Source organism: Myxocyprinus asiaticus, chromosome 38, assembly GCF_019703515.2.
Source record: "Myxocyprinus asiaticus isolate MX2 ecotype Aquarium Trade chromosome 38, UBuf_Myxa_2, whole genome shotgun sequence".
Lineage (NCBI taxonomy): Eukaryota > Metazoa > Chordata > Actinopteri > Cypriniformes > Catostomidae > Myxocyprinus > Myxocyprinus asiaticus.
The window spans coordinates 4,622,793-4,727,274 of record NC_059381.1 but is presented as its reverse complement, the minus strand read 5'-3'; the positions used below and the strand labels follow the sequence as shown (position 1 = coordinate 4,727,274).

At 39.3% G+C, this 104,482-nt stretch overlaps 5 protein-coding genes and 1 long non-coding RNA gene across 16 annotated transcripts in view; 3 read left to right on the top strand and 3 right to left on the bottom strand.

The window, feature by feature from the left end:
- The window catches only part of LOC127428671 (urokinase plasminogen activator surface receptor-like), a 10,946-nt gene extending 6,872 nt beyond the window's left edge, over window positions 1–4,074 (bottom strand). The window contains exons 1-4 of the mRNA XM_051677178.1: window positions 4,021–4,074; window positions 2,024–2,090; window positions 1,263–1,387; window positions 1,055–1,171 (exon numbers count right to left, since the gene is read on the bottom strand). Coding sequence (XP_051533138.1) covers window positions 1,055–1,171; window positions 1,263–1,347 — 202 coding nt within the window. The 5' untranslated portion in view covers window positions 1,348–1,387; window positions 2,024–2,090; window positions 4,021–4,074. The remainder of the gene's footprint in view (window positions 1–1,054; window positions 1,172–1,262; window positions 1,388–2,023; window positions 2,091–4,020) is intronic.
- The window catches only part of LOC127428673 (urinary protein 1-like), a 226,678-nt gene extending 199,660 nt beyond the window's left edge, over window positions 1–27,018 (bottom strand). For 2 of the 5 annotated variants that reach the window (XM_051677183.1, XM_051677184.1), the window contains exons 1-3: window positions 26,965–27,018; window positions 26,759–26,881; window positions 26,472–26,597 (exon numbers count right to left, since the gene is read on the bottom strand). In XM_051677183.1, the coding sequence (XP_051533143.1) occupies window positions 26,472–26,597; window positions 26,759–26,881; window positions 26,965–27,013 (298 nt within the window). In that variant the 5' untranslated portion in view covers window positions 27,014–27,018. Of the gene's footprint in view, window positions 1–24,583; window positions 26,073–26,471; window positions 26,598–26,758; window positions 26,882–26,964 lie in introns of those variants that run through there. The other 3 variants (XR_007895128.1, XM_051677182.1, XR_007895129.1) reach the window with 3 other exon arrangements.
- A 17,871-nt stretch (window positions 27,019–44,889) lies between these two features.
- On the top strand, window positions 44,890–58,317 carry LOC127428999 (phosducin-like protein). Of its 2 annotated transcripts, none has more exons than XM_051677713.1 (5): window positions 44,890–44,986; window positions 48,965–49,148; window positions 51,987–52,168; window positions 55,199–55,477; window positions 57,133–58,317. In XM_051677713.1, the coding sequence occupies exons 2-5, from the start codon at window positions 48,974–48,976 to the stop codon at window positions 57,415–57,417; spliced, it is 921 nt and encodes a 306-aa protein (XP_051533673.1). In that variant the 5' UTR covers window positions 44,890–44,986; window positions 48,965–48,973; the 3' UTR covers window positions 57,418–58,317. The 2 variants fall into 2 exon arrangements, with proteins under 2 accessions (XP_051533673.1, XP_051533672.1); XM_051677712.1 differs by having other exon boundaries at window positions 44,902–44,986; window positions 48,939–49,148.
- Window positions 58,318–60,701: 2,384 nt separating this feature from the next.
- Window positions 60,702–91,308, top strand: LOC127428735 (protein transport protein Sec16A-like). Of its 4 annotated transcripts, none has more exons than XM_051677309.1 (31): window positions 60,702–60,827; window positions 63,718–66,667; window positions 66,785–66,918; window positions 67,084–67,178; window positions 67,274–67,397; window positions 67,505–67,694; window positions 71,497–71,647; window positions 72,072–72,214; window positions 72,672–72,733; window positions 72,834–72,972; window positions 74,754–74,993; window positions 75,081–75,178; window positions 75,851–75,932; window positions 76,009–76,126; window positions 76,257–76,368; window positions 78,184–78,289; window positions 78,405–78,545; window positions 78,648–78,761; window positions 79,175–79,349; window positions 79,488–79,843; window positions 80,373–80,420; window positions 80,534–80,695; window positions 83,047–83,133; window positions 83,234–83,290; window positions 83,377–83,503; window positions 83,648–83,788; window positions 83,863–83,948; window positions 85,258–85,311; window positions 85,750–85,809; window positions 86,801–86,878; window positions 90,286–91,308. In XM_051677309.1, the coding sequence occupies exons 2-31, from the start codon at window positions 63,770–63,772 to the stop codon at window positions 90,349–90,351; spliced, it is 6,444 nt and encodes a 2,147-aa protein (XP_051533269.1). In that variant the 5' UTR covers window positions 60,702–60,827; window positions 63,718–63,769; the 3' UTR covers window positions 90,352–91,308. The 4 variants fall into 4 exon arrangements, with proteins under 4 accessions (XP_051533269.1, XP_051533268.1, XP_051533270.1 ...); XM_051677308.1 differs by having other exon boundaries at window positions 83,044–83,133; XM_051677310.1 differs by lacking the exon at window positions 85,750–85,809 and having other exon boundaries at window positions 83,044–83,133.
- A 571-nt stretch (window positions 91,309–91,879) lies between these two features.
- LOC127428988 (uncharacterized) lies at window positions 91,880–96,941 on the bottom strand. Of its 3 annotated transcripts, XR_007895216.1 has the most exons (6): window positions 96,511–96,941; window positions 95,740–95,835; window positions 94,060–94,165; window positions 93,629–93,740; window positions 93,097–93,206; window positions 91,880–92,975 (listed from the first exon to the last, which is right to left on the bottom strand). It is a non-coding gene; the product is annotated as an uncharacterized LOC127428988 (long non-coding RNA). The 3 variants fall into 3 exon arrangements; XR_007895214.1 differs by having other exon boundaries at window positions 91,884–93,206; XR_007895215.1 differs by having other exon boundaries at window positions 91,885–93,206; window positions 94,060–94,111.
- Window positions 96,942–97,037: 96 nt separating this feature from the next.
- On the top strand, window positions 97,038–102,205 carry LOC127428987 (60S ribosomal protein L28-like). The gene is made up of 5 exons (XM_051677698.1): window positions 97,038–97,091; window positions 97,603–97,696; window positions 99,823–99,946; window positions 101,737–101,855; window positions 102,054–102,205. The coding sequence occupies exons 2-5, from the start codon at window positions 97,613–97,615 to the stop codon at window positions 102,141–102,143; spliced, it is 417 nt and encodes a 138-aa protein (XP_051533658.1). The 5' UTR covers window positions 97,038–97,091; window positions 97,603–97,612; the 3' UTR covers window positions 102,144–102,205.
- Window positions 102,206–104,482: the final 2,277 nt, after the last annotated feature.

The following is a 104,482-nucleotide window of genomic DNA, read 5'->3' as shown; positions in this document are numbered from 1 at the left end:
ATTATTATGGAACTATTTCAGAATGCATCATGTTGTCCACCAGATGCGCAACCCACTTTAATTAACCCTGCCGCTCACACTTTACCAAAGATAAAGACTATTGTGCAACAAGCAGCCCTATTTTTATCTGAAAAAATCCTGATCTATATTGATAATCATCGGGTAAATTTTCCGATTATCGATACATGAAAACGGCATTGATCCCAAGCCTACCTAAAAAATTTCTAGGAAAAGTGATTTAGAAAGTAACTTAATAGTAGAATAATTAGTAGTGTGATTACTTTTTAGTTAAAGTAATAGGTAAAGTAATCTGCTTACATTTTAGAGAATACATTTTTATTGGATTACTTATTTTGAGTAACTAACCCAACACTGGCAATAATACTGTTTAAGACATAAAAACGTGCAATTACAAAAAGTGAGGTCCAGATGTCTGAGATCATTGCGAAAATGCTTTTATTTAGCATTTTCTAATTTAATACAATTTATGTCAATTTGTGTAAATTTAACATGGGTTTCAAAATTAGTATTTGGTATTTCTCCCTTTTGCTTCAATGACAGCATGCACTTGAGCTGGCATGGATTACACAAGTTTGTGCAAAACCTGATGATCCATGTTATTCCAGCATGATTGTACTTGTGTGCTTCAATGGAATCATGGAAATATGACCTTTTTGTACAACGTTAAATTTAATGTCACAAATGTTCTTACACTGGTTTAGTAACTTAAACTTAAGTAGATTGTGCAGAATCTTAATATTTCTTGTTTATTTTATGTCATAATGTTTTTTATTTTTTTTAATTTGTTTTTAATTTTTTTATCCTAAAACTGTCTGTTTATTTACAGGTTTAAGTTAGATTTGAAATCACAGATTTTCAATGTGGTCTCAGATTTTTGGATCCTACTGTACTTCATGAAATAGTCAGAAATCATAAAACAAATCTGGTAAATATTCTGTGCTTGCAGTTTTTATTTCTGCCCAGTAAAAGAGTAGCAGTTATGTGACAAGTTAAATTATAACAGTAAATGTCCACTCCATCATACTGAACTTACCAGTTATTTTGAATTTTGAACTCATACACTGGGAAAATCCACTGGGGCATGTTACTGTAGTTTCTTCGCAAGAACCCGTAAGGTTTTGTATGCACAAGTTACATTGTAGAGAGTATCCTAGAGAGAGAGAGAAAGACATTCAATGACCTCTGTATGCGTACCAATAATTAAATAGACTAGCATTAAATACTCCTAGATGTTTTTATACCTCCAGTGAAAAGAATGAAAAGCAGCACAAAAGAGACTTGTTGATCCATCTTTGGTGAAGAGGAGAATGAACTAACACTGTGCATATTTCAGGGGGCAATTTATAGCTGATGACAGGGGTTGGGTCTTGATGAGGAAATGAAACATACAATAGAATGAAAGATCATAATTAAATATATAGGGGTGTATTTTAGGAATAGAAACTTAGACCTAGATAAACTAAGGGGAGAATTACTTCATAAGGAACTTACAGGTTTAAGTCAAACATGACTTTGCATAATTTATGTAATCAATTAAAACAGAAGTCTTCTTTTATTCATAAATCATGCAATGTAACTTGTATTTAGGTGGAATGTATCCTACTGCACCCTTAAAATCAAGTAAACTAGTGCGATGTTTTAAACAACTTAATACTGTATACAATAAATATAAGTAATCATCTTGAAATGTAACTACATACAGCACAACTATTCTGCTCCAAGTTCTTAACCATGAAATTCTTGTAAAACCAGTGCTGCACTTTGAACCGTTGGGTGTCTTATCAAAAGATTGAGCATATCACATCCTGTTTATAGGAAATCTGTACTGTAAGTTTCATTTACTCTGAAATGAAGAGTTACACCCAGTGCAGTGCCAATGTGAACATTTTGAGTAGCTAGATGTTGCATGCTCATAGGTCTTTGAAAGGCTCAAAAAGTTAGTCTTGCAACATTTGTAGTGTTTTTTGTGCATTTGTAAAACAAAAGCAGTTGCAAGACTGACAATAAAAGCGCAGCCAGAGGATCGGAGAGCCAAGGCAGAGCCAGGTGACCGACAGACCAAGGAGGAGCTGGAGGGACGAGGGACCCCGGCAAAGCCGATGAAAAGGACCGCAGTGGAGCCGAGGGAACAAAGAGCAAGAAGAACTTTAGATTATATAATATAATGAAAGTATAGAAAAAAACATATTTGGTTATGATATTGAATATTTTAAAAACACATTTTCAAGATTTGTGGATATTCAGTTTTCCAATTGATAGACACATTTTTTTCACATAGCACCCTCTTTTTCTAATACAGTTTAACCGAATAGGTTTGTTTATTCCCCGAACTTCTTCAAGAAATATAGATTTTGTACATTTGACATGTTTTATTTCTTTTACCATACTTTTTTTTTTTTTTACTGATGCAATATTTTCTTACAATTTTTTCTATCAAAAAAGTTTGAGTTAAGTTCCTCATGAAAGGAAAGATCAGCAACAAACAGGCTCTATTTGGTAAGGCATATAATTACAAAAAATCTGCACATTCTGTTTTGGTGGTAAGCTGTGGTCTTCACAGCTTACCACCAAAGTGACGCGACGCACAAAAGTCATAAATTAATCAAATCAATAGCAATTAGTCGCATACATAAATATTTGCTGAGAAAGCCCTTCAGATAACAATAATTCAATATATAATGATTAAATAATTATAAATAATATCTTTATATAAAAAAATAAGAATATTGAAAATTGAAATGCATTACATTATTTAGGCACACAAGTTACGAATTAAAAACATAATACACAAAGTTGCTTTAGAATTGTAAAAAGGGCTAATTTTCTATTCGTTCCGGAGTGGAACTTTGAAGGTCTCTGCGTTGTTCTGTCTTTTCTGAGCGCTGAAGCAATTATTGTTAATTTACACTTTAAAATCTTTTATGATATATTGTGAAATGAAATAAATTAAGAAATAAATAAATCTTACATAGACTCAACTAGAAACTCTCTAAGAAATGAATTTAAAATTACAGTCACATTCAAGCAGATGTTTTTTTATTTCTTTTTTTATGTAATGTTAAAAAACAGGACTTTATAAAAAAAGTAAATATCATTTATATTTAATTTATATTTAAAGATTCAGATGACTTTGAATTAATATTATGATCAAATACTTCCCCTAATCTATAATTTAAACACAGTTGTCTTAATGTTTGTAAATGTCCTGTAGTCCAGTGTTTCTCAGCTGCTTTTATTTCAGATCAAGTGGCAACCCAATATAGTAATGAAATTGTTCTCTGAAAGTTATTAATATTAGGCTACTTTGAATTTATTTAATTATTATTAGGCTTGTCTTTATAGAGTTTTTTTAATTGCTTTTTTTTATTATTTTCACAAGATACATGTTTCAAATCCCCTTTGGTGCTGAATAAAAGAAGTTACTCTACTGTAATATACACAGTGGACATTACACTGACATTATCTAACCAAATGGACAAAATCCGTAATAATGCAACATAAACATATTTATCCAACAAGTAAAATATATGATCAAAGAAAATATCAGGTCATTTATGTAAAAAAAAAAAAAAAACACAGTTCTCCTTACATACTGTATGTACTGTATATGGTAACCAATTGTGATTACCAGGTGGAATAAATTATTAATAATTTGGGATTATTTTGTTTGGTTTATCATGACTGAAAGCTCTTACAGCAATTACTGTAACTGATACCCTATCAACAACACAATAATCAGATCAGTTGAAATAGATCAAAATGATTCATTGATTAACCATTAAAGTCAGCTGGATTAAATGAAAAACAAATGTATTAAACTGAACGAGAACAGATGCAATCGAAGAGTTTGACTGTGATGAAAATAATATATAGATGAAAAACTTATTACATGTAGTGAAAAGTTTCCTTTTTGATTTTAATTTAAACTATGTTGAAAAGTGCATTTTTGATGATCTGTTGTGAGATTAGTACTAAGAGTTTTGAAAAATTGCCACTTACTTGTGAAAATAGTACCAAAGCAATAATAATAGGAAAAAAAAGGAACCGTAACTTAATGTTCATGCTTGGCCGCAAAAAGGGAAGTTCACTGCACAAAACATGTTTTTGGAACAAACCATGTTGTGTTTATCCTCATTGCATATCAAGGGGTATTTAATGTAGTCTGGTCATATTTCTTTATTCCTTGAGCATTTTTTTTTTTTTTTTGTGATTTCAAGGATAAATATACACCTGTTACATGCCTAATTTGAATAGTCTAAACCAACAAGATGTTGTTCGCACACTGAATGACAAACATATTAAAAAAATGGTAGTGTGTAAGTTAAAATAGACCATAGAGCAAATGTTTCAGCCCATAGCTTTCTTCAGTGCTGACATAATATATATATATATGATAGATATGTAATTCAGTGTGCAGACACAATCTAAAACAAATGAGTCTGTAAACACCTGAATTTCTACAAGTCTTGTTTGAGCGCAACAATTCCTTCTACTCTAATTTGGGTTGTGGAGCAGCAGCATACAGTGCTATTTATCTCAAATACAAATGAACTGTGTTCTGTTATAATTACAAAATGTAAACAAAATGGTAATCAATTAACATTTGAAAAAACAGGCAGATTTCTGAAGGGATTGCTTTGAATTTTACTGTCATTTGTTGCCTGTAATGTTTATTATATTCAGCTGGAAATATTTACATATTTTTGATATATGCACCTTCACGTTAATGAACACTTTTTTACGTAAATGACTTCTGATGTTTTCTTTGATCATATATTTTACTTGTTGGTTAAATATGTTAGCCATTATAATGGATTTTGTCCATTTGGTTAGATAATGTCAGTGTAATGTCCACTATTACAGTAGAGTAACTCCTTTTATTCAGCACCAAAGGGGATTTGAAACATGTATCTTGAATTGTTTGCTATTGAATTAATGAATTGTTAAAAATACTAAATTAAAAGAAGATCATACTGTTGAGTTTTGGGGATCAAACCAAATGTTCTCGTTGTATTTTACAATAATCTTGTGTTTTGAAACAATGATTATGTGGAAAGAAAACATGTTCAGCAGTAATAAAAGCATAAGTGCAGATTTTGAAAGAATGACAAGCTTTGTTACAAATGTGATCAGTTTTGAGTTTTGTACTAAGAGTTTTAAAATGAAGCACTTACTTGTGAAAATAATAACAAAGCAATTAAAAAAACTATTTTTTTTTTATCAAAGAAACTGTGTGTTGGGCCTCATGTATTCAGATAGAATACAAAGGCAGGCCTTACACAGTCGTGTAACTCAAGCCCCCACATACCAGGTCATAAATTATACTGATAAAAGTCCCGCCAAAATCAAACAAAGAGAGTCCAAAACAGACTGCAAATCCCATGAAGCCTTGCTCACTAAAGGATTGAACTCTCAACTCCTATTGGATGAGGCACACAACAGAACGTCCCTCAAACCATGACATCATCAGGAGTAGAAATACCTCTGAAATGCTTCCAGGATTTGCTTCCAGCAACTTTGTTCGCCGAGTATAGACGTAGCTCATCGCTGCTCTCCTCGTGGCATAAGGAAGTAACGTCCGACTTGAAACTGTGGCCATACAATTTCCATCTCGCTGGACGAGTTGAGATTACTCTGTGTTCAACCGAGCACTCTAACGGATCCGAAGGAGACCGCTGAGCAATTCACATCTTCATCCGTTTGCCTGCAGAAGTGAAGAGATTAAAGATTTCTCTTCCATCTTCAGTCAAGTTGACATTTCTGATTTCTCTGCCAGCCTGCCGACAGAGCGAGGAAACGGCCTCCCGTCATCACACGAGCCTCAAGGAACCGGGTTGGAATTAAAGGACGGATGAACACACATTCTGTCCTCATGCGATTCAAGTAAGAGGTTTACGTCTGGGCAGAGATAGAATATTATAGTGTGTTTTTCTTGTGTTTCAAGGTTTTTTACTTGTACAGTTTACGGACCATCATGTCCGCTCATTATTAATACTCAGGGTATTAATTATCACGAATTTGTTTTGCTGTATTGTGGTCCAACCAAATTGGATTGTTGTGCATTTTCGCCATCGCGGGTGAGACCGGCAACTGAGTTTATCCATTAAAGAGTCAAAGAACGCGGGACTTTTACGAGCCGTCCACCGCGTCTCTGAGTGATAAACTAACAGCTGCTTTCTCTCCCACGATCACGAAATTGGCTTTAGGGCCATCACTTTATTGTCTCTCTCTCTCGTACTAACCACACACACACACACACACATGCGCGACCCCTCACAAACACACACCCTCATGTGTTATAGGATTATTTTGATTTCCATATCTAATCATGTCACTGTTTAGTTTGTAGTTGTAAGTCGGAAGTTTATTGACTGCATTGTATTAATTATTAATTGATGTTACTGCATAAATCAACTTTGTTTATATAACAAAGAGAAGTGTTTTGGTTTGTTTTGCATACACCTGTGTCATGCTGACGGGATGTCAGTGCTCAGATTCAAGCCTTCATTCATTGTTTTTTTCCCGAAAATCGATATTCTTCGGATGTCGATTTTCCTAAGAAAACAATCTAATATTGAGACTGTTATACTATCTGGTTATTAGTCCCTGATTCCAGGGTGGTGCCCCATCAATGTTAATCCTTATTAATATTCTGTTGACTTTTGATAATTGATCATTATCTTTGATGATTGTTGAATCTGAATGATTAATAAGCTAGTGTTAATTTTAATTAATGTTTCATCGATGTTAACAATTAACGATTATCTTTGATAATTGTTGATTTAAAGGATTAAAAAAAGCTAACATTGATTCTCATCAATGTTCTATTGATTTTAATAATTAATAATTATCTTTGATAATTATTAATTATTGCTAATAACCAAACTTGCTCCTAAACGTAGCGCACTACATTTACTGGAGCCCCATACGAGGTTTTCATGAGTTAGATTCAATTAATTAATTTAAATATTAATTAATAACTAAAGAAATAATTATTAATTATTTCTGATAGTAACACTGATCTAAACAACCAATAAAGCCCTACACGTGGTTGTTTTTTTCTTTTAATAGTGATTTGTCTTATTTGTTTTTATCATTAAAGGCAATGGTTTATTTGTGCTCTATTTGTAATAAAAACTATATAAATCTATTTAACAACTTAATATTAAGTATTCAAAATATATCTTTTTTTACAGTGTATATGATAACCAAAAACAAAAAGGATGTTAAAATTATTATTTGATTTTAATAATCATTTTAGGCAACATTATGGTAATAAAGTTCACAAGATGGGCAAGGAGGAAGCTGGGACCGGCTTGACAAACACGTAAGACTCTTTAATGTGACACTTTATGCTGCTTTTCAGCATTACACTAACGACACTGACACACAGACAGACAGTTTTGTGTGTCTCTCTCTCATCTGCTGCTCTCTCCTTTCCTCAAATACTCCTGCCGCCCCTCATTGGAACATGAGACCGGTGTGGCACACAGGTGGAACTCATTCATCACACAGGAAAGTATATTTCTGATTGACAGGGGCCTCTATGAGAAGTTTGTATATAAGGAAAAAAATACATGTCCCCCATATGTAAATGGTTAGATATTAATCAAGGAAAAACATTTCTAGCCTTTTACATTCAACCATAAAAATACCACAAATTTACAATTTAAATTTAAAATATAGTCTGACTCTAGCGGCTCAAACGGGGCTCTCCGAAGGCCCAGGAGAACCACGGAGAGATCCCATAAGGGAAAGAGGCGTGGCCTAGGAGGATTCAGCCTTCGGGCTCCTCTCAGGAACCTGATGATCAGGTCGTGCTTCCCTAAGGACTTACCATCCACTGCGCCACTGAGAGGTCGGTCGCCGAGCGCAGCTCCTGCATCACATCGGGATCAGGAATACCCACGTGCAGCTCTTTCTGTGCCTTGGCCTGGTGTACTTGCAGGAGGGCCATGGCATGCAGGGTGGAGGCGGCCTTTCCAGCGGCACTGTAGGCTTTAGTAGCCAGAGAAGACGTAGTCAAACAGGCCCTGGAGGGGAGCGCCGGACGATCCTGCCAGGTGGCGGCGTTTTGCGGGCAGAGATGCACCGCAACCGCCTTATCCACCTGAGGGATCTCTGCGTACCCGTGGGCCACCCCGCCATTGAGGGTAGTGAGAGCAGACAAACTGGGAAGTCAGGTCAGAAAAAGGTCCACGACCTCGTCAGTTCATCGTGCACTTCCGGGAAGAAAGGGACCAGGGAAGGGCGCCCCGAGTCCAGGAACCAGTCATCTAGCCGTGCGGGCTCAGGGGAGGGTGGAGGCTTCCAGTCCAACCCGACACTCGCGGTGGCCCGGGCAAGCATGGCGATCAGCTCTGACTGGGCGGTCAGACCCGAAGGTGGCAGCCAAGTCGAGTCCTCGGCGTCCAACATCGCCAGTGCGCTCTCCGACGCAGCAATCGAGGACTCTTCCTGCTCACGAGCCCTGAAAGAGATGTTAAGCTGCCCATGAGGTGAGCTGGTCTCATCTCGGAACTCGATGGGGGCAGACGAGCATGCTGGTAAACGGGAGGTCCGTGGGGAATTACCCGGTGAGACCGCACCCATTGAAATCCCCAAATCACCTCCAGTGCCAGCCAGGCCGGCCTCGTACCCGTAGGTAGAAGGCGCAGCGTGGGGGGAGGCTGGAGTGGTTTTCCCCCAGAGGAAGGAAAGCCACGACCACAACGTTGCCATGGTCATGTTTTCACAATGAGAACACAAACCATCCACGAATGCTGCCTTAGTGTGATCGCGGCCCAGATTTTATTTTACCATCAGGCAACAGCGGTTTTAGCTTGTATGGCACCCACTTGAACTCCCCCCAACAAGATGTCTTATTTTGACACTACTTAATGTGATGTGTGATGTTAAACCTCTGGTTTTGACACTTCTCAGTGTGATGTGCAATTCCCATAAGAGACTAACAACTCCCTTTCTCACACCTTTGGTTAAGTGTGTAGTCATGATAACACTGGATGATAAGATACCTGGGGAGAAGCTGCAGTATTACTACAGCAGCAGTGAGGAAGAGGAGAACGCTTTTGTTTATGACACATTATTAATAAAAGTTTTTCAAAGTCTTTTTCAGTTAAGAACCACTTTCACTATATACAGTGGCAAGAAAATGTATGTTAATCCTTTGGAATTACCTGTATTTATGTATGAATTTGTTTTTAAATCTGGATTAATCTACATCTAAGTTACAATAATGAACAAACACAATCTGTTTTAACCAATAACACACAAATTATTGTATTGTTCTTGTACATACTGTATACATCATTCAAACATTCACAATATAGGTTGGAAAAAGTATGTGAACCCCTAAGCTAATGATGTCAACAAAAGCTAATTAGAGTCAGTAGTTGGAAAACGTCATGGTTACTGGTGTAACCTTCGTTACCTGATGGAGGGAATGAGACGTTGTGTCCCTCCTGCCACAATGCTGAACTATCCGCTGAAATGGCCAGACCTTATATCGGCTCCTAAGCTGACAGCTTCATTGAACTCTACCCGCTCAACACCGGTTCCCTATCTGTCACTCACTCGACGTTGTGTCGATGTAGTGACACTAGGGGTCACTCTTGGGAGCCCGAGACACCTCTGGTCTTTGATAAAAGGCCAATGAAAATTGCCGAGTGGTATTTGCATGCCACTCCCCCGGACATACGGGTATAAAAGGAGCTGGTATGCAACCACTCATTCAGGTTTTATGCTGAGGAGCCGATATAAGGTCCGGCCACTTCAGCGGATAGTTCAGCGTTGTGGCAGGAGGGACACAACGTCTTGTTCCCTCCATCAGGGAATGGAGGTTACACCAGTAACCATGACGTTTCCTATCTGTCACTCACTCGACGTTGTGTCGATGTAGTGACACTAGGGGTCCCTATACGAAATGCCACAACTGGTTGAACTGTGTTATGTGAACTGGTGGTGTGTGGTGGGCAGACTGCTGTGTGCCTCATAGCCAGCACACCAGGTCGACATGTAACCTCCCCCAACATAGTTATGAGTGTCGAACGGCCCTTTTTGGGGACAAGTCGACTACCCAAAGATAGAGACAGGCTTAACTCAGTCGTGGCCTCTTTTCCCCTTCTCTTTTTCCACTCCCTAAAAAAGAAGAGGGATTATCCGACTGGGCCGCCAGGTCTAGTCGGGGGGTGTCCCTCCCAAGGGGAAGACACCGTGGAGATCACACCTCGCCCAAAGAGGGGGGGGATATTTAAGTGGAAGAATACGTCACACGGTCTTTCCAACCATGTGGAGAGCCTTCAAGGTAGATCCTGCCCAATGGGGGAGGAGTTACTACAAACATGGAGACTGGGGCAGAGGGGCTCTGCCCAAGGAAGACGCAGTTTGCCAGCAGGGAAACGAACTAGCTGAAGATATATATCGCATGGAGTTAGCCTTACAGGGAACCGCCACATGCGGAGCACCTACCCCAGAACAGGGCTCTTAGAGCATGTACTGGGCCAGCAGTGAGTCTCTCCAAAAACTCGACTGCCACAGGGCTCGGAGGAAGTCAACCAGGGAACAAAGTTTGTGAACACTACTGGGAATTAATGCCGCACGTCTTCAGCTCCAAGGGAGGTGGAAGGCGCTCTGTGCAAGCGATACACCCGGCCAGCTATCACCCGGGGTACACCCGGGCTTATCCGTTTGTGTTGCGTGCCACTACCTGGGACGAAACCGGTTCCACCTGGAGGTTGTAGAACCTTGCACAGGTGTTGGGTGTTGCCCAGCCTGCTGCTCTGCAAATGTCTGTTAGAGAGGCACCCCTGGCCAGGGCCCAGGGACCGCTACACCCCTGGTAAAATGGGCTGGTAGCCATACCGGGGGCGGCATGTCCTAGGCGACATATGCCATAGTTATGGCATCAATGAGCCAGTGGGCGATCCTCTGCTTGGAAACAGTGCTTCCTTTCTGCTGTGCACCAAAGCAGACAAAGAGCTGCTCAGAGATTCTAAAGCTCTGCGTGCGATCCAAATAGATGAGTAAAGCGCGCACCGGACACAGCGACGACAGGGCTGGGTCTGCCTCCTCCTGGGGCAGTGCTTGCAGCTTCACCACCTGGTCCATAAAGGGGTGGTGGGAACCTTGGGCACATAGCCCGGTCAGGTCTCAGGATCATGTGAGAGTAACCTGGACCGAACTCCAGGCACGTTTCGCTGACAAAGAACGCTTGCAGGTCACCTACCCTCTTGATGGAAGTGAGCGCAGTCAGGAGGGCAGTCTTCAAGGAGAGTGCCTTAAGCTTGGCTGACTGCAAAGGCTCAAAGGGGGCTCTCTGTAGACCCTGAAGAACTACAGAGGTCCGATGAGGGAACGAGGTGTGGTCTGGAGGGATTCAGCCTCCTGGCGCCTCTTAGGAACCTGATGATCAGGTCGTGCTTCCCTAAGGACTTATCGTTGACTGCGTCATGGTGTGCTGCTATGGCGGCAATTTACACCTTCAAGGTGGAAGGGGACAGCCTCCCTTCCAACCTCTCCTGCAAGAAGGAAAGCACTGATCTCTCTGGGGATCTTCCCGACGGGAAGAACACCACTTAGCGAACAGACGCCACTTAAAGGCATACGGGTGCCTCGTAGAGGGGGCCCTGACATGAGTGATTGTGTCTACTACTGCAGTCCCATCCAGGGGCCAGACATGGAGATTCCAGAGGTCTGGGCGCGGGTGCCAGATGGTGGCAGAGCTGGTGCAGTCACCGCAGGGGGACGCCCTTGGCGATGAGTAGACGGGGTGCGGGATCTTAAGCCGCACCGGGGCAGGATATGCCGGCTAGCATCCATCTACTGCTCTACCATTGAAAACTGCTGGGCAAAGTCCTCGACGGTGTTGCCGAATAGGCCCGCCTGGGAAATGGGGGCAGCAAGGAATCGTGTCTTGTCGGCCTCACCCATCTTGACAAGGTTGATCCAAAGGTGGCGCTCCTGGACCACTAGTGTGGCCATCGTCCGCCCGAGAGACCGCGCTGTGACTTCCGTTGCTCGGTCACCGAGCGCAGTTCCTGCATCAATCCTGGGGCGGAACTACCCTCGTGCAGTTCCTTTAGAGCCTCGGCAGACTTGCAGGAGAGCCATGGCTTGCAGGGCGGAGGTGGCTTGTCCAGCGGCACCGTAGGCCTTGGTCGTCAGAGTCGACGTAAACCTACAGGCCTTGGACTGGGGCTTTGGGCACCCGCGCCAGGTGGCGGCGCTCTGTGGGCATAGGTGCACCGCGAACGCCTTTATCCACCTGGGGACTGCCGAATAGCCCTTGGCCGTCCAACCATCGAGGGTAGTGAGGGCGGGGAAGCTGAAAAGATCGGGACCGGGCAGTAAAAAGTGCCTTCCGTGACCTTGTCAGCTCTTCATGCACTTCCGGGAAGAAAGGAACGGGGGCGGGGCCTGGCTTTGAGCGGCGCCGCGAGCCCAGGAACCAATCACCGAGCCATGAGGGTTCAGGGATGAGCAGTGAGTTCCACTCTAGCCAACGCTCGCGGCTGCCTGGGAAAGCATGTCATCATCTCCGCGTCAGCCTGTGACTGGGCAATCGACCCCAAAGGGAGGAGCCCAGCTGAGGCTTCCGACTGAACGAGCCCACTCTCCGATGCTGCGCTTGAGAGCTCATCACTTTCGCGGGCTCTGAATAAGAGGTCGAACTCGCCGTGAGACAAGCCGGCGAACTCATCCGGAAGCCCGATCGGGGCAGACGAGCATGCCGGGGGATGGGAGGTCCGCGGGGGGATCCCATTGGGGTCCCCAAATTGCCCCCAGTGCTAGCCGCGCTGGCCTCATACCTGTGGGTAAAAGGACCGAGGCGGGAGCCTCTGGGGTGGCTCGCTTTCTTACGAAGGCGAGCCGCAACCGCAACGTTGCCATGGACATATTCTTGCAATGAGAACATGACCATCCACGAACGCTGTCTCTGCGTGAGCAGTGCCCAGACACGAAAGACAGTGATCGTGACCGTCAGAAGGCGAGAGATAATGAGCGCAACCAGGAATAACACACAATCGGAAAAGCATCTTTAAAAAGACGCGTCTTTAAAAAGACGTTCCGTGTGTGCCGCTCTTTTAGAGAAATATACTCTTTTAGAGAAATATACTCTTTTATTTCTGCCGAAGCGCCCAGGGGCATTCTCTGCAGTGCACCAGTGCAGAGGGGGGAGAAGCCGCTGAAATGCGCCGTCAGATCCAGCAGAGGTGAATGAACAGTAGTATTCAGCTCAGTGAGCATGACCGTTCGGCTCCGAAGAGAAAATCTGAATGAGTGGTTGCATACCAGCTCCTTTTATACCCGTATGTCCGGGGGAGTGGCATGCAAATACCACTCGGCAATTTTCATTGGCCTTTTATCAAAGACCAGAGGTGTCTCGGGCTCCCAAGAGTGACCCCTAGTGTCACTACATCGACACAACTTCGAGTGAGTGACAGATAGGGAACCAGTTATCCAATTAATGAAACAAGATTGGAGGTGTGGGTTAGAGCTACTTTGAATTAAAAAAGCACTCAAACATTTTGAATTTGTTATTCACAAGAAACATCTGCTGACGTAGACCATGTGTCATGGTCCTGTCACCTTGCCAGGTTGGGTTTCTGTCTGATGGGACCGTGGCATTATCGTCCCCTGTCTGGCCTGTCCTCACAGCCACGGAGGCTGTTCCCCAGTCCATGTCGGTATTCACAGCCACGGAAGCTGTTTCCCTGTCACTGCCTGTGCTCACGGCCACGGAGGCCATTCCGGGATGATGGCATTATCGTCCCCTGTCTGTCTTGTGTTTCGTGTATGCTCTTTGTGTGAGCTACTTTGCTGTTTCGAGGCCTGGACCGTTTGCCATCTTCGAGGGAAAAATGAATTCCCAAGTTTATCAAGATATCCTACAGGATAATTTCAGGGTGGCTGTGCGCCAGCTGAAGCTCAGTAGAAGTTGAGTGATGCAGCAGGACAATGACCCTAAACATCAAAGTAAATCCACTACAGAACGGCTTCAAAAAACGAAAATCCACCTTTTGGAGTGGTCCAGTCAGAGCCCAGACCTTAACCCAATAGAGATGCTGTGGAATGACCTCAAGAGAGCCGTTCACACCAGACATCCTAAGAATATGTCTGAGCTGAAGCAGTTCTGTAAGGAAGAATGGTCCAAAATTCCTTCTGAACGTTGTGCAGGTCTAATCCACAGCTACTGGAAACGGTTGGTTGAGGTTATTGCTGACAAAGGAGGATTGACCAGTTATTAAATCCATGGGTTCACTTACTTTTTCAATACATTTGTAAATTCTGCTTATTATAAAGCACATGTTCAGACGTTAGATCGCATTGCATTCTACACACTGCAAATTCACAAAAACTGTAAACATGAATTTAATAGGATTAAAATACTTTAAACTTTATTGCCAAAACATCGCTTACTACATTTACTTTAACAATTTCTATGATGTATCATTGTGGAGTAAATAAAGAAACTTTATTTAAATCTACAATGTAAAATCACTAATCACATTCTCATCACTTTAAATTCAGCAGCAACTTGAAAAACAGGCTACATTTCTGATATTTTTGAAGTGCAGAAGCAGTAGCAGGTCAGACCAGTGTTACATGTTATTAGTGGATGTGTGTGTGTGTGTGTGTTACATGTTATTAGTGGATGTGTGTGTGTGTGTGTGTGTGTTACATGTTATTTGTGTGTGTGTGTGTGTGTTACATGTTATTTGTGTGTGTGTGTGCGTGTGTGTGTGTGTGTGTGTGTGTGAGAGAGAGAGAGAGAGAGAGAGAGTGAAATGTGAACCTTTGACTGAGCGCACAGGGGAACAAACATGATGTGATGCTTGCACAGAATTTAAACAGTTATCTCTCTTCTTTATCTCAGTATTTGAAATGGTCTCGTTTTTCTTCTACAAAACAGAAATGAATGCTTTAAATGACTCTCTGCTTCTATCTGCTGGTAGATAGTGCAAAATACAGGACCAGACCGGTAACCAGACCTTTGACTGAACAACAAAATGCGTATTGTTTTTGTTTTGTTTTGTTTTGTTTTTTGCCACATTAAATACACAATGAACAAAGCACTACATAGAATAAATAATTGTGTAAAAAAATAAAAATAATACTTACTATTATTATTATCTTACAATTAAAAAGAACAGAAATACTCAATCAGAAATAAAAACAAGACCATTTTACCTTCTTTGGCGGTTTTAAGCCAACTCTTGCTTTTATCTATGAGTTTCAAAGATACTATTTAAACCAAAAAGACTTTGAATCTGTATAAAAAATCAAGAAATGTGTTCTTATGAGCAAAGTGTTATATATATTCAGTATACACTGGTGTCCAAAAGTATGGAATAATGTACAGATTTTTCTGTTTTGGAAGGAAATTGTTACTTTAATTCATCAAACTGTCATTGAACTGATCACAAAGTACAGTCAGGACATTACTGATGTAAAAAAAAGCACCATCACTATTTAAAAAATGTCATTTTTGATCAAATCTAGACAGGCCCCATTTCCAGCAGCCATCACTCCAACACCTTATCCTTGAGTAATCATGATACATTGCTGATTTGGTACTAGAAAATCACTTGCCATTATATCAAACACAGTTGAAAGCTATTTGGTTCGTTAAATGAAGCTTAACATTGTCTTTGTGTTTGTGTTTGAGTTGCCACAGTATGCAATATTCTGGCATGTCTTAAGGTCAATATTAGGTCAAAAATGGCAAAAAAAAGAAACTTTTTCTAGAAACTTGTACGTCAATCATTGTTTTGAGGAATGAAGGCTATACAATGCTTGAAATTGCCAAAAACCTGAAGATTTCATACAAAGGTGTACACTACACTCTTCAAAGACAAAGGACAACTGGCTCTAACAAGGACTGAAAGAGATGTGGAAGGCCAGATGTACAACTAAACAGGAGGACAAGTACATCAGAGTCTCTAGTTTGAGAAATAGACACCTAAAATGTCCTCAGCTGACAGCTTCATTGAACTCTACCCGCTCGACACCAGTTCCCTATCTGTCACTCACTCGACGTTGTGTCGATGTAGTGACACTAGGGGTCACTCTTGGGAGCCCGAGACACCTCTGGTCTTTGATAAAAGGCCAATGAAAATTGGTGAGTGGTATTTGCATGCCACTGCCCTGGACACACGGGTATAAAAGGAGCTGGTATGCAACCACTCATTCAGATTTTCTCTTCGGAGCCGAACGGTCATGCTCATTGAGCTCAATTCTTCTGTTCATTCACCTCTGCTGGATCTGACGGCGCATTTCAGCGGCTTCTCCTTCCTCTGCACTGGTGCACTGCAGAGAACGCCCCTGGGCGCTTCAGCAGAAAACAAGAGAGTATATTTTCTGAAAGAGCTTTTTTCCTCTAAAAGAGTATATATTTCTCTAAAAGAGCGGCACACACGGAACATCTTTTTAATGACACGTCTTTTTAAAGATGCCTTTCCGATTGTGTGTTATTCCTGGTTGCATTGTTATCTCTCAACTTCGGATGGTCATGATCGCTGTCTTTCGTGTCTGGGCGCAACCCACACGGAAGCAGCGTTTGTGGATGGTTCATGTTCTCATTGCGAGAACATGACCATGGCAACGTTGCGGTTGCAGCTTGCTTTGATAAGAAAGGGTTACGTGTATGAGGCCAGCGCGGCTAGCACTGGGTGCGATTAGCGGACCCCAATGGGACCCCGCGGACCTCCCATTCCCCAGCATGCTCGTCTGCCCCAGTCAGCTTCCGGATGAATTCGCCGGCTCGTCTCACGGCTCGTCTGGCTTCTTGTTCGGAGCCCGCGAAGATGATGAGCTCTCGAGCACAGCATCGGAGAGCGGGCTTGTCCAGTCGGACGCAGAAGCCTCAGTATGTGTCCAAGGTTCCCACCACCCCTTTTAGGGACCAGGTGGTGAACCTGCAAGCGCTGCCCCAGGAGGAGGCAGACCCAGCCCTGTCGTTGCTGTGTCCGGTGCGCGCTTTACGCATCTATTTGGATCGCACACAGAGCTTTAGGATCTCTGAGCAGCTCTTTGTCTGCTTTGGTGCACAGCGGAAAGGAAGCGCTGTCTCCAAGCAGAGGATCGCCCACTGGCTCATTGATGCCATAACTATGGCATATCACGCCCAGGACATGCTGCCCCCGGTAGGGCTATGAGCCCATTCTACCAGGGGTGTAGCGGCTTCCTGGGCCCTGGCCAGGGGTGCCTCTCTAACAGACATTTGCAGAGCAGCAGGCTGGGCAACACCCAACACCTTTGCAAGGTTCTACAACCTCTGGGTGGAACCGGTTTCGTCCCAGGTAGTGGCACGCAATACAAGCGGATAAGTCCGGGATAGACGGCTGGGTGTATCGCTTGAACATAGCGCCTTCCCCCTCCTTTTGAGCTGAAGACGTGCGCTATTAATTCCCAGTAGTGTTCACAAGCTTTGTTCCCAGGTTGACTTCCTCCGAGCCCTGTGGCAGTCGAGTTTTCGGAGAGACTCATGCAGGCCCAGTATACGTGCTAACTAAGAGTCCTGTTCTGGGGTAGGTGCACCGCATGTGGCAGTTCCCTGTAAGGCTAACCCCATGCGATATATATCTTCCGCTAATTCGTTTCCCTGTTGGCAAACTGCGTCTTCCTTGGGCAGAGCCCCTCTGCCCCAGTCTCCATGTTTGTAGTAACTCCTCCCCCGTTGGGTAGGATCTACCTTGAAGACTCTCCACATGGTTGGAAAGACCATGTGATGTATTTTTCCACTTAAATATCGCCCCCTCTCTTTGGGCGAGGTGTGGTCTCCGCGGTGTCTTCCCCTTGGGAGGGGCACCCCCCGACTAGACATGGCGGCCCAGTCGGATAATCCCACTTATTTTTTAGGGAGTGGAAAAAAGAGAAGGGGAAAAGAGGCCACGACTGGGTTAAGCCTGTCTCTATCACTTGGGTAGTCGACTTGTCCCCAAAGGGCCGTTCGGCACTCATAGCTATGTTGGGGGAGGTTACGTGTCGACCTGGTGTGCTGACTATGAGGCACACAGTAGTCTGCCCACCACACACCGCCAGTTCACGTAACACAGTTCAGCCAATTGTGGCGTTTCGTATAGGGACCCCTAGTGTCACTACATCGACACAACATTGAGTGAGTGACAGATAGGGAACGTCATGGTTACTTGTGTAACCTCTGTTCCCTGATGGAGGGAACGAGATGTTGTGTCCCTCCTGCCACAACGCTGAACTACCCGCTGAAATGGCCAGACCTTATATCGGCTCCTCAGCATAAAATCTGAATGAGTGGTTGCATACCAGCTCCTTTTATACCCGTATGTCCAGGGCAGTGGCATGCAAATACCACTCGGCAATTTTCATTGGCCTTTTATCAAAGACCAGAGGTGTCTCGGGCTCCCAAGAGTGACCCCTAGTGTCACTACATCGACACAACGTCTCGTTCCCTCCATCAGGGAATGGAGGTTACACAAGTAACCATGACGTTTCATGTACAACAGTAAAGAGAAGACTCAGGGATGCAGGCCTTATGGGAAGAATTGCAAAGAAAAATCCACTTTTGAAACAGAAAAACAAAAAGAAAAGGTTAGAGTGGGCAAAGAAACACAGACATTGGACAACAGATAAGTCGAAAAGAGTGTTATGGATCTTAACTTTTAGCTTTTGTGGGATCAGCTAGACTGTAAGGTGCGTGAGATGTGCCCGACAAGACAGCCACATCTATGGCAAGCGCTACAGGAAGTGTGGGGTGAAATGTCACCTGAGTATCTGGACAAACTGACAGCTAGAATGCCAAGGATCTGCAAAGCTGTCATTGCTGCACGTGGAGGATTTTTTGATGAGAGCTCTTTGAAGTAGTTTAAGAAGTTCTGAACTTTTTTTTTTTTTTTTTTTTGTATTAGTAATTTTTCATGTTATTAATGTCCTGACTAAATACCACTTTCTTTCCATAAAAGCAAAATCTGTACATTATTCCAAACTTTTTGCTGCCAGTGTGTCTATATATCTATATATACTGTATATATACAACAGCATGATTATTACTTTAGAAATAGTAAAATAAATCCATCATTAATAATATTAACTCACAGTGTCTAAAGGGAGAAAAATAAGAGTTCAGATCCTCCCAAAGAGATTCTCCATGTTTACACTCATAAAACAAATAATGCAGCCTTTCTTCATCCATTTTAAAGAATACACTTAAATTATATCAGCAAAATTTTTACAGCGACTTATTGGATAGATATTATGCAATATCTTAAATTTACTTCTCTTACCTTGTTAGAAATGCAGCATTTTTCAGGAAGTAACCAGGCTCTTATCAAGTGAACATTAAAAAAAAAAAAAAAGTTCCTAAACAATTAGCATTTAGGTGATGGATTATGTTATGCAGCGATTGCCAATAGCATATTTTTTCAATAAAATTACTTTTCTTGCGTATCAAAATGGAACCATACCTTTCTCACAGACTGTGGTGACACATTTATGTCTAATTGAGCAATTTGTTAATGTTTTCATTTGTTTATTAATTAGGCTAGAAGTTATAACATTATTATATTACACTGGCATTAATTTAAGGCAAAAAAAAAAAACAACAACAACAGCAAAAACAAAAAGCAAAAAAAGTAGTCTCAAATACAGTTGCTGAAGGAGTCAATAAATTTGTCATCTGTCTTCTGACTCTTGTAATCGATCTCTCTTTGTTTTTTCCTCCTTTGTAGTCATTGAAACATAATAGTGGATTTTTTCTTTTGCTGTTACAGCAAATGGGAATGCAAAAATAATATTTGCTGTGGTCTCTCATTCATTGCTATATTGAAGTTTACCCTGCTGTAGTTTACTTTTGCGTTCCAAATCCGGAAATTGGAAAAGGGTCTCTGAATATGCATATTTCTGTGCTATCCGATCATGAAAAGACCAAGTGTAAAGGCCCTCCAAAATGGATTTGAGATGGATAAAAATCCTCCGGAGATGGTTTGAGTCACTTTCAATTCGAAACTCGGTTAAGTGTAAATGCATATGGCTGTACAAGCCACATATGTAACTTTACTCTGTCCAAACAGCACTATGTCAGCATGGGAAAAATGCGAAACATAACTGCTGTTACTGAGTATTTGCAAAGGGTTTGCTGCAAAATAAATAATAACAAATAAAGAAATGGATGCACGTTGTAAGAGAGACAGAACTTATCTCTTCATTTATTAGAAACTGAAACTAACAATGAGCGCAGCTGACGCGCATGGACGTATTTCTTACCTACAAAAGCCTCAACTGGAAAAAATAGACAGCACACAGAGAGCTGATTGAGATGTACAGAAACACGTGCACCGAGCAAAGTCAGTTGGAATCAAATAATAAATCACATATTCTAAATTCGCTGCCCGGCATGAACATAATCACGGAAGTGAACTTTTTGCATTTAGGACGTTAGAAGTGTAAATGGAATGTCTTTATTCAATCGAATATCAATCAGTAAATACACATGAAGTGACCAAGTGTAAATACCCCCTTAATCCTTTTGTACTATAGATTCTCCTCCCTGCCCAGTAGGTGGTGATATGAATGAAGAATGCTCATCACCAAAAACAAATGAAGAAGTATGTAAAAGTGAAAGTGGAGATTTATGGTAAAAAAAAAGGACTTAAATATGTATCTGTTTCTCACCCACACTTAACATATCACTTCTGAAGACATGGATTAAATCGCTGGAGTCATACTTACTTTATGTACTTTTCGGACCTTCAAAGTTCTGGTCACCACTCACTTGCATTGTATGAGTTGAGATATTCTTTTAAAAATCTTCATTTGTGTTCTGCAGAAGAAAGAAAGTCATACACATCTGGGATGGCATGAGGGTGAGTAAATGATGAGAGAATTTTCATTTTGGGTGAATTACCCTTTAAAAATATTTGATTAAATTGTTGTTGTTGTTCTTACTGTGCATCACTGGTCAAAGAACATACTGTATACTGACTAAAGGAGAATGCCAACATGGTGTATGTTTGCGGTTCGCTTAGGAATTTCTGTTGAGTTTTTTAAAAGAGATTTTAATTATACCCACTTTCTGACGTCACGGCTGAAGTTTCATGCTTTGAAGCAACACTGAAGATTTTACAACCACATAAAAATGATTCTGTAATCATTCAAAATTATCAGTTTCTCTGGATTTAGGTATGGTTTGAGTAAAAATGAATTTTTTGTTTTTGTTTTATTCTATAAAGTACTGACAACATTTCTCCCAAATTCCAAATAAAAATATTGTCATTTAGAGCATTTATTTGCAGAAAATGACATCAGTGTTTTCAGACCTCGAATAATCAAAGAAAACAAGTTCACATTCATTTTTAAACAACACAATACTAATATTTTAACTTAGGAAGAGTTCAGAAATCAATATTTGGTGGAATAACCCTGATTTTCAATCACAGCTTTCATGAGTCTTGGCATGCTCTCTACCAGTCTTTCACACTGCTGTTGGGTGACTTTATGCCACTCCTGGCACAAAAATTCAAGCAGCTCGGCTTTGTTCGATGGCGTGTGGCCATCCATCTTCCTCTTGATCACATTCCAGAGGTTTTCAATGGGGTTCAGGTCTGGAGCATTGTCCTACTGGAAAAAACCAATCCTCAGAGTTGGGGAACATTGTCAGAGCAGAAGGAAGCAAGTTTTCTTCCAGGATTCATGCATCCTTCACAAAGACGAATCTGCCCGATTCCAACCTTGCTGAAGCACCCCCAGATCATCACCGATCCTCCACCAAATTTCACAGTGGATGCGAGACACTGTGGCTTGAAGGCCTCTCCAGGTCTCCGTCTAAACATTAGACAACCAGGTGGATGATCGGTGATGATACAAGGTTATCCTGGTAGAAAACTTGCTTATATATTTAAAGTTAAATTATACATTTTTGGTCAGATGTTTTAAGGAGATCAATTAGCACCATAGTTGTTGTAAATATCAAACACAAACACATTAGTGATGATTTAAAATGTGTTCATTATGTAAAGCTGTTGTCAATCAAACAGTGTAATGGAGCATAACTTACAGACATTTACCAGATGCTTTTATCCAAAGCGACTTACAGTGCCAATCCCCCTGGAGCAACCTGGAGTTAAGTGCCTTGCTCAAGGACACAATGGTGGTGGCTGTGGGGATTAAACCAACAACCTTCTGTTTACTAGTCCACTGCACCACCATCACTCCAGACTACTAGGAGTCTTAAAAATAGTTATAACAGGAATACAAATGTTTAAAAATACAAATACATGTATGTAAATCTTTTATTACAGCACTTTAGCATTCTCTTTTTCAAACCTATACAGTAAAGCATACAGTTGAAATGAATATATTTTAATTCTCAAAATATTTTCAGGAAATATAGATTTTGTAGAAGCTTTAGTGGTCACTGTCCTCAGTGTTAAGCTCCAACTGGATGTTTCACAGTTTTCTTAACAATGGCTGAAGTCACACCTCATACTAATTTATAACCAGCTATACAGTATGAAGGCACTCTTTTTATTATTATTCAGAACATTCTTATTTGAACTGTTTCACTGTTTTACTGTTTTTTTCTACTGTGTGTTTACACATCTGCGCTAGCACTGCATTTTCCTGATCTACACTTAAATTCTGGTATTGATGCATTGTACTATTATTAAAGAAATATTCCTGGTTCAATACAAGTTAAGTTCAATCATCAGCATTTGTGGCATAATGTTGATTACCACAAAAAATCATTTCAACCAGCCTTCCTTTTTTTTTTAGCTGTAGACAACTTACCTATAACAATAAGGCACAATCCCAATTTATATGAGAGAAAAAAAAACATGTTAAGCTTACAGAAGACATTTCCTCAGAATACCATTTAGAAAATTAACCAAAAAACAGATTTATAGTTGTGTGAAGATATCAACAAATAAAAAAATGTTCTCCAGTTGTACGTTAGTGATTTGCAGATCAGTCTTTGGTCAGGATTGGAATGAAATCTCAAGGTTTCAGGACACTTTTATGACTGCTCAAAAAGGGGAGGGTTTACAGTTTTTGTTGATCGCTTTGGTACTATTATCGCAAGTATGTGGTAAAACCACAGTAACTTTTTCACCACACCACATCAGTGTGTCATCAAAGAAATACCTTTCATATGAAGTAATTGTCTAATTGATTTCACATAGTGGTAACCACAATTGGTCACCATATACAGTAAAAGGGGGGTGTAAACACTGGCAATTTCTTTCAACATGGAGCAGGATAGACAGCAAGGAATAGGAAGAGCTCGTGGACAAGGGATCTGTCAGAGAGGTGGGCATGGGCACCAACAGAGAGGTCAGAGAGGTGGGCATGGGCACCAACAGAGAGGTCAGAGAGGTGGGCATGGGGCCCGTTGAAGGACTGATCGTCAGAGAGAGGGAGACAGAACTGTTGTCTCTAATGAAGTCCGGGCCATCATCATTGATCATGTGGTGAACCGAGGCCTTACTATGGCAGAGGCTGCCAGATTAGTTGATCCAAATCTAAAAAGATCAACTGTCAATTCGATCATCCGAACTTTTCGCCAAGAAAACCAGTAAGTCTGGAGGATATATACAATGCTTTACCATTACATTTTTAGTAAATTGTAATGCATGTAAATTCATAAAACTTGTTACAGTATTCTTACAGTATGATCTATTGACAGTATACTCTGTTCTATGCTTAGAATTGACAGAAAACCCCATAGTAGTGGCCGTGACCGTGTTCTGACCGACCAGCAGGAGTGGGCAGTGGTGGAATGGTGAGGGCCAGGAATGATATACGGCTGTCGGAATTAAAGCAGGCAGTTGAGGAGAACAATGACACCTTTGCCAATGGCACCCATCAGCCTACCAACAGTAGCCAGCCTTTTGAAGAGGCACCAGGTATCAGTGAAACACATTTACCTGGTGCCTTTTGAGAGAAACAATGACTGGGTGAAACAACTGAGGGCCAAGTATGTTCAGGTACAGCACTATATACTGTATTACTGTTACTATTTGATGCATTGCCTACTTCATATGTATATTGGAACTACACTGTAAAAAGAACTAACCAAAATCTTTTTTAGAGGGTGATGGTGCTTGATGCTGATGTGAACCATCACAAGTACATTTTTGTTGATGAAGCTGCTTTAACCTGCCAGAACTCATTGCCGTGGACGGAACCTCTTAGGCCAACGGGCCACTGTCCAAGTGCCTGGACAACGTGGAGGAAACATCTCCATGCAGAGGTGGTTCAAGCATGGTTTCAGGCCCATCTCTGATTCATGACCCTCTACCTGCCCCATACTCTCCTTTCCTCAACCATATTGAGGAATTTTTTTCAGCATGGAGGTGGAAGGTCTATGATCGCCAACCCCTTGAGCTTACCACCCTCCTTCAGGCCATGGATGAGGCATGTGATGACATCAATGTAGACCAATGTCAAGCATGGATTCGCCATACCAAAAGGTATTCCCAAGGTGCATGAACAATGATGACATTCTTTGTGATGTGGACGAGAATCTATGACCAAATGCTCAAGACAGGCTTGATCCAAATTAATGTAATGTATGCTAAATGTTTTTTCATTTAGTTAATTTGTTTTATTTAACTGTGTACATTTGATTATAGAGAGTATACCTATGTTACAGTTATATCTGAAAAACACAATTTGCCCAAATTATTGTAGAGGATGTCTTAATTGATCACAACTTGATTACACATTGGATAGATATTATGGAAATTATAGATTCTGTAAATGCTGGGTAAGGTAAGTGTATTGCCTAATGTGAAAACTGTGTAATCTGTCTTTTACAGTACTGTAGCATATTATTTTCAGCACTTCTAAGGGTGATTTGAAACATGTACCTTGCATTGTTTGTTATTGGATTCACTGGTAGTTAAAACGACTAAACTGAAAAGATATCATTATGTTGTGTTTTGGTGATTAAACCATATGTTCTCATGACATTTCACAAGAAATGTATATTTTGAATCAATGGTTGTGTGAGATGTTTACAATCCAAATGAATGCACAATGGCAAGTTTTGAATGAAAGACTGGCTGCGTTACAATTGTGATGAGTTTGGAGTTTGTACTAAGAGTTGTGAGGTTTTACCACATACTTGCGATTATAGTACCATAGCGCAAATTGTAAAACAAAAACTATTTAAACTGTTTCAAACTGTATAATGCATTATTTTCTCTTATTGTTACAAATTACACAAAAATTAAAAAGGAGCGCTCAGACATCACAGAAATGAAACATCGGCACAGCAGAAATAAGTAGACAACCTTGACATTAGTGTGCTGTGTGTGTGTGTGTGTGTTGCTAAGAAGCACAAATGATTTCACATAAAAAACCGGACTAGTTCTTGTAAGTGTCTCTTAAATAAATGTCTCGTTATTGTCTTAAATGTAAATGTAAACACTTGTGGTCCTGTTGTTTCTAAGGATTTCAGATCTTTGAATGGTTAAAGCACATTTTCATGATTTGTGGATAAGTTTTCCAAATGAAAGACACATTTCACACAGAAATATTCTCTCACACAGTGTCATTGTAAGATACAGATTTCCAGAAGTCACTGTAATAGTAGTTACAGAAAATGACGTTTACAATTATATGTGTGCATGTAAATCTTTAATTTCAGCAGTTTAGTACTGTCTTTATGAAACCCCACAGTAAAGTGTATACAGTAAAACTGAATCTTTTTCAGGAAATACAGATTTTGTAAATCTTAGTAAATGTAAAAATAGATCAGTATCTGTGAAGATTGTTTTTCTTTTACCATACTTTTTCACTGGTCATAATAATGATGCATTCAGTTTCCATGATCAAAATACATAACACATAATTAAGTTCCTAACATACAGAAATAGCAAAGATACAAGCTATTCAGTACGGCATAGTAATTCATTAAATAAATGTGACATTATGATGTGGCGGTGTTAACCTGTAACATGTCAAATCCTCTTCGCTGCAGCTGTAGAATGTGAAGTGCTGTTGAACTCAATAAAAGAGGATGTAGAAGAACAGAGGCAACAAGAGAAGCAGGAAACTTCCCTTATAGATTCCATCTAATCAAAACAAAAAGTATATGATGTACATAAGATATTTATTGTTTAAGATTCACATGATTAAAAGTTGGTGTGGATTTTACACTAATTCTTCCCTATTCCGGAAGTATTTAAACACCTCTGTACCTCTTTGTAAAGCCATCAGTACAGTCACTGTCCCTAAACAAGCTTCAAACCTTGATCAGCGAAGTTCATTACAATACACTGTGAGCACTCGACTAATTCATAACCATATTTACATGAAGGCACTTTCTATTACTTTAAAAAAAAAAATCTACCCCTTTTATTTGTAGTTCTACACTTACACTTTTGTTCATATTATGTCCTCATTTATAAGTTGCATAAGAAATGTGTTTGCTAAACAATGCAAATTAGCACATGGTCAAATAAAGACAATACCTGAGCCATTGCAAAGATCAGTGGCACAGCACTTGGTAGAAACTGGTGCTCCATTTGTGTTTTGAACGGTTCCAGGAACACATTTGTCTGCACATCCTTTATATGTTTGAGTCAACTTGGAGTTACCTATAACAAGGACACAAGCCATTTATCATAAAATACAAATGAGTTATTCCAGAAAACATGCTAAGCTTGAGTAAGAATAATGTAAAAAATTAAACAGATGCTGATTGACAGTTATGTGAATTTCCTCTCTATCACTTTCAGTAAATTATGAATGGACTTACCAGTGGATATTTCCCCTGTTGCACTCTGACACTGGGTAATTCCACTGGGACATGTTTCTGTTGTTCTGTCACATAAACCCGTCTCTGGATCAGGATCACACTTATAACATTTGAGAGAGAGTCCTTTGATGAGAAAGAGAGAGAGAATGACATTCATTGACATCTTTATGTGCAATACATAATACATTAATACTTTATATTTTTACCTCCAGTGAGTAAAATTGAAAGAAGCACAATCGGGATTTGCAGATCCATCTTTGGTCAGCAGTGGAATGAAATCACAATGTTTCAGGGCCCTTTTATAACTGATTAAAAAGGGGGAGGGTTTAATGACGAAACTGTTCATTAAAAAGTAGTAGCAGGAGTTGCAACACAAGGATTACAAAACTGTTTAACTATTTATTTTTATTATTATCCACCTTTTTCTAGAGCATTGGATGTTTCCTGTGATTCACTCCAGAAGCTCCTGTTATTGGTTTTACAGGTGTGGTTCACATATTTTTCAGTGTGTTCATCACAGACAGATTTGATACCCAAAGAAATTGCTTATGTTGAATTAAACAGGATTTAAATGAATCTAAAATCACTCATTACCAAGACAGTGCTGACTGCATTTGACTTTAATAATTTTTTATGATGTATCGTGAAATGAAATAAATGAAGAAATGAATAAATCTCACATAGACTCAACTAGAAACTCTCTAAGAAATGAATTTAAAATTACAATCACATTCAAGCACATGTTTTTATTTTATTTTATGTAATGTTAAAAAACAGGACTTTATAAAAAAAAAGTAAATATCATTTATATTTAATTTATATTTAAAGATTCAGATGACTTTGAATTAATATTATGATCAAATACTTCCCCTAATTGACTATAATTTAAACACAGTTGTCTTAATGTTTGTAAATGTCCTGTAGTCCAGTGTTTCTCAGCTGCTTTTATTTCAGATCAAGTGGCAACCCAATATAGTAATGAAATTGTTCTCTGAAAATTATTAATATTAGGCTACTTTAGACAAGCTTTGTTATAAGTGTGATCAGTTTAAGTTTTGTACTAAGAGTTTTAAAATGAAGTACTTGTGAAAATAGTAACAAAGCAATTCATTTTTTATTTATTTATTTTTATCAAAGAAACTGTGTGTGTGCGTTGTTGTTGTTTTCTTTTAAAGAGATTTGTCTTATTTGTTTTTATCATTAAGGCAATGGTTCATTTGTACCCTATTTGTAATAAAAAAATATGTAATATATACATTTTGTACAGTGTATATGATAACCAAAAAAAGGGATGTTTAAATTATTATTTGATTTTAATAATCATTTTAAGCAACATTTTACAGGAATGCAGGAAAGTATATTTCTGATTGACAGGGGCATCTGTAGAAGTTTGCATATAAGGAAAAAAATCTCCCCATGTTTCCCATATGTACACTGGTGGCCAATAATGTACAGATTTTGCTATTTTAGAAGGAAATTGGTACTTTAATTCACCAAAGTGGCATTCAACTGATCACAAAGTATAGTTAGGACATTACTGATGTAAAAAACAGCACCATCACTATTTGAAAAAAGACATTTTTGATCAAATCTAGACAGCAGCCATCACTCCAACACCTTATCCTTGAGTACTAGAAAATCACTTGCCATTATATCAAACACAGTTGAAAGCTATTTGGTTCATTAAATGAAACTTAACATTGTCTTTGTGTTTGTGTTTGAGTTGCCACAGTATGCAATAGACTGGCATGTCTTAAGGTCAATATTAGGTCAAAAATGGCAAAAAAGAAACAGCTTTCTCCAGAAACTCATCAGTCAATCATTGTTTTGAGGAATGAAGGCTATACAATGCTTGAAATTGCCGAAAACCTGAAGATTTCATTCAAAGGTGTACACTACAGTCTTCAAAGACAAAGGACAACTGGCTCTAACAAGGACAGAAAGAGATGTGGAAGGCCAGATGTACAACTAAACAAGAGGATAAGTACATCCGAGTCTCTAGTTTGAGAAATAGATGCCTCACATGTCCTCAGCTGACAGCTTCATTGAATTCTACCCGCTCAACACCAGTTTCATGTACAACAGTAAAGAGAAGACTCAGGGGTGCAGGTCTTATGGGAAGAATTGCAAAGAAAAAGCCACTTTTGAAACAGAAAAACAAAAAGAAAAGGTTAGAGTGGGCAAAGAAACACAGACATTGGACAACAGATAATTGGAAAAGAGTGTTATGGATCTTAACCCCATTGAGCTTTTGTGGGATCATCTAGACTGTAAGGTGCGTGAGAAGTGCCCGACAAGACAGCTACATCTATGGCAAGTGCTACAGGAAGTGTGGGGTGAAATGTCACCTGAGTATCTGGACAAACTGACAGCTAGAATGCCAAGGATCTGCAAAGCTGTCATTGCTGCACGTGGAGGATTTTTTGATGAGAACTCTTTGAAGAAGTATAAGAAGTTCTGAACATTTTTTTCAAATTGTAATAATAATTTTTCACGTTATTTTTGTACTGACTATACATTGTGATCAGTTGAATGCCACTTTGGTGAATAAAAGTACCAATTTCTTTCCATAAAAGCAAAATCTGTACATTATTCCAAACTTTTGGCCGCCTGTGTAAATGTTCAGATACTAATAAATGGAAAAAAAAAATGTCTAGCTTTTTACATTCAACCATGAAAATGCCATATATTTACATACATGAGTCATTCAGGGGAAAGTAATTTTTATGTGCAAACCAAATGACTGATGAATAATAAAGATGGAAGACTCAGTTTTGTGTTTAAGGAATTTCGGGTTCAGTACAAGTTAAGCTCAATCGACAGCATTTGTAGCATCATTTTGATTACCACAAACATTAATTTTGACCTGTACCCCATACCCCATTGAGGCACTTACACAAAAAGCTGCACTTCAGCTATGCATATTCACATACGCAAGGAATAATTATATGGAATGAATCGAATCGAAGCTGACCAGTAATGGAACACTAATCTCGCTAATGGGGACTTTACACAAAATAGCTATTTACGGTAAAAACAACATCAGTAATCCAAAAAATAACTAAAATCCCCATGAATTCTGAATAACAACTAATTAAATACCAACATAAGTTCCTTTTGACCAAACAAACTAAAACTTAAACTTAAATTATTCAAGCACAGGGGTTAAGGATATTCCCCACAACCTCAGTTCTATACTTGATTGTTTGAGTTAGTAGTACTTAAAATTTTATTTTTATGGATTTTTAAGTTAAACAAGTTCACAGAACTCACTATTATTCATTTACTCTATGGAACGCTCTAAATTCACCTTAGAATGTATATTTTGTGTTCTAAACATAAACGAAATCTTTTCAAATTTTTGAGTAGAAGCTATTTATTTGTACATTATGGTTGCTGACCCAACAAATGTTTTTGAGGCAGGGGCCGTATTCAAACCAATTCAAAGGTCCTGAAGAAATTTTTGCTTTACCATCAGGCCTAAAACAACCTCTATTTTTGACACTAATTAATGTGTTGTGTGGCGTTAAACCTCTGGTTTTGACACTTCTCAGTGTGATGTGTAATTCCCATAAGAGACTAACAACTCCCCTTCTCACACCTTTGGTTAAGTGTGTAGTCATGATGACACTGGATGGTAAGATACTCGGAGAGAAGCTGCAGTATTACTACAGCAGCAGTGAGGAAGAGGAGAACGCTTTTGTTTATGACACATTATTAATAAAAGTTTTTCAAAGTCTCTTTCAGTTAAGAACCACTTTCACTATATACAGTGGCAAGAAAATGTATGTTAATCCTTTGGAATTACCTGTATTTATGTATGAATTTGTCTTTAAATCTGGTTTAATCTACATCTAAGTTACAATAATGAACAAACGCCATCTGTTTGAACTATTAACACACAAATTATTGTATTGTTCTTGTACATATTGTATACATCATTCAAACATTCACAATTTAGGTTGGAAAAAGTATGTGAACCCCATAGGCTAATGACGTCAACGAAAGCTAATTAGAGTCAGGAGTTGGCAAACCTGGCATCCAATTAATGAATCGAGATTGGAGGTGTGTGGTAGAGATACTTTGACTCATAAAAAGCACTCAAACATTTTAAGTTTGCTATTCACAAGAAGCATCTGCTGACATGGACCATGCCTGGCAAAAATGAGATATCAGAAGTCCTACGATCATGAATTTGCTTTTCATAAAGCTGGAAAGAATTACAAAGTTATCTCGAAGAGCTTAGATATTCATCTGCCCACAGTTAGATGAATTGTTTATAAATGGAGATGATTTAGTACTGTGGCTACTCTCCCTAGAAGTGGCCGTCCAGCCAAGATGACTCAAAGGACACACCGCGAAATGCTCAATGAGTTAAAAAAAGAACCTTACAGTGACAGCTAAAGACTTGAAAGAATCATTGGAACTGGTTAACATCTCTGTTCATGAGTCTGCTCTACGGAAATCATTAAACAGGCATGATGTCCATGGCAGGACACCACGAAGGAAGCCGCTGCTTTCCAACAAAAACATTGCTGTGTGCTTGAAGTTTGCCAAAGACCACCTTATTACATATTACATACACAAAGAACAAAGAACTAAATTGAATAAATTATGGTGTAAAAAATAAAATAAATTACTATTATTAATATCATAAAATTAAAAATAACAGAAATACTCAATCAGAAAGAAAAATAAGGCCATAATAACTAGGAATTGTGTTATTCTTGCTCTCGCTATATTATTTATATATAATATACATATATATATATATATATATATATATATATATATATATATACACACACACTACTGGTCAAAAGTTTTGAAACACTTATTCGTTATTTATTATAATTGTTTTTCTTCACATTTTAGAAAAATAGTAAAGTCATCAAAATTATGGAATAACATAAATGGAACTATGGGAATTATGTTGTGACTAAACAAAATCCAGAAGAAATCAAAACTGTGTTATATTTTAGCATCTTCAAAGTAGTCACCCTTTGCCTAGAATTTGCAGACATGTACTCTTGACATTTTCTCAATTTCTTGAGGTATCACCCTGGGATGCTTTTTAAACAGTATTGAAGGAGTTCCCATCTATGTTGGGCACTTATTGGCTGCTTTTCTTTATTATTTGGTCCAAGTCATCAATTTCAAAAACTTTTTTTTTTTAAATAGATTTTAGTTTTGTAATGAAATAAATTAATATAGTGGCACAATTATATTTTTGTCTACAAAACTCATATCAAACATTTAAGCATACGTCTTCAGATCAAAAGATTTTTAAGATCATAAGAAATATTTCAGTCAAGTGTTTCAAAAGTTTTGACCAGTAGTGTATATATGTGTATATATATATATATATATACATATAACGCAACGCTTTGTGTGTTGCAAAAGTATTCAGACCCCTGACCAATTTTCTCCTATTACCAAATTACATAATTAATAATTTTCTTTATTTATCACACATTATACATTTGCACATATACAGTGAAATTCTTCTTTTTCACATATCCCAGCTAGGCTGGGGTCAGAGTGCAGGGTCAGCCATGATACGGCGCCCCTGGAGCAGATAGGGTCAAGGGCCTTGCTCAAGGGCCCAACAGTGGCATCTTGGCGGTGATGGGGCTTGAACCCCCGACCTTCTGATCAGTAACCCAGAGCCTTAACCGCTGAGCCACCACTGCCCTACTTACAATTACAAATGGTACACTGAAATTTCATTCTGATTGATATTTTATTTTAAAACACTGAAACTCAAAATCAGTTATTGTAAGGTGACATAGATTTTTTGTTGGGAAATATTTTTATGAAAAATAAAAAACTGAAATATCTTGCTTGCATAAGTATTCAACCCCCACACATTAATATTTGGTCGAGCCACCTTTTGCTGCAATAACTGCTTTAAGTCTTTTGGGGTACATATGTACCATCTTTGCACACAGTGACGAAGTGATTTTGGCCCATTCTTCTCGGCAGATTTGCTCCAGGTTGTTCAGGTTGGTTGGGTGACGCTTGTGGACTGCAATTTTCAAAGAGAGCCACAGATTCTCAATAGGACTGAGATCAGGACTTTGACTGGGCCACTGTAGGACATTTATCTTTTTGTTCTTGAGCCACTCCAATGTTGCTTTGGCCATGTGCTTGGGATCATTTTCCTACTGAAAGGTAAATGTCCTCCCAAGCTTCAGTTTTTTAGCAGCCTGAAGCAGGTTCTCTTGCAGTATTTCCCTATATTTTGCTCCATCCATTCTTCCTTTAATTCTAACAAGATGCCCAGTCCCTGATGATGAGAAGCATCCCCACAGCATGATGCTGCTACCACCATACTTCACTGTAGGGATGGTGTGTCTTGAGGCATAGGAAGTGTTAGGTTTGCGCTTTGAGTTTTGGCCAAAAAGCTCTATCTTGGTCTCATCTGACCACAAAACCTTCTCCCACATCACAGCCTGGTCACTCACATGCTTTCTGGCAAACTCCAGACGTGCTTTCAGATGGTACTTTTTGAGTAACGGCTTCTATCTTGCCACCCTCCCATACAGGCCAGCGTTATGCAGTGCTCTTGATATGGTTGACCAGTGCACCATTACTCCACTCCCAGCCACTGAATTCTGAAGCTCCTTCAAAGTGATTGTTGGCCTCACTGTGGCTTCTCTCACAAGTCTCCTTTTTGTTAGTGCGCTGAGTTTTGAGGGATGGCCTTTTCTTGGCAGTGCCTGGGTGGTGTGGTGAAGCTTCCACTTCCTGATTATTGATCCAACTGTGCTCACTGGGATATCCAAACATTTGGATATTATTTTGTACCCTTTCCCTAATCTATGCATTTTTATTACTTTATCTCTAACTTCTGTGGAATGCTCTTTGGTCTTCATTGTCCTTAAGATTCACAGCCTGACCAATGATCCTTTAACAATGGATTTTTTTGTCCAGAAAATGTGATTGCAACTTTAATGATTCACAGGTAGATGCCAATGGTAAAGTAATTGTATAAAGCAATTTCTTTCATCGGTGTAACCTGGCAGCTTCCACAGCACAGGGGTTGAATACTTATGCAATCAAGATATTTTAGTTTAGTATATATATATATATATATATATATATATATATATATATATATTTCCCAATATAAAACCAATGTCACCTAACAATAACTGATTTTGAGTTCCAGTGTTTTAAAATAAAATATCAAACAGAATGAAATTTCAGTGTACAATTTGTAATAGCAAATATGAGATATCATATCAAGTAATATGAGATAATTGGTCAGGGGTCTGAATACTTTTGCAAGGCACTGTATATATATATATATATATATATATATATATATATATATATATATATATATATATACAGCAAGTTCAACAGCATGGTAATTACTTTAGAAATAGAAAAATAAATCCTTCATTAATAATATTAACTCACAGTGTCTAAAGGGAGAAAAATAAGAGTTCAGATCCTCCCAAAGAGATTCTCCATGTTTACACTCATACAACAAATAATGCAGCCTTTCTTCATCCATTTTAAAGAATACACTTAAATTATATCAGCAAAATTTGTACAGCGACTTATTGGATAGATATTATGCAATATCTTAAATTTACTTCTCTTACCTTGTTAGAAATGCAGCATTTTTCAGGAAGTAACCAGGCTCTTATCAAGTGAACATTAAAAAATAAAAGAAAAAAAGAGTTCCTAAAAAATTAGCATTTAGGTGATGGATTATGTTATGCAGCAATTGCCAATGGCATATTTTTTCAATAAAAGTTTAGGCATTACTTTTCTTGCGTATCAAAATGGAACCATACCTTTCTCACAGACTGTGGTGACACATTTATGTCTAAATGAGCAATTTGTTAATGTTTTAATTTTTTTGATGAAAAATGATGGAGTCAATAAATTTGTCATCTGTCTTCTGACTCTTGTAATCCATCTCTCTTTGTTTTTTCCTCCTTTGTAGTCATTGAAACATAATAGTGGATTTTTTCTTTTGCTGTTACAGCAAATGGGAATGCAAAAATAATATTTGCTGTGGTCTCCCGTTCATCGCTATATAGAAGTTTACCCTGCTGTAGTTTAATTTTGCGTTCCATATCTGGAAACTGGAAAAGGGTCTCTGAATATGCATACTTCCCTGCTACACGAGACACATAAAGCAAATAATTAGGATATCTGAAAATACAGTTTTCATGAAACAGTGTTCCTTAAGGTAATTTTTTTTAAAGGGATAGTTCACCCAAAAATGAAAATCCTCTCATCATTTACTCACCCTCATGCCATCCCAGATGTGTATGACTTTCTTTCTACTGCAGAACACAAACCACATTTTTTAAAAGAATATCTCAGTTCTGCAGGTGACCAGAACTTTGAAGCTCAAAAAGCACATAAAGGCAGCATAAAATAATGTCAATAATCCATATGACTCCAGTGGTTAAATTCATAACTTCAGAAGTGATATGATAGATGTAGGTAAAAAAACAAAACAAATAAATATTTAAGGGGGTATTAACGCTTGGTCACTTCATATGTTTTTACTGATCGGATAGCTATCCGATCATGAAAAGACCAAGTGTAAAGGCTCTCCAAAACGGATTTGAGACAGATAAAAATCCTTTGAGACACATTCAATTTGAAACTTGATTAAGTGTAAATGCATCTGGCTGTACAAGCCACATATGTAACTTTACTCTGTCCAAACAGCACTTCATCAGCATGGGAAAAATGCAAAACGTCTTGGTTACTGTTGTAACCTCCGTTCCCTGATGGAGGGAATGAGACGTTGTGTCGATGTAGTGACACTAGGGGTCGCCCTTGGGAGCCCCAAACACCTCTAATCTTTGAGAAAAGGCCAATGAGAATTGGCGAGTGGAATTTGCAGGCCACTCCCCAGGACATACGGGTATAAAAGGAGCTGGCTCGCAAACACTCATTCAGATTTTGTGCTGAGGAGCCGAGACAAGGTCCCGGCCATTTCAGCGGCTAGTACAACGTTGTGGCAAGAGGGACACAACTTCTGTCACTCACTCGATGTTGTATCGATGTAGTGACACTAGGGGTCCCTATAGAAAAACGCCACAACTGCTGGACCGTGTTACGTGGACTGCCGATGCAGGTGCAAGCAAGCTGCTGCGTGCGTAATAGCAGGTGCATCAGGCCACATGTAACCTCCCCCAACACCCCACAAGACGTCATGTAGTTCCCCACATCACAGAGGGGGGAAGCGACATAACTAGCATGGGAGCAGGCCGCACCAGCCGTGGCCTTTTCTCACTATGTTTCTCTCCACAGAGTACTAGATTCGGCTGGGGCCATCTAACGCTATTATACGCATCGGGGAAGGTGTTCTTTCCCTTTCCTATTCTTTCAGGGGGAAAAGACCCCGCGGAGACCACATGCTGCCCGGAGGGGAGGTAACATGTGGCAATACGTCACATGGGCTCACCAGCCACACATGGAAGAGGCGCGGTGGTAGGTCCTGCCTTAAAGGAGAGGAGCTCTACAACACAGCGACTGGGGGCAGAGTGGGCTCTGCCCAAGGAAGACATGGGTTTTCTGACAGGGAGACCATACCGCGGAAAATACATCACAGGGGGTTACCGGAGTAACCGGCACCTGTGGAGCACCTACCCCAGTACAGGGCATATTAGCACACGTACTGGTTCCGGCTGCGAATTCCTCCACCGAATTCACGAGCCACAGGGCTAGGGAGGAAGGACATCCAGGGTTCACAGGTTCGTGAACTCGCATGGGAGAAGAAGCGCACGTCTTCGCCTCATGGAGGGGAAAGTCGCTATATGCAAGCGATACACCCGGCCAGCTGTTCCGTATTACCAAACTTACCTGTTCGTACCTGATAAAACATGGGACGAAACCGGCTCAACCTGGAGATTGTAAAATCTTGCAAAGGCATTGGTTGTTGCCCAGCCCGCTGCTCTGCAGATGTCTGCTAGAGAGGTGTCATTGGCCAGTGCCCACGAGGTTGCCAGACTCCTTGTAGAGTGTGCTCGTATTCCCAAAGGGGCAGGCATGGCCTAGGCTTGGTATGCCAGAGCAATGGCATCCACGATCCAGTGGGCAAGCCTCTGTTTGGAGATAGCGTTCCCTTTCCACTGTCCACCAAAGCAGACAAAGAGCTGCTCAGAGCGTCTAAAGCTCTGTGTGCGATCCAAGTAGATGCGCAAAGCACACACCGGACACAGCAACGACAGGGCTGGGTCTGCCTCCTCCCGGAGCAGGACCACGTGAGAGTCTACCGGACTGAACTCCAGGCAGGTATTGCTGACAGAGAATGCCTGAAGGTCCCCAACCCTCTTGATGGAGGTGAGTGCAATCAGGAGGGCTGTCTTCAAGAGAGGGCTTTCAGCTCGACTGACTCTAGCAGCTCAAATGGGGCTCTCCAAAGGCCCAGGAGGACCATGGAGCAATCCCATGAGGGAAAGAGGTGTGGCCTAGGAGGATTCAGCCTCCGGCCGCCTCTCAGGAACCTGATGATCACGTCGTGCTTCCCTAAGGACTTACCATCCACTGTGTCATGGTGTGCCGCTATGGTGGCCACATACACCTTCAGGGTGGAGGGGGACAGCCACCCTCCAGCCTCTCCTGCAGGAAGAAAAGCACTGACCCGACTGCGCATCTCTGGGGGTCTTCACCTCGGGAAGAACACCAACTTGCGAACAAACGCCACTTCAGGGCATAAAGCTGCCTCGTAGAGGGAGCCCTGGCCTGAGTGTTCATGTCTACCACTGCTGGTGGTAGGCCACTTAGGTCTTCAGCGTCCCATCCAAGGGCCAGACGTGGAGGTTCGAGAGGTCTGGGCATGGGTGCCAGATGGTGCCCCGTCCCTGAGAGAGGAGGTCCTTCCTCAGGGGAATCTGCCAGGGAGGGGCTGTCACAAGGAGCGTGAGATCTGAGAACCAAGTCTGAGTGGGCCAGTACGGCGCCACGAGGGTGACCTGTTCCTCATCCTCCCTGACCTTGCACAGGGTCTGTGCAAGTAGTCTCACTGGGAGGAACACGTATTTGCACAGCCCCTGGGGCCAGCTGTGTGCCAGCGTATCTGTCCCAAGTGGGACTCCCGTCAGGGAATACCAGAGCGGGCAGTGGGAGCATTCCTGTGAAGCGAATAGGTCTACCTGTGCTTTGCCAAATCGACTCCAAATCAGCTGGACCACCTGGGGGTGGAGTCTCCACTCTCTGTTGAGCGTTGCCTGCCATGACAGCGCATCCGCTGTGGCGTTGAGGCTGCCCGGGATATGAGTGGCCCGCAGTGACCTCAGCCGCTACTGACTCCAGAGGAGGAGATGGCGGGCGAGTTGCGACATGCGACGAGAGCGTAGGCCGCCTTGTGATTTATCTATGTTACTGTCACTGTGTTGTCCGACTGGACCAACACATGCTTGCCCCGGATCAATGGCAATAGCCTCCGCAGGGCAAGCAGTACAGCCAGCAACTCGAGGCAGTTGATATGCCAACACAGCCGTGGTCCTGAAAAGGAGCCAGCGGCTCAGTGCCCATTGCACACGGCACCCCAGCCCAACTTGGAGGCATCTGTGGCGACCACGACGCATCTGGACACTTGCTGTAGGGGGACTCCTGCCCACAGAAATGCAAGGTCTGTCCAAGGGCTGAATATGTGGTGGCAGAGTGGCGTGATAGCTATATGGTGTGTGCTGTGGTGCCATGCCCATCTTGGGACTTGAGTCTGAAGCCAGTGCTGAAGCGGTCTCATATGCATCAACCCGAGCGGCGTGACTGCCGCCGAGGATGCCATATGCCCCAGGAGCCTCTGAAGGTGTTTTAGTGGAACCACTGTCTTCCGCTTTAATGACTTCAGGCAGTTCAGCACCGACTGCGCACACTCGCTTGTGAGGCACGCTATCATCGAGATCGAGTCATACTCCATGCCGAGAAATGAAATGCTCTTAACCGGGGAGAGCTTGCTCTTTTCCCAGCTGACCCGAAGCCCTAGATGGCTGAGGTGCCTGAGCACCAGGTCCCTGTGTGCGCACAACAACTCTCGAGAGTGTACTAGAATCAGCCAGTCATCGATGTAGTTGAGTATGCGGATGCCCACTTCCCTTAATGGGGCAAGCGCTGCCTCTGTGACCTTCGTGAAGACTCGAGGGGACAGGGACAGGCCGAAGGGGAGGACCTTGTACTGATACGCCCGGCTGTCGAAAGCAAATCGTAGGAAGGGTCTGTGACGAGGTAGAACCGAGACGTGAAAGTATGCATCCTTCAGGTCTACCGCCGTGAACCAATCTTGATGCCGGATGCATGCCAAAATGTGCTTCTGCATCAGCATCTTGAACGGGAGTCTATGTAAGGCCCTGCTCAAAACTCACAGTTCCGAGATTGGCCGCAACCCACCGCCTTTCTTTGGCATGATGAAGTAAGGGCTGTATTACCCTTTCCTCATCTCGGCTGGAGGGACAGGCTCTATCACGCCTTTGCGTAGAAGGGTCGTGATCTCCGCACGCAGGGTGGCGGCATTCTCGCCCTGCACCGAGGTGAAGCGGACGTCGCTGAACCAGGGCGGGCACCTGGCGAACTGAATCGTGTAGCCAAGTCGGATGGTCCTGGCCAGCCACCGCGACGGATTGGAAAGTTCTAACCATGCGTCCAAGCGCCGGGCGAGGGGCACTAAGGGGACAATTGCGTCTAACGTACCTGTGGGTGAGGCCTCGTGGTGGGGGGAGCAGGGGACACCACGTCGATGAGCCTTGCTTTGTCTCAAACTCGTGGCTGTGTTGAGGGGGCCCTCGAAGCACTTACCTTGCTCCATGTACCCAGCGTCAGGGGGGTCGGCGACGGGGGAGGAGGGACTTTTTGAATCCTCTTAACTCATCACAACCACCTGGCCATGGGTGTGAATGTAAGTCGCAGGTGCTCAGTGTCCGGTCGCTGTGATAACGGCGGTCGTAAACGCCGACTGTGTGACCCAAGGAGTGAGGAAACCACTCTTTTTTTGAAAATGTGGGTACCACAGCCCGTTCAGGGTGCGGCAAACACAAAACAAAAGGGAAAACAGGTTTACCTCCCAGCCCTCCAACGAGGGAAGGATTGGTCTGGATACCAGCTCCATGGTAGCAGCGGACATCTCCCTCCCTGGCTCGTCTGTCTCAGAGGCGCTTAGGAGCCTTCAGGGTCTTTGTGCCCGGTCGTGAGGCGGGGGGTGTTGGCTTCCTGCGGGGAGCTCAACTGGGCTATGGCTGTGGCGGAGCCGCCACAGGGGGACACCCTCGGCGAGCAGACGGGGTACGGGATCTTGAGCCACACTGGGGCAAGATGTGCTGTATTGCCTCAGTCTGTTTCTTCACCGCTGAGAACTGCTGGGCAAAGTCCTCAGCGGTGTTGCCGAATAGGGCGATCTGGGAGATGGGAGCGTTGAGAAAGCGAGCCTTGTCCCTCATCTCGACCAGATTCAGCCACAGGTGGCGCTCCTGGACCACCAAGGTGGACCGCCAGCCCGAGTGCTCGTGCTGTGACCTTCGTCGCCCGGAGGGCAAACTGTCTTTATTTAATCGAATATCAATCAGTAAATACACATGAAGTGACCAAGTGTAAATACCCCCTTAGTCCTTTTTTACTATAGATTCTCCTCCCTGCCCAGTAGGTGGTGATATGAATGAAGAATGCTCATCACCAAAAACAAACGAAGAATAATGTAAAAGTGAAAGTGGAGATTTATGGTAAAAAAAGGACTTAAATATTTATCTGTTTCTCGCCCACACTTAACATATCACTTCTGATGACATGGATTAAATTGCTGGAGTCATATGGATTACTTTTATTCTGCCTTTATGTACTTTTTGGACCTTCAAAGTTCTGGTCACCATTCACTTGCATTGTATGAACCTACAGAGCTGAAATATTCTTCTAAAAAAATGTGTTTGTGTTCTGCAGAAGAAAGAAAGTCATACACATCTGGGATGGCATGAGGGTGAGTAAATGATGAGAGAATTTTCATTTTGGGTGAATTACCCTTTAAAAATATTTGATTAAATTGTTGTTGTTGTTCGTACTGTGCATCACTGGTCAAAGAACATACTGTATACTGACTAAAGGAGAATGCCAACATGGTGTATGTTTGCGGTTCGCTTAGGAATTTCTATTGAGTTTTTTAAAAGAGATTTTAATTATACCCACTTTCTGACATCACGGCTGAAGTTTCATGCTTTGAAGCAACACTGAAGATTTTACAACCACATAAAAATGATTCTGTAGCTAAAGAAATTTTGAAATGAAGTTTATTTTTTGATAACCACTGCTACTTTTTAGTATTTTAGATTTACTTACTATTTTTTATTTATAATGTATATATACTGTGTATGAATATATATATATAAAATTAAGAGACCACTGCAAAATTATCAGTTTCTCAGGATTTAGGTATGGTTTGAGTGAAATGAAAAAATATTTGTTTTATTCTATAAAATACTGACGACATTTCTCCCAAATTCCAAATAAACATATTGTCATTTAGAGCACTTATTTGCAAAAAGTGACAACTGGTCAAAGTAACAAAAAAGATGCTGTGTTTTCAGACCTCGAATAATGCAAAGAAATCAATTTCATATTAATTTTTAAATGATACAATACTAATGTTTTAGTTAGCTAAACTAATGTTTAGCATGCGTCTCGGCATGCTCCCTACCAGTCTTTCACATTTCTGTTGGGTGACATTATGGTAAACTCCTGGTTCAAAAATTCAAGCAACTCGGCTTTGTTTGAAGGCGTGTGGCCATCCATCTTCTTGATCACATTCCAGAGGTTTTCAATGGGGTTCAGGTTTGGAGCATTGTCCTGCTGAAAAAAACAGTCCTCAGATTTGGGGAACATTGTCAGAGCAGAAGGAAGCAAGTTTTCTTCCAGGATAACCTTGTACATGGCTTGATTCATGCGTCCTTCACAAAGACGAATCTGCCCGATTCCAGTCTTGCTGAAGCACCCCCAGATCATCACCGATCCTCCACCAAATTTCACAGTGGATGCGAGACACTGTGGCTTGTAGGCCTCTCCAGGTCTCCCTCCAGCCATTAGACGACCAGGTGGAGAATCGGTGATGATACAAGGTTATCCTGGAAGAAAATGTGCTTATATATTTAATTTAATTATACATTTTTGGTCAGAAGGTTTAAGGAGGTCAATTAGCGCCATAGTTGTTGTAAATATCAAACACAAACACATTAGTGATGATTTAAAATGTGTTTATTATGTAAAGCTGTTGTCAATCAAGCATAAATTTAGCATAACTTACAGACTACTAGAAGTCTTAAAAATAGTTATAACAGGAACACAAATGTTTAAAAATACAAATACATGTATGTAAATCTTTTATTACAGCACTTTAGCATCCTCTTTTTCAAACCTATACAGTAAAGCATACAGTTGAAATGAATATATTTTAATTCTCAGAATATTTACAGGAAATATAGATTTTGTAGATTTTGATGGATCTGTAAATGTGAAGAAGACTTTTTTATTTTTTACCATATTTTTTATGGTAATGATGCAGTATTTTGTTTTATTTATTTTTGTTGAGTTATCAAAATAGTTTGAGTTGAGTTACATCATTTTAGCAAAGAAAAGCAACAAACAAGCTCTATTTAATAAGGCATTGCAATAAAAACAAACTGTTGCTACTGTTGCTTTCTGTTGATATGTGGTGGTAATATGTGATCTTCACTGCATCAGTAGAATGTGAAGTGCTGTTGAACTCAGTGAAAGAGGAAGTAGGAGAACAGAGGCAACAAGTGTAGGGGGAAACTTCCCTTGTAGATTCCATCTGATCAAGAAAAACACTAAAAATTAATAATATCTATCTATCTATCTATACATATATATAAAGATTCAAGACATTAGAATTTTAGGCAGATTTTGCTTTAAAAAACACACACACGCACACACACACACACACACACACATACACACACACACACACACACACAAAATGCATCATATGTCCTGTAGCACATGACTGAAGTATTTAAAAAGATTTACAAATCTGACATGTAGGAAAGCTTTAGTGGTCACTGTCCTCAGTGTTAAGCTCCAGCTGGATGTTTCACAGTTTTCCAAACAATGGCTGAAGTAAAAATCAATTTTTGTGATAATCAACATTATGCTAAAAATGCTGTCAATTGAGCTTAACTTATATTGAACTGTAAAAGTGACAAAAAAAAGTGTAAAATTTCCATTTCCAATATCGAGTGCCTTGCCTTTGATTGACGTTAAGGTTATTTTACTGCTTTTTAGAGAATTGAATATATTCATTGTATGAGGGTGCTACAAATTAAGACTTTACAATAAGGTTGCATTTGTTAACAGTTACCAACATTAGTTAACATAAATTAACAGTGAACATTACTTTTACAGCACTTATTAATCTTGGTTAATATTAGTTTCAACATAAAGGCTTACTAATACAGTTTTAATGCAAATTAAAAGTTGCATATATTAACATTAGTTAATACATTTTGAACTGACACAAACTAATGAACAATTGTATCTTTATAAATGAACAGTATCTAACATAGATTAATAAATGCTGTAAAAATATATTGTTTGACAGTTCATAATACCTAATTCATTTACTAATGTTAACAAATAGAACCTTATTGTAAAGTGTTACCAGAATTATAAATATGATAATGATTATTATTTTATAGCCACTTTATGGTAAGTTTCCTATGACACTTGTTATAATTTATCAACATTAGTGGTTAGTGATGCTTCATCTGTAAAAAATAATATTTAAGCTTGTTTTTAAGATTTACATATTTTCATAACAAATTTCCATAAAATTGTATTGTGTAACCTTTATTCATCATTTATTCATCATGCCTACCTACAATATTCCTTAGGGCCTTAGACTTGTAACCACTATAATTGCATAAATGTTAGTGTGTAAATATATCCTTATTTAATATGTAAATAGTCAGACAGGCAGAGGTTAAAATGGGACAGAACGATTCGGAACGTGTTTGTCAAAAGACAAATAATACATTTCGTCTATGCTCCAGTCCAGTTTTTGTTTGATCCAGCTACACATTTCATCTTTATTTAGAAAATGTGCTTAACCCTTATGCGACCTTTGGGACGTTTTTGTCTTTTTTATTTATTTATTTATTTTCAATCATTTTGGCTGTGTTAATGCCAACGGCATAAATTTTGCCAAAGGTGTGTATTTTTGGGGGGAATTTGGATATTTCAACCTCAGTTCCTATAATACATCTATAATACACTGTGTACGCAAAATAGTTACACTCTGGACATTCAGGACAAAAATGTCCCCTTTGAAACCCATTAAAACTGCAATATTTGATCCTAGTGCCATGAAAGCATTAAATCAAGAATTCTATGATATTATGCTTTCATTTACGGAGCCCTGGCTTTAAAATTTTAACATTTTCCACCAGATGCGCCATTTCCCTCATGTTTAGCCTATGGAGCAAATACATACTTTTTTCCTATTTTCTGTTTGCTGTATTATAGAGCACTGCAGGCCAATTGAATAAATGATGCAGCTAAAATTGTGTGGGTTGGTATGGATGTCAGAATGTGTTTTGTATGTGTGTATTGAGAAGTGTGTGTGTGTGTGTGTGTGTGTATGTGTGTGTGTGTGTGTGTGTGTGTGTGTATATGTGTGTGTGTGTGTGTGTGTGTGTGTGTGTGTGTGTGTGTAAACAACATTATGTAAACGAACTGGCATTTAAAGGATTCAAATCCTGAAAATGAATTCATATTTGGTAGTTATGATCAGGACTGATCTTGGTTAAAAAAATTTACTAACTGAAAGTGGAAAAGAATATTATTATATAATATTATTATGGCCGTTTTTTGACGCGGACATTTTTGTCCTTTAAGGACCTCTGAGTAACTTTTTTATATTGACACACAAGGGTTGAATACTGGATGGCTTTCTTACTTGTTTTAAAATAATTGGCCAAATGTTCGCCGAAAAAAAAAAATCTGTAAAATCAGTTGAAGAGTTGTCTTTTGTCTCAACATAAAAAAAAAATAATAAAAAAAAATTATAAAAAAAAAATAAAAAAGGTTTGACACGCCTTCTGTCAATCGCTTCAAGCTGTCATTGGTTTGTACTGATGTCAGTCACCTGCTCTGCGCCGTGATTGGCTCCTGCTTGTACTTACGCTGCAGCAGATGCCTCATCACAAGCAACCGTTTCAGAGATTAACTTTGCTATAAAGAAGCCATATATCGGTAAGATTCAATCGTGTTACCACACTGCAAATGGTTTAATAATCATATGTCTCATTTGTATTAATTAAACGTGAAACTTTGTACGCTTTTTAAAATAGTAATTCCGTGTTCTGGCACGTTAATCGACTAGCTAGTACACTAGCATGTTAAGATGGCATGCTAACACACACAATCACGAATATCACATTTTAATGTACATTCTTATTGATCAATCGTTTGCAAATCGTACGACCTGTAAGTAAGCATTATTGATTATTTATTTCATTAACTTAGTTTGATGTTCCCCAAACATGATCTGAAAACATAGCCAGCTAGCAGGTCATGTTTGACAGACTAGTTAATCCCTTTACAGCTTTAGACGAGGTGACTCGTTACTTTCCTCCACATTATGATCTATGTCATGTTGAATCATTTAGCTTATATATTGAAAACAGTACGTTTTTAGAAACGCTTGTTGTCCTAGATATCAGCTCCATAAGGACTTTTTGAAATTCTCACCAGCCCAGTTTATTTACTCATGAGGTCATTTTGAACAAGATTTGTTTCCAAAGGCAATTATGACGTTATCACTTTCAGTTGCAATTTGAATGTAGAATGTTCTAAAAATGTAAGGAAATGGGATACTGTCAAAATTTAATGTTAAGTATATATATATACTTTTATGTATAATTATGTTAATTATGTATACACACATACATACATATACACACTGGCGGCCAAAAAAAATAAGTCGTATACTCTAATATTTAGTTGGACCACCTTTAGCTTTAGTTACGGCACACATTCGTTGTGACATTGTTTCAACAATTTTATGCAATGTCACAACATTTATTTCTGCCCAGAGTTGCATTAATTTTTGTCCAAGATCTTGTATTGATGACGGGAGAATCGAACCACTCCGTAAAGTCTTCTCCAGCACATCCCAGTGACTTTCAATGAGGTTAAGGTCAGGACTCTGTGGTGGCCATTTATGTGTGAAAGTAATTCCTCATGCTCCCTGAACCACTCTTTCACAATTTGAGCCCGATGAATCTTGGCATTGTCGTCCTGGAATATGCTCGTGCCATCAGGGGGAAAAAAAATCCATTGATGGGATAACTTGGTCATTCAGTACATTCAGGTAGTCAGCTGACTTCATTTTATTGCTGCATAACGTCGCTGAGCCTAGACCTGACCAACTGAAGCAACCCCAGATCATAACACTGCCTCCAGAGGCTTGTACAGTGGGCACTATGCATAACGGGTGCATCGCTTCATGCTCTTCCCTTTTTACCCTGATGCGCCAATTGCTTTGGAATAGGGTAAATCTGGACTCATCAGACCACATGACCTTTTTCCATTGCTCCACAGTCCAATCTTTATGCTCCCTTGCAAATTGAAGTCATTTTTTCCGATTAGCCTTACTAACAACAGTGTTGGGTAATGTTACTTTTAAAAGTAACTCGTTAGAATATTGCGTTACTCCTAAAAAAAAAAAAAAAAAAGTAACTTAATTAAAAAGTAAATTGGGGGGGGGGGGGGAGAGTAAAGTGTCACGTTACTTTTGCGTTACTTTTGTTTTTTTTCTCACAGCCACTTTCTCTTCTGCTATGCTATGCATTCCATACAAATGAGCCATGCGTTGCATACAAGAGACATTACAGGTCATGCTAGCTTCTGTACAACACTCATGTCAAAACAACATAGTAAAGAAACAGATATTTAGAAAGTAGGTCTTCACATCATATTTATAATAATCAATAAAATGAATATGCATGATTTGTTTTTCCATCAACATGGCAGCCAATATGAATTATGAAGAATAACCACTGTCTTACCTAAAGCAGCAAAGTCCAACACTTGAACCTGCATCATATATGTCATCATGTGCGGTGCCCATCGACAATGTCAGAGTCCACAAGATGTTTTTCAAAAGTCAGGATAAAATTCAGTGGGGAATGCCAACCTAACATGTTCAAGGAATGTGTCTGATAATAAAATAATGTTTTTCACTTAAGTCAACCTAGTGCACACTTGTTTTGAGTTGATCCATGGTGCGTACAAACGGCACAACTTCAAAGGTGCATGTTGATACTACTTGAATGGAATCGTTTTTAATGCACCAAAATGTCATACAGAAACGGTTTGTTTCATGAATCAAACTACTTGTTTACTATAAAACAAAAATGTAGAATATTTTTAGAAACTAAGACATATTCTCTGCGTTCACAAACCATGTAGAATGTTGCTCGGAGCCACTGATCCAGATTCAGCTTTTCTCATCCCATTTTCCCAGTTAAGGGGAGCTATAACATGGAGCAGTTCGACTGCATAAGTCAGTTAATTGAGCGAGCATTTCACCCTGTGTATCATGTCGTGGCCAGTGGAAGACTAATCTTATAATCCCTCTGTATAAACACGTTTACTGATTTTTAAAAAAAAAAATTTTTTTTAATGCAGGGTGTATTAACAGATGAACCAATCGCGTTTCACTCAAACAAATGTTGTTGACCTCATATCACGCTAAAAACATGAAATGCGCTTTAGCGAGTTGATTGACAAACGACGTCTGTATCTAAAAGGTGATTGGCTCTTTTACCTGCAAGGCAGGACTTCCTTTCTACATCCATTGACTGTTGGGTGCTAGAGCTTGTTGGTTGGACGTTCCAATTTCTCCCATTAATTTAAATAGAAGTGACTCATCTCTATGGCCTCACACTCTATAGAAAAACAATGCCAATCATGCACTACGTCTGCTCCCCGAAGTTTGCACACTTTGACTCCTGATTTCTCGCAATACAGGGACAGTAGTGGTGTACAAAAGCAACGTGTTACTTTATTTAAAAAGTAACTCCGATATAATGGACTAAAATAAAAAAAATATTGTGTTACTTTACTCATTACTCAAAAGTATTCTGATTACGTTACATCGTTACTTTTATTGCACTACACCACACTGCTAACAAGTGGCTTTCTTGTGGCCACACAGCTGTTTAGTCCCAATCCTGTAAGTCCTGGTCACATTGTGCGAGTGGAAATGCTCTTACTTTCACTATTAAACATAGCCGTGAGTTCTACTGTCGATTTTTTACGATGTGACCAAGTGTTTTAGTGATCTCCGATCACGATCAATCAAGATTTTTTTGGACAGTTCTTAACCCAATTCCAATGATTTCAGCAATCTCCTTAGTTGTTTTCTTTGCTTGATGTAGGCCAGTAATTTGCACCTTCTGAAACACAGTAACATCTTTTCCACGACCACGGGATACGTCTTCTGAAATGGTTGTTTAAGAAATGAGAAGCTACACACTGCATCAGTTGGGGTTAAAAGAATTGTTGCCAGCTGAAACATATTAATCACTGCAATAATGATCCAATCATAGGCTATTCAGTATCTGCTTATTTAAATCCAAACTGCGACTTTTTTTGTGGCCAGGCAGTGTCTGGAGGAATGGGCCAAAATTCCAGCAACTTATTGTGAGAAGCTTGGGGAAGGCTACCCAAAACATTTGACCCAAGTTAAACAATTTAAAGGCAATCCTACCAAATACCAAATAAGTGTATGTAAACTTCTGACCCACTGGGAATGTGATGAAAGAAATAAAAGCTAAAATAAATAATTCTCTCTACTATTATTCTGACATTTCACATTCTTAAAATAAAGTAGTGATCCTAACTGACCTAAGACAGGGAATGTTTGTCTAATGATTAAATGTCAGAAATTGTGAAAAACTGAGTTTAAATGTATTTGGCTAAGGTGTATGTGACTTCAAGTGTGTGTGTGTGTGTGTGTGTTAGAATACTTTCTCCTGCCTCAGTTTAAAATGCAGAGTCAACTATAATTCATCAGCCCTAACACTAAACTGCTGATTAACACTTTTTAATGTGATGTGTAATGTGTGATGTTAAACCTCTGGTTTTGACACTTCTCAGTGTGATGTGTAATTCTCATAAGAGACTAACACTCCAACAGCAACTTTTCTCTCACCTTTGGTTTAGTGTGCAGTCATGACAACACTGGATGATAAGATACTAGGAGAGAAGCTGCAGTATTACTACAGCAGCAGTGAAGATGAGGAGAGTGACCACGAGGAAGAGGAGAACGCTTCCAAAACCATCCGCGACCAGGAAGTGCTGGACGTGGAAATCGACTACAGTGCAGATGGCAGTTCGGTCAACACTGGTACGGTTGCCATGGGAACATTGCATCCTCCTTAGCCTCTAAGCAGACACCACAGACTTCAGTCAGAGTGGACGCCATCTTAAAGAAGGATGGGAGTACTTGATGTGTACCTGAAAATCCGTTACTAGGTCGCATCTGATTTTTAACCAGCCATCTGTTCCTGAGTTTTTAGCCCACTGAAAGTCGATAAAGATAAAGTAATAGATAAAGTGAGTAGTATTTGGCTGGTCATTTAATCTCAACATGGTTGCTATTTACTGCACCTGTAAAGGTGAAGTTTGTAATTTCAGTGCCCATAGCATCACCAACCATGATTGTTCTCAAACAAGTTTCACAAACACTGCCCCAGTCAGCCATTAGTAAAAAATAAAAACTAGGGCTGAAACAATAAGCAGATGTGGGTAGTAACATGCTACATTTACTCCATTACATTTACTTGAGTAACTTTTTGGAAAAAAATGTACTTCGTTACAATGGGCGAAAATCCTGTCGTTACATTACTGGTTTGAATTTAATAAGTGTAAATAAATGCGTCATTTATTGAGAGATTTTTGAAAGGGACTTCTACGACAGGTGAACTTTACAGCTGCGCTCTGTCACTCGAGTTGATGCGGCACGTTTTTCTCATGGACAAGAGAGCTGGCGTTCCGCTGGAGCAAAACTTGCATGTTAGAGCATCTAAAAAGGAAACACCCCAGCATTATATCTTTAATGCATCCTTTATTAAAATTGAAATAATAAGAAAGCGGGTCATGAAAATAAGCACAAACTCCAAAACTGGCATTTCTCTGAGCGTGAAGTGACCCAATCTAAGGGGGAGAGATTTAACTGCACCCGACTGATGCACTCTCTCGCACGGAGAAGCTCGTCCCTCACGTGCGCTGGCTTACAATGTATTAAATCAATATATATTTGTTGCGGTGTTTATCTTATCGTGAAGAAATCTGCGATATCTATGAAGAAGAGAGTTTTTTTTTGTGAGTTAAAGATGAATCGAAATCACGCAAATAAAAAGTGAGTGAGAGAGTGTATCTTAGCCCATTGTACACTTCAACTACACTTTTTTTTTTGCCTTGTTTTCCTGTATAAATATCTAAAATTATAATCTTAAATATGAGTGTATTTTGTCTTTACTGTATAAACAGGTGAAAATACACTTATTGTCTAAATATATTCTCTGAAAGCAAGTCTAAATAGTTAATATGTTGCTTCTCAGGTGAATGTATCTTGTTTTAATTTTATTTTTTTATTTTTTTTAATAGAAAACAAGACAAAAACACTAGTGAATTTTTTACTATATTAAAGCATGTTTAACCCTTGTGCACTGTTCATTTGTGAGACACACTTGTGATATTCCCGACCATGCATGTGTAATATTTTCCTTTTATTTATTTAAAAAAATATATATAATAACACTCATTTTACTTGAGTAAAGACACTAAATGTGTGCATTTTGGGGGGGGGGGTTTATGGTGTTTAGACCATATTTAGCTCTAAATTACACCATTTTCATATAAAACAGGCACATTTTATGTTATCTTCAACTAAAAACCTTCATTTCAGTAAAATGAAATTGTCAAAACATCGCAATTTGTCATGCATCTGCTCTGACATCTGCTGTAAAAAAAAAAAAAAAAAAAATTACATGAAAAAACAACTGGCCAATAGATGGCTTCAGTGCTGCATGCATTGGCTGGTCTCTATAAGCTCATGTTCTAACAAACTTTCAATTTCTAGACATTATCTCAAGTTATGCATTGGATATATATTTAGACATTGTAAAAAAACTATTTGCCAAATTGTAGCATTTTTTTCTAAACCACAAGTGTCAGATTGTGTCAAACATGACAATGCTCCACAGTCAAATCTGATTGTGTAACAAAGAAAAGACAAGAGTTGTTATTTTGTTGCCTGTCATTTATTTCTAGCATAAACTTTGTCACACAGGACTCAGACTTCGACTTGTGTTTGGTATATATGGACAGGTTGGTTTGTCTACATATGTGAGGGCCAAATGTCCTCATCAGTAAAAAAATAAAAGCTATTAAATTGGTCAGATGATGTTGATCTTCAAATGTAGTGATGTGCACATGTTTGTGTGATGGTTAGGTTTAGGGGTAGAGTTTGGAAATAGAAAATATTGTTAGCCTGATATGAAATCAATAGAAGTCAATAAGAGATCACTAATATAGTCAAATAAACCTGTGTGTATGTGTTCTGCATTGTGGATGTTTTATAGTCTCACCTCTTCATTTATGTGTGGTTGTGTTCTGCATTGTATCTGATTTATTTATTTTTATTTGACAAAAACAAAACAAAAATCTCTGTATTTTAGTATTTCCCATTCAATTCCTATGGCGGAACAAAAATGACCTAGAACATCACAAGTGTTGCCTTTATTTTTACGACCCTTTAGACTTCATCGAATCAAATCAAGACTTTTTTGTGTGTGTTCAGATAGCTAGTGGAGAAAAAGTCACCAAGTCTTGTACCACTCAGATAAAGGATACCATTTTTTTATCAAAGAAAAAAAAAATCAAAACGGGTCCAAAAAGACCCAAACAGCGTACAAGGGTTAATACAACCTCAACTCGAGGCACAAGCTGAATTGTTGGTAAAGATCTAACGAATAATCATTGCAATAATCACCCGAATAGTTTGATAATCGTTCTGATAATCATTAGATTAGTCGATTATCAAAATAATCGATAGTTGCAGCCCTGATATAAACTAGTATGATCAGTCTGTTGCTCAAGTGCTGAATCCACGAACATCGACAACATATCCGGGAGACAGTTGCAAGATCTGACTCAGTTTATGTTTGTGTATCTCTCGTAGGTCCAAAGGGTGTGATTAATGATTGGCGGAAATATAAGCAGCTGGAGAATGAGCAGCGTGTGGAACAGCAGAAAGAGATGGAGCGACTCATCAAGAAACTCAGTATGACCTGCAAATCACACCTGGATGAAGAGGCCGATAAACAGAAAGAGAAAGATCTGCAAGACAAGATCGCAGGCAAAGTGAGAGACACTCAGTTCTGATCATCTGTAGGGGTGGGCGGAATGACCAAAATATTAAATCACAATACGAGTAATTATATATTATGCTAAAATAAAATATATTTCACAATAAAAAAACTCCATTGTTTCTGTATAAAAGGGCTGGGTGATATGTAAAAAATATTTTATCGATAATCACCTAAAAAAATATCGCGATATCTGATTATATCGTCAACCCCCCTGTCGAGGGCCGTTGAATATTTTTGCTAACACGAAAAACGAAAACAAAAGATATTTCTAAATTCAAACTGCACTTTAAATGAAAAACACAATTAAAATGATGTGATCAAAAAATCTTATATACAGTTGTGCTCAAAAGTTTGCATACCCTTGAAGAATTGGTAATATTTGTACCATTTTTAAAGAAAACATGAGTGAGCAGGCAAAACACATTTTTTTTTATTTCTTATAGGATTCATATTCAACTGTAGGTTATAACAGAATGACGCAATCATAAAACAAAACATGGCAACAAAGAAAAAAATGAAATGACCCCTGTTCAAAAGTCTGCATACCATTAGTTCTTAATACTGTGTATTGCCCCCTTTAACATCAATGACAGCATGCAGTCTTTTGTAATAGTTGTCTATGAGGCCCCAAATTCTTGCAGATGGTATAGCTGCCCATTCGTCTTGGCAAAATGCCTCCAGGTCATGCAAAGTCTTTGGTCGTCTTGCATGAACTGCACATTTTAGATCTCCCCAGAGTGGCTCGATGATATTAAGGTCAGGAGACTGTGATGGCCACTCCAGAACCTTCACCTTTTTCTGCTGTAACCACTGGAGGGTCAACTTGGCCTTGTGCTTAGGGTCATTGTCGTGCTGGAAGGTCCAAGAGCGTCCAATGCGCAGCTTTTGTGCAGAAGAATGCAAATTGTCTGCCAGTATTTTCTGATAACATGCTGCATTCATCTTGCCATAAAGTTTCACAAAATTCCCGTGCCTTTAGAGCTCACACACCCCCAAAACATCAGTGAGCCACCACCATGCTTCACAGTGGGGATGGTATTCTTTTCACTGAAGGCCTTGTTTGACCCCTCTCCAAATATAGCGCTTATGGTTGTGACCATAAAGCTTTATTTTGGTCTCATCACTCCAAGTGTGTCAGAAGCTGTGAGGCATGTCAAGGTGTTGTCGGGCATATTGTAACCGGGCTTTTTTGTAGCATTGGCGCAGTAAAGGCTTCTTTCTGGCAACTCGACCATGCAGCTCATTTTTGTTCAAGTATCGTTGTATTGTGCTCCTTGAAACAACCACACCGTCTTTTTCCAGAGCAGCCTGTATTTCTCCTGAGGTTACCTGTGGGTTTTTCTTTGTATCCTGAACAATTCTTCTGGCAGTTGTGGCTGAAATCTTTCTTGGTCTACCTGACCTTGGCTTGGTATCAAGAGATCCCCGAATTTTCCACTTCTTAATAAGTGATTGAACAGTACTGCCTGGCATTTTCAAGGCTTTGGATATCTTTTTATATCCTTTTCCATCTTTATAAAGTTCCATTACCTTGTTACGCAGGTCTTTTGACAGTTCTTTTCTGCTCCCCATGGCTCAGTATCTAGCCTGCTCAGTGCATCCATGTGAGAGCTAACAAACTCATTGACTATTTATACACAGACACTAATTGCAATTTTAAAAGCCACAGGTGTGGGAAATTAACCTTTAATTGCCATTTAAACCTGTGTGTGTCACCTTGTGTGTCTGTAACAAGGCCAAACATTCAAGGGTATGTAAACTTTTGATCAGGGCCATTTGGGTGATTTCTGTTATCATTATGATTTAAAAAGGAGCCAAACAACTATGTGATAATAAATGGCTTCATATGATCACTATCTTTAAATAAAAGACAGTTTTTTTGCATGATCAGTCATATTTTCAAATCAATGCCAAAATTTCACAATTTCTGAAAGAGTATGCAAACTTTTGAACACAAATATAACCACCTTCCCAAATCCAAAAATGTACGTCTCCAATGGCCCCATTTGCTATCACGCAATAATTCGTCTACAACAACAGGTGGGAAATTACTAATAGCCTAAAAATTAAGAACTAAAGACAATTATAAATGTAAAGATAATGATAATAATAATTAAAAAAATTAACCATTACCTGTAGAAAGTTCAACATATTACAGTTTCATATAAAGTGTAAGCATAAAAAATACCCTTCCCAAAATAATGCTGCCAAATGTGTGTTCTTATCGAATTTGTGTTTGTATTGCGTTTCGTTAATACAGTTAATGCTGCCTAAAGAAAATAAAATGGAACTCAATTTTAGGTTCAAGGTGCACGTGTTACAAAGAAGAGTGATAACGTGCATCACTTAACATGCTCATGTTCCACGAGACGCTCCCGCTGAATGCATCAGACATAGGAATTGCTTTTCTTTTGTCTGTTCTTAAAAATATTATAAAGTTTCTTCAAACGCTTGTCTTTGTGTCTAATAGCATTTCATGTCATGTGTTACTCCGAGACGTCTTACAGGTCACCCACCGCTGTTGTGGACAGATGAGCAAACTTACCCGCTCATAAAATACCTGAATTTTGATGAGGAGCTAGCGAATAAGGTGCTGGATTCAGCCTCGTAGCATTTGGCAGGTGGTGGGTGCAAATTTCACACACTGGGCGACCTCCAGATCCATGGTTTTGCCATTTACAGATATTGTCAATCATCGTCTGTCAATGACTATCGAAATCGGCATTGGGAGATTTTTAAGACATCGTCGATATCCAATTACATCGTGCTATCGCCCAGCCTTATTATATATTAAATAACCATGAGGTAATGCCTAGTTTGGGATAATCCACTGAATTAAAATAGTTTACAAATAAAAGGAACTTTTTAGGTAATTATTTTCTCTTTTATTTGGAACTTGCAAACCAAAAGATCACTTTATTATTAATAAATTAAAGATAAGTCTCCCATTATGACAAAAAGTTTCAAAACAGTAAAACTGACATTATAAAGGAACACTTGTGACTTTCCTCTTTTGCTTCAGATGCCCCTTCATGTGGATGAAGAAGATGAGGATGATGATGATGACGAGGCCTTCCTCCAGCAGTACCGTCTGCAGCGTATGGAGGAGATGAGGCGACAACTCTGTGGGGGGAGGCGCTTTGAGAAGGTGATTGACATCTCCTCTGGGGAGGAGTTTCTGGACGCCATCGACGAAGAGGGCAAGAACACTCTGGTGGTGGTCCACATCTATGAGCCGGAGGTACCCGCCTGCCAGGCCATGGAGGGCAGCCTGCTCTGCCTGGCTCTACAATATCCAATGGTAACACTAAAGAAGAAATGTGTTCATTATATCCAGGGCGTGCTGAGTGACTCCAGCCAGATCTCCTAAGCAACCAAATTGGCCAGGTTGCTAGGGAGGGTAGAGTCACATGGGGTAACCTCCTCGTGGTCACGTTTAGGGGTTCTTGCTCTCAATGGGGTGCTTGGTATGTTGTGGGTGGATCGCGGAGAGTAGCATGAGCCTCCACATGCTGTGAGTCTCCGTGGTGTCATTCACAGCGGGCCACGTGATAAGATGCGCGGATTGACGGTCTCAGAAGTGGAGGCAACTGAGACTTGTCCACCGCCATCCGGATTGAGGTGAGTAACCACGTCACCATGAGGACCTACTAAGTTGTGGGAACTGGGCATTCCAAATGGGGAGAAAAGTTGATAAAATCAAAATAAACTGCACGAGTTTGTGAATTCATTTAGTTATCTTAATTTTAAGATGCATTTTTGGCGATCATTTTGAAACGAGACGATGCTAAAGACAGCTGTAATGGCCGTTTTTTCGCCAGTTCCGTGCGGATTTATAGGGAAATAAGCCTATGATCGGAAAATGTTAAAAAAGTAAAAGAACATAAGAATCCATGAACGTACAATAGGGACACAGGAATGAGCAACATGCACATTAGAACAGGTACTGCACTAAAATAACTCAGAATTCTGCTCTAAACGTCATGTTTTGGGATATTAAGAGAAACTGTGCTCCAGTTTTTAGCGCTTTCTTTCTCGTCTTTTACTTTTTTGCACTTTATTATCATTCAGTAAAACACAGACGTATTGACTGATATATGTCCTCATGAAATCAGAGTCTCCTCAAAATCCAAACACAAATGGTCAAAAAGAGACCTTTAGGTGTAACGGTGATGTGTCTCGCTTGTACTTTTGTGATCGATCAACCAAATCTCATCTTAATACCAGGTGTACACTTGGCCTCAGTCAGGGATGAATGGTCGTGGAGTTGATACACTACAGTCTTGAAGTGTTTGCACCAGCATGATGAAAAAACAAACTGTGAGTCACAGGGCACCGACTGCAAGTCGTGTATTGTAAGCTTGGCTTTAGAGTTACTAGTGAACAGCTTCATTGAAAATCACTCCTTGATGTTTTTATCTTTAAGCCCTTAGTGAGCAAGCCAAAGGCAACTGTGGCAAGGAACAAAAACTCCATAAGGTAGTAAATGGAGCAAATAATTCTTGGGAGAAACCAGGCTCAGCTGGCGGAGCCAGTTCCCCTCTGGCTTTACAGCATGAATATAATGCCAGTAGTAATCTTAAAATTTGAGATTAATCATGTAACCACAAGAAAAATATCAATAAGATTAATCATTGATTGTACTAATTTATTATATCCTAAAATGATTTACATTTATTAAAACGTGTCATGAGTTTATAACATCAGCATCTCTAATACTGATACAGTAACAAGTCGGCCTCAGTGACTTGGTATGTATCAGCAAAACTCGTCAATATTTCGGGAAAATTTTGGCTGTGAATTCTTAAGTCTGTGAATAGGAAATAACACTGCTGTTTTCTGTTGTGTTTGTGTGTTTTGTGGTAAGTGCCATCTTTTAGGCACTCGAGTAAGAATATTGTGGTTTTGAAGAAAACGCTTTAGTTCACTTCTGTTTTTTCTCTCTTTGACCCGCAGGTGAAGTTCTGTCGGGTCAGGGGCTCTGCGGTGGGCACCAGCGCTCTGTTCCGCAGCTCAGCTCTGCCAGCCCTGCTGCTGTACCGCGGAGGGGAGCTGGTGGGCAATTTGGTGCGTGTGTCTGATCAGCTTGGCGATGATTTCTATGCCACAGACGTCGAAGCGCTGCTGCAGGAATTCGGCCTGCTTCCAGAGAAATACACACAGCCAAACATGCACTCGTCTATTCGAAACGCAGCTGTCCCTCACCCCAGTGACTCAGACAGCGACCTGGATATAGACTAAATGCGACGATACAACTGTTTATATACACACACACACACACACACACACACACACATACATACATATATATGATTCAGACCCAATACAGTGACCAAAACAAAGTGGTTGCAAATGCACATTTGAATTCCAAGATCCACACTACTGTAAACTTTTTTTTTTTTCCTCCCCTTTTTCTCCCCAATTTGGAATGCCCAATTCCCAGTGCGCTCAAAGTCCTCGTGGTGGCGTAGTAACTCGCCTCAATCTGGGTGGCGGAGGATGAATCTCAGTTGCATCCGCACATCTTATCACGTGGCTTGTTGAGCGCGTTACCACGGAGACATAGCGCGTGTGGAGGCTTCACGCTATTCTCCGTGGCATCCACGCACAACTCACCACACGCCCCACCGAGAGCGAACCACATTTTAGTGACCACGAGGAGGTTACCCCATGTGACTCTACCCTCCCTAGCAACCGGGCCAATTTGGTTGCTTAGGAGACCTGGCTGGAGTCACTCAGCACACCCTAGATTCGAACTCGCGACTCCAGGGGTGGTAGTCAGCATCTTTACTTGCTGAGCTACCCAGGCTCCCCGTAAACATTTGATCTTTATAAAAACGTTACGCCTCACAGATCATGATTAATGGACCAAAAGAATAGACCTGATGTATGTGCGTGTGTTATTTCAGAAAACTCCAGAATCGGGAGTGTTTCTCTATGCAAACAAAAATGCAAAGGCCTTGTGAGTACCCTGCATTGATGTTTCACTATTTATTCTAGTTTTAGAATTATGTGTTTGTTTATTTGTGTTTACTCTACTCTTAGTTTGCTTTACCCTCTGTTAGTTTTATAAATTTTATAAACATATCCATAAAGATGAATGCAAAAATAAAAACAAAAATAAAAACCCAATTCTGATTTTTACTTTGTCCTGTATTTAATTTGACACATTTGCACCCTTCGGCATTTTAGAAAAGAAATATGTTTCTCATTTCAAATCACAGTATATTATAAGCATAAAAATATGAGTAGACAAAATCAAGAAATTCAGAATGTCTTTTTTTTTTTTTCCAGGTTGGGACAGAACTAAAAAGCATAGCAACACAGACAAAGAAAGTCTCTATTGCTCTTAGGCTTCCTACAATGCAATACAGTCAATATCATTAATTTAATTTAATTTTAATTTTATTTATTTATCACACATTATACATTTGCACATATACAGTGAAATTCTTTTTTTTTTTTCACATATCCCAGCTAAGCATTAATCAGATTTCGTAATCTTTAATCAATGCCAGCTTTGAAAAAACACTAAACAAATTAATGTTACAGCAGAGGAGAACAGTAAAGGTACTCTCAGTAACTTTTGTCTTTGTGTCATCTTACACTGACACCTACAGTAGCAATAGTTTTCAGTTTCAGATGCCATTGTAGAAATTGTGTATTCGCAGTCAGCCATGATTACTTTAATCAATGATTGAAAGTGTCCAATAACAAGACGGTTACTGAGATTAAGCGAGTAGTATTCAGCTGGTCATGTGATCCTAACATGGCCGCCCCCATGTGCGGACCCTCTCCATGTAGAATAAAACAGCTTTTATAAGGTAACTGATATGACTGGAGTCTTCATTTTAATGTGAGTGCTCATGATTTACTACATATATTGCACAATTAAAATTCGTGTCTTTAGGAGTTAAACTTTTTTCATGAGGAAAAAAATTACTGAGTGCACCTTTATGTGTGCCAGTGGGGAAACTGTTAAATGTGATGCAGACTTTTTGCCAATTTCTGTTTATTTACAGTATTAAATCAATTACAACTTGGAACCAAAAGGGGGCGGAATCTCACTGTAGGCCAATCTGACAAGTGTTGACTCTTTTTTTTTTAAATGAACGATGCAGAAATGTACCATCATTCTATGAAAACGTGTATATATATATATATATATATATATATATATATATATATATATATATATACATACACACACACAAGTTTGGAATAATGTACGGATTTTGCTCTTTTGGTACTTTTATTCACCAAAGTGGCATTCAGCTGATCACAATGTATAGTCAGGACATTAATAACATGAAAAATTACTATTACAATTTGAAAAAAATATTCAGAACTTCTTAAACTACTTCAAAGAGTTCTCATCAAAAAATCCTCTATGTGCAGCAATGACAGCTTTGCAGATCCTTGTTATTCTAGCTGTCAGTTTGTCCAGATACTCAGGTGACATTTCACCCCATGATTCCTGTAGCACTTGCCATAGATGTGTCTGTCTTGTCGGACACTTCTCACACACCTTACAGTCTAGCTGATCCCACAAAAGCTCAATGGGGTTAAGATCCATAACACTCTTTTCCAATTATCAGTTGTCCAACTGTGTTTCATTGGCCACTCTAACCTTTTCTTTTTGTTTTTCTGTTTCAAAAGTGGCTTTTTCTTTGCAATTCTTCCCATAAGGCCTGCACCCCTGAGTCTTCTCTTTACTGTTGTACATGAAACTGGTGTTGAACGGGTAGAATTCAATGAAGCTGTCAGCTGAGGACATGTGAGGTGTCTATTTCTCAAACTAGAGACTCTGATGTACTTATCCTCTTGTTTAGTTGTACATCTGGCCTTCCACATCTCTATCTGTCCTTGTTAGAGCCAGTTGTCCTTTGTCTTTGAAGACTGTAGTGTATACCTTTGTATCAGTTGTTTGTTTTCTGGGCAATTTCAAGCATTGTATAGCCTTCATTCATCAAAACAATGATTGACTGATGAGTTTCTAGAGAATGCTGTTTCTTTTTTTGCCATTTTTGACCTAATATTGACCTTAAGACATGCCAGTCTGTTGCATACTGTGGCAACTCAAACACAAAGACAATGTTAAGCTTCATTTAACGAACCAAATAGCTTTCAGCTGTGTTTCATATCATGGCAAGTGATTTTCTAGTACCAAATTAGCATTTTAGCATGATTACTCAAGGATAAGGTGTTGGAGTGTTGGCTGCTGGAAATGGGGCCTGTCTAGATTTGATAAAAAATTACTTTTTCCAAACAGTGATGGTGCTGTTTTTTTACATCAGTAATGTCCTGACTATACTTTGTGATCAGTTGAATGCCACTTTGATGAATTAAAGTACCAATTTCCTTCCGAAACAGCACAATCTGTTCATTATTCCAAACGTCAAAAGTTTGTAAATACACATTACAGCCCACCCAAAACAGAATTGTTTAATGTTTATTTTATGATGAGGGGGTGGGGCCAACCGGGAACGATTAGTTACGTCACATGTACACGTCGCCAAGCAGGACGCGTTCGTCCAAGATGGCGGACAAGTGTCAGCCGCGGTGTCCTGCACTTTTGTGAAAAACTCAACTCCAGCTGTGCTCGGATCGAGTTTTGTGTGTGTCGCGGCATCTCGGACGGGAGATAAGGGGTAAGAGTTTGCGGATGTAGTTTAATGTTTATGGTCAGATAGTTCTGTAGTTCGAGGAATTAACTGTAAGTGTTAGCATGCTAACGGCTACTGGCCCAGTCAGCTGTCACCTGTAATGCCTCACAGCCTCTATTTAATTTTTTTACACTTTAGTTTCTCTTCATGACATTCCCAAATGTTACTGTAAATGTTAATCTACACGTTCAGTTGGTGTTTAAAAGCCTATATTGTTGATGCACAGCGGATATTGGTGTTTTGCCTGCTTAAGTTCTAGTGTTTGTGTGTTTTGTTTTGACAGTTATAGTATATTTGATTTTAAGCATCAATTTTCCATTGACGTAATGTCACTACTTTTGTGTGTTACTCTAAATGTATATAAGGGCTCTCTCAAGTATATATGCTGATGGAGTTAAAGAGACAGGAATTGATGAGGAGGATGTCATCGGGTTAAAAAGCATGTAAATCCAGTAGGGAGCGCTATATATATATATATATATATACATACACATATATACACACACACACACATATATATATATATATATATAAAATACAGTACAAAACAGCTTTATTAATTCCCTTGGGGTAATTTTAATTTGGCTATACGAAAGGCAGAGACTGGGATACAGGTGAAGGCACAAGTGTTTAAATGGCTTTGTTTTACTGTTTTGCATATAATAATATAAACCAGCCAGCAGCCATATCACCCTGCAGCTCTCGTCTGGTTGCCCAGTGAAGTTAAGCAGGGTTGAGCCTGGTCAGTACCTGGATGGGAGACCTCCTGGGGAAAACTAAGGTTGCTGCTGGAAGAGGTATTAGGGAAGCCAGCTGGTGCTCACCCTGTGGTCTGTGGGTCCTAATGCCCCAGTATAGTAACAGGGACACTATACTGTAAAAAGGCACCGTCCTTCGGATGAGACGTTAAACCGAGGTTCTGACTCTCTGTGGTCATTAAATATCCCAGGGCACTTCTTGTAAAGAGTAGGGGTGTATCCTGGTGTCCTGGCAAAATCCCCCCATTGTCCCTTATCTATCATGGCCTCCTAATAATCCCATCCCTGAATTGGCTACATCACTCTCCTCTCCACCAACAGCTGGTGTGTGTTGAGTGTACTGGCGCACTATGGCTGCTGTCGCATCATCCAGGTGGATGCTGCACACTGGTGGTGGTTGAGGAGATTCCCCCTATACTATGTAGAGCCCTTTGAGTGTCTAGAAAAGCACTATATAAATGTAAGGAATTATTATTAATATAAAAATAAATAGCCAATAATTATCAGTGTCTAAAAATTACATAAGTTATGAGTCCACATGGAATCTGTGCCCAAAGAATTTGAACCCATTCCATTCACAAAGCTGTTCATATTTCCCACCCTTCTGCATGTGTTTATTTAATATTTTGGCTAATTTGATTGTTTTTATCTATAAATGTAGTGTAGGACTCTTATCTTAATTGAATGCATTTTAATACGACTTACTCCATTCAGCTGAATTGCACATTTTTATATTTAATTTTTATTTTACAGTTGGTTAAAGAAATACATGTAATATAAATTCTTATATTTTTTTATCCATTTTTATCGAAAGTTTTTAAGATCATGAGACTCATGTTTCTTGTGAATCGAAACTTTTGAATGTTACTGTGTTTTTGTTAGGGTTATATTGTCCACCACTGGTCATGTGAACCAGTCATTAAAGATAAAATGTGGTATTTTAATAAACAGAATCTGTAGGCTATCTGTCCACTGCTGGTATAGATTAAACTATGCTCTCACAGAGGTAAGGCCCCTGGCTTTGAAAAATGTCCAACAGGTTTCAAAGTTCAATGTAACTTAATTCACATTTCTTTCTGACACCCGGCCTGCAATGTGCCTGATATCAGGTTTCTGATCAGGGTGACTCTTCATAAGCTGTGACAGTAGTCTACTGCTGTTCTCATTTCTGCTCATTATTGGGCTTTTGAATGTTAGATGATGTGGTAATAAGGTGGTGTCTGATATTATGTTGATAATCTGTTTTGGACTGTTGTCCACACTGATCCTTTAGAGCATGAATGGGAAACTCAATTTAGTCTAAAATGTTGGCCAACTGGAGGGTGGTTTTAGTATTTAAGTCGTAAAATTGTGGTGGACTGTATATTAGCTACAGGAACAGCCCCAGAGAAGCATGAGTTTAAGCGCTTTGCGCAGCGACTTGTGTTTTGAAACTGTAGCCGAAATACAAAATCATTAGGCTTCCTTCATTCCCAGTTTTTCTCAGGAGCGACAAAGTGTATAAAAGGGCTGCTTGACCTTGTACGGTTATGGGAGTGGTGCTCTGTTTCTGTGTGCTAGTAACACTTTTGTGTGTTTGTTTTATATATACCTTTTTATAGAGGTGTCATGTTGCCCTGTGCTGACACTCAAGGCAAGTACATCTTTTAACAAAAATGGACATCACTGTGACTGCTATTGTGGCCACATACGCTGTAGGGATGGTCATTTTTTCTATTTAGTTACTCATGCACATCCCTACACACTTCAGGTAAATTTGGTTTTCAGTCCTGTTCTAAGTGTTTAGTGTTGCTCTGTCCACACAGAGTTCGGTTCTTTACGGGTGTGACAACGACAAAGAAGAGGGGGGAAATGCCTAGAAATTAATTCCTCCTATTTATAAATCTGACCTATTTAGATATGGGGTTAGCATGATTTAGTGTCTCTGTAGATACTGTATTCTCATTTGGGGTGATGAAAAAACCATATGCTCTGAACCTGAAGAAAATTTGAAACAGCATTTGCATCCATACAGCAAAAACATCCAATTCAAGTACAAAATACAAAAAGACCCATTTCAACCTCATACAATTGTTGCAATAAGAGATTACATAAATCTGATTTTTTCCCCCCTTTAGGGAGATTTCCAATAAGTTTAAACACTTTGGAGGCTTGTGAGTGTAAGTGAAGATGCAACACCCTCCTCGGACAGCTCCCCCTGGAGCTAATGGACCTCCACCTGCCTCCGGTGGCTCAAATGCCTTCAGAAGAAACAGACCCTACAAGCATGGGGCTGCAGCTACTATGACAGCAGCTGCCCCGCCAACCCAGCCAGTGTCTGATCCATTTGCCTTTGGCAGGCAAGGTCTTTCTCCTATGGGAGGGGGGAGCCAAACTCCTCCCACAAACAACAACCCACTTCCTATGCAAGCCCCTCCAATGGCAAGGTTCAACCCCAATGCTCCACCACAAGGGCCACCACCAGGAGCACAGGCAGCCTCACCTGGCCCCCCACCAAGAATTTTTACACCACAACCTGTTCCCCCAGGGCCTGGTCCAGGTTCTAACCCTCCTCCTGCAGAACCAGGATACTTTAATTCCCTAGGTTCCATGCCCTATATTGCACAGTTGCCTAACCCAGCCCCTCCTTTCAGTTCTAACCCATCCCATCCTCCTTCCACAGCCCAAACACCCCCGGTTCAAACCCCAACTCCATTTCAGTCCCACCCCATGCCCCCAGTCACATCTCATTGGGTGCCTGACCACAGAAGCCGCCCACCGTCTGTTCAGAACTATTTTCAGCCAACTAGTGATCAACCATCTCAGCCTTTCCATTCTCAAGCCCCTCCCCTTGTGCCCTCACCCCACATAGCCCCTCCCTTGACACAGCCCCCTCAGAATCAAGGTCTGTTAGCTCCACCAAATGCAACTGGGTTCAGTGCAGCTCAGCAACAGAACTCCCACTTCTCAGCCCAGAATTATTTCAGTCAGTCAGGTGGACCCTCAGAGCCATGGTTTAGTCAGAACCCCCAGGACCCGTCGCTGCGTGCCTGCCCTGTCTCCTACTCGGAAGTCCCTAGCGACCCTGGAACCCTTTCAATGTTCTTTCGGGGTAATGATGTAGAAAATGAGGAGACACTGTCAGGGGAGGGGCGTGTAAATGGGGTTGCACACCCTTCCCACTCAATGGCTGAGTTGTCTCCTCCTTATTTGAATGACAGTGGTAACATTCGAGCTGGTGTAGGGCCATGCGATTCGGTGGAGAATCTGGAATGTGTTCCGAACCAAGAAGTACTGCCTAGTGAACAACCACCAAGCCATACCTTTGAGGCAGGCCCTAACTTGGAGACACCTGACTCTGCTTCTCGTCTTGCCCGCTCTGCAAGTGTCTCATCCAGTTACAGCAACGTCAGTCACAGCAGCGGACATGGCCCCCACAGTGGCGGCCATGCCTCTCGGCGACAACAAGGTGTAGTGGGAACATTTATCCAACAGGAGAGCCCTCGCCCAGCAGATCAGCCTACTTTGCACCTCTCCACTGGTGGGTACTTTGAACAAGTAGACTCTAACTCAGCTGCAGAGGCAAGTCCTACCTTCCCAACTCCTAGTCCTCCTAAGCCAGTTGGTGTGTTCCAGGCAAGTGCGAATTCTTCCTTTGAGCCTGTCCGCTCACATGGTGTAGGTGTTCGGCCTGCAGAGATTGATCGTGCACGTATGGTCATGGAGAAGGGTGGACGTGATGTGCAACCTGGAAACTTAGAACAGCCCCCAGACAACTTGGAGACCATTTACTTAGCGGAACGACGGCCCTCATCTCGAGCTCAGGGTGCACGGCGCCCCAGTGAGAGCCCCGCTACTACACTCTGGGCTCAAAATGACACTTCCAGTCTAGGTGCTAATATCCTGTTAGCACCTGCAGCGCCTTCTCTGGCTGCAACATTTGTTCCAACACATCCAGCTGAAGTCATCCAGCCACCGGAGGATGGGCCTCTTGATTTACATCCACCTAGGCCACACCCACAACCTTCCTCTGAAAACCTGGAGAACCCACCAGACTCCACCCCTCAGGCAGGTTTAGGATATGCCTCCTTGCTAGTAGCCACTCCTCCTGTAGAGGCCCTGAACCAGCCTTTGTTGATTGCTCCACCATCTAATTACAGTTTGATTTCCTCTCAAAATCCCTTGCAACCATCAAATCAAATAAGTCTTCAAGAGGCAGCCGCACCTGTCCACCCATCCTCTCAGCCATCTGTGACCAATCAAATGGCTCAGACTTCTCCTCCAACCAATCAGCCACAGCCTCTTTTCTCTCACACACCAGTAAACCTAAATTCTTTTTCCATTCAAGGTGTATTAAATCTAACACAAGACACAAAAGATACTCAATCGTCTGTTCAAGCAGCCCAACCTGCTCTCTCTAGGGCTCAGTCTCTTAGAGGTGATAGCCAGTCTCTTCTGCTTTCTGTTTCCCAAGCTTCACCTTCTGCCGCTGCCATCAATCACAATCAACCTTCAAATTACGAACTGCTTGATTTTTCTATGCATCAACCACAGTCTACAAATCAGGTGTCAGGCCCTGCTGTGTCTCAGTCAGCCCATCCTTCAGCCTCGGTGAATAACACACCTGGCTTTTACCTGCAGGTCACCAAAGATGCGCAGCAAGGTGTTCAGCCTGACAGCGAGGCTAAGCCCCTTCTGCAGACCTCTAACCCCCCTCAACCCTCCAGTAACCAAAATGACAGTGACCTTACTCGCCCCTCCCATCCAGTCCAACCACCTCCAGCTCAATACCAACCTCCTCTGCAGACACCTCCCACTCATCCTGGAGCCCCTCCAATGGGGCTTGGATCTGTTCCACCTTCTTACCCAACCCAGTCTGGGAACAATGCCCCCCAGCCACTTCAAGAACCCCAACGACCTCCTTCAGCTCTAGGTGGTCAGCCTGGTTATGGCACTACTCCTGTGATGCCCCTTGGTCCAGGCTACCCAGGGTACTACCCAGGGACCTACCCAGAGTGGACCCAGGATGGAAGACTGCCATACCTGCCCCAATACCCTATGGACCCAAGAACTCAGAGCCACTATCAGGTGCAGTAATCTAATGTAGTTTCAGTGTTTCCATCCAGTGAAGCTTCTTAATGCTTGCACACATTGTATCAATATAAGAGTAAACTATGCTTTTTTTCTGTTTTATAATTTTTGCAGAATGATCCCTACCGTAGAACCGATCCTCGATATGGCTGGTATGATGGTCAAAATCCCAGTTACCCGGAGGGTGAACGTCAACCAGAAAGGCCAAGTTCTAGAACCAGCCAGTATTCTGACCGACCTAACTCCAGGTGAGGGAGACAAAACAGCACTTGCGACTGGCACAGGTGAACCAAGGTCAAATGGACTTGGTTTGGACTAAAATCTCTAGTGTGAAAGTGCCCATAGACTGAGTTTTTATTGGTTTGTCATTTTAACATGATTCCCTTATCTTTCTCTCTAATTTCCCTTCTCAGGCAGGAGTATCCAGAAGACTCTTCTAGACTTAGCCGTAGTGCCTATGATGAGTACTATGCAAACTGGTATAAGAGATACTATGATGCTTATGGAGGTAAAGAGTGATCTGCCAACAGATACCTGCTCTTTTGGTATCAAAGTGCAAAAACGTGGTGTTTCGGCTTTTTGTTTACATGTTTGTGTGTTCAGATAGGAGCTGGTGGTATGATCCAAATGCTATGTATGATCCACGCTACTATAGCTGGCCATATGGCTATGACCCTGATGCTGGCAGAAGAAGAGAGGTGTATGACAACCCCCAATATCCAAACAGGTACACGCATACACTTTTAAAACAAATCTTTTTTCTTAGACACTAATACAGTCACATTCCTCAGTGCACCACCTCTCTAACAGTGTTTCCATTGTAACCATTGCTAGGGCAAGAGAGGTATACAATGACCCATGGCAGTACCATCCTGGTTGCGACAAAAGCTTTGATGATGAGGGCTGTTGGCGTGACCCGTACGCGGACGACATTGACCGGCGTTCAGTACACAGTGAGCGTTCAGTTCACAGTGTGCATTCCTCACACAGTCGCCGCAGTAGCTTCAGTTCTCGGTCACAACAGGTCAGTGTTTGTATGTTTTTTTACTATTTATGTGTGTGTGTGTCTATGTATTGTGTGATGGGGATGTAAATCGAAGATTATTGCTTCTTCCGATTCTGGTTTCATTATACAAAACCTTTTCCGAAAAAGTTGGGACAGTATGAAAAATGCTAATAAAAACAAATTAGTGATTTGTAAATTATATTCACCCTTTGCTATATTGAAAGTACTACAACTACACATTATATGATGTTTTAACCTGTGAATTTCATTATTGTTTAAAAATGTACAGTCATTTCAAATCAGATGATTGCAACGTGCTCCAAAAAATTTGGGACAGTCGAGTGTTTACCAATGTGAAACAACACCATTTCTTCTAATAACACTTATTAAGCATTTGGGCACTGAAGACGCAAGTTTAAGTTTAGAAAGTGGAATTTTCCCCCATTCATCCATTATATAGGTCTTTAGCTGCACAAGTGTACGGGGTCTTCGTTGTCGTATGGTGCACTTCATAATGCGCCACACATTCTCAATTGGAGACAGGTCAGGACTGCAGGCAGGCCAATCTAGCACCCACACTCTCTGCTCACACAGCTATGCACTTGTAATCCAGGCAGTATGTGGTTTGAAGTTGTCCTGCTGGAAAATGCAGGGACGTCCCTGGAAAAGACGGCGCTGGATGGCAGTATTTATTTGCTCCAAAATTTGTACATATCTGTACATACGAGTTACCCATGCCATGGGCACTGACACACCCCTGGCCCATACAGACACTGGCTTTTGGACCTGATGCTAATAACAGCTTGGATGACCCTTTTCCTTTTTGGACCAGATAATACGACAGCTGTGTTTTTCAAAAACTATTTGAGTTGTGGACTCTTTGGACCAAAAAACACAGTTCCACTGTTCTACTTTCCATCTAAGATGAGACCGAGACCAGAGAAGTCAGCAGCGCTTCTGGACAGTGTTGATGTAGGGCAGTGTTGGGTGTAATGCATTATGAAGTAATTAAATTACTTTCTCATTAAAGTAAGGAAAGTAATAAATAAAAAGTAATGCAATTACTTTTCAGATAGAGTAATTAGTACAGTAATCTAATTGCACTGTAGAATTAATTACTTTTTTAGAGTAACTACCCAACACTGTAGGGCTTCTGCTTTGTATAACTTGCATCTGTGGATGCAGCAGTGACTGGTGTTGACTAACAAAGGTTTACTAAAGTAATCCCAAGCCCATGCTCATGATATCCATTACAGATGAATGATGTTTTTTAAGACATTGATGTCTGGGGGGCCTGGGTAGCTCAGTGGTAAAGACGCTGGCTACCACCCCTGGAGTTTGCTAGTTCAAATCCCAGGGCATGCTGAATGACTCCAGCCAGGTCTCCTAAGCAACCAAATTGGCCCGGTTGCTAGGGAGGGTAGAGTCACATGGGGTAACCTCCTTGTGGTTGCTATAATGTGGTTTGTTCTTGGTGGGGCGCGTGGTGAGTTGAGCGTGGTTGCCGCGGTGGATGGCATGAAGCCTCCACACACGCTATGTCTCCGTGGCAACGCGCTCAACAAGCCACGTGATAAGATGCGCGGGTTGGCGGTCTCGGACGTGGAGGCAGCTGGGATTCGTCCTCCGCCACCTGGACTGAGGCGAATCACTACATGACCACGAGGACTTAAAAAGCACATTGGGAATTGGGCATTCCAAATAAAAAAAAAAATAATAAAAAAAAAAAAGACAGTGGTGTCTGAGGGTTCAGCAATCACACGCATTCAGAAGTAGTTTTCGTCTTGCCCTTTACGCATCGAGATTTGACCAGATTCCTTGAATCTTTTAACTATATTGTGCACTTTAGAGGGTGAAATACCCCAAAATCCTTCCAATTTGTCTTTGGGGAACATTGTTCTCAAAGTGCTGGATTATTTGCTGAAGCATCTGTTGGCAAATTGACAATTCTTGAACGATCCTTGCTCTTGAAGGACTAGGCTGTTTTTAGAGGCTCCTTATATACTATGACACGACTGCCTCACCTGTTTAACATCTCCTGTTTCACATTGTCTTGTTATTTCAACTCGTCAGATTGTTATTAATCTTAAATTGCCCGTCTCAGCTTTTTTGGAGTGTGCTGCAATCATCTGATTTGAAATTACTGTACATTTTCAAACAAAAAAAAACAATGAAATTTACAGGTTAAAACATCATATAATGTGTAGCTGTAGTGCTTTCAATATAGCAAAGTGTGAATATAATTTACAAATCACTACTTTTTGTTTTTATTAGCATTTTTCAAACTGACCCAACTTTTTTGGAATTAAATTAACAATTCTCTTAGTTCTTTTAAAGAAGCAGCTCCCCCATTTATTGGTCCTAATAAATGGATTTTAATAATTTTGTTAACATAATTTTTAGTTAAAATATTTCTCTTTACTCCGAATGTATATCTTTAACTACGTATTGTTACATAAACAAATATCAAGTATATATAACAGTAGCAGTTTCTGTTGATTTTGAGTGAGACATGACTTAAAGGGATGACTTATGGATTAGTGAGTCAGATTTAGTACCTCTCTGACTGATTCAGTCTTTAGATTGATTCATACGGATAACTCGTGAGTTTTAGACTGGTTCTTTTTAAACAACTGGCTCATGAGTAATTTGTTTTCGAATCTGACTACACTGGTCAGGCTTTATATTTGTTATACATATTCGACAACTAAATAGAATGTTGTCTATTTATAGTCTTTCTTTTACTTCACAGTGGCCAGTCTTTTTCATAACATTCAATTACATCCTAACCCTAATCCAGACTGCAAGCTAAAAACTCAGCTGTATCATACTTTCTTGTGGCATGGTGTTGTAGTTTCAGTGAGCTCGTTTACATAGACACCAGAAAGCCGTTTATTCCGAGAAAGCGTCTTAAGGCTCAAATCGGCTTATGCGTTTACGTGCACTGTGTTATCGGCTTTCTCTTTACTCCTGTATACATGCGGCTCGGTCAGTAAGCAGTTTCCTCCAAAGCAATGCAGTTTCCCCGTGATGCTTGTGTAAGGAACAAAAATGGCATCCGAGGAAGATTTTGCCATTTTATTCTATGTTGCTGCACTTTATTTCCAAATATTTAAGAATTGTTGCTGTGTTGGTTTCCGTAACTTTTCATCGCGACCTACAGCAGAATTGCACTGCAATAGTGGGGCTTCCCTCTTACGTAAAACTTTGATATTACCCCAGTGTACTTCATATACATGGTTGTGGGGGACAGTAGTAGTTATTTTAAAATGGTGTGTATAAATGGGTATATTTTATAGTGAATGTGCTTTTCCTTTTTCCCACTGTACTTCCAGAAATGTTGAATTCTTTCCGCTGTGTTGACTTGTTTATATGATTTATGGCTTCATCCAATGATGTCTGTTATCCGGTCTGTTCCATGCACACATATGCGCATTCCTCAAAAACCTGTACGAACCCAGCTAATGCATTAACATGCCCTCATAAGCTGCGTTTTCAGAGAAACCCTGGTGTGTTAAACCGCTTTATCTAATTGCGATCTCGTTTAAATTGTTTCAGAACGCCACTTTCTGCAAAAACCCTGGAATAAACTTCTAAATTCTTAAGTGCATGTAAACGTAGTCCGAGGCAGTGCAACACCACAGCTGAAAAGCAGTAGTGGAAATACCTTCAGAATATTTTAGTACAATGTTCCATTTGTAGAACGAAGCATGCAGAACATAATTTGCTCATGATATTTTGATAAAAATGGAAGCAGCTCTTGTTCAGTTTCTTAATTCCCAACCCTAATGTGTGACAACTTTTTTCTTTCTTCCTGCAGAGTCAGTACAGGAGTCAGACAGACCTTGTTAATGCCGCCTATGATGTCACTGGGACCACTCTTTACAGCCAATATCCTGACCCTTCAGAAGCCACCAAGTATAGTCAGATTCCTCACACTGCTGACAACACCTGGACGGCCCCAGAGCAGCGTAAATATTACAAACAAACACTGTCTATATGTTTACACATGTATTTTTAAATTCAACACAGGTGATGAAAGAGGAACGATGCAGTACTTTAATATAGAAACATGGTACATATGTTTTGGGTGAAATATTACATTTTCTGTTTTTTACTATTTTATCAATACTTTTTTTTGTACTGAATAGATTATATTATATTTATAATAAACATGTATATCGGTTTTTGTTTGTCATTTTGAATGTTTTTTTCTTCAAGCTCATGTCTCTGTGAAGCATACAAATGATGCTACCTTAGAATTTGGCCTAAACGAGTGTAGTGTAATTAAAGTAGCTACCTTTTGGAAACAGCCTTGGTTTGGGAACACGTAAATAAAATTCTGCATGAACTCTCTAACCTTTTATTTATTTATTTTTTTTATTTCTCTCTCAGCTCCTCCAAGGCCATTAACCCCTGAGAAGTTCTCTATTCCTCATCGCTGTGCTCGGTTTGGTCCAGCTGGTCAGCTGATCCTTGTTCAACCCAACCTGCCCTCTGCTGGTCAGCCCACACTCGTTGAGATCCACAGCATGGAGGTAACAATTAGAATGGAGTGTAAATAGAGTGATTACATAATCACATTTGATATAATTCATTAAAAAAGGATGTCTCAAAATGGTAAAAGAATTAGATGTTTAAGCAGTTTTAAAGTTATAAATTCTGTAAACGGCTTGTGCATTGAACATATCTAGTGCAAGGATAAATCTCACAAAACCTGTCCAGAGCTTGTCCGGGTCATATTTCACCCTAAAATTTAAATAAAGAAATAAGTAATTATAATTTGCTTAAAGAAAAAAAAAAATCCTTTTTAGAGCCACAACGTTTTTTTTTTTCTTTTCCTTTATGACATTGTATCTTTAGACCATAAGCTCCCCTTGTTTTTACTGTGACCACAGATTTGTTTTTTTTGATTGGTTATAAATAGTCAAGTTCAATGCTGGTTGCTCAGTTAGCTCCTTTGTGTCTGATGGCTTGGCTGTAATGTCATTCCAGACGATTCTTCAGGATTCTCCAGAGCAGTCTGAATTGCGTTCCTTTCCCGGCCCGCTCATCAAGTAAGAGATTAACTTTATCCACTTAACGTGCCACATATATATATATATATATATATATAGTCAAAAACAATCCAGTCATTTTGTGTGTGTTTCTCTGCAGGGAGGAGACTCATAAGGTGGATGTTATAAAGTTTGCTCAAAACAAAGCTCAGGAGTGTTTGCGAAATGATAACCTCATCGACAAAGACTCTGCCTACCTCATCTGGGAGTTCATTGTGCTATTATGTCGCCAGAATGGGGTGAGTGTTTGTGTACCCTAACCTTAAGGGAATAGTTCACTCAAAAATGAAAATTCTCTCATTTAGTCACCCTCATTCCATCCCAGATGTTTGACTTTTTTTCTTCTGCTGATCGCAAACAGAGATTTTTAGAAGAATATCTCAGCTTTGTAGGTCCATACAATTCAAGTGAATGATGACCAAAATTTTGAAGCTCCAAAAAGCACGTAAACGCAGCATAAAAGTAATTCATACAACTCCAGTGATTTAATCAATAGACTTTTTTCCACCATCAGGCCGAACAGTTCTCATCGCACAACCGTACCGTTCCGTGCTGATCGGGGCCAGTAAGCATGGTTACAGTTTCTTTTCCCACTGTGGTGCGGTAAAATAAGGAGAATGTACGTAACAGATCCATCTGTTGGCGATGGCGTGAGAGGTAAATATTGGAGCAAGTTCAGTGCTCTATGGAGAGTATTCTCATATTCCAGTTTTAAGGGCTGCTTTTTCCCCTGGATTAAATCTGCCAATAAACAGCAAAGACATGGACCATGTCGCAAAAAGAAAAGTAAAGAGAAAAAGGTAATAGGTTTACCAACATTTGCTGAGGGCTTGTGTTTGCCACCGGACACGAACATGCAGAAAAGTAAAAGTTCCCAGACTTGCTAAAAAGGATATTTATATATTTATAAGTATTATATGCAAATAGTATATGAGAATATATTGATGTATTTTGAGTATAAATGAGCTAGTAATCTACTTCCCTGACGAAAAATGCGTGTAGAAAAATAAATGTAGGCTACAATACTAGTTAAACCATCATAATAAAATCATGAAGATACACTAAATGAGTCACCTCGTACTAAAGCCATTCCACCAAAAATCCTGGGCTGAGAACGGTTTATAATCGTGCCGTGCCGAAATGTGCTTAAGTGGAAATGCTACTGTAACCGTTCCGTACCGTACTCTGAACCATTCGGCCTGATGGTGGAAAAGCGGCTAACGTCTTCTGAAGCGATCCAACCGGTTTTGGGTTAGAACAGACCAGAATGTATCTCCATTTTCACTGTACCTTTTCACTTGCAGTCTTTAGACATAATCATGATTTCAAGCTTGATTACACTTCCTAGTGCTTGACGCATGCGCAGAGCGCTAGATGGCGTTATAGGACGTGTGCTCGAGCTTGAAATCATGATTGCAAAGGAGAGTGCTGATGTCAAGATGTACAGTGAAAAAGGAGTTACATTTTGGTCACTTTTCCCTTCAGAAGACATGGATTAAACCACATTCAAGAGGTAAATGCACCTACAGTAGAAAGCGTTGTCACTTTGTTTTTGCAAAATGTAACATGCACAGAACAGCCATGAATATCTACAAAGAACGATCTGCTTGCCGAAAGGTTATTTTTGCAGTGACAGGCAGCAATAAATGGCCAATTATACATCATCAGTAGTGGTTCACCTTCACAAATTATGCTAATACTAATGGCCTTATTACTTCCATACCAATTTTGCAGTTTTCACAGCAGCCAAACAAAACTGATGTCAAACGTATCCAGGTCCACACCAAAAGCTATTGTTGCTACAGGAAAAGCTTGTTATTGTATATTAACAGTAAAGTCTACTATATGCATTTGTATCCTTTAGTAGTTCTATTTTTTTAGGTATCTGGTTTTATATTTAGTTGGCCTGTTTCAAAATCATCCTCTCCAACTACCTTTAATCTTCAACAGTAGGTTGAAAAGAATGGTCAAATAAAACAATTAAACTGCAGTGTTTGTTTTGTTCTTTACTCCGTTTTAGACTGTAGTGGGCACAGACATCGCTGACTTGTTGCTAAAGGAGCATCGCTCTGTCTGGTTGCCGGGGAAATCCCCTAATGAGGCAAATCTCATTGACTTCAACAATGAGGCAATAGAGCGCTCAGAGGAAGAGGAGGTGGGGCCAATCTCCCTCCTATCAGACACTTACATGGGCGTGCCAGAGAATGTCGGCAAGGAGACGGAGCGCTTTAGAGAGCTACTACTGTTTGGACGCAAGAAGGCAAGACGATGCACAGATATAAATTGCATAACTTTTCCCACACATTGCAACAGTGGACAGTAGCAAATTTGTGTGTTTGTGTGTCAGGATGCTCTGGAGTCTGCGATGAAAAATGGGCTGTGGGGACATGCACTGTTACTGGCCAGCAAGATGGACAACAGAACACACGCCCGTGTCATGACCAGGTAAACCATACATACATGTATGCATATACCACAGAAAATTATCTCTACTCGTTCCACAGTTTTTAACGACAAACAAAAATGACATTCACTGTACCGGTAATACACTTACATTGAAAGTCTATGAGGATAGCACTGCTCCTTAAAAATGATATTAGCTTGATAAATAGCTTGTTTGTGCAAAGGTAGATGTAATCTTTCATCTCAACATGTCATAACCATGTGTAGCCAGTAAAATAATTAACATTAGCATGATGTGTGCAAGAATATCAGAAAGAAACTGTTACATAGAGAAGAATCCACTCATAGGAATTACATCTTTTGATGCATAACGAGAAGTTCATCCACCTGGAAAAGTAGCTCCACTTCTAAAAGGGATCATTTAGATGACTTTACAGCTCAAAATAACACACTTTTTTGTTGTACTGAAGTTTGAGTGCTTTAATGAAAATGCAAACTGCACATTTCTGCTTTTAAACCCTCTGGAATGCACATAGGAAGTGCATTACTGTAAACGCCATATTTGTTTGTATTTACAAACTGAGGGACGAGTCAAGATTATTTTCTGTGGTAATCATTGTAGGAACTTCTGTGGGAATGGCATTCCACATATGTTGTTGATGGATCTTAACTCATATTTAAACAAATGATCAATGTTTGTGTTTTGTCTTACAGATTTGCCAACAGCCTGCCAATTAATGACCCTCTACAGACCGTTTACCAGCTCATGTCTGGACGAATGCCTGCTGCTGCTACTGTAAGTGTGTGTGTGTGTGTTGATGTTGGAGACACATATTGATAGTGTTATTCATATCTCTCTGTTTTTCTGTCAGTGTTGTGGAGATGAGAAGTGGGGTGACTGGCGCCCCCATCTGGCAATGGTGCTCTCCAATCTCACTCATGCTCTGGATCTAGACACGCGTACCATTTCAACCATGGGGGATACATTAGGTATCTAAACTTTTATAAATATTACATGCATATGCACGGAAACTATTTCTATCATGTGGGTAAACTTACACACATATTGTAGATGCATCACTGGTCCTGTATTCACGCTTTAATGATCTGTGTGTAACAGCAACTAAAGGTCTGGTGGACGCAGCTCATTTCTGTTACTTAATGGCTCAGGTGGGATTTGGTGTTTTCACCAAGAAAAGCACCAAGATGGTCCTGATTGGCTCCAATCACAGGTGTGTAAACATGCAGACACACACACACACACACACACACACACACACACACACAGTCAATCGGAGCAATGTGTACACAATACCATAACCCTTTAAGCTCTGAAGGTGTTTTTAAAGATTTTTTGTTTCAATAGCATACCCAAAATTAAAAGCTTATAACTCGACTGTCAGTTTGTCCAGATACTCAGGTGACATTTCACCCCACACTTCCTGAAGCACTTGCCATAGATGTGGCTGTCTTGTCGGGCACTTCTCACGCACCTTACAGTCTAGCTGATCCCACAAAAGCTCAATGGGGTTAAGATCCATAACACTCTTTTCCAATTATCTGTTGTCCAATGTCTGTGTTTCTTTGCCAACCTTTTCTTTTTGTTTTTCTGTTTCAAAAGTGGCTTTTTCTTTGCAATTTTTCCCATAAGGCCTGCACCCCTGAGTCTTCTCTTTACTGTTGTACATGAAACTGGTGTTGAGCGGGTAGAATTCAATGAAGCTGTCAGCTGAGGACATGTGAGGCGTCTATTTCTCAAACTAGAGACTCTGATGTACTTATCCTCTTGTTTAGTTGTACATCTGGCCTTCCACATCTCTTTCTGTCCTTGTTAGAGTCAGTTGTCCTTTGTTTTTTAAGACTGTAGTGTACACCTTTGTATGAAATCTTCAGTTTTTTTGGCAATTTCAAGCATTGTATAGCCTTCATTCCTCAAAACAAAGATTGACTGACGAGTTTCTAGAGAAAGCTGTTTCTTATTTTCCATTTTTTACTTAATATTGACCTTAAGACATGCCAGTCTATTGCATACTGTGGCAACTCAAAAACAAACACAAAGACAATGTTAAGCTTCATTTAACGAACCAAATAGCTTTCAACTGTGTTTGATATAATGGCAAATGATTTTCTAGTATCAAATCAACAATTTAGCATGATTACTCAAGGATAAGGTGTTGGAGTGATGGCTGCTGTCTAGATTTGGGAAAAAAACAAAAAAAAAACAAAAAAAACTTTGTGATCAGCAGAATGGCACCTTGGTGAATTAAAGTACCAATTTCCTTCTGAAACAGCTAAATATGTACATTATTTCAAACTTTTGGCCACCAGTGTATCTCTGGGTGTAAATAAGGTGGCTCCAAAAATCTGCTTTTGTTTTCCCAATCATGTCAACTGCATCTAAGAAAAATGTTGTTGATACAACAAAGCAATCAAAAGTTATAGCATTGCAAAAATAAATTATCATAGTGTCCCAAAACGTCTCCAGACAAATAAAACATAATAATTGTACACAAACAATTAATTACACATGCAAACACAACAATGACTTAAGGTATGTATAGCATGGAGACATGATTTTAGTAATGAGATTTCACAGAATGAGTACCTTTAGACTCATTGAGTCTGCATCGAGTTTGTGTCATTTACATGGCGCCATCTCTTGGTGGCCATATGTAACATTGTGCTTTGTGTGGATGATCTAATGATCTATGTATCCGATTACCTTGTCTGTGGGCTCGGTTGAAAGATAATCACCTCCCCTAAATAATGGTATGTGATATTTTATGTTCCGTTTATTTTTCCTGAAGTTCTAAGTGTAAACACGGCATATAAGCAACACCAATGTAATTGTCAAAGACATATACTTAGCTATTACTCACTATATTAGGCTGGTTGTATTCTACTCTTTGAGAGCTTCCAACAACATATGACACATGGCTATTTGATCAGTTTGATGTTTTTACTGATTATAATTTATAATAATATGATAACATAATATCCATTCATGCACTCATGCTTAAGTCTCTCTTTCTCTTTCTCTCTCTTAGTTTGCCGTTTTTGAAGTTCTGTTCAACAGAGGCAATTCAGCGTACAGAATCGTATGAGTATGCTCAGTCTCTCTGCTCTCAGCCTCTCTCTCTACCCAACTTCCAGGTGAGACGCATGTATAAACATACATCCGTCAGTATATTATGATTTTTACCTTAGTAGTCTTAGTCTGTGTTTGTGTATTTTTGAGATCATGACCTTTGCTCTTTTACCTACACAGGTGTTCAAGTTCATCTACGCGTGCCGACTGGCAGAGGCGGGACTTTGCGCTCAAGCCCTCCATTACTGTGAGGTCATCTCGGATGCTCTCTTGAGTCTACCCGAGTACCACTCACCTGTGTTCATCAGTCAGCTCATACAGGTACTGTAGATACACTTGCTGGTGATGTGCTCAAATGTTTATTCAGCCTATGTAGGAACTGAACTAGTCAGGTCTGATCTTTTATCCTGTGTTTTATCACAGATGTCTGTCAGGTTGAGGTTTTTTGACCCTCAGTTGAAGGAGAGACCCGAGCAGGAGCTGTTTATTGAGCCCGATTGGTTACTACATCTCAGACAACTCGATGGACAAATCAAGGTGTGTCTTTTTTATTGTTGGAACTGTTGAGGGTAACACTTTATAAGCTGCACATATTACATAATCATGGGATTAACTAGCAACACATTACACCTTTTTAAATGTACACCATTTATATCTGGAAGTGTTGACAAAAATCTTGCATTTAGAGTTCATTAAAGAACATGACAGGGGCATGGTTATATATACATTGTGTCAGAGGGACAAACACAAAAACTTCCACTTCGGACAATAAATAACACCTTCAAGCCAATTGTAGCGCTTTCGTTCTGGAAGTGAGCCTCACCCTAATGATTGCAAGAAAAAGCAACGCAAAAGGAACTTGGCTTTAATCTCCATAAAAAGTGACTTTTCTAGACTAATTCAGATTACTATTTTTACTACTATACTGTGCATGTTCTTGTCCCATCCAGGAAGGTGTTATAGCTTTCCGAGCAGATCGCAGTACACCACAGCTGTACCACTGCAGTACTCCCAGTTCAGAGGACCAGTGCAGCCCACCTGACCCCTCAAATTTGACCTCTGATCCCCACAATCCACTCATGACTTCTCTTTTGCCCCCTGCAGGGGTACAGCTAATGCCACCAGGTACGACATAGTGGGCAATGCGTGTGTGTGCATGGAGAAACTGTGAGCGTCACCATAGTTTAGTTTTATCAAATTTTCTCATGTTGTGTTCATTTTGATGCCTCTTATCAATCACCATTTACTGTTATCTCTTTGTAGCCCCTCCCACTATTCTCCAGGAAGGGGCAGTCCCTCTACAGCAGGCCCCACCTCCTGCTGAAAGTGTTCCGTTCTACCCAGTGGCCTCGGGAACTCCACAGCCCAACTTTGTGGCACCGTACCAGCCTGATATGCATGAGCAATACATGCACATGCCATCTCAAATACCCTCACAACTGCCCCAACAAATACCCACCTACAACCCCACAGAAATGCCTCCACAGATGCCACCTCAGATGCCCCCACCAATGCCTGTGGCAGAAACTGGCCCTTCCTCGCCTCAGCAGTTCCCTCAGACTTCTCCAACGTTCCCCCCTCCTCAGGGAAAGGACTTCTATGATGAAATGGCACGCATGGTGAGTTAACAAAAATAGAAGCCCAGAATACCATATTTGTTGCCACCACCATTGTTCGGTAATGCTACATTGTTGCATTACTCCCCAAAATTAAGTTTCCAAATACTCTACATTGTTACTTTCTGTGGAATGTCACCTTTCTGCTACTTTTTACTTCATTTGTACTTGTATTTGTCACTAAATGAAAATACATTATTTTAAGCAACAACTGTTACTTGTTTCAGATGTTTTAAAAGACTTTTAAAAGTATTGTAATGTTAACTTTAATTGTTACTTTTTTTTTTGGAAGATATCATAGGCCTTACATTTAAGTTGGTTTTGCATTATTTGAATGTGAGTTTTCAAATATCTTTGTCAGTAAATTAATTTGAAAAGTAGCACGTTTTTAACCTGAAAGTAACCAAGTTATTTATTTGGAAAAATTAACTTTGGAATAATTGTGTAAATTCTTGTTACTTAATCTGACCATTGTTAGATGTTTTGTGCTTATGTAATTTGTTTAACTGGTTCCTGTTGTGGTTCTCTTAAGGGTCCGGGCAGAAGATCCAGAACCACTTCACAATCGTCAGTGCACATGGTACAATCCATCTTTATCTGTTTTTATTTCCTCTCTGTACCTGTTTTTATCATTTTTTATTAAAAATTTTTTCCCAATGCATACATTTTGCCCTGATTATCTCTGCATTTCAGACATCAGATCGTCGGTCTCGCACAACGTCAGAGTCGTCCAATCATTCAGGACGAGAACGCAGCAGTTCAGTAGTCCTTAATACTTCTCCACCTCCCCCACCCATCCCAGAGGCTCCGCCCCAGGAAGAACCCAAGAAGCCCAAGAAAGACTCTCCCAAGAAGGTCAGTACATATTCACAAATTGTGAGGAGCCAAATCAAAACATTGTGCTGAAACTGAAAATCTAGACAAACTGGGCTGAAAACCAAAGATTAAAAAAAAAAAAAAAAATAACATTCTTAATATAATTATACATTTCATATTCATTAGTATTCATTGCAATGGGCATTCAATCTCTTAAACTCTCATATTCTACAATATTAATCATGGCATTCACATGATTCATGCCGATTTGAACTCCATATGAAATACGGAAGCGCTACACTGTGCTGGGGAAACGCTTCACTCCAGCGAGTCCAGAGGTCCTTTCTCCATAACTTGATTATTGACACGGAATCACTGTTGTGTGTGTTTGTGGTGTGTGCATCGGTGTAATGACCCCTGTACACATCACAGAGGTTCCACATTATTCTAACCAGTGTTCAGAACTTACATGGAGCTGAATAAAATGTCATTTGAAAATTGGTCAATGCGTTAATCTAAAGAAAAATTAACCTTTTTTTTTTTTTTTTTTTCCTGATTTGACATTAGATACCTTGGGGTGTAAATATCATGGCTCTGAAAAACTGCTTTTGTTTTGTTCTCAGTCATGTCTCCTGTAACTGAGTAAAATGTTGTGTTGATATGACAAAGCAATCAAAAGTTATTTACAAAAATAATTTATCCTAGTGTCCAAAAACGTCTCCAAACAAATAAAACATAATAATTGTACATAAGAACTAATTACACATGCAAACACAACAATGACTAAAGGTTTGCAAAGCATGCAGACATGATTATAGTAATGAGATTTCACAGAATTTCATTCTGTGCCATTTGAGTCATCATTGAGTCTGTGTCATGTACTTGGCATGAATCTAGTGGTGGCCATATGTAATTGGAGTGGTTGATTACATGACTCTCTGCCCAAATATGGAGTACTGTCACCACTGGTTGGAGCAGTCTGAACCCAGTTCGATTAGTTTAGTGATCCATGACTCTACAGCATTTCCGATGATGTCATCTGATCCAGGAAAGCTAATGTGTTTGTAGCCAGATAACGAGTTGCCAGATAGCAGGGTGATGTGTGCATATTGTTGTTCCTGTGTGTTATCAATTGATCTATGCATCCGATTACTTTGTGTGTGTGAGCTCGTTTTAAAGATAATCGCCGCCTCCAAGTAATGGTATGTGATATATTATGTTCTGATTCTTATTTTTTTATTTTATTTTTTATTTTTCTACCAATTTGGAATGCCCAAATCCCAATGTTCTTTTTAGTCCTCGTGGTCGCGTAGTGATTTGCCTCAGTCCGGGTGGTGGGGGACGAATCCCAGTTGCCTCCACGTCTGAGATCGTCAACCTGCGCATCTTATTACGTGGCGTTGCCACGGAGACATAGCACATGTGGAGGCTTCACACCATCCACCGCGGCAACTGCGCTCAACTCACCACACACCCCACCGAGAACGAACCACATTATAGCGATCACGAGGAGGTTACCGCATGTGACTCTACCCTCCCTAGCAACCGGGCCGATTTGGTTGCTTAGGAGACCTAGCTGGAGTCACTCAGCATGCCCTGGGATTCGAACTAGCGAACTCCAGGGGTGGTAGCCAGCGGATTTTTATTTCTTATTTTTCATGAAGTTATATGTGAAAATGCGGCATGTGAACAGGTGTTGCTCATATGAAACATGTATGTCAAAGACATATACTTAACTATTACTCGCTTTATTTTTGGCTGGCTCTATTCTATTCTTTGAGAGCTTTCCAACAACATATGACACATGGCTGTTTGATCATTTTGATGTTTTTTACCGATTACAGTAATATGTACAGTGCAAAATTTGTAAGAAATTTTCAGGATGGAAAAATTCTGATTTGTCTGCAAATTTCAAAGCACTTGTTCAGTTTACATGCATTGTGAAGTAGAGCTTCTAAGCTTTAAATCTATACCTATTATGTGTTGGTCAAGTCTAAATTCATATTTTGATAATTCTCTTTTCTCGCAGGCCTATCCGAGCTTAAAATAGTGATAATTTGGAGTATAAATTTGATTTTAATTTAGAGTTATATTGAATTCTAATTAGAATCGTCAGCTGAAATCTAAATATTTAAGTAAAATCCACGAATAGCTGGATCACTTTATGATGGATACAGTTTTCTTCACATTAAAGTTTTGGTTAATGGTTAACTGTTTTCAGTCTATTTTCACATACAGCCAAAATCGAAAATAGCATTTTCAGCTAAAAAGTTGTCGGTGGCCAAAATTTAACAATTACGCAAACTGAGAAAGATGCAGACCAACTTGACAATTACACAGTTGCAATGAATATGAAATGTCTTAAAACTCTCTTTTTGTTTCTTAAGCAGGGAGGTGGTGGTGGTAGTGGTTGGCTGACCTGGTTGTATCCAAAGCGAAAGAATGAAGCACATCTACCAGACGACAAGAACAAATCTGTACAAACTTTTCTGCTTTCACTTTTCAACTACTTGCTGTTTATTTACACTCTTGTGTCTTGTTTCACAGCTTTCATGGGCATTATTATTCATGTTTTAGATTGTTTGGGATGAAAAGAAGCAAAGATGGGTCAATTTGGACGAGCCTGAGGAAGAGGTACAGCACAACAATTAGTTTGTGATATGCATTAAAAGGCTGTCTGATATATGCATCATTCAGACTAATTAATTTGTGTGTTTCAGAGCAAACCTCCTCCCCCTCCACCCACCAGCATTCCCAAAGCTCCAATGGGTGGTCCAGGGGCAGGTCCACTGGCAATGGGCGGTCCAGGGGCAGGGCCACCTGTGAATATGTTCTCTAGGAGAGCAGGTATGTCGCCCCATAATAGGCACTTAGTCACACATCTTTTTCTTCCTGACCCTCTCTTATTGTCTAATCAGTCATCTGCTTAAACACTTTGAACCCAAAGTGATGCTCATGACTGCTCTATAAGCGTGTTTGTGCATGTTTCAGGCACTAGGAGTCGTTATGTGGACGTGTTGAATCCTGGTCGTGGAGGTTCTAAACCCGCCACTGCAGTACCGCCCCCTGCTGACCTGTTTGCTCCTCTCGCACCCATGGCAATGCCAGCCAACCTCTTTACACCTGCCGCAGGTGTGTGTTTGTGTACATCAGAGCGTTTGTGTATCAGTGTATTATTGTGTGGAGTGTAACACTGCTCTCCTCAGCTCCAGATGAGCAGCAGCCAATGGAAGGAAGTGTTCCAGAAGCCAGTGGAGAAAATACAGAGCAGACTGGTGCCACTGTACCACAGGTACACATATTACTCAATTTGTCCTGTATCACAGTGAAAACAACAAATTGAGAGTATAGAAGCATACAAGTAGTTAGAAAATGGCAAATGTTGTTTGAAGGCTCATTTCTTCAGTATTCCAGTACCATTTTAATTTCATTTGTTCATGTAGCTTATGCCATAAAGAGTTATTTTTGCATTGTGATCTACACAATTTATTATTTTACAGTTCCTATAATAGCTACCAGCCTTTTACATGCATATGTAATAAATCTGTCAGAATTAACACGTTAACACATGCGATTAATTTTAAAAGTTTAACACGTTAATTTTTCTTAATTGCGATAACGCTTTTATCGTTAATACAGCATAAAGCAGCATAAACACTTGTATAAAGGGCGGAACCTTTGTGAAGTGTCCTCCTGGAATCATTACACTGATGCACACTTCACAACACACACACAGCAGTGATTCCGTGTCAGTGATCAAATCATGGAGAAAGGAGCTCTAAACACTGAGCCTAGATGGAACTTGTGACAGAAATCAAGGATTTTTCAGCCTAAGTAAGGTGAATTTTAATTACCACAGAAGCACGTCAAGTCTTAACTATCATCAAAATGCAGAATGAAACATTTTTGTCTGCAAGCGCTTTTCATGTGGAGTTCAAAGCGACGATTTACACGAATCATGAATGCAGCATCACGATTGCTGTAGCAAAGCGCATAGCCACAGTATGCCGGCAGATTAATATTGTGAAGGACGAGAGTTTAAGAGATTTAATGCCCATTGCAATGAAGATGCAACCTATGTGGAGACTAGTTCTTTCAATTAGTCAAACTCCCACTTAGACTTTGGGAAGTGTTTAATGTTAATTAAATTGGTGCTATTTTAGTGAATTTCTATCTTTATACTGTAGAAGGCTTTGTTTGAAAAAATGTAATAAAGCATTATATTGTTACATATTGTTTTGTTTTCTTTCCTAAAATGGAAATAAATTAATATTGACAGGAAAATAACTATATATAGTGTAAAATATCAGCACTTTTCCAAATCTGCGATTAACTACAAAAAATTATGTGATTTAATAAATTAAAAATTAAGCGACTGGCAGCACTAATATGTAATTATTTCATGAATGACAATTTTATTTTTTATTTTTTTTTTATTCTCATGTTTTATATATACTTGCCTTAGCAGCATTTATCATACAAACTTGCATTTAGCATTTATTTTGGACCCACACTCAACCACCAAACTAATAAAACTACACACATTCCTAAACATGCTTTTAATACACATTGATTATAATAAATGTGTGTTTTCTATTTAGATGTTTAATCTGAATGCTTTGCCTCCCGGTCCAGAGGGAACCAAATTAGGAGAGGTCAGATCATCCTTTAATATTTCATCTCTTAATGCCATTTCATCATGTCATGCCTAGCTCTTTCATCCACAAATGCAAATTAACACAATTATTATGTGTTAATTTTATAATTAAAATGCTTTTATATACACTTACTACCTATTACAAACACACTCTTGATCTGGTGTCTCTAACTCTTATTCCATGATTATGGGCTCTCATTATAATCTCAAATGCTGTAATATGCTAAAAAGTGCATGTTTTTGAGAGTGTGAACGCATGCTAAAGACGTACACGTGCTCTGATTGGCCACTGAGGTGTGTCATCGCTATAGAGAACACTGATTCAGATGTAATAATCATATGATTGACCGATTGTAAATTAAGATGGTGCTGCATGAGATTAATTTGGGTTTGTGGTGTTTTTGTTTGTTTGTTTGGTTTATTCCTACTGTTCTAGCTGTCACGTTCTAGCTCAATGAGTTCTCTGTCTCGAGAAGTGAGTCAGCACTTAAATCAGGTACTTTTAGATGGTTTTATCTGAAACAAACACAAATATCACAAAACCTGTCATGAAAATGTCGGGGTCATATTTCACCCGTTAAAAAAAAAAACATTTTTGCTTAAAGAAAACATTATTTATTAAGGCCATTAAGATATTTTCCATTGTGACATGATTTTCATGACAGTTAAGCACATTTTCCCCTAAATTAATTACACAAAAAAAAAAATTTTTTTACATTTTATTATACATCATGGTAGTATTTGATTTACTGCCTTTAGGTCATTTACACTGATATAAAAAAAGGCAATTGTAACACCTTTTTTGTAAAAATAAATGTTGTAGTAATTGGGATATAAAGAGAATTGCCATTTGAGAATATTCAAAATTACAGAAAAACAAAAGTAAAATATCCAGAATGCATTATGATCCTGAGAATTTGGAGGAAATGTGTTGAACTGTCATAAAAATAATGTCACAATTCAAAAAAAAAAAAAAAAAAAGTAAATAAGTAATTGTTTGAGAAAATTAGAAGCTTCATTTTCCACATGATTTTGGTGTGAAATGTGACCTGGATATGATTTTATGAGATTTACCCCCACAAACATGCACACACAAACAACAATTCACACCCTTTTTCAGACACTGTAATAAGAAAACTAAAGTAGGATACAGTGCTTGCAAAAGCTACATAGTAAAGCAAGTACTGTAAGTGTACAAACACATCTGCCCGCTTCTGATGCCACCCCTACAGCACGACACCTTCTGTGTTACCTGCAGCCCTGATATCACTGACAGAACGCTGAGCCAGTAGGAAGGGCTCTTGGATTTGAAAGAGGCGTGCTGAAGACAGGCTCCGCCCATCTTGATGCATGCTTGCACACATTAACTAATCATGTGCCGCATGCTAATCATGACTTTCAGTGTACATGGTAGTCCGTGTATCCATGGAGTTGGGTGGTGATACTGCTCTCCTGTTCCTATGGTAACCACAGCTGTATTCTCATAGGTTCCCACTCAGCAGCCAGCACATGGACCTCCGCCTACAGGGGGTGTGACATTTTACAACCCCTCCCAATTTGCTCAGGTAGATATACCTATTTTCCTATCAAATATATGAAATGTTTAACATACCACAAGCTTATAGGGATAGTCTACCCAAGAATGTAAATTCTGTCATCATTTACTAACTTTCATGATGCATTAAAACAGTGGTTCTCAACTGGTTTTGCATCAGGATCCAGATTTTACATTGGACATCAAGTGGTGACCCGCCATAGGAAAAAATGTAACCTATAATTAATGTATCCTCGGTCGGATTTTCTTTTATCTTGTATATTTTTGTTCATGGTTGTCAACAACAAAAGGTACATGAAGTTTTCTCTCCCTCCTTTTAAATATTGAAGAGCCTATTTATTTGTATGAGCCAATAATTTTTTATTATCTCATTAATTTCCTATATCAAATATAATTTAAACAGAACATATTACACAGGAGATGAATTTTGTTCATAATTTGGCCATTAGTCTCGGAGGTCCATTAATCTGGGCTGCCTACTGTTTGAGAGGTTTTACCTGACTTCCTCCAAAGCGTTTTAAATGAGAAAATTCTCACTAGAATTACAATGGGTCACATCAGTTTTGTGTTCTGCCTGCCGCAATATCAAGGGAAGCCCAGTTGTTGCGCATGCCAGAGAGCAAAGCAGATCATTAGCATGAAAAAAATCGCAGTGCAGATGAGAAGCCTTTAGCTAAATGCAAGATTATTACATTTGCATCAGCAGCCCTTAATTTGACTTGGGCGGCCACCGAAAATGTTTCAATGGGAGAACCATGGCATTGTTCTTTCCCTGATATCCGTGACCAAATCCAAATAGACCTGTGACCCACCAGTTTTGAAACACTGCTTTAAAACACAGTAGAAGTTATTGAGTAAAATGTCAGTCTGCTCTTTTCTACACAATGAAAGAGGCAACCAGTGGTTGTCAAGCTACAAAAGCATCATGAAATTAGTTCTTACTAGAGGTCGACCGATAAATAGTTTTTGCCGATTGTTTATTTGGCACTATCGGTCGACCAATATATCATTTTTGCAGATTAATAGTTTTAACTATTAATAGTTGAAACTATTGGTTATCTTTAAAAACCTGCCATTGGAGGATTCTTGAGTATGACCGCATCTTCTGGAGGTGAAATATAAACAATCACTGCCACCTTGTGGGGATGTGCTGTGTCTAAATCGGTCATAATTGACAATATCCATATTTAAATCCATACTTTAATGCATATTTTGTTATTTTGATTAGATAATTATCAAGAGTTTTAATTTGAAGTAAGTGCATGGAAAGAAAATGCGAGCATACGGAAACGTGCCTCGTCAGCACATACAGTATATTGCACATACAGCCTCCGCGTTTTGGAGGCCGGTAGGGAACTCCTCCGCCCCTGGCAGCGGCTCCACCACTCCAGGCGGCCGGCAGCTAGCCCCTCCTCCCCTTGTGGTCAGTGGCCGTTCCTCTGCGTCCAGGCAGTCGGCAGCAACTCCTCCGTCCCCCGGTGGATGGCCGCGGCTGCTCCTTTGGGTGGATGGCAGTGGCGAGGACTCCACGACAGCGCATCCCTCCTCCTCCCCGGGTTTTGGAACCAATGTAACAAGGTTGGAATGGGAAAGGAGGCGGCGGGAAATGGCTGAACAGTCAAAATAATATTTAATAAGAACTTAAACAAAAAGACACACACAACACAAACGCACACATGGCAGCTGCCTGTGGCTCTCTCTCTCCCGAACTGCCGAGTTCCGTTGTAGTTATCACTCTCCTCAGCTGATTAGCCCAATTGTGACTAAGCATGCCCGGCCCTGCCCTCCTCCTTGTCACAGTATGCAAACATTTTCCTACTCCCTGAAAGATATCACTGAAATAACTGTCATGAGATATCTCACCAGTCTCTGTGACAGCTCTAGACTTTGTAAACAGCAAACAAAAATATGTCCGCGGACAATGACGCTTTCTGCCTGTCAATCATTTTGTGCGTTCTCATAGTATTGTCGTTGCAGCAGATTATTGAGGTTTATTGCCATATTCTGATTTATAATTTGTCAGCTGAGGGCGCTATTTCGCAACTGTTGTGTTTGACAGCCGTGGGAACATGCTTTGTGTCAGTTTCAGCGGTATCGGTGTGGTGTTTTGGAAAGAGGGTGTGTGGCTAAATCAACGGCTCAGTCTCATGGAAGGTAGAATGGCTAAAGGCCCAAACATACTCTATGCAAGTACGTGAATGCAGGCGCATCTTTGTGAAATGTGTCAGAGCACAATTCATAAGGGCCCAAACATACTTCACGCAAGTACGCAGACGCGAGCGCTTCGCCAACGCGTGGTCCCGTTGTTCATACATTATGTGCGCTCTTGCGATACTCTGGCTTATGGTAGGTTATGAACTGCGCTTTGACACATTTCACAACGCAACGACGCATGAAATCGAGCTTGTGTAGCAAGATGTGTCTGTATTCACGTACTTGCATAGAGTATGTTTGGGCCTTAAGCTAACGCTATACGCTGTATTCTCAGCGTTGCCGCAAGGGGCGCTACAGCGGATTTTCTTTTTTTAATCAGCAACTGTCATGGCGGAGCAGCAATTTGAGGAGAGTCTTGCCGGACAAGTTAGATTATACAAATTCTCTGTCATCTTTCTAGCAAATACAAAAGCACACTCCTCAACTGTCAACATTGACTCCACCACATCCGGTTTTGTGGCGCCTAAAAACTATTTCGCCCGCTTGTGGTCCGAGGTTTGCAACCACCAGAGCAACGCAAGAGCGCACGTAGTGTATGTACAACGGGACCACGCGTTGGCCGTGTGTTGGCGAAATGCTCACGTTTGTGTACTTGCGTGAAGTATGTTTTAAAGCAGATCAAAGTCCTTTTGTGGGCTTGTTTACATTAACATTTTTGACAGTTGGAGTTTGAATTAACGAGCATTCCATTGGCCTGTTTGAACATTCCATCAATGTAAGTTTATGGGATTTTTCCATTGTTTGATTGTCCGCTGTGCAAAAACCGTAAGTCTGATCAGTTAGAAAAAATTTAGCAATGCATCAGAAAAGTCTGTGCCAACTGCCAAGTTTGGTGGATATAGCTTAAATGCTATAGGATGAGTTACAGTAAAAAGTTTGGTCTTTTATTTATTTACTTTTTTAAAAACCTAAACCAAGTTTTTAGAATGACAGTATGTTGGCTTGAAAAAGTAAGGCATTTTTGTCCCCTAAGGAGCTTAACAGCTTCAGTCCCCCATTTACTTTCATTGTATGAATTTGGAAAAGAACAGCCTGGACATTTAGCTTTAATATGATTTGTGTTCCACGAAAAATAATTAGATATCGAAATGTAAATTTTTAGGTAAACTTTAACACTTGAATTATTTACACAATCAATATGTTATTTTGTTCTTTATACTTTATGTGGTCTTCTCAAGATCTGTTTTTGTCTTTCTGTTTCAGTCTGCTCCTCCAAGTCATGCTCGACAAGGTCGGTTGGGCCAGAGAGGATACCCCACAATGAAGTAACAGCAGCGCTGTAGTTCTAGATCAAATTGAGGTTCTATACCAGATCAGACTGAAGTTTGGTTCCTGCCTGAACTCCTAGAAGCACTGGCATCTGGTCTTCAGCCTCCCAAATAACATTGTCGTCACCATCATAATCATCATAATTTTCCGATCTCGGATGAATTTGGAGTGAATGGATCTGATCCGCACAGACCCTCTTGGCTTATCGTTCCCGTTGCAATCTAATTCCACCCTCATGCAACGTTTATATGGACCGGGCGACAGTTCCTCAACACGAGCAGTGTGAACACAAGTGCAATATTGCGAATTAGCCCGGTGTAGTTTAATTTTCCATAGTGTAGTCTACTTATTTTAGCAGGGTGAATGTGCGCGAGTGTGTATGAACGCGTGTATGTGTATGGAGAGGAAATGTGGTCGTTTCTTGTTGATGGAAGGCAGCCAGTGCATGTATTAGTGAGGACGATCTGGCCTGCTGTCATCAGAACAGTGCAGCCTACCAGAATGTTTTAGATATTTATTAAGCTTCCTGTCAAGATGAAATGATCAAAACGGACTCGTGTCAATGGACAGGATGAGTTTGTGTAAGCATAGTCATTACGTGCAAAGCAAACAGATCTCTTCTAATGTCTACTTTCAGATCGAGTCCCTAATTATGTCAGTAGCAAATAATTACATTTATATGATTTACCAAATCCTGTGATCATTTGCGTGTTGGCGGTTTTTGCTCATAAAATATTATTTTCCAGACTTGATCTCAATCTCTGATTTGTTTCTTTTCATGTCTTATTAATCACACAATTATTCCTTGCTCATTCCGGGGTCCATGATAACAGCGGGGTTTTGTAATTCCAAAGGATGGCTCTGTATGAAGAAAGCTTGGATTTTTCCATTGTGTTTAGAAATCGACTGTACAATTCTTTACAAAAGTGGTAATAAAGATATTTTTGAGCTCTCTAATACTTCAAAAAGTGTGCTTTTGCATGCATGTGCCTATTATGTGTATTTGTATGGTAAAGTGTGGTATTATTTGGATTAGATAATCATAATTGGAGGTTTTTTTTGTTTTGTTTTTTGTGGCTTTTAGTTTGTCAAAAAGCTTTTAGTACAAGTGAAGTGATATGTAGATCTTGTTCTTTGATGCTTCATGCATTTTCTCTTCTCTATTAGCGTGTAGGCCATTTATATGCTAGTTTTCTTAAAAGGACGGTTCACCCAAAAATAAAAATTCTCATTTAGTCACCCTCATGCCATCTCAGATGTTTATTCTGCTGAACACAAAGATATTTAGAAGAATATCTCAGCTCTGTAGGTCCACACAATGCAAAACATTTTATCCCAAATTTTGAAGCTCCAAAATGCATATAAGGCCAGCATAAATGTAATCCGTAAGACTCCAGTTGTTAAATCAGTATCTTCAGGAGCGGTATGATGGGTGTGTGTGAGGTGTACCATAAATTCTTCTCCCTGCCCAGTAGGTGACGATATGCTCAAAGAATGCAAATAACCAAAAACAAAAAAGAATCTGAAAGTGGATATTTATAGTAAAAAAAAAAAGGACTTGCATGTTGACTGTTTTTCACCCACACCTATCATATCACTTCAGAAGCCATGGATTTAACCACTTGAGTTGTGTGGATTACTTTTATTCTGCCTTTGTGCTTTTGGAGCTTCAAAGTTTTGGTCACCATTCACTTACATTGCGAGGACCTACAGAGCTGATATACTTTTCTAAAACTCTTTGTGTTCAGCAGAAGAAAGAAAGTCATACACATCTGAGATGGTATGAGGGTGATTAAATGATGAGAGCATTTTCAATTTTTGGTAACTATCCCTTTAAATTTGACAAAATTAAACTTTTAGCCAGGAAAACGTCCAGTCACACTTTATATTAGGTATCTTTAACTACTATGTACTAACATCAAAATACATACAATATAATGATATTATTGTGTAACTACATTTTGCCCTGCAAAATTCTTACAAGATTCACATTTATTGCTACTGAGGTACGGGTAGGTTAACGGGTAAGGTTAACAGTGTAATTACAGACATAATTAAATGCAACACCATGTACAAAATAAGCACATTTTATCAAATGCTTAAGTAAATAGTAGTTAAAGACACCTAATAAAATGTGGATCCTTTTGCCCCATAAAATGCTTCTGACTAGCAAGAAGCAAATCATGGTTCACCACTGACATAAACTAAACACTATTAGCTATTTAAAAAAACAACAACAGGACAAACCCTTTAATATGTCCCACCCCAACTTATTATTTCATTAGTTAATGACAAAAGAGGTTAAAAACAAAGCTGAACATGCATTAATCTCATACAAAGCCACAGAGTGAAATAAGACTCACACTGTATGTTAAAACATTAAATTAAATACCATTTGCATTCTTTATTTACAGAGATATATTATTTTTAATGCAAATTAAATAAACAAATCTTTAATGATCGCTGATTATGACAACTCCGAGAGCATAATGTCTTAAATGTGCGCTTGTGGAACATCAAAGCCTCTAGATGCGTTGTGCTGTGGTGCTCTTGCAGGAAACGTAGGTTTGAATCAATCATGTGCAGTATCTGGTCACACTCTCCATGATAATTTCCTGTGCCCTCTATATGAATAAAAAGTGGCAAATAGCCCAAAAATAGCATTTTAAAAAGTTCATATGAACAACGTCTTAAGATGTGCAAGTTAAATGTACAGCAATATCAATAACCAAGAGTCTAAATTACTAAGTTTCTCTTGATGATCCATTATATTGTGTTTTCCAGATCACATGGTCTGTAGAGTTTCCCAGGCCTCATTTTGACATTTGCGTGTGTGTCTGGCTCAGAGCGTCTTCCTGTGGACATAGACAGAAAACACCATTTCAGTTTCTGTCATCTTCAAACCCTGAAGGAGTGACCGGCTGATATTAGATTCGGTTGAAATTGTGCAAGAAAGAGACCACAGACTGATAGAGGAGACATGCAACTAGCACAGCTATGTAGGAAATTGGTTGCATTGTGCTGTTCTATACATTAGTATAATCATTCTAAATCAAATCTGGGCTCAAATGATGAGAACGTATGTGTGTGTGCATTTTTGCCCTTTGAACTGCTTCCTCCAACATTGCCTGATCTGACAGGATTCGCTGCAGAGTTCCCGTATCCATTTCGAGTAGCATCCATACACACACGTTTTACATAGCCATTGATATCACATAGTAAATGCAAAGCACTCTCAAGTCAAGCATCCTGCATGCAAATTATTTCAGTAGCTCACCTGTGATGTCAGCACAGTGGGCGGGATCTAGCTGCTGTACAATACTGAAAAGCGTTTCGCCAATTCTCGCTCTCCGTCATTCACATCTGTCATTTCGTTGCCCTCCCTACACCTGAAAAACCAGAACATGTTGTCCAAGCCTCAGATCAAAGCTCTGTTCCAAAACCTAGTGAGCTGCCTTCCTAGACAGCATTTTAAGGCATCATATGTATGCTCCAAACACAAAGGCAGTTCCATAAGGTATGTAGCAACATTAGCAACAATATTAAGCAGCATTTCAAATAGGAGTGTAGGATCTGACAGAAGCTGAAGGACTGCCTCCTTTTTCTGCTCCAATAACATGCCTGCACAGTTGTAATGGCAATGTTACTATTACAACAGACTTTGAATTCCCTCATTAGGTCTTTTTGCACAGTGAAGGACTGATTAACCTTTTATTTTCTGTGTGTGTCTGGTGTTGTAGAGGTCAGTAAGGTCATACAGCTGTTCACAGAAGAGGAGACAGAAGCTGCATTATCAGTTTGAGACACAGGTTCACTAAAAAGATAAATATAACAGGTCAAGCATAAGTTATGTACTTGCATACTACATGAAACTGAAGGCAAAACTGTAGGATAAACATTGCAATAGTAGTTACATTGTTGTCAAATGACCTCACTACGGTGAATGTTTCATTCTGATAGTAGTATCCAGTTATCATCTTGGAAATAAAAACAGTTAGGTCAATGACCTGACACTAATTTTTATTTTATCCAGATCTATTAAATTATTCAAAAATACATTACAAATGCAATGCACACAAAACAGTTACTTGAATAAACCTCTACTATGATGAGCATGTTTTTAGTTACTAAGTTCAAAGTAATTTTGATATTTTGTCTTGGGTTTAAAGTAAAAAATGTCATGTGGTGTAACCATCTGGAGACCGTAAAAAAAATCAAAAATAAGAGTCATTAAAAGCTGAAATTCTTGAAAAAAGAAACGTTGGCATGAGTAGTGCAGAACAATCTTTTATTATTATTTCTTAAAAAAGAAGCAGTGAAACTTATATTTATAATATTATAATATTTTATATTAATAATATTTGAAAAACTTTTGTCCACCATATGTTGCCATTTTGATGTCATGTGACAAATAAATAAAACAAACAAGACCCCTTTAGACCCTCAAGACTGTATGTGAAGTTTTAAAAGAAATCAAATTTTGTCAATTTAATAAAAAAATAATAAAAAAAAAAAATATATAAAAAAAAATATATATATATATATATATATATATATATATATATATATTTTTTTTTTTTTTTTTTTTTAATGCACATTTTGTTCAGGTCATTTGGTATAACTCCGAGAAAACTTCTTAACATTCTTGACTCAATTTTTTTTTTTAAATGTGAAAATATTTTTAACCTTGAAAATATGTTTGAAACAATTATAATTAATTATTTAAATTAACTGATTAAGAATATTGTTAAAATGAATGATATATTTGAGTATACTCTAATGTATTCAAGGTGCAAGGAAAGTATTTGAATACATTTTATTTGATGGTTGCACCACATTACATGATTTTTAAAGTTTTTAAATATTTTTTTTTCTAGAAAATGCTATAAATGTTTTATTTTATTATTATTTTAATTTTTTTTTAATGGTCTCAAAGATTACATCTCTAAGAAGTTGATACATGTGTTTTAAACTGGATTTCTTGTTTTTATCACCTTGGACAACCTAATTAGACAGTAACCCAGTTACTTAACTTTTTAATCTAATTCTGTGTCATTTTGGCAGTCTGATCAAATAACGTGTTATGGAAGAGATGTTTAAAACTGCCATTCTGGTTTATTTGTCACACTGGAAATAGAAGGTGGAAGTACAGTATCTCATGTGGCACATTTTGACAATTGCAGTAGATCTTTTCTGTTTTCTATGAAAAAAGATAATGTGCATAATGTGTGCAGTATACGCACTGTAAAAAAAGAACAAGTAGTATGCAAGTATGCTATTCCAAACATACCCACAGTGTGTGTTTGAGTACCTACAGATGTGCTTCCTTGTTTGTGGTGGTGTTTGTTTGTCTGTTTGCGTGTGTGTTTGTGTGTGTGTGTGTATTACCTGTTTATTGATTATGTGAGAGCAGTCACTGCTCTCTCTAGTGCTTCATTCAACAGAGATTCATCCTGCAGCATCTGAGCAACAACAGCAACATACCTGCAGACAAATAAACATCTAAAACTGTAGGACTGTATTGTATATTGCACTAATAGTATTGTATATTTATGCAAGATAGATAGATAGATAGATAGATAGATGACAGATAGACAGATGATAGATAGACAAATAGACAAAGACAGATACTGTAGATAGACAGATATAGATAGATAGATAGATAGATGACAGACAGATACACAGATGATAGATAGATAGACAGACAGATACTGTAGATAGACAGATGATAGATAGATAGATATATAGACAGATAGATGATAGATAGACAGATAGACAGATAGATAGACAGACAGATACTGTAGATAGACAGATAGATAGATAGATAGATAGACAGATAGATAGACGATAGATAGACAGATAGACAATTTATAGACAGACAGACAGATACTGTAGATAGACAGATGATAGATAGATAGACAGAAAGACAGATGCTGTAGATAGACAGATAGATAGATGATAGATAGACAGATAGATAGATAGATGATTTATAGACAGATACTGTAGACAGACAGATAGATAGATAGACAGATGATAGATAGACAGACAAATAGATAGACAGAAAGACAGATGCTGTAGATAGATAGACAGATAGATAGATAGACAGATAGATAGATAGACAGACAGACAGACAGACAGATAGATAGATAGATAGATCACCTGTAAGTTTAGGTCTCATCTCTGTGTATTTTGGATGAATTACATCATACAGTTTCTCTCCCAGTGTCTCTAGATCTTCATCAATCTCCATCACTGTAACGTTAACTGATGGAGACTCTCTGTTATATCATTTAATCATAGTAAACCGAGCTGAAGAACAAATTCATCTGTTTGTATTCCTAACATATCAAACACTGCTGCCATTTACATGTCTCGAGTGTCCTCGATGTTTTTATAATATGAATCTTGACGTGTTTACAGCAGACACCAGGGCTGTGTTGTTATGGTCAGAGAACGCATGAAAATGACGTAGAGCGCACGCTGAGTGACGTATACAAACCTCTAATATTCATCCGCACTACAAACATAAAGTCCTCTTCTGAAAACACATTTTAACACTCGTCCTTGGCTAAATTTTGAATCAAATTGATGAAATCCTCTAATATAGATGTAAAATGTATATAAATGTTTTTATACGCACTGAAACTTATGTTACTAATCCACTCGGGGACATAAGAAACTACGTAAGTTCCACCGGAACCGGAACTTCTTCCTTTCCCCCCTCTTCCTCCGCCGAATAGGTAACGTGGTCGTCTTGTGCGATATTTTCAACTTGATTTAACACTTTAAAACCCACGTTTTTGAATTAAATATGTATGTAAGTGTATCGAATTTGTTATAAATCGGCTAGGAGCTATAATATCCAGTGTTGTGTGAATAAATATATTTAATAAACGCTGCTGGTTTTGCTTAGAGAGGCCTTTACTGAGTGAGACCAACATCAGACCGCAGCCTATGGTCAAAAACACTGTCTAAACTACAGATAAAGTCGGCTTTTATCTCTATAATTGATGTAAAAGCAAACTGAACATTGCTCTTGTATGTTTGGAAGCGTGTGTTATTGTAGTTTTATACGAGGAGCAATGAGTTAGTGATTGATAACATTACAGGCACTAATTAGATACGAGTATATGCTTTATTATGAGATACAGTTTTGGTAGGGGCATAAATATATGTGACTAAAGTGAGAGTCAACCGTGATGGAGTTGTGCTCTGTTTATAACACGATCTCTATTGATTTGATTCATTCAGGACAGTCATCATGGCATCGTCTCATTTGCAGTGGATGGTTGTCAGAAACACCTCCAGTTTCCTTATCAAGAGGAACAAACAGACCTACAGCACTGTATGTCACTGCACTTGAACTACACACTGGAGATGTGATATGACTAGGTTAACACTGCAGTAAATGAGGCTTGTTTATCCTTCAAAGACCCAAGCATGGACATTGATGGTGTATTTCTTTTTTTTCTCTCTCTCTTCGAAAGTGTTTTTAGGAAGCCACTGATCATTTGAAACTAATTTTTAAGCTTAAGTTTGCATTGGGGTGAAAATTGTGACTTTAGCTAGCTGTGACATTAAATAGGCAAAATCTTAAATCATGATACGAGTCGTTTTATATCATGATAACGATAGATATTACGATATAGTAAACGTTTTCTGGAAAATCAATTAAAATTGGTTTATATACTAAATAATATTGTAATGCCTACATTTGGAAATTTCAAACTCCGATATTGTCAAAGTAATAAAATAAAAACTCAAGCTACATTTCACATTATGCCACATCAGTCTGACATTGTTAACCATTATTATTATTATTATTATTATTATTATTATTATTATAAACTTTCCTCAAGAAACTCAAGATCTTCTCAGTGCAACAAAGAACATAATACACATATAAAAAATCCAAAAAATAAATTTCACCAAATTAATGCAGAGTGCATCTTTTTGTTTTCATAATATTCTGTTGCGTGCTTCATTTTGAGGTGCTAAAACAGATTGCTTGTATTATGAGTGATTATCGTCATGCGTCACAGTTTGCAGATTACATCTTTCTGCCCTGTGTCGGCTTTTGTGAACCCACAGCACAGATGTCACACCTGTTTTAATAACGTGCTTCTCTTAGTTTTCTTTACTTGTTTGGTAGCCGTCCCGTTCTGTTGAGTTGTCTTTCTCCATTAGGGTTTTTACTGGGTCAAATAACTGAGCAGCACGAGTGATCCGGCTCTGCGCTCTCCTGTCTGTGGAGCATAAATACAGGAAGCCTGCTGGAGTTGCACGCACTTGCAAGCTCCTCCACATTCACGTGAAATACAGATGCATGCATCAGATGAAAAGCATATTTAGAGCTTTTGAATGTCATTGAATTTTCTTGGGCAGCCGCAGAAAAATTTTAAATGTCGGAAAAAACAATGTTTCTTCAATTCTGTCAGTCTCACCTGAAGCCCTGCCCATGCCACGCACATGGAAATGTACATATCACGATATAAACGATATGGAAAAATCTCTATCAATTGACACTTTATATCATCGTCCTAGTGTATCTAGTGATTTTTAACATTAGTGATGTGGTTGGAGTGTGTAAACGTGCACACTCCTTAGTGAACATTACATTATATGGGTAGTTGACGCATAACATTTTTTTTTTTTTTTTGTAGCATCACAACAGCAGGCAGAAATGAGCTTTTTCCATTTAAGGGGTAAATGTATGCCTTGTTAGCAAAATAAGGGGTCATCTTTTTGTCAGGTATTAAATGTAATCAATCGAGATTCTCAATATGAATAACTAGATTGAGAATGTATTACCTCTTATGCATAAATTCAGTCAACACCGACTCTTTATACAATTAAATGAATAATTAGGCCTAAATAGAGGAATTCATTATGATGGCATTTTTTGCTGCTATATTTAAAATTTCAGTGGCATTTTTTGCCCTGAACGCCCCTTTAATTTCTGACCCTGACTATGACTTTAGGTTAAATGTTAAATGTATTGGAGGGAAAGAGTTTATTGATGGTCACTATTTCTTTTAAGTGAAGTGTGTCACTGTTTCTAATCACATAGTTCTCTGGAGTGTCAGATGTTTAAAAGTATTATTTCATTAAGACTCTTTGAGGTTATAAAAATGTATTGCATTTTAATTATACAATAATATAAGCCAATAGTTGTTTTAAATGGTTTGAGATGACGTAGATGCTACTGGTAATGTTGCCGTTTCATGTTCCCAAATAATTTACCTATATATATATATATATATATATATATATATAGATAGATAGATATAGATTGTGTTCTCAAAAGAGTTCATTTACCTCCCTTGAATAAATACAGGTTTATGTACAGATTAACAGTGGTGATAATGGTGAAACTAGGCTGAACTTTTGAAACCTTGTTTTGGGTCAGTATAATGTTTGAGTCATTACTGCATTCTGGATTCCTGATGTTGAATATTCCTCTTTTTCCAGGAGCCAAATAACCTAAAGGCCAGGAATGCTTTCCGTTTCAATGGTCTCATTCACCAGAAGACTGTTGGCATTGAGCCGGCCAATGATGGCAAGGGTGTGGTCGTTATCCTGAAGAAACGTGCAGGTGAGTGATGAGCACATCAAATGTATACAAGATTCCCATGGTCATGGAAAACCTGGAAATATCAGGGAATTTTAAAGGCCCAAACATACTCTACGTAAGTACGTGAACGCAGACGCACCGTGCTACGCAAGCTTGATTTCATGCGTCGTTGCGTTGTGAAATGTGTCAGCTCTCAATTCATAACACAACGCAAGTACGCGCTGTATTAGCGTTGCCACAAGGGGTGCTAGAGCCGATTTTCTTCTTTCAATCAACAACTGTCATGGCGGACTGAGGCAGCAATTTGAGTTAAATCTTTTCAAAAATTAAATGACTTTTTGTCCCCAGTCCATTCAAACTAACTTGTTTTTTCTCCGTGTCTCTCCCCACTCCTCAACTATCGACTCATCTACCACATCCGGGCTGCATCTGAAAATGTAGGCAGCTGCCTAATCAGTTAATGTCTTAACTGACAGCTATTTTGAATGAATGGAACTCTTAAGGAACTGGTCTCTGAACAGTTTGAAAAGCACCTTATTTTCATCCTGCTGCTGTATACAGCCTCCGAAGGCAGCGTTTTCCTGGTTTCAGGCGCAGCACCGGTTTTGTGGTCACATCTTAAAAAAATATATCGCCCTCTTGTGGTCTGAGGTTTGTAACCACAAGAGCATATGTAATGAATGTACATCTGGACCACATGCATTGGTCAAGCGTCTGCGTACTTGCCTGAAGTATGTTTCGCCTTAACCCTCCTAGTGCGTTCGGGTAATTTTTGATCCGGGAGAGTTAGATAATTTATAAATACCGCATTGTTTTTGGTACTGATCCAAACTTTGTGACTTTGTCAAGACCATCAAATACACATAATAATTTTTTTTCTGATTTTTAAGTACAATTGTTACATCTTTTGAGTTCGCGGGTCAATTTTGACCCGGGCATCAATATGGCTTCACACACATAGATTTTTTTGTATGTGGATGAATTTGATTTTTTCTTATAAACACTTCACTCATTTTGCCTCTTTCCTATACACTCTCACACACTTTTGTGTCTCTCAGTGGGACTGCATCTTGTTTACAAACATGCACACACACATAATCACACATTCCTTTACAAAACAGACATGAAAGATGTAACAAAGAGTTGTTTTAATGATGTTTAGTTCAAAAAAAGAATAAGTTGGTTTCATAAATTTTGAACACCGTTATATTGAATAGTTATGAGTGATAGGACATTCATTCAAATAACTAATAATTCTCATATTAGATGTTAATATAAATTGTATATTATGGTATATAATTGTATTTTTTTTACAGATGTTGATAAAAAATGTCTTCACATGCTTTTGCTGTAGTTGATGTATAGTTTGAAAGTTCTAAATGTATTCTAAAAAACAATGCATATTAATTAACTTGTATTAGTTAACTTGGCAAAAATATGTATGAGCAGTTAAGAACTTATTAATGACTTGCAGTATAGTTTTAGATGAAAACCATCGGGATATGAATGATTTTGAGCTTGAATTCCATCGGGTCAAATTGGTCTATGCAGATTCTGAATGCAATAGGAGTGCAATAAAATTATGATTTTCAGGTTTAGGAAAAGTTGTGGACATTTCTATATATGTGAATTAAACATTTTTTTAGTTACTGTATGCTCGGCTATGAATTTTGTCAGCTATAAAAAAAAAAATGTTTTAAATCCTTGCTATTTAAATAACTGGAAAATTCATAAATTGTAAGTTAGCTTTTGTTTTAGAAGTGTGACGCATTCTCTTCAGTTAAAAGGTGGTGTGTGTATGTGTGTTTCAGGTCAGCGTAAACCTGCCACCTCATACGAGAAGATCACCATCAACAAGAACTCCCGCGCCACCCTCGCCAGCGTTAGGAACATCATCCGCAAAAATAAATACAGGAGGGACCTGCGCATGGTGAGTTTACCACACCTGCTCACTGTAGTGCATTGTCTACTGCAAGTTGTAATTGGAAAAATGTAAAATATTTTATAAAAATATTTTGTGTATATAAATATAATCAATAAATATTGCATATATTTAAACTCATTTCAGTATAAAAATACAGAGCTTTTGATGTTTATTAGATAATATTTAATTGTCTCTGTCTTCCAGGCTGCTCTGAGACGCACTAGCGCCATCTTGAGGAGTCAGAAGCCAGTGGTGGTGCGCAAGAAGCGTTCCAGGGCCCCCAAAAGTTCATAACTTCACACATTACATGTACAGCTTTTGACATAATAAAGCGCTTTTGGTCAAAAATTCTAAAACCTCTGGTCTCACTTTTAAATGCATTACATCAACATACAAATGTCAAACATGGAGATAAAGTTGAGCGTATTGTGAAAAGATGTTTTTACTATAGGTCAGTTGTGGTGTAATAAGGCATAATATTTTTATAAAATGAACAAATTTAAGAAAATTTAAAGTGTGAATTAAAGGGATAGTTCATCCAAAAACATAAATTCTCATTTACTCGGCCTCGTGCCATCCCAGATGTGTATGACCTCTGATAAACACAAAGATTTTTAGAAGAATATCTCAGCTCTGTAGGTCCATACAATGCAATTAAACAAGATCCAAACTTTGAAGCTCAGAAAGCACATAAAGGCAGCATAAAAGCAAACCATAAGACTCAAGTGGTTAAATCCATGTATTCAGAAGCGATATTACAGGTGTGGGTGAGAAAAAGTTACATATTTAAATACTATAAATTCTCCCTGCCCAGTAGGTAGCAAAATTCATGAAGAATGTAAATCGCAAAAAAATGAAGAGGATTGAGGAAAGCTGTTTAAAAGTGGATATAGTAAAAAAAATCTGTTTCTCACCCACACCTGTCATATCGCTTCTGAAGACATGGATTTAACCACTGGAGTCGTATGGATTACTTTTATGCTGCCTTTATGTGCTTTTGGAGCTTCAAAGTTTTGGAACCTGTAGACTTGCATTATATGGGCCTACAGAGCTGAAATATTCTTCCAAAAATCTTAATTTGTGTTCAGCAGAAGAAAGAAAGCCATACACATCTGGGATGGCATGGGGGTGAGTAAATGATAAGAGAATTTTTGGGTGAATTATCCCTTTAATTCCTTGAGCATGAGTGAATTTTAGCAAATACTGTATGAAATTACACGTATAACTTTATAACAAGTTAATTCTGTTGTGTAAAATGTGTCGTTCTACACATAAAAGGTTTTCATGGTTTCTGGTTTGTGCAGTTTTTGTTTGTAATTAAAGTGCTTATCAGGGTAGGACCAAAATCATATTAACAGGTCTTTCAGTAAGCTTCATTTTAACAAAGGGCTTAAAATGATTTCAAGCTAATGAAACATGATGCAACTGTGTAAAAGAGATTTAATGTTTTCAGTGTCTAAATCAGATTTTATCTTCCGGGAACAGAAAAGGAAAACTTTAACCCTGTTTTTTTTTTTGGGGGGGGGGGGGGGTTTTATCCATAAAGTGAAAGCATACAATGACAAGAGCCTATAAAGCTCCAAAAATAGCACCATAATAGTAGTCATATGACTTGTGTACTTTATTAAACATCTTCTAAAGCCATGCAGTCACTTTGCGTGAGGAATGCACAAAGATTGAGGTCAATATTCACTGAAAATCTCCTTCAAAGCACGTTTGTAAAACAACAAATGTTGTATTGTGCTCCATGTGATTTTTGTTGTATGGAAAAAGAGTAGCATGAACATTCTGCCGCGCATCGTTTGTGTGCAGTGTTGGGGAGTAACGGAATACATGTAACGGGATTACGTATTTAAAATACAGAATAGAAGTAACTGTATTCCACTACAGTTACAATTTAAATCATTGGTAATTAGAATACAGTTACATTCAAAAAGTATTTTGATTACTGAAGAGATTACTTTGCATTTTATTGTCATTTGTTTCATTTCATATTTAGTCCTTTCAGATGGAAAACATTATCCATATAAATGATGCGATCCAAAGTGCATTTGAACAGCGGTGAAACATTTTCTTGCGATGTGATACATTCATACGAGCAGAGAAGTAAGTTTGAAGTAAGTTTGGAGCAGCAGAATTAGAAATAAACCTTGTGTAAATTATCAGCTTAAAATGCTATTTCTAGCCATTTTATATGCACGTTACCAGGCACGATCATATTTTTTTATCAAGAAAATTCACGTTGGATCATAATTTCTTTTTGTCTAGTAAGACCTTTGATATTAGGGCAAAATCATATTCTTGATAATATTTTTTTTATTGTTTTCCTGTAAAAATATCTAAAAATCCTTAAAACAAGATCAGTTTGATTTATCTTGTTTTAGAAACAACACTGCATAAGATATTTCAGTTTTTCAGAGAATGTATTTTTAACATGTGTATTTTGTATTCTGTAATCTGTAGTTAACCCTCCCAATCCTACTTGTGTGTACCATGAAAGACATACAGGTTTGGAACGACATGAGTGTGAGTACGTGATTACGGAATTTAAATTTTTGGTTGAACTTTCACTTTAAAATGCATTGTGGTGATTACTGGTTGTATTATCAGTGAAGATTTGCTAAATACTGCAG

Bases quoted from the DNA above. Each gene is read 5' to 3' on its own strand.
- LOC127428987 (XM_051677698.1), top strand. From the start codon at position 97,613: ATGGCATCGTCTCATTTGCAGTGGATGGTTGTCAGAAACACCTCCAGT. The intron at 97,697-99,822 runs GTATGTCACTGC...CTCTTTTTCCAG, and splicing joins ACAAACAGACCTACAGCACT to GAGCCAAATAACCTAAAGGC. The intron at 101,856-102,053 runs GTGAGTTTACCA...TCTGTCTTCCAG, and splicing joins ACAGGAGGGACCTGCGCATG to GCTGCTCTGAGACGCACTAG.
- LOC127428735 (XM_051677308.1), top strand. From the start codon at position 63,770: ATGCAACACCCTCCTCGGACAGCTCCCCCTGGAGCTAATGGACCTCCA. The intron at 76,127-76,256 runs GTATCTAAACTT...TGTGTGTAACAG, and splicing joins AACCATGGGGGATACATTAG to CAACTAAAGGTCTGGTGGAC. The intron at 83,789-83,862 runs GTGTGTGTTTGT...TGCTCTCCTCAG, and splicing joins CCTCTTTACACCTGCCGCAG to CTCCAGATGAGCAGCAGCCA.
- LOC127428999 (XM_051677713.1), top strand. From the start codon at position 48,974: ATGACAACACTGGATGATAAGATACTAGGAGAGAAGCTGCAGTATTAC. The intron at 49,149-51,986 runs GTACGGTTGCCA...TATCTCTCGTAG, and splicing joins TGGCAGTTCGGTCAACACTG to GTCCAAAGGGTGTGATTAAT. The intron at 55,478-57,132 runs GTAACACTAAAG...TTTGACCCGCAG, and splicing joins TGGCTCTACAATATCCAATG to GTGAAGTTCTGTCGGGTCAG.